Raw genomic sequence first — 144179 nt, forward strand, 5'->3', positions numbered from 1 at the left:
AATCAGAAAATCATTTACATCGTTCCAATGCATATTTCTAATATGATATTTAATAAAATAGACCAAAATGTATAATAAGCTTTAAATTAATTTATGAATTTATTCCACTCGAACTTCTATTCTGGCTGATTTCTTACAAAAGCAAGCATACATCGCCATATGTCATCAGCTTCATGGTTGCACCACGACTTCCATTCTGGCTGCTTTCTTACAAAAGCAAGCACACATTGCCATATGTCATCTGCTTCATGGTTGCACCACAATCTTCCCACAATTCAATTTCATACGTTTTTATATAAAATAGTATTCAGTTTTTACGTATGTCCCACAGACACTCGCTCATTCATTCCCCTGTATACACACAACAAAATAATAAGCCGATAATAATTTTGAATGACTTTTTTACACTACGAAATTGCAGTGTAATTAAAGTTTTGAAAAGAAAAATTCCAATTAAGTGATTTTATACACTGAGAATTCGGGTTATGACTTTAGATGATAATAAAATGAAAACTGCTATTGTTCCTAACTGAGTTTTGAAACATGTGTCGGTTTTTGGACATTTAAGTAACTTTCTCAGTCTCTGGAACGATATGAGATAAAAATCTGAAATTTTGACATGGTTCATTTCTTAATAACAAAAGATGGTATACCAAGTTTGAACAAAATCGACTGATAATTACCATGGTTTATTTAGATTCGTAGGGGGTATGAATTTGCATTCTGACTAGATGTTACTTGAGACTGTTCTCAAGTCTAGTAGCATCAGCTGCACTGTGAGTGATACAGGGTGTGGTAGATAAGTAATGAGACTGGCCGCCTCGCGGCGCCCCAGTCGCTCGCAGGGCGGTCTCCACCTGTACGTCACGTGGTGGGGGATCTGAGCTAACAATAAAACCGGTTCGCAGTCGCGTCGGAGCTCTGGTACAGTGAGGGTCGAGCTTCGCGTATTACGTTGTTTGTGTGCCCGTGACACTTGTGAAAACGCTGAAGATGGATCGCTCGATAGAACAGCGGTATGCAATCAAATTTTGCTTTCGCTTGGGCAAAACTGCTTCGGAAACTTTTGCTATGATTACGGAGGCCTACAGAGAAGACTCCCTATCAAGAGCTCAAGTGTTTCGGTGGTTTAATGAATTTAAAAACGGGAGGGAATCCGTTGAAGACATGGAACGATCTGGACGCCCTTCAACGAGTCGTGTGGATGAAACGGTGGCCAAAGTGAAAGAACTCCTGGACTCCGACCGTCGTTTAAGTCTCAAAATGATCGCCGATGAGGTCTCCATGAATAAATTTACGGTGCACCAAATTGGTACGCAAGATTTGATGATGAGCAAAGTTTGCGCAAAATTGGTTCCCCGAGTGCTCACCGCCGAACAAAAGCAACAACGAGTGGACATTTGCCGTGAGATGTTGAATGATTTGGAAAATAATCCACACTTTTTAGACAACGTAGTAACAGGCGACGAATCGTGGACATTCCAGTACGACCCGGAGATGAAAGCCCAGAGCTCGGAGTGGCACACACTGGCATCCCCGCGGCCGAAGAAAGCAAGAATGTCAAAGTCAGCATCAAGACAATGCTGATTGTGTTTTTCGACAAGCGGGAGTTAATTCACAAAGAGTTTGTCCCTCAGGGGAAGATTGTCAATGCCGAATTCTACAAAGAAGTCCTTCAGCGATTGCACAGAGCCGTCAAACGGAAGCGACAGGACCTTGCTCAACGCTGGCGTCTCCACCCCGACAACGCTCCGGCGCACACAGCGTTCCTCGTGACCTCCTACTTGACCCGAATTGGAGTTGAAGTTTTGCCACAGCCACCATACGGCCCTGACCTGAGTCCTCCTGATTTCTTCCTATTTCCGAAGGTCAAAAGATGCCTCAAGGGTCATCGTTTCGACGATATTCCGAACATCCAACGTGCTGTCACGAAGGCACTAACTGGGATAACTCAAACGGACTACAGTGGGGCCTATGAAGCTTGGAAAACGCGCTGGCAACGTTGTGTCGACGCCCAAGGCGAGTACTTTGAAGAATATTAACGTTTTGTACAAATTGGATCAATAAATTTGTTTTTCTAGACTGAGTCTCATTACTTATCTACCACACCCTGTAGCAAAGACACATTCCTGCAGCCACCGAGCTACATGGCTGCATGCTTTACTGCACTGAATATTATCCCGTAATAACTTGCTATGCTACAGTCTCACCTCATAATGTTATTATTATGGATACTGTTATTATTTCGGTGTGCGGGATTGTTTTATGTGTTTCAAATATATGCAACAATTTTCATTTCAGTTCCCAAGGCAGTTTCGCCTTGAACATTCGCATTGTGTCTTCTATTGATATTGTGTCATCCCAATACTCAGTTTTGTTTAAGCACTTTTCAAAATGTTTACGTAACTTTTCCTACTTGCTATAGTGAACTTCTCAGGAATAAACTTCTGTAAGTAACTCCTCTTTAACGTGGTGAGACCAATATTTGTCAAGATAAGCTCTCTCAAACTGCTCATAACCTGTAATTTCCAATGCCAGAGGGCACCACCATATTGAATATGTGAAGCCACAAGTTTTATCTTCTCAGTGTCTGTTCATGTTTTGGGCAGCACTACTCAAAAACTCTTTATGAAAATTAATGGATGAGGTCCCAATTTCTTATTGGGTGTATACACTTGAAACTGACAATGCTTTAGAAGACTTTCTTGCATCAATATTCTGGATAAAGAATTCGGAGCCCTCATCTCGCACTGCAAGTAATTTGTATACAGATTAGGATCATGATTTACTTCCCCATACAACATTTCAAGTTGCGGTGAAGTGAAGTATTGATTGCTGTTGGTGGCTACCGGTGCTGGAATCTCACACATTACTGCTTGCAGCAGATAGCTCACTTATTTAAGTGAGCTTTCACACCTTGTTTCCATTTCGGAAGTTCATGTGTTAACATAGATTTCAATTGAAATAATTCTGTTTTGGCTTCATCGTTATCTTCTTTATGATTGGTCGGAAGATGTGCACATGAGTTTTTTTCTTACTGTACGAAATTTGCTTTTTAACGTTTCACTAACTTGGCCATCTTTATGAAGCAACCAGTTGACAAATTAGATGTTAATTCTATCACATTGTTTAGTTAAACATTCGGTAACTTGTTCATATTTGTTATATAATGAGGTAACAAATTCATCTTTCATCTGGTTACAGTGGGAAGATATCTGTTGTACAGTACTCTGTAACGCAGACTGGGTACCTATCAATTCTTTAACATCAGATTTCATTGGCATTTCTCATTCTGGTAAACTTTTATACGCAATTTTGTAATTTGCTTACTCATTCGTGACTGTTTCTAGATTAGCTTTCAGTCTAGTAACTTAAGTATATTGCTATTCTACTAAATGCTTACAATATTCACTCATTTTCTGCTTCATACATTTATTAATCAGCACAGTTTGCTCAAATGTTCGAAGTTATAGTTCATTTGCTGTTGAACTATTGTTCTTATTTGTACCATCTGTTCAGCAGTAACTGTTTAAAATTTTCAATCAACTGTTTTCGAATACATGTACTGATGTGTACCATTTCTTCCCTAGCTGGATGGACAGAGTTTTTCTGTATCATTGTGGCTAGCTTTCTGCATATCTCAACAAATGGATCTGGTGTGGGGGACATGACAATACAATGTCTTCTTCAGATTCCGCTGGTAAATGTACATTATCCACAGCAAAAGTTGTTCCTTCGATTTCTTGATCAGGAATCTGCCAATCTTCAACAGTTCATTCCCAAACCTGCATATCATCCTCTTCTGCAATTACCCGAATTTTGCTGACTTTACTGATCTCCATTGCTTTCTCTCACGTTTCGTACAACAGACTCATTACACATAATATAATTTTCTGATTCACTAATTCTCTAAAAAAGAAAAACAATTCAGTCGCACTTTGACATTATGTCTTCACTTTAGCAAAACTTCGCCATCTTGTGTCATATCTTTCAATTAAGATTTCTACTAAATAAAACATCACACGCTTTTCTGATGAAATAGTTAAAAAGAAAACGGGTACGTGACCATACATTTTGGCCATCCTATTTTCAGAGCACAAACATTTTTCACTCATAGATTAGGTTTCCTGGGATCTACTATCAACTTGTTTCTTGGATTCTATATGCTGTTTTTTCTCCGTACCTTTTCCTATTGTTTCAAACAGGTTTTTATACACGAAACAGATGATACATAATACAACTCAAAATAAAAAATTATACAAACTAAATATGCAACACAAAATTATATTCCTGCTTTTAATTGGCTGTTTTCTACCAAGGTTGCCTATTTAATGCCACTGCATCTCCTTAAATGAATTTTAACTATGTAAAATAACTAAGAAATGAAAATATTAACTTTCTATTAATTCTGAACTGAAATAACTAGCACTGACAGCAACGTTAAAGAAAACTGGGGCCTCTTTTCATGAAACATAATTTGTTTGATTCTATTTTAATGCTGTTATGTAAATTATTAAACAAGTTCAGAAGCAACTTTAAAATAGCTATGGCTCACAGTTAGTTTGAAAGAAAGTTCTTTTGGTATTCTATAAACTGACTGTGAAATTTAATGTTTTTTTTTTTAAGGATGTGGAATGTGTCATCAGATTACATAATGTAAAAATGATTCCAGATCCTACCGGAATTTAAAGACAAAAGATAGCTTCACATGAGATGACACTACAAAATTACATAGAGCAAAAAATAAATAAGTAAATAAAAATAAAAAACTTCCATATTTACTTATTCCAAATTCCTATTCTTTTAAGGAATATATTTGTAATTCAAATGAAATAAAAACTGAATTTAAGAATGTATTTTCGAAGTAATTGACACGTAAATTACATTTGGCCATCAAAGTGACTAATCTATAGTTATGACAGAAAAACTAAAAAATATCCATGAACATTATACTTTTATATAATACATTTAATTAATCCCAGAATAAGATTAAATATTTATTCTCCAGATAAGAGTTAAAGCTGAACACCCAGTTAAATTAAAAATAGATCAAACAAAGTGAACAAGCAAATTAATCAAAAAGTGAGACTGATGACCCTAGGATAATGATTTATTTAGCCACTTCTGTCAATTATCTTTGTCTGTTTAAAGTTTACATTTATGGTTATAGCTTTTCGTTTGCACAATTTACAATGTCAGTTTCCACACATTTACATATATAAAATTCAGAGGAAAAAAATTTTAAAATTCATCAGCAATGCCACAAGGTGATAACTTAAAAACACAACCATCTGGAGATTTCACTTCCTGTATATTATGCGGTTTTTTTCTTTGATCTGTGTTCCAAAATCTGAAGGACTACTCTTCAGTCTTTAAGAAAGGGTAAGACGACGACACATGTGAAGCAATTTTTGCAATCAAACATTGTAACACTTCCCTATAATATTTACGATGGAGTTTGTGTTATCAACTGCTCCATTCGTCACCTTGTTACAGGAAAGCAACATTACAGCGCCACATATTGTAGTGAGTGCACATTAAGGTATCTTTGGGTGTCAACAGTTTGCTTTGGTGGTTCTATAAAGTGACTTAGGTGGAGCATAATGTTTGCTTGGTGGCGACATCTCACATATAAAAAGACATGGAGGATTATATTTTATGATAAGACAGTTGGGATTGACTGTTTAACGTGCATGACCTCCAACGATACACAAAACTTTTAATTATGTTTATGTGTTTATTAACGATTTCAGTGATTTAAACTTTGAAAATACGCTGTTTTCCTCCTTTTTCAATGTTTTTTGAGCATTTTGCGACATATGTACTCATTATAAAGTCACTAGATTTGTCATGATGGACATGGCTGAATGCTATAGATACTGGTTTGGCCAGCCAGTTCTACAGCATCTGCTATCAACATCCAAGACTGCAGCGCACCACCCTGATTACCTTGGTTACCTTGATATCTTTTCCATTTACAACTGGGTGTAGATGCCAAGGAACAGCAAGAAGATGAAGAATGAAGATTGCAACCAGTCACAATATAGCAGCAGTAGGAAACCCGGAATGTGAAAAAAAATGGTTCTGAGCACTATGGGACTTAACTTCTGTGGTAATCAGTCCCCTAGAACTTAAAACTACTTAAACCTAACTAACCTAATGGCATCACACACATCCATGACCGAGGCAGGATTCTAATCTGCGACCGTAGCGGTCGCGCGGTTCCAGACTGTAGCACCTAGAACTGCTCGGCCACTCCGGCCGGCTTCCCAAGTCTTGTGTGATCCATATCTGTCTGTAACTTAGAGCTTAATGAATGACAGTCATCAGAAAGCACATTTGCTCTAGGGGTTACAGTGACTGATGCTCTGTGCTGTATCGTTCCCCAAGGAATGTGAAACAAAAATATACCAACAACATTAGGAAAAGCCTCTGGGTTTCTCCAACAGAACTGAAGTTTTGCTATTTTTTATCTTAGTTAATTTTTTGTATACAAGTGGAGGCTTTGCTGAAGAAGCTCAACAACACAAGCAATACTAAACAGTTTTTAAAAAATTAGTGAACTAGAACTAAATGTTTTATGTAACATTATATGCTGAGATTACTTGAACACTAGATATGGAGAAAAAATTTGTGTGTAGCTCAATAAAGAGTTTAATATTATTTTGCTAAACAGATGTTTGTAACTACTGAGTGGGCTTGATTTTGAATTTTTTGAAGATGGAAGCATTAAACTGAGATACTAAAGGAAGAAGCAACATAGAGAAAATTCATGACACTGAATTCTTGACATAAATTTTCTTTTTTCTTCTTTGCTTCAAGTTGGTTTTTTTATTTCTTAAAAATTCTTATTTTTCCAAAAGTGAGGTAAAACAGTAAAAAATGCTTGAAAAAAGGCTGTTTTGCTTATTTTTCCTTTTTGCACAGATGTAAAACATGTTTTTTATTTTGGTAAAAATGTTTTTGAGGTATTTTTGCTTGATTTTTTCTCGATTTTGCTTGAAATTTGACAATTTTGCTCATTTTTGGAAAAGTGAGCTAGAATATACAAGTCGTTTCAAAGATATTCCCCCTAAACCTATTATTCCAAATACCTTTTCGTCATTTCTTTCACCCCAGAAACAATATGTATTACATTGCTTTGAGCACTCTACATATCTGTCAAGTTTCATCAAGATCGTTTACTAACACCTGTGAATGTTCCCTTGTTAGTAGAGGAATCTTTCGTGCAATGATGTTGTATACTTGGTTCTAAGAAATCCCTTACACTGTCACAACTACCAGAGACCAGGTGACTTTTTAGTTTTTGTTTGAATATAGACAGTGTTTTTAAGTTCTTGATGATGCATGGGAGTTTGTTATAAAATATGCATCATGCCATTTCAGGATCTTGTCACTTAAGTTTTTTTGGTTATCCTCAGTAATGGGGTATATTTTTTCTGCAAAGCTGTAGAGTTTTTTAAAAAAACATAGTTGTTCATATGTGCACAGTATAGGCACTGTCAGTGGTTTGATTTCCTTAAAGTTATTTCTGCAGAACTGGTTTTTATAAATTTAAAGACATGAACTTCTCGTATGAAAATGAAGTGTTTATCAATAGTTTTATAAGCTGTCTCTTTGCAACTGCTGTTTTAGCTAATTTTTTGGTGAACTGTTGACATGTTCTGCTAGTGTTGTTTCGAATGATGTACAAGCTATGTAACTCAACTCAGTCAAAATGTTGCATGGTTCCTGAACTGTGCTTGATATACTAGCAGCAGATAAAACAAACATTCCTTCTATTATCACATTCTTGGACAGAAAAAAATGAGATGAACAAACTATATAAATAAAAATTTTATGTTTGTTTGTTCAAAATCGTTAATTTGCGAAAGTTCTAGTCTAATTGCTTAGCAATTTTGACCAATGTTGCATTCTAAAACAGGTGTGTCTTTAGGATCTATTTCTTAAATATATGATGTGTACTGTACATATACATAGCTTTTGAGATTTTTTGTAACAACATTCCTTCATTATTAAATTTACATAAATATACATGTTTAATATATTTAAAATATAGGTATATAAAAACGTGTGTATCCCAATAGACCACTGTGTCAAATGATAATTAAATCAAGACTTTATGCTGCTGACAGCCATTGATATACATTAATGGGGACAGTTGAAAATGTGTGCCCTGACCAGTACCCGAACCTGGGGTCTCCTGCTTACATGGCAGATGCTCCATCCATCTGAGCCACCAAGTGCACAGAGGACAGGACGATTGCAGGGACTTAACCCTGGCATGCACCACGTGAGACCCACATTCCAAATTTAACGTCCACACACTTCATTCTTAGCTCCTGTCCATTACACTCATTACTCATGGCAGACAATCTTACCAAGTCCTGTAAGAGTTCGGGCAATACATGTGTATCTTCACGGAAGAAGAAGGTCAATGATTGATTAGCCTGAACTATATATGAAGATGGTATCTGCTCTTTCGGACATGTCCAAAAGAACAAATACCATTGGTGACCATGCAGCCCTCCAGAATGAAATGACAATTAAATCAAGACCCTACGCTGCCGACAGGTGTTGATACACATCAATGGGGACAGCTATCCCATTGGCTCTAACTACCCTGTAATGATATTGGTTATTCTTGTTCCAGGCTGAGCTGGCCCTAATAGGCCACATCTGTGCAATGACTATCCATTACAACAGACGCTAAGAACACACAGCAGCAGTAATGCACTATGACTACAATAAAGCCTTTACACTGAATAAACACAACCAAATGCACATTTGCAATCAATGCACAGGGTAATCGCTTATGTGAACCATCACTGATTTGTACCTGTAAATAATAATGTTCACTGGAGTAAAATATGGAATATACTCTGGCCGGTGTGGCTGTGTGGTCTAGGCGCTTCAGTCTGGAACCGCGTGACCGCTCCAGTCGCAGGTTCGAATCCTGCCTCGGGCATGGATGTGTGTGATGTCCTTAGGTTAGTTAGGTTTAAATAGTTCTAAGTTCTATGGGACTAATGACCACAGATGTCAAGTCCCATAGTGCTCAGAGCCATTTGAACCATATGGAATATCCACTGAAGACCCAAAAAAACTGGTACACCTGCATAATACCGTGTAGGGCCCCTATAAGCACACAGAAGTGCCACAACGACATGGCATGGACTAGGTTAATGTCTGAAGTAGTGCTGGAGGGAATTGCCACCATGAATCCTGCAAGGCTGTACATAAATCCGTAAGAATACGAAGGGGTGGAGAGATCTCTTCTGAATAGCATGTTGCAAGGCATTCCAAATATGCTCAGTAATGTTCATGTCTGGTGAGTGTGGTGGCCAGCAGAAGTGTTTAAACTCAGAAGAGTGTTCCTTGAGCCACTCTGTAGCAATTTTGGATGTGTGGGCTGTGGCATTGTCCTGCTGGAATTTCCCAAGTCTGTCGGAATTCACAATGGACATGAATTGATGCAGGTGATCAGACAGGATGCTTACATATGGGTCAGAAAACCACTTGATACAATTTGAAAGGAGACCCATCCTACCAAACAACATGTTTCCAGTCATCAACAGTCCAATGTCAGTGTTGCTTTGTATTGTGCAATCCTGAAGGGTACACAAGTAGGCCTTCGGCTCTGAAAACCATATTGATAATGTTTCGTTGAGTGGTTTGCGTGCTGACACTTGTTGATGGCCCAGCATTGAAATCTACAGCAATTTGCAGGGTTGCACTTTTGTCACATTGAACGATTCTCTTCAGTCATTGTTGGTGCCGTTCTAGCAGAATCTTTTTGTGGCTACAGCGATGTTGCAGATTTGATGTTTCACAGGATTCATGATGTTCACAGCACACTTGTGAAATGGTCATATGGCAAAATGCCCGCTTCATTGCTACCTTGAAGATGCTGTGTCCCATCGCTTGTGTGACAAGTATAACACCACTTTCAAACTCACTTAAATCTTCATAAACAGCCGTTGTAGTAGCAGTAACTGATCTAACAACTGTGCCAGATGCTTGTTGTCTTATATAGGCATTGCTGACCGCAGCGCCATATTGTGCCTGTTTACATATCTGTCTTTTTGAATATGCATACCTATACCAGTTTCTTTGGTGGTTCAGGGTAAATATGTATGGAGTGAGCATTCAGATGTACAGAAGGAGAATTTTGTTCACAAACATCTCCTGCAGTTCAAGTCAAGTGATTTTGGCATGGTGAATTTCAGTCCATATAGTGCTTGCCATATATTGAGTGTTATTACTTCACTAGTAGAGATAGATCACCTTCAGAAGTTCTGCAGAACTTTGTATACTTGTTTCATAAACATCTTAACAATCTGATATGTGAAACTGAAGTCAGCTTAAAAATATGATGAACAAGAGTGTTGTGTTTTATCGCCACAATGTCTTAGCTCGGATTTCTCTTTATCTGTGTTTTTTTTTCGGTTACAGGAAGATGTAATATCCAACAACATTCTTTTATGTTGTTGTTGGACTTATTTATACTGTCAGATCTGTTTTACTGAATTACCTTACAATGACACTGTACCAGACATCGAAATGTCACATAAAAAGAATGCATTTGTAACTATGAAATTGTTAACAAAAATAAGCTTATCACACTACCTGTTTATCCACTATTATTTTCAGATATTTGATTCTTTATTCATGCTTCAGGAAACTAGAACACAAGTAAACTATCTCATGCAGAACTAGTTATATACACTTGCCTGCATAATTTGGAAGAAATTAATAAGACCATCATTTATAGAATAACAAATACAAATATAAGAAAATAAACAAATTTTATCTGCATATGAACAAAGCACAAGTATGTACACACTTATTGGCAGTTTACTCAAACGCATTTGAAAAATTTGTCTAGCATTTGTCTCATAAGTGCAGAAATTAGCTCTACAGTACAAGACTTTATAGTAACATGTCTTGACATTTTTTCAACATACAAAGTGCATCACATCAGCGTAGCATTTACAGTTATACGTTCGTTGTACATAGCTATGAAAAGTAACTAGTCTTCTTTTCACATACTTGTCTTTACATCCACTGCAACAACAATATTGCATCACATCTGTTACTAATACTCAAAAGTGCAGTAACAGATATAAAACAAGGCGAATAGATGTAATATTAAAGTTTCGTTACTACCGCAAAATGTAGACAAACAGGCATATCCCAAAATTACGTGACTAGCACGGTTTGATGTTGGACCATGTTTCAGCCATGTAGTATATGTATCTGTGGCTTTAGGTTAGCCTATTGTGCTTGCTTTCAACATCAAACCAGGCTAGTCAGGTGATTCTGGGATGACACAGCTTGTCTACAGTTTGCAGTAATGGCGAATCTTAAATGTATTCTTCTTGTTTTATGTATGTTTCTGCATGTTTGAGTTTTAGTAACACCAACAGTACAGTACTGTCGTCTATATAGATGAAAAGTATGTGAAAGAAGGACCAGGCACTTTTCGTAGGTATGTATAACAGATATATATTTGTGAATGTCATATTGATATGAGGCACTTATTTTGAAAAATATCGAGATATGGTATTATAAGGTCTTGTATTGTAGATATTGTACCGTATTGTATGGAACTGGGGGCCTAGAAACGACGGAGAGGCTTCATCCTTGCTGTAGCCCTCAGTGATTCACAACCCCACAACAGGCTACAGCAGTCCACTCACCCCACCATCGCCCCACGCCGAACCCAGGGTTATTGTGCGGTTCGCTCTCCCCCTCCCCCCCACCCTCCAGGTATGTCTCACACCAGATGAATCCAACTCCAACAACTCCAATGTTTGCGTGGTAGAATAATTATGGTGTATGCATACGTGTTTTTTTCGTGACATTTCAGCGCCGTCTACAGTGTCATTGTAATGTAATTAATTACAACAGTGATTGAACGATATGAATAAATTCAACAGAAAACGTAACAAAAATATTGTTTACTGTCACTTCTTATCCCGTTACCGAAAAAACGAAAATATAGCGAAACCTGCATTATATACTGTGGCAAAATAGCACAGTACCATTGCTCTTCACATCTGTAAGCCAACATCATTTCCCGGCATCAATTGTTAAGTTCCCTGTACTTCCGAAGCTTATCTCTGTATAGCAGTGAAGTAATAACACTCAAAATATACTAAGCGCTGTAGGGCTAAAATGAGCCGTCCCGAAATCACGTGACTTGATCTGCAGCAGATATTGCGTACAGAATTCTCGTTCTGGACATCTTAATGCTCACGCCATAAATTTTTATCCTCTATGGTTGCACGCTTGCAACCATAGAGTACGTTGCAATCAGAGATCATTGACGGCAACATTAGCTAACAATTTGACTGGGGTATGTTTCTTAGCAAGTGTTTTGAAGTTCGTAGATTATTGAAGTAACTTGCGTTGTGAAACGAAAGTCTTTGGATTGGTTTGTTAGTGGTTTAAATGATGGCTGTGGCGGAGCTGCAAGTGCGGTTGTTTACGAAACAAAGTCAGTAAGTACAGGTGGTTTACAGAAAAAAGCATTTGTGATGTTAATATCAACTAATATTTACCATTGTAAATGCTGCTGACGCAATGACACATTGTGCAGGTATGCAGTTCCAGACACGCCGTTTTCTGTTGCTTCCAATGTAACGTGCGTCGAACTGAACGCATTGGTCAACGAGCTGCTAAGAGGTTTGTAAAATATGCTTAGGATATCCTAGTAATGGCATGAAACAGTAATTAATTTTTCTGTATCTTTCGCGAATTAGAAAACAGGACGTCAGAGTGGCATGATGTAGAGTTCGATTTCTTGCTATCCGGAGAATTCCTTCGTGTTTCACTTCTGGAACATCTTGAAGAAAGAGTTATATCTAGTGAAGGCACAGTTGACATAGAATATGTGGAACGCTTCCCAGCCCCAGAACCGAAGGACTGTCTTCTACACGACGACTGGGTTTCCGCTGTACAAATTAAAAATAAATGGTATGTCATAAACATATAGGTCTAACTTTGTTATGCATAAGCCAGAAATCTCGTCATTCAGATAATAAATTTTAATGTTAATTTCTTTCATTATAAATTATTTGTAATGCCCAGTACATCATATAGGAAGAACCAAAACTCCACAGACAAAATTTCGAAAGTTCTTCAGGGATATTTTCTGAACATTTTGGCAAAAGGATCCCCGGGTGGTTTTTCATAGAGTAATTTCTTACTCATGTTATCCTGAGTCGCACTGGAAATATCTGCACAAAAGTGCATATGTCCATTTTATGCACTGTCTGTCTTGTGCGGAAGGAAAAAAAAAAGTGTTCCGTTCACGCTTGATACTTGCTGTTAACAACAGTAATGTCCACTTTACTCTCAATTTGTATTCTGAGTTCTTTGGTTCCATCTTAAGTTTATTTTCTTGTCATTGTTAGTTGTGCATTAACAGTGTTTAAACTTCCTGTCATCTTAAAACTGCATGCCGGACTTGGGCTCAAATCTAGGATGTTTGCCTTTCACGGGCAAGTGCTCTACTGACTGAACTATCAAACCACAACTTTTACATGTCCTCACTGCTTTACTCATACTAAGTACCTCTTCTCCCACCTTCCAGGAGCACTAGTCTCACAAGTTTTGCAGGAGGATTATGAAATTTGGAAGGTATTAGATGAGGTACTACTGGAGGTAAAGCTTATAAGAAGGGTCATGAGCGTGCTTGGTTAGCCCGCGAAAGGCAAAGATCCCAGGGTCATGTCCAGATTCCATAAAAAGTTTTAATTAGCCAGGAAGTTTCATAGCACCATTTCACTGCAGAAGGAAAAATTTATTCTGGTTGACTGTGTTACTTAATGGTATGAATAGATTTACAGTGAAGAGTTGATGCATGTGCACCATGTGATTAGGTTCACAGAATGCTTTGGAATAGCAGTGTGTGACACAGTGCTGAGCTGTTCGTGCAATGGCTGGAACATCATAGTACTTTCACAAATGAGGCTTGTTTAGTGTTGCAAATTTTGTTGATTGCATATTACAGGTTTTTTCACTGCTGTGAACATATTTCCACTGAAATAAATGTAATTGGGGATAGCAAACCAAGTAACTCCATAATAAGCCATAGGAGACCACAGGTTCTTATACCAAAACATTCTGGAAATATACCTGACTAATCTCTTGAAATTTTGTTGACAGAGTCTGAGATCGTCTTGTGTTTGTCGAAAGAATCCGAATAATATGGATTAAATTTTGATATTTCTAGTAATTTGAAAGGACCTTGTTATTCTAGCAATTGTATAATATTCTGCTGCTCTTAAGTTGGGATGTGAGAACTTACTAAACGGGTCGCCTTTGCTCTAACTTTGTGGCATCTGTGGGGAGAGCCCTCATTCAGCGTAGGTATCATCATGGTAGATATTAGGCATCAGTTACCAGTTGTCCAATCACAAAGAAAGCAGATGTCAACAGGTGTGAAAATTACCAAACTATCGGTTTAAAAGGTCATGGCTGCAAAATACTAACACGAGTTCTGTACAGAAGAATGGAAAACCTGGTAGAAGCTTAACTTGGGGAAGATCAGTTTGGATTCCATAGAAATGTTGGAACACTGGCAATACTGACCCAACAACTTATCTTAGAAGATAGATTAAGGAAAGGTAAACCTACTTTTCTAGCATTTTTAGACTTAGAGAAAGCTTTTGTCAATGTTGACTGGAATACCCTGGAGTGTATGTAGCCATATATGGAAGTGAACATGGATGATAAATAGTTCAGACAAGAAGAGAATAGAAGCTTTCAAAATGTGGTGCTACTGAAGAATGCTGAAAATTAGATGGGTGGATCATGTAACTAATGAGGTGGTACTGAATAGAACTGAGGAGAAGAGGAAATTGTGGCACAACCTTACTAAAAGAAGGGACCGGTTGGTAGGACACGTTCTGAGGCACCAAGGTATCACCAATTTAGTATTGGAGGGAATCGTGGAGGGTAAAAATCGTAGAGGTACACCAAGAGACAAATACACTAAGTAAATTCAGAAGAATGTAGGTTGAAGTAGTTACTTGGAGTGAAGAAGCTGGCACAGGATAGAGTAGCATGGAGAGCTGCATCAGACCAGTCTCAACTGAAGCCAATAACAACAGCTGGTGGCTGCAAGGTTCTGGCAATCTCTTCAGACAGACCACAATTCATTATAGACCCTAGGAACTTTGTTTTGTTGCCACACTATTTGAGGAACACAAAACCATGTGACCAAGTGACTAGCAGACACTTTCTCCCCTCAATTCCTGGTTTGCACCTGAATGGATGGAGAGTCCTTTCTTTCTACTAAGCCACTGTTCTTTGTGGAGAATATTGGCAGTGTATTTGTGAACTCTCTTCCCTTAGTAAATTGCAAAGTCTGTCTTAATTAAGACAGCGAATCCTATCCAGTCCCAGGCATTAATCTCTTATAAACACCTTGGTGGTGTACCTTTTACCATAACCTCCCTGATAGGTACGTCCAGCTGATTTCTTTTTTCTGTTCAACATTGTGCATGTGCAGACATATTTAACAGCAAAATTATGCATATGCATTTGTACAAGTGTAATTTCGTGGAAATGGAGGCTATACGTAAAGCCCATTGCTTTTCAGCTTTGGTTGGAAAACAGTTTAGGTGCATATTGTCCGTTGACCCGACTGAAAGCCCACATACATTTACAACTGATTGCAGACAAAGAAAACTCTTATGGAGTGTCATTTCTAAAGATTATAATAAAAATTTGATATGTAATGCTCTGGGCATCAAGTGTTAGATAAAAATTCTCTGATCATATTACTGTAAGTTTCAGGGAACAGAGAATATGAAGCTAGAATTTTACAAGAATTGTATATGGAAACTGTGGGCGAAGATTCATGCTATGACAACTCAATAGCACAACAGCTGAGGAGCCTGAAATTTGCACAGAAGAAATGATGGGGATGTGTAGCTCCTCAAAGAAAACACTAGAAGTATGAAGGAAGGACACTGATGATGCAAAAGATATGAAACTGGAAAACAACCTCCATTCTCTTTCATGATTAAAAGTTGTATAAACAACTATGTTTATAAAATAAAATACAAGTGATATATTGAAAGTCAATTGGCCTTCACGTAACGACTAAGAACCCCCCTTAAGCATTTCGTAGTTTCAAGATTAATCACTGAAATGCTTTCATTTTGAAATATGAATTAAATAGTTAGAACTGATACCAGCATATAAATTACAGTCAGTAGCTAACGATATGTTATTATCAGTCTTGCTGCTGCAGTTTCCATGGCAGAAAATCTAAAATCTCACTGTGACCCCCTCCTAAAATTTGCAAGCAAAACATTGTCTATATTTCTCATACCTCTGTTATTTAGATACTTCTTTACCTACAATTGCTTTTGCGTTTCCTTTTTCTGTCACCTTTTCATTACAATAAACACAGCACAAGCGAAAAAGAGAATCTGTAGCAGACAGCTTGTGCAACGAGGCAGCATGTAGACACGAGAACACTCGTGCATGTATGCATTCTTTCTGCAAATTTTTGTGTGTGCTATTTCATTCCTTTTATTCCTGTGCATCTGTGATTGCATACATAGAAGGACATACTTTAAGAACCTCAACATGGTCATATTATTTTATTACCATTGGTTGAACTGCTGTTCCCTTTCCAGCTGGAAGGCAATTTTAACTCAGTAAATGTCTTTGCCCTTATTTGGGTTAGTGGGAATCAGGTGCTGGTGAGATTTCTAATGGCACAGATAAGCCCTGGAGGAGCCCTTGTCAGCTCTCTAACCTGCATACCAGACCAACTCAAATACTTTTACCTCCATTAATTACTTCTCAGCTGTAGCATCAGTATTGATTTTAATCCCTCAGTTCTTTAACGTTTTGATAAAATTTCTGGCAGCCATCAATAACTCCATGTGATCACAGGGCTGATGATGTTGCTGTTTGGTCTCTTAAACCCCCCGCTGCCACCTTTTTCAGCCTACCAACTGATGAATGATTTGTTACAGCTTTCCAAGGTAGCCAATCCTGTCCAAGCCTCTTCTTCTCTGCACAACTATTGCAACATGCACCCACTTGAAACCTATCTACTGTTGTCAATTTTTGTCACTTCATAACCAGATTTACTGTTTCTTTATGCTTCTGGGTGTCTTCTATTCTTTGTCATGTTGTGCCGTAATGCTCTCTTTTTTTCCCCGTTTCCACGTAGTACCACTTCATCATTTATTTGATCTATTCCTCTAACCTTCTGTAACATCACATTTCAAAAGCTTCTCTTGCCTGTATTGTGTATTGTCCATTTCACCTTGTTGTAAGGCTACAGTTGGGATAAATACTTCCACACAAGACTTCCTGACAGTTAAATTTATATTAGTTGTTAATAAATCTCTATTTTTAGAAACACATTAATTACTAATATTCCCAGTGTGCATTTTACATACTTTCTGCCTTGTCTGTCATCAGTTATTTTGTTGCCCAAATAACAAAGTTGTTCTATATTTTTTGGTGTGTCATTTCCTGATCGGTCTCCCTCAGCATTGCCTGATTTAATTTGACTACATTCCGTTACCCTTGTTTTATTTTTGTTGATGTTCATTGTATAACCTTTCCTCAAGGCACTAACCATTCTGTTTGCATTCTCATCCAAGTTCTTTGGCACCTCGGACAGAACTACAATGTCATTGGCAATCGTTAAAGATTTAATTTCATCTCCATGAGCTTAAATCCCCCTTCCAAATTTCTCTTTGGTTTTTCTTTAGTGCTAGTACAATCTAAGTATTGAATAATGTGGGAGATGTGCTACAACCAAACCTCACTCCCTTCTCAACTACTGCATCTCTTTCATGTCCTTTGCCTTTTACAACTGCAGCCTGGTTTCTGTAAAAGTTGCAGCTAATGTTGTGCTCCACATATTTTGTTCCTGCTTCCTTCAGAATTCAAAGAGTTTTGCCTTTCTTCTTTCTTCAGTCTTTCCTGTAAGATAGCTCATAGGGTCAGTATTGCCTCCCAGGTTCCTTCAATTCTCCAGAACACCAAATGACCTTTTACGATGTTGGCTTCTACCAGTCTTACCATATTTCTATAAAAATTTGTATCACTTTTCAAGCTTTCAGTACTGCCTTCCTTCAAATTGGGATTATTATAATTCACCTATATCTTGCATAACAGCTAGAATAAGTTTTGTCTTGTGTATCTCTTCAAAGGATCTCAATAATTTTGAGGGAATGTTGTCTATTCCAGATGCCTTGTTTTGGCTTGGGACTTTCCATCTGCCAGATTTGTCATTAACTTGTAATGAGGAAGATAAGATTTCCATAACCAAACCTTGCAGAGTACTACCTTAGCATTTTCTCACTGTGCAAATCACCTGATTAGTGAATTATCCATGCAGTGTGGCGCAGTGGTTGACATGTGACTCACATTTGTTAGGATTGCTGTTCAGACCCCTGTCCACCTATTCAGCTTTAAATTTCCTAAATAATTTAGGAACTATTGCCAATATCTATTTCCCAATCTGAGCTTGTGCTCAGTCCCTGTTGACTTAGTGGCCAACACAGTGTTCAGCTCTGTGTGCCCTTCCTTCCTTGTGTCAATTACTTGAACTATTTGATGTAACTTTTTACAATCTTTTTTGCCCAAAGATAAGTAAACTAATTATTTACTGAGTCACAGAATTCACTGAAAAGTAATTTGTCTTCCATAATGATTTCCTTTATTTGTTGGTAGATTAAAATGCCTTAGATCAGTTGCACAAAATCACACTCACACATACATAAACAGTATTATAGTACTATTGCCAGTCCTAATTAGGTTTATGGTGTTAGTTAATTTAGGGCTCAGTGTTTTATGTATAAGAAAAGCTTGTTTGATTTACGTATAAAAGTTGTTTCAGCTGTTCTTTTCACCATTGAAGCACCTCCACCTCACTGTTTCAATGTTTGGATTGCTCAATCATAAAATGTGTCTGCTTTCTGTTAGGATTCTCTCAGGTTGCTATGACAACACTTTGCACATATGGACAAGCAAAGGAAAACACAAATTAACAATACCTGGGCACACAGGACCAGTAAAAGCTCTCTCATGGATTTCACTTGATGACAATCGAGCATCATTTGTCAGGTTAGTATGACAAGACATCAACACATCTTGTGAAATTCTTTACATTCTGTCAGTGCTGGTACTTGATCATTGTTGTAGTGCATCTCAAGATCAGACTACTATGATATGGGAATGGAATGTCTCAAACAATTCTGTTGAATGTATTCACATTTGTCGCGGACATGAAAGGTCTGTGGAATGCATTGGAGTGAGCCCAAATGCTGTTCTTTTAGCAACTGGAGGTTGGGATGCAATGCTGAAGATTTGGTCAGCTTGTATGTATGAATTTCTATTAACTAACTTAGCTTTGGTTTCATGTTATATGTTTATTATATTTAATGTGAAATATTATACTGTTGTGTTTCTTAATTGTTGATATTTGCTGCCATAGAAGTACTGGAGCATGTGTTTGGGGCTGGAGTGTGTCACACAATTTAGATGGCACCATTATTACAAGCAGAGGTTAATAACTGCAGTAAACCCCCACAAATTCAGATTTGTGGTAATTCAGACTGGTTTCTTATTGTGAAGTGGAATGTTGCCATTCTGTAGAGGACATCTGCACTAAGCTCACTTAGTGAAAAATGTTGAATACATCCCTCCCTTTGCATTCACTTCACCATGACCATTAACGAGCAATGTTTGTATCATTGTTTGCCACATGCACGCAACAAGGATTACTTGCTGAAACCCATATGCCAAATCATATTAAATTATATGTGTACTGTGGTCACCTAAAAGTGTATTAGTGAAGTACAGTACAGTAAAATACAATGCGCAAAGTGAGCATTAGGAGACAAAATACAAGTCTGTAAGTTTGGAAGATAAAGGCAGACTTTTTGGTAACATTCAAGTTGGCACTTCTGCCCAGAATAGTTGACAAAATTTGGCATTGCTAAGATACGCAAATACGTGTTTTCTTCAAAGTGACTCACACTTCTTCTCTCTTTACAGGAACACATTAAAAGATTTTTAGGTTGAGAGAAAGTAGTTTGAATAGTGACAACTTGTGATTCGATGTAGAGACGTAGTAATAGTCTTATTGCAAGTATAATAACTATTTAGGTATGGAGAGATAATGAAAAGCTCCAGTATGGAGAGATAATGAAAAGCTCCAGTTAGTAAAATTTAGCAATTTAGTAACTAATACAGGGGAAGCAAGCACTTTCAGTAAGGAAAAGTGAGTGTACTGCATATGATAGACGTTCTTAATATTTCTTGAAAAGTTAAAGGATATAAGGAAGTGATTATATACAAAGGGTCAAGTATTTTTCTCTATTATTAATACTAATATCTATTTTCAACTACTGAGTCAAAGCAGTAAGCAGTTTCTTATTGTCATGGAATGATGTATTTATTTACGTTATATTCAGGAGCTAATGAAAATAGTAGTATGGTAACACAGCATCCATCAGTGTTCTTGGTGAAAATTTGTGCAAAAATAGGTGTGAGATGTGCTAAATGATAAGTCAAAGTGTGCTGGAGCAGTGTAGTTTCAGACCTGTTACAATGTCATAAAGTAGTAGAGATTGAGCTGTGGTGAGGTATGTTTTACCATAACCACATTTCCTTTCTTGTTTTTGAGAGAGGTTTAACTGGGAAATTAACATGCTGTGATAAAAATCTGAGTTTCAGATAGGCTTACATAATCCAGAAGGCAGTGCTGCTTGATGTAGTCATTTTTTTAACAAACCTTTCCGTGAAGTATTTTTTGCTGTTTTACTGTAATCTTCTGACGTTTCCTTCAAGCTGGGTTGTTTAATTGCTCATTATGTAAAAGTAGGCCCATTTAAGTTGTCATATACTGATGCAGCAACTAAATTATTGTGTCTTGTGTATTATTAGTGAGATGTGAATTTCTAATAGTGTTCTGATAATAAAATTAGGGTTTTGGTACAAACGGGAAGTAGGTGGTGAGGGGGTCATCCAGCAGTGCTGAGTTCCACATTTTATGGTGCATACTTTCAATATTTTTATTCCCTCTGAAAATTAAAATGTCCTTACTAGAAACACTATTGCAATAAATAGAATAAATAAATGTGGTTTACTGTGCTCCAACATTACTGTGATCAATATTTTTCATTTTGTAAGCATTGAATGATTTTAAGTATCATTACTAAGAACATTTGTTTTAGTGTGTTTGTAATATTTCTGTTTGAAGCACTGGAGGAGCAAACACATACAGATGGTGTTTCATCCACTAAGAGGTTTAAAGGAGAACATGGAAAATCACAAATTAGGGTATGTGTATTCAGCTATAATAGTGAAGCAATAAAACAATCTCTCTCTCTCTCTCTCTCTCTCTCTCTCTCTCTCTCTCTCTCTCTCTCACACACACACACACACACACACACACACACACACACACACACACACACACTCCTCCCCTCCCTCCCACTTTTCCTACCCCTCTCCTGCATGTTCATCTCCACTTTCTCTCCCACCCCTCCCTGTTCCTGTATCTCTATTCACTCTATCCTCTGTATTCCGTTCGTCTTGTTGTGAGACTTTGGAGTCACCCGTTTAAAAAGATCTGCCTATTTCCTGCCATCCCCTTCTTGCATCCTTCCCTATCCTCTCCCCACCTCCATCAGTTTGTGCAACTGCTTTCAATAATAGAGTATCAATAACCAGTCTCACTGTAGGCCAAGGAGTGTGCATCCAGCTGGCTGTGTGGTGTGTCTGCTGTGTCAGTTAATGTACTTGTGCTAAGAAAAGAGCAACAGCTTGAAAGCCAGTGTGAATACTGATTCTTGTTACATGTCTCTGTGCTCCATGCTTTGGTTCACTGTAGGTCAGTGGTTGCATTTCCTTTATCTTATGTGTAAGTCAGTTATTGATATGTTTTCAGAAAAGAGAAACCATCATTTCTGTATAAGATGAAGTGAGAATATGGATTATTCGAGAGGAATTTGACCTCCCGCTTTCCTTCTTTTCATTTCCTTCCTTATACCTTTATGAACTACCCTAACAATGGTTAAGACACTTCTCCCATGTGTTCACAAGCAGTTGAGTTAGCTATTGTGTTTGAGACTGAGCAGGAGCTGTCTTGTCACCATGGCAAATGAAGTAATTTGATGTTTATGTCATTCGAATTGTGTCACACATTATTCTGGCCATTGGCGTGACATTTCAGCACAGGGAGGAAAAGACAGTGCACGTGACAGTGATTGGAATGTAGATGCCAGAAACAACTACGAAGTAATTTTTATATGATAAGTGATTATCTGCTTTATTGAAACCTCTTGGCAGATTAAAACTGTGTGTCAGATGAGGAGTCAAACCCAGAATCTTGCCTGTGATGGACAGTGCTTACTGAGTTATCCATGTATGACTCGTGATCCATTAGACAGCTTCAATTTTGTCAGTACATCTTTCGTAATTTCAAAATTTTACTCCCTATGCATAGTTTATTTTCCCAACCAAACATAGAATGTCACTAAATGAGATTTACAGCCATCTAATTTTTAAAAAAATCAGATATGGGGAAATGGCATATTAATCAAATCAAACTGCAGAGGTTAGCACACTGAACTTGCATTCGGTTCAGGAGGACGGCAGTTCAAACCCATGTCCAGCAATCCCGATTTAGATTTTCCATGATTTCTGTAAATTGCCTAAGGCAAATGCCGGAATGATTCCTTCAAAAGGGCACGGCTGCTTTCCTTCTCTATCCTTCCCTAATCCGAGCTTGTGCTCCATCTCTAATGATCTTGTTGTCAACGCGACGATGAACAATAATCCCCTCCACCTCTAATCAAATAGAAGTAAATCTCTCTTGAATGTGTAACTACAATGCTTAAAACAACTGAAGGACAAGAATTTGATTGAGTGTACCACATATGTAGTCTGTGATTAAGATATATTCTTTTGCTCTTAGTTTTCCCATGTGTTTTAATGATGAGAATAATCCTCTCAATACATTTGAAAGTCTTGGCTTAGTGCCATTATTCAAACATATCATGCTATGCCTAAGAGTGAAATGGATGAGCAGTGACTCACCTTCCCATCTAGTGAGTGTAAGTAACAAGTGAGTTTCCGAACTCTTTGTGCACATTTCACCAGTCAACATGAGGCATCTTACTGATGCAGAACATGTTTGGGCAATGGCATTACTAGAGGAAGGTTTAGACTATTTGTGCAGTGCCTACAGTGCTTAATGTGGCTTTATCTTCTGTTGTGAGGGTTTGGAAACAATTTTGCGAAACTGACACATACTAAAGAAAACAAGGGTGAGAGAGGAAACGGAAAACTTTGACAAGAGATGACCAATATGTGGTTAACTTTTCTTTCCACTGGTGCATTGTGGTTGCCTGTGACCTACAAAATTATCTAAGTGCAGCAGGTAGCTGCAGTGTCAGTGACCAAACAATATACAACAGACTCCAATAGGCCATTTTTAGACTAAGACCACCTCACCGTATATGTTGATTAACTGGTCAGCACATGAGAGATAGACTTAAATTTGCTGTGTCCCTGGTGCACTGTATTGTTTACAGAGGAGTCCTGCTTTCATCTAACACAATATGGTGGACGTATATGTAATATCATCATAGTAGCTAATGTTATACTGAAGGAGCAGTCCAGGAAATGGACAGATTTTGCTGCCGCACCGTTGTGGGACTCAGAAACCTTTCTCCTCAAGGGCAAAGGATTCCTTATTTTGTTCCAGAACAGACAGGGAGACTTTCACTGCTGCCAAACCACTCGTCTTTGCAGAATATGTTGAAGATAAGTTTGGTGAAGTTGACTTACTCACTAACATGCGAACTGGCTCCCTACTGATCAAAACCTCTTCTGTCAGTCAATCAGCTTCTGTTTGTGCTTGCAAGCATTTAGGAGGCATCCTGATGAGCATCACTCTTTACCAGTCCTTAATTATGACCCAGGGCATTATCTTTCATAGGGACTCCTTCAATCTGATGAGGAACTCAGGACTAATCTAGCATAGCACGGGGATCATATCGTCCTGAGGTCCTAAAAGCAATTGATTTTGGAGCTTCAATCCTGCCATTTCAAGGAGATACCCTTCTGGAAAAAGTCAGTAATCCTATATCCCACTTTCCTTGCACTGTTCCCAGTGTCTCCGTTTTGGTCATATGTCTTTATTATGCGAGGCAGACCCTATTTGCGATGACTACAGCCACCCTCTCCATGTGGGGTCTCCTTACAGCTCACCGCCCAAGTGTGTGGACTGTTTGTTTGATGTATAAAAAGGAAAGGAAGATTAAAGAATTCAAAACACAACTGTCTACCCTACCTGACAAATTCAACAGTCTCCAACTGATAGCTTTTAACATCTACCATAGCTTCTGTTGAGTGCTTTCCTCCTCCTCCTCGTTCCTCCTTACCTCTGTCCTGTCCTCCATCCCTTTCCTCCTCCCTGGTGGTTCCCATTCTGTCCCCTCATGGAACCGCTTCTTCTTCTTGGCCAAAGAAGAAACCTTCTCTAACACCCACCGGAGGTAGGCTGAGATTCTCTCTAGGAACTTCCCTCCCTGGCATCTCCAGTACAAGAAGCCTGTTACTTAGAGTTGAATGTGTGACCCACACACTTTGAGCCTCAAGGCCGCTCATTCTCTTTTGTAGCCTGATACAGCTGCGACTTGTTCTCTTCCTGACCACATCTCCTTCTCGCCCTCCGAAAGAGAAGAGGAGGGTATGTAAAATAGGAAGAGGTGTGTCCCCCCCCCCCCCCCATCATCCCAGAACTGTCCCCACTCCCACTCAATCTGGTTCCAATCATATATTCATAGATGCCACCCCATTCTTACTGGCCACATACTTGACTCAGCACTATGACCGCTTCAGGCCCGTTCGATGTTCATCCAGCCTATTGTACTACTCTCCTCCAGTAGAATTGTACTGATTTTCGCCTTCTGGAAGTGCAACCTCTTCTTTCTACTTTGTAGCGTGTATTGTATTGCAGGAATCTCATTTTGTTGGTTCTCATTCGTCGATACTTTGTGGTGTGTGTCCAAACCTTCTGGTGGATTTGGGTAAGCCTTTTGTGAGCATTCGGTGGTGTCCGCTCATCGGTCCACATGGACGCTGATAGTTCCTGGGTTCCTCTTCATACTGCACTGGAAGTGGTGGCCGTTTAGAACCATTTAGACTCTGCGATAACAATATGCAGTCTTTATCTCCCCCCAGACCAGCCTCCTATGCTTGCTGCTCTTCTTGCCCCCTCTCTCCTCAGCGCCTCCCTCCCACCTTCTCTTTCAGGGTTTTAATTTCCATAACCCTCATGGGGTGATATTGCTGCAACCGACTGGGGCAGGATTGTTGACGACTTGCTGGAAGGGCTCAACCTCTGCCTCCTCAATGCTGAAGCCCCCACACACTTTAGTGGGGCACACATCACATTCTCGGCCATTGCTTTTTCCCTCTGTAGCCTTGGATTCCTCATCTCTCTTCAGTGGGGAGTTCATGGCAATTTGTGTGACAGCACTCATTTTCTAATCGTCTTATCTTTTCTCTGACATCACTTGCCTGGACACCCTCTCAGATGAGCCTTTACTAATGTAGATTTGGATGCCTTTTCCTTGGTTGCCATTCTAACCACTCTACCACATGATGGTATTGATGAGTCTGTATGGAGTTTGACTGACACGACCCTTTCAGCAGCTGCTTCGGTGAGTGCTTCTTCCTCAGGTTCTCCCCAACCGAAGACTGTCCCTGGTGGACCCCACAACTGCTGTGGTTATTAAAGACCCCCTCCCTCCCTCCCCCCCCCCCCCCCCCTCCAAATTGTGCCTTCCAACTCTACAAATGGCATCCATCTCTCGACCACTTCTTGGCCTTTAAACAGCTTCATGTCCGGGCTGTTATTGTATTAAATTTGAAAAACGGATTTTTTTATTCACGGTTGTGGGCAAAGATGAGGCACATTTTTGGCCGCTGTCCTCTTACATGGGTCCTGAAAATTTTCCTGAATGGTGTTACCCTCACCAGTCTGGACTCTGTTGCTGAGCAATTTGGTTGCCATTTCACACATGCCTCAGTGTCAATCCACTATTTGCCCGCATTCCATTTTCTCACTGTCTGAAATGTCTCCATTTATCTTTTGTTTCCCGCCACCTGGAGCTTTATGATGGCCCATTTAGTAAGTGGGAATTTGCCAGTGCCCTCGCTCTCTGCACCAACATGACTCCTGTACAGGACCAGCTGCACAACCAAATGCTTCAACACTCACTGGTGACTAACCAGTGTCACATACTTGTCCTTTTTAATGAAAGTGTCATTACTCCAGTTGCGAAATTGGCTAAACCATCACTTCAGCTTGACATTATCATTTGATAAATTTAACCGATGTCCTCTGCAAGTTACTTGAATGTATGGTGTGTCAAAGGCTGTATTGGATCCATGAAGCTCTGGACATTTTGACTTTCACCTAGGGTGGTTTTCGCCAAGGCCTCTTTATTGTAGATAATTTAGCCCACCTGGAGTGTATTATCCGAATGACTTTTGCCCTGAGTCGACACCTCGTTGCAGTCTTATTTGATCTGCATAAAGTATATACCACATAGTCTTACACGAGTGGGGCCTGGATGACCTGCTCCCAATTTTTATCCAGAACTTTCTTTCAGGTTGCACTTTTGAGGTACAGGTTGGCACCCCCACTAGCACATTTTCTCTTCAGGAGAAGTGTGTTCTGTAGGGTTCTGTTTTGAGTGTTCCTTTCTTTTTAGTGGCTATCAATTGTCTTGTGGTGACTGCAGAGCCTACAGCTTCTGCCTCTTTGTATGCTGATGATTTTAGCATTCATTTTTATTTGTCCATGATGGACATCGCTGGACACACTACAGAGAGCGATACACTGAGTGCAGTCTTGGGCTTCCACTCATGGCTTCCATTGTTTAGCTGCCAATGCCTATATTATGCATATCTCTCATCACTGTGCAGTCTATTCCCATCCAAATCTATTCATTGATGGCCAGTACTTCAACATTGTGGACTCTGGTCGTTTTTTGCAATGGGTCTTTGATGCTAGCTCAGTTGATGTGGCTACCCCACCTTAGTCAACTAAAATGGACATGTTGGTGCACCTCAATACTCTTTGATGCCTCAACAATGCAATCTGTGGTGCGGACCGCTCTACTCTGATACGGCTGTACGCAGCATTTATGTAATTCCATCTAGATTACGGGAGTCTTGCATAAAGCTGGGCATCATGTTCAATGGTGCAGATGCTGGACCCAATACATGCCCTCTTTCTCCCTCATCCTCGAAGGGTCAGGGTGCACAGAAAGGCTTACGACGTTTGGGTCAAGAGCTGTCCTGAGTGCCATCAGATGTCATTCTTTCCAGTCTGACTTATGAGGAGGATATTGTGGAGTTAGACACCTCATATCCAGGCAGCCCCTCCACTCCCTGTTGCTCTTAAAGTGCTTCACCTCCCCGGTTCAAAGGTAGGGGTAAATTAAAACTGCACCAATGGCATGGCTTCCATACTACAGTGGAACATGAATGGGTTCAGGACTCATGTGGAGGCAAATGATACTACTTGGAGACACTGTAGTCTCGCACAACTGCATCAATGGGACTTTCGTGGCCACTTCCCCATCTTCATACAGTCTTTCCTGTCTAAGTAGTTTTTTAGGATGGGAGTTGGTGACACGCTGTATGATCAGTTTGAGCGGGAGAATGGTGTTCCTCAGGGCAGTGTTTCAAGTGTTACCCTTTTTGCCAAAGCCATCAACAGTATCACAGCTGTGGTAAGTAGTCATGTACAGTGTTCCTTATTTGTAGATGATTTTGCAGTTTTCTGTTCCCCTTCAGTGTTGCAACGGCGAGCTGTTAGTTGCGACTTACATGGCGGGGGTTAGAGGAGTGGGCTGCAAAGATGGGTTGTCAGTTTTAACCCTGAAGGCACTGAACATTATCAAGTGCATTAGCCACAGGTCTTGGGGAGTGGACAGGGCACATCTCCTTCAGTTTTATTGGTCTTTCGTGTGTTCACGGCTGGACTACAGTTGCACGGTGTATGGGTCAGCAAGGCCCTCTTACATGTGGCTCATTGTCGCGGTCCATCATGGGAGGATTTGGCTAGCCACATGTGCTTATCGGACCAGTCCCATACCTAGCATCTGTGCTGAGGTGGGGGAACCGCCACTTACCATCTGGCGCCAGTTTCTCATGGCGTGTCAGGCATGTAAGTTCCTTGCAGCTCCAACGTCAACTGCTCATCCACCTCTGGGATGCCTTTCTTCCAACCATACACGAGCCATGATGCCATTTGGGATCCGCGTGCAGCGTGTGCTGGAGTCACTCGGTGTGGAGACAGTACAAACCCAAATCCAGAGTTTTAACTGCCAGCTGCCCTGGTTACTGGAGAGGCCCAGTGTGATTTTAGATTTGGTGTGGTGTAGGAGAGATAGCACTCTTGCTTTCATTTGTAATGCAATGTTCTCTGATATTTTATCTGAGTACCACGACCATGTAACTGTTTTAGCAGATAGGTCTAGGCAGGGGAACGCTATTGGTTGTTCTGTCATTTTGCCAGATCGTGTCCTCCAGGTCAGACTGCCTCCAGAATTAACCATCTTTGATGCAGAATTATATGCAATCTTGCGAGCACTGGAGAAGAGGAGACATTTTCACTGTGTTAGATTTCTCATCTGCTTCGATTCTCCGAGCGCCGTTTACTCTTTCCAATGTTCGTAGCCAGCAGATAGAATAATCCAGAGAGTAATCCAGAATGTCCTCCTACAACTACAACTGGAGTAGTAGGTGTCTTTCTGCTGGGTACCTGAGCACATTGGAATTGCAGGGAATGAAAGGGTGGATCAAGCAGCCAAGGAGGCATTTCATGATCCTCTGGTATTTCAGTATGCTATCCCACTGCATGTTATCACCTCATTGTTGAGGTACAAAGTCATGTGTCAATGGGAAGATGAGTGGCTGGCAGTGACCGATAACAAGCTCCATGCCATTAAGCCCATAACTCTGCCATGGAGTCCTTCCTTCCAGCCATGTCGGCGGTACGAGGTCCTTCTTTACTCGTCTTCTCATAGGCCACAGCCCCATGACACATGGATTCTTACTCTGATGAGAGGACCCTTCAATGTGTGGTGCTTGTGGTGTGCAGTTCACGGTGCGCCCCATTTTATTGGACTGCATTTTATTTGCCAGCCAGCAGACTGTGGTGGATTTGCCAGTGGATCTGCCGTCTATTTTATGTAATGATCAAACTGATGTGGTTAGGGTCTTCGTTTTGTGAATTGTCCAGCATTTTTAAGAAGATTTTAAGGAGATGTTCTTAATGTGTCAAAGGGTGGCTAGCTCACCCTAGTTTTTTGTAAGTGGTCCGCCAGTCACATTTCCCTGTGCTTTTCTTTTAGTTCTTCTGTGGTTTGTTATCTCTGTGTTTTAATTTCTTGATTAGCTCTCTTCCCTTCTAATTGATTTTAGTGCATGTGAGAGTGCTTGTGATACAGAGTGACTGTGTGGTCATTTCAAGTGCATGCTGTACAACACTTTTATCTTCACATTCGTTTGTTTTTATAAGTAAAAGGGCACTGATGACCATGCTGTTGGGCACCCATCATCTCCACACACACACACACACACACACACACACACACACACACACACACACACACACACGACTTGGTGTTCTTCCTCTGTTTGTGTGTGCTGCTCTCACATGTCCTTGTTGCTAGTCTTTTATGGTTATTGTTGGGTTAGGTGCTTCTTGTAATTGGGGAGGGGGCGGGGGGTTTATGTCAGCCATCACACTTTCTGCCTTTGGAGGCCTCCAGGTGCTGTCTGAATGGGGCACCTCGCTTGCCTTTCTTCCTTTCCCCTTTTTCTATTTCCTTATTCCTTTCTCTAGGTTTTGTTGATCTTCGTTAGAGCTTGGGATTTTCTTTCCTTGGGTTTAGTACACTAGGCCATCCTTTGGTGTGTAGTTTCATTTGCTTGCCTGTTCCAGGTAGGAGGGACTGGTGACCTCGTAATTTGGTCCCTTGAATCATTAAAGCAAACAACCAGCCAAATATAACACCAAACATGTGTGATGGGAAGATGTATACTTTTCTGTTAAATAAAGATTTCATTTTCCAAAACAAAAGTTTGTTTCACTCCAATAATTTCCTGAAAAAAAAATGTGTGTTTAAAATGTTGTCCCTCTTTTTTTGCGGTGTATTTACTGTAAACTTTAATCAAAATTTAACTTGCGGTGTTATTCAGTTTCCAGCCTAATCAATGACGCCATTTGACTTTTGTCAAATCAAGTGAAACATCTGGAAACATGCCACAATCAGTCAGGTGTAAAGTATCTCGGAGATCATATTTCAATCTTTAATTTGTTGCACCTCTAAATACAACAGCAAACACAGTTGGCATTACATTCATATCGGCTTCTAATGTTTCAAGGAATTAAAAGTATCATGTCCTGTAATTGCTTGATGTTATGGAACTTATGCAAGATTACACGTAGAATGGGCTGGCCGGTGTGGCCGTGCGGTTCTAGGCACTTCAGTCTGGAACCGCGTGACCTGTGCGGTCGCAGGTTCGAATCCTGCCTCGGGCATGGATGTGTGTGATGTCCTTAGGTTAGTTTGGTTTAAGTAGTTCTAAGTTCTAGGGGACTGATGACCACATATGTTAAGTCCCATAGTGCTCAGAGCCATTTTTTACACTTTAAATAGTCTGTATTTGATCCAGATTAATGCTGATTCGAATTCACACCAAAGTTATTGTGCACCCTTATGTTTGCTTTGCCAACTCTTTCATTCATGGGCAAAGGAAAGTCAAATAAGAAAACAATGAGTAATTTGCATCCTTTAGGCCAGTGATGCCCACCCTTTTTACCCCTGACTGAAATCAGATACCAGCTTATAAACACTCCACCACCCTGCTCTACCATCACCAACATTAGTTCCTAATTAAACTTTAATATGAAAAGAAATGTTTTTAAAACTTTTTTAACTTTCAAAAGATAAATGTTTGATTGGGTTGGTGTTTAATTAAACCAAGAACTAATTATTCAATGGCACAATTGCTTACTCTATATTTCTAACAACCTTTTTTTATATTTGATTTGTTGTCAGTCAAGGCACATCATAAGTTGTGTTCAAAGTCCGTTTAGTTCCTTATTTTCGTTTTCATCGTTATCGTAGTCGATAACCTATATTCACATCTGTAAATCTGGGATGCCACATTTCTTTCCAATGTGCTGTGTTATAGTAGAGTGTGTGTTTTAGAAAAGCAGTTCCTGGTGGATTGTGAATGCTACCTAAAATTCCTTCTGAGAAAAGAAAACTATTGATAGTGATGGTAGACACTTGCTACAAAATGTACTTCATCTGCACCACTTCTGTCCTCAGTGATAATTGTTTCACACACACACACACACACACACACACACACACACACACACACACACACACACACCAAGCACCTCCCCCCCCCCCCCCCCCCCCTTAAAATCGACAAATTTAAAATGCATGCACTACACTAACTCTTTATAAAATCACTTGATTGCTGGATTCCTTACTCCTGAATGGGCCAAAATTCCGAATGGATGGGTAAGAACTCTTCCCAGGCCGCTGGACCAAAGTAAGCCAAATTTGACACAAAAACTCCATGCCCTGAGACGATCAACATAAAGACTGTTTCAATGAAATAGCTCTTGCTGTGTAGGCTACCCTGCATGACAGGTGAATAGTGTGGGAACAGTATTCACCTGCTTTGCAGAGCAACCTACACATCAGGGGCAAGAAACTGTTTTCAATTCCACGGCAGGTATGTTGACCAGTGTGTTGTATTGAAGTAGTATTGGGCTGCTTTGCATGGCAGCCTACACGCTGTCGGATAGTGTTTCCAAGCCCTTGGCATGCAAGCTGTACTTAACAAGAGGCGTGTTCTGAGAGTGATGGCAGCCTACTTTACCAACCTCTCTTGCTGGGGCTACACTTGTGGAAGGGCATGCCTTGGGGGCAGGTTGAGAGGGGGGAGGAGGGTTTGGTTAGGGGGAGAGGACTGGGAGGGTAGGGGTAGTGAGGGAGAGGGCAGGATGATATGTAAAAATGAAGAGGGAGGGGGAGGAGGTGATGGAAAGAGAGGGGGGGGTTGAGGATTAGATGAGTAAATTAAGAGGAAGACAAGATGGACAGAAAGAGGGGAGGGCATGAATGGGGAGAGATGGGAGAATGAGATTGACAGATAGGGAGGCAATGGCCGCAGAGAGGGAGAGGGGAGGAGCAAGAAGAGATGTGCACATTATATGTTATATACATTGTTGTTATTGTGGTCTTCAGTCCCGAGACCGGTTTGATGCAGCTCTCCATGCTACTCTATCCTGTGCAAGCTTCTTCATCTCCCAGTACCTACTGCAGCCTACATCCTTCTGAATATGCTTAGTGTATACATCTCTTGGTCTCCCTCTACGATTTTTACCCTCCACGCTGCCCTCCAATACTAAATTGGTGATCTCCCGATGTCTCAGAACATGTCGTACCAACCGATCCCTTCTTCTAGTCAAGTTGTGCCACAAGCTCCTCTTCTCCCCAATTCTGTTCAACACCTCCTCATTAGTTATGTGATCTACCTATCTAATCTTCAGCATTCTTCTGTAGCACCACATTTCAAAAGCTTCTATTCTCCTGCCTAAGCTATTTATCGTCCACATTTCACTTCCATACATGGCTACACTCCATACAAATACTTTCAGAAACGACTTCCTGACATTTAAATTTATACTCAATGTTAACAAATTTTTCTTCTTCAGAAACGCTTTCCTTGCCATTGCCAGTCTACATTTTATATCTTCTCTACTTCGACCATCATCATTTATTTTGCTCCCCAAATAGCAAAACACCTTTACTTCTTTAAGTGTATCATTTCCTAATCTAATTCCCTCAGCATCACCCGACTTAATTCAATTACATTCCATTATCCTCGTTTTGCTTTTGTTGATGTTCATCTTATACCCTCCTTTCAAGACACTGTCCATTCCATTCAACTGCTCTTCCAAGTCCTTTGCTGTCTCTGACAGAATTACAATGCCATCGGCGAACCTCAAAGTTTTTATTTCTTCTCCATGGATTTTAATACCTACTCCAAACTTTTCTTTTATTTCCTTTATTGCTTGCTCAATATACAGATTGAATAACATCAAGGATAGGCTACAATCCTGTCTCACTCTCTTCCCAACCACTGCTTCCCTTTCATGGCCCTCGACTGTTATAACTGGCATCTGCTTTCTGTACAAATTGTAAATAGCCTTTCACTCCCTGTATTTTACCCCTGCCACTTTCAGAATTTGAAAGAGAGTATTCCAGTCAACATTGTCAAAAGTTTTCTCTAAGTCTACAAATGCTAGAAATGTAGATTTGGCTTTCCTTAATCTTTCTTCTAAGATAAGTCGTAGGGTCAGTATTGCCTCACGTGTTCCAACATTTCTACGGAATCCAAACTGATCTTCCCCGAGGTCGCCTTCTATCAGTTTTTACATTCGTCTGTAAAGAATTCGCGTTAGTATTTTTCAGCCGTGACTTATTAAACTGTCATAGCTATATAGTACACAGTACAAAGTACATGTGTAGGGGCATGGATATATTAACATTATTGTTCATATGTTTGTTGCACTAACTGTAACGTCCACTGCATCATGTCATGCATTAATGATATTATTTTAAGGAGTAATTATTGGGCATTTGTAAGGCTTCAGTTTTAATTAAGAACTGAGTTCCAACAAATCTCTAAATTCAGCCCTATTGTGTTATGGTTTTTCTGCCATCTCTATCATGCCACTACAGTTAAAACTGGTCAAACTTCAACTATTGTTAGTAATGAATGTAGTTTGAAAACACTCCCACCCCAGTAAAGATTTGTAGAGGCCATTAAAAAGTGATAGGTTCCTTAGTATTTTGTTCATATTATGTATTTTTTTACTGAAGTGGGTTTGTGTTAGCACTGTATTTCACTGTTGCACATTTTTAGTCCATACTAACTGCAACCACTCAGATAAAAACTTCATTTTGTAACCATTCATCCATCTTACCCAGATATGTGCTGTACGTCATTTCATAGGAAGTAACCACATCCGCTAATTGTAAGACCATATGGAGATGTTCTGACCCGCATATTCTTTCCCTTAGAAGTTTTTACTGTATGTATATAGAAAATATGTATTTTTCTATGGCAGTTTATTTTGAAAAATGTTTCATTGTACTGTTGATTCACTTTCAGACTCCTGTACTTACTTTAAAAGGCCATAAAGAGTGCATTTCTTCTGCCTTGTGGATTGACTCCAGTGAAATATGCACTTCCTCTTGGGATCACACATTAAGAACATGGGATGCTGAACTTGGTGGCATTAAAACTGAACTTGTTGGGAACAAGCCATTTTTTGATGCTGATTGGTCCCCATTGAACAGAACACTTGTAACAGCCTCAGCTGACAGGCATGTGCGTTTATATGACCCGAGGTCAAAAGGTGAGCATTGAACAATCTCAAACTATTATTTCATGAATGTTGATACAACTCAAAATGTTAAGTTATTTTTGTTTGTACCAACTTAGCGTGATATTAATACTTTAAAAGAATTTTGTCTCTTAACAAGTTTTTTAGGTAGATATCAAAAGTGATCTGTGGGCAAGGGGCAAAAAAGAAAAACTTACGTTAAACGGATACCAGTCACATTATATATTTATTTTATCAACAAAGTAGGTAAAGGTAGAGTGCTGCTTACCATAAAAAATATATGTTACGTTGCAGACAGGCACAATGAAAGACACGTACACAAAGCTTTCAGTCACAGCCTTCATGAGCAAAAAATACACACACACACACACACACACACACACACACACACACACACACACACTCACACTCTTTGGTGAGTTTGTGCTTGGCTACCACGGGCCCCCAGCCTTTGCAGCACCTCTTCCTTTCCGTGCTGCTTGTCTCTCCTCGTCCTCCTCCTATTCTTATTCTTTTTCCCCTCCCTTGGAGAACATGTCTTGTATATTTTTGGAAGTGGATGTTGCAGTTTCAGTAGCCCAATATCAGAACAGTCCCTCATGTTTTTCTATCTGTCTTCATCTCCAACTCCTCCTGTACCTCTGCTTCAGGGTTTTGAAGTTTCTTCTTTTTACCTTTGTTCTTGTGAATGCTGGTTCATGCGTTTGACATGTAATAGGTGACTGGGTAACACACAATTCCCAGCCTAAGGTGGACCGGTACGCCTCGGACAAACCCCCTGGTACAGTCCAGGCCCAGGGAGGGTTAATTGCCTGAGCAGTCACCTACCCAATTGCTGATTGTCCCACTGTCAGGAGTTCTGGAGGTATGACCTGAGTTGTGAACGACCACCTAAGATGGGTGAACCCCCACTCCCGTCTGAGAGTGGAGGTCCCAGTTGTGAGTTGGAAGTTGGAAGAAACGAAACATGCCATTGGAGATTCTGGCAATCTTCATGCAGAGTGTTGGATACAATACCGTCTACGCTATTTACTGTTTTCCAGTCATCAGGATTACGTATTATTGTGGCGATGTCATTGCCGTTGTGTGTGACATGTTTTGGTGTCCCAGTTTCTCTGCATACGCATACTTCATTGTTAGTTAGTCCCAATCTGTCCCTCTTAAACCAGTAAAGTGCAGCTTTATAATGTATTGTTATGTCTATAGAGCAGGTCCCCATCACAACGCAATGTGCCTCTAATGTTGTGGTGTTGAAGGCTCCACTCATTCTCAGGAGTACACTACGTTGACCTCATCTTGCAATTGTCTTGTTAGTCTGTATGTTCAGTCTGTGAGCTCAAGCATGTGCGGCGAAGCATGCGATGGATTCAAATATTCTATGTGGTAGGTCCTTATTATCTTAATAGGTAATTTGTACTGAGTTTTGTTTAGTCTTGCTAGTTTGTGCATAATTTTGAAGACTTTGTCAGTTTTCAATTTTATATGATGGTTGAAAGTCTGTTTTTCATCTAGATGCAGTCCGAGATAACGTGTGGCTTGCTTCCTCTGTATGCTTGTATTGTCTAATTGGATTCCTCTGTCGTGTCCCTCTGAGCAGTAAATATACAGTTTTGTTGGGAGCTACTTTTAATTTATTTTCTTTGCACCAGCTGTTAATTTTCTGAAGCAGTTGCATACCTTTGGTCTCTAGTGCTGCTCTCGAGTTGGCTGACACCACTACGAGCAGGTCATCTGCGTAAGCCACCACACTCTTACCCTATTGTCACTGTCCAGGGCGTTCAGCAAGGGCTCGATTGCGATATCCCAGAATATTGTTCCGCAGATCGAGTCCTGTGGACATCCCTTTGTTATTCTCTTGACAACCTTCCATGTACCAGCCCTCCACTCTGCCACTCTGCCTCTGCAGTAGTCGAGGAGGCTATTGTAGAGGGAAGCTGATAGCCTCATTTCCCTTAACCTGGCGAAAAGGGACTGCCACCACAAATTGTCAAAAGCCTCAGCTATGTTGATTAGAATGGTGGCTGCGTATTTGTCACTGATGCTATTTGTAATTGCCAGTGCTTGGTCAACAGCGTCTTCTATTGATCTACCTTCCCTGAAGCCGAATTGATTGGGTGTTAGGCCGAGGAGGTGTCTGTGTGATTGTAAATGGTCACACAGGAGCCTTTCCTATACCTTGCCGAGAGTGTTCAAGAGACAGATCGGTTGGTACGTTTTGGGTTCTGTTGGCTCTTTGTCGTGTGATTTCCTGATTATTACTACATTAGCAGTTTTCCAGAGGTTTGGAATTAGGTCTGTTAGTAGTGCCTCATAGAACATGTTAGTAAGAAAAGGTGTGATTTGTGTTACTGTTTGTTTTTAATGTTTCTGAAAGTATTTTGTCTGGGCCGGATGCTTTTCAGTTTTTAAGCCTTCTGATTGCCGTAGCAACTTCTTGCGTGAATTGCACGGTTACACTGTCACTGATGTATGGTTGCCTCATGCTCTCTCTTAGGTCAGCATGGTGTCGCTCGTCTTGTGTGGGGTCGTCATCTGGGAGGAGCCTGTTCAGAAGATATTCTGCTGTGCTTCTCCATCCTCTGGTCATTGTGCCATCAGCTTGTTTTAGTGTTAACAGAACTGTTCTTGTCTTAACTCATTCTGTTTCTATCTTGAATGGTTGGCCCCCAGATGTCGTTTTGTAGCTGGGTTTTTACAAAATTGGTCCAGTAGTCTTGCCTTGTCGTCTTCAGTTGTTTTTGATATTTGTTTAGCATCACGATACAGATCAAGTCGTATCTGTCTTTCAGGAGCTGTGTTTGCTTGTTATTAGTACTTTCTTTTGTCCTGTGAATCCTTCCTTAGTCTTGTTCTGTTGACCACAGTTGTTTCTGTCCCCATCCAGTTTATGCCTGTGGTATAGCTACTCCCTGTGCTCTTTGTAGGACCTCTGTCAGTATATGCAGTTTTGTAATCTATACTACGTTGAACAGTGGGTAATGATGACACCTCAACAATATCTCGAACTATGGAAAAGCCGCTTATGACGCTGGGACTGACTGCCTGTCTCGAGTGATCTGCATCAACTGCTCTGGGGAACCACCCAGTCTGGAGCCGAGACTGCCCTCTTCTTGCTGAAGAATGCAAAATACAGGAGATACATGACCAAGCAGATCCCCTATGCCGAAACCAAAAAAGAATATAAGGTGACGAAACCCTCTGTCTTTGTCACCTGATTTTCTTCCATGGTGCAGAAATCTATTCCTAAGGCGAACACTTAGACATAGACGATGCCTAGTGTGCCTGTATCCACCACAAGCACCTGTACTTACGTGTGTACACATCAAGGGAAAAAGAGTAAGGACAGAGCAATCCAGCCAGCTTCACAATGAAATACCAACAACAGTTCCGCACTGAGCATACAGAAGGTAAAAGAAAAGGAGAGTGCCTCTTAGCGTCCACTTTCCCCTCATCCTCAAAGGGACAGGGTGCAGGGAAAGGCTCACGACATTGGGATCAAAAGCTGTCCCAAATGCTGCTGGACATCATTCTTTCCCATCTAACTCATAAGGGAGATATCATGGAGTTAGATGCATTGTATCCAGGCAGCCCCTCCACTCCCCCTCGCTCTTCCAGTGCTTCACCTCCCCAATGCAAAGATAGGGGTTAATTAAAACTGCACCGATGGCATGGCTTCCGTACTGCAATGGAACATGAATGTTTAGGACTCACATGGAGGAACTGAAACTCCTAGCACAGGCATGTCCCCTGTGCTTTTGTTGTGCAAGAAACGCATTATAAAGATACTGATGTCCCTGTGCTACAGGAATATATGCTATACCACAAGGATGACCTATCAGGGGGAAAGCACCAAGGGAGGTGTCGCAGTGTTTGTCACTACTCCTCTGCTCTCGCCATGGCTACTGACCTTCAAGCAGTTGCAGTTCAAATTCATGTGTGTCAAAGGATCACTGTTTGCTCGCTGTATTTCTCTCCGCATGACGCACTAGACTGAGGCTCTCACAACTCCCACAACTATTCCTCCTCCTGCGAGACTTCAATGCCCATCATGTCCTGGGGGCTCGACCAATACTTGCTCTCGGGGTCGGGTTTTAGAGGGCCTCATGACATCTCACGAGCTGTGCATCCTCAATATGGGTACTCACACACATTTCCTGCAGTCCTCTGGTAATGAAAAAGGTTGAGGCCACCTTAGTCCTATGCACATTATTTTTCTCTTGTTTGATCAAGTAGTACTTCCATTGCAGATGAAGTCCTCACAGCTGGACCCAATGCATTGCAACCACACTTGCATGTCCTGTCAAAACATGACCAAATGTGTTACTTGTGGTAGGGATGCTCATGAAGATGAATGCCCACATCCTTTCCATGCTATATCAGTTGTAATGGCAACCATGCTGCCCCATCCAGTGAATGTCCCCTGTATCTTGAAGAGTGGGTCATCCAGGTGAAGGGAAAAAGTACCTCATCCTATTGCTCGGAAGTTGTTGGCTTGTTGAAAGCCCTGCATTTTACCATATGGCACCTGTAGTACCATTCTTGCTATGCGTTGCTCCATGAAGGACATGGCAATGCAGACTTGTGGTCTCCAATTCAGCACTGCAGTTGGAAAATTGCCCAGTATTGCAGTAACACCCCTGTCTCCCCTCCTACAGCTGCACAAGAAGCCACTAAATTTTCACTCTTGGTGGCAAAATCACCTGTTATGCAATCCACAGACCGGAAAGGACAGAAGGTATACTCCCATGAAGACTTTTTACATCCCTTCAGCCAACAAACATCTGAGTCTTCATCTGCCAACCGTAAAGGCTCTAAGAAATCTAATAAAGGCAAACAATCTCCTTCCTCAACTTGAAGATTGTCATCAACAGGCTCGCTGTGAGATACACTCATCTGGATGACCTCCATTTCACTGTTGTGTACTGTCTACTGTTCTTCTGCCCTGAAACCCATAGGCCGACCAAGGTAGAATGCCAATGTCTCTGTAGATCTCATGGATCCCCTCCAGCCTCTGCTCCCTGCAGCAAGGAATCTTTAAAGGTGGTACTTGGCAGCCCTGGTGACTATCATATTGTTTCCTTCTCCCCATTCCCCATTATGGCTCTTCTCAAGTTGACTCTTCTCCAATGGAATAGTAATAGCATTAGATCCAACAAGGAGGAATTGCAGCTGCTCATGGAGTCACAGCATCAGTTCATGTTCTGCCTCCAAGAAAAAGAATCGTATCTTTGTGACCGCTTTGACCTTCCCCCCTAGGATGGCATTCCATCTCAGGGGCGAGTCATGCTGATGATTTGGGATGATGTCCATAGCCAAACCATCTTACTGAACACTCAGCTGCAGGCTGTTGCAGTCCACATTTTCTTTCCTTGCTTCACCTTTTCACTTTGTAATGTCTATGTCCCTCCATCATTCTTTGTCACATGGTTGGACTTCGTTCAGTTTATTGGGCAACTCCCTCACCTCTTTTTGCTGCTTGGTGACTTTAACATGCACCATCCCTATTGGGGCTCTGTAAGAAGCTGTCAGAGAGGTGCCCTCTTGGCTGACCTTCTCAATCAACTCAACCTCATCTTTCTTTAACACTGGTGCTCCCATATTCCTTTCAGACTCAATTCACACATTCTCATTTGGACCTCTCGTTCTGCATTGACCAGCTTGCCAGTTGTCTTGAATCGTTTGTTTTCTGTCACATGCTATAAAGTGACCATTTCCCATGCACATCCATTTGCTGACTCCTACCCTACCTTTGTGTAAACCCAATTGGCAGTTTTCTAAGGCCAACTGGAGGCTTTACTTTACTCTGACAACCTTTGACAAACAACATTTTGCCAGTTGTGATGACCAGCTGGAATACCCTATGAATGTTATCCTTACTGCTGCAGAATGTTTCATACCTCACCCTTCATCTTTACTGTGCCATGTCCTGGTCTCCTGGTGGACTGACGTGTGCAGCGACACAATTCGCATGTGCAAACGTGTTCTCTGCTTTTTTAATCATCGTCCTATGATGATAAACTGCATCCATTATAAACAGTTGGGTGCGCATTCCCCAATTTCTGGTTTGCTGTAGCAGATTATGTCATTCAGAACAGGGTGTCATCCTCTTCGCTACAGTAAATAACCCTGTTATGGTTGTCTCCTGCCAGGCATCTCTGGCTCCCTTTTCGCCGAGGACTTTGCAGTCTATTGCAGTTCCCCACAGACTTGTCTCCTTGAGTGGCTTCTTCAGCAATGTCTTGATTGTCTTTACTTGTGGTGCATCAGCAATGGGTTTCTTCCACTGTCTTTACATGTTGAGCCTATTGCTCTTTTGTTCACTGAAAGTAAAAAGTTCCTGGGGCTCATGCTTGTTAAAGAACTTCTTGGTCCTGCCACGTGTCTTACCTGGCTGCAAGCTGCACACAGTCCATCAGTGTCCTACATGTCGTAAGCAGTACTTCCTGGGGTGCGGATCAGACTACCCTCCTCTGTTTGTACCAGTCCCTTGTCCATTCGAAGCTAGACTATGATGTTTCATTTATTTGTCTGCACATCCGACCATCTTATGCCGTCTTTGTATAATCCACCATCATGGAGTATGTTTGGCCACTGGTGCCTTTTACACCATCCCTATAATGTGTCTCTACACAGAAACCATCAAACTACCACTCCCATACTCAGTGGAAACACATGCCATTTGTGTACCATGCTCATCCACCCATCCTGTGCCCTCTTTTTCGATGACTCCCTTGACTGCAAGTATGGACCATGCCCTTTTTCTCTGTTACCTCCCAGGGTTTGCTTTCAGATGCTGTTCCGGCAGCTTAACTTCACGTTACCTGCCATGTTCCCGATGGGTGTGAACCCTTCACCGCCTTGGCTTCATGCAGTGACCCGTGTTCATCTTGGACTTCATTTACTTCCCAAGGAAACTACTTTGGATTTGATGTATCGCTGTAAGTTTCTCACTTTGCACGAAACTTGGCGTTAGCACCTTTGTGTATATTGATGGCTCTAAGACTGACTGTGGTGTTGGGTATTGACTTCTAGAACACTGCTCAGTATTCACAACGAAGTTCTTCGCCGCTACCAGGCCACCCAGTACCTACAAACACACATTGTTTTTAATTGTGTCATACCATCAGATTCTTTCAGCACCACTCAGAGCCTCTGTGTGCTGTACACAGTCCATCCCTTAGTGCAACTGGTCCAAGAAAACTTCCAGTTGCTCGCTGTTACGGGGCCCCTATGATGTTCATGTGGGTTCCTGATCACATAGGTCTGATGGAAAATTAGGCTGCTGACGCTGCTGCCAAGGCTGCAGTCCTCCTACCTCAGCCTGGTAACCCTTCCATCCCTCTGGATGGCCTCCATATCGCCGTCTGTCAGCAGGTGGTGTCATTTTGGCATCACCAATGATCCCCTCACGGGAACAACCTCCAGGAAATCAAACCTCTCCCAACAGCTTGGCCGACCTGCTCTTGGCCCTCATGTTGCAAGGAGATCATTTTAACTAGGTTGTTTATTGGATACTGTCTTTTTAGCCATCACATTTGTTAATTGGTGATCCCCCACCACTTTGTGCTAGTTGTCATCAACCTTTGACAGTTTGCCATACCCCACTGAATGCCCCCCCCCCCCTCCACCCCTTTTAACCAGTTATGCTCTAGTGTATGTTTGTGTCTGAGTTATTGGCCATTTTAGCGAATAATGCGTGGGCTGTCAACTGTGTTTTACTTTTTATCCTTTGTAGCAATGTTTCAAAGAACATTTAATCTTTGGTCTGGGACCTCTGCTGTCTCTGACATATTTTCTAGACCTTTCTCCTAGTGGAAGTCCTTGTTTTTAGCTCTCTTTTTCCCACTTGATAGGGCTTAATGTGTAGTTGCTTTTAACTTATTTTTCTTAATAGTGTTGTAATGTTGTGACATGGGCACTAACTGTTGTGTCTGTTAAACACGCTGCTCTCCAAAACAACAGGACAGATATTCATGAAGTTTTCACACATAATTTGAGCATAACTCAGGGCAGCACGCAGGCTTTATTTCATCAAAATTGGATTGGTGGGGGGAGGGGGAAGATGTCATGATTTATATAAAACCTTCTGCTCAGCATAGTAATTTAGATGTTTTAATCATCCTGTTGTTATACACCAAAGACCCACTGTTTCTTATGCAGGAAAAACAAATTAAGTAAATTTGCTTTGTGATTTGGGTGCCTACTCATTACATTTTGATTTTGTTCTGTTTACAAATAAAATAAACCTATTAAATGGTAGTCTTATTGAATATACCAGAATGGCTAAAACATTGAGGGATATGCAGTCTGGAGAGTCCCATGAAGATTGTGAGTGAAACTTGTTGCAACTCGAGACCATCAGGCTTTAACTCGCTCTTTGGAAATGCTTGATTGAGAGGACCATACGTTATTTCACTCCTCAGAACCCTTCACTCACAGAGCCTTGAAGTTACTTCCCTCCAAAGTAACATCATAGAAGAAGGAATTTTGATGGGAAGTGGCTCAGGCACACGAGTTTTTATGTTCCTAGTCACACTTTTTCCAAACCCCCCCAGGGTGTTCACGGTCCTTTCGTGAGCACGTGCGTGGCGAGCACAGGGCACTGAGCTATTGCAGCCTTCCTTCTTTCCCAGGCTGCATTTCCTTTCCCTTCCCCTCCTTTCCTGTCCTTGCTCCTTCCCCTCCGCCCTCTCCTCTCCCTCTCTTGGTGTCCTTGTTTATGTTGGCCCTGCTAGCCTCCTTGTTATGTTGGCTATACGATTTGGTTTTTTTGCGTGATTACCTCATCCTTTTGGCATCCTCTGGGGTTTGACCTCCATTACTAAATTAAATTTCTATTTCGTAGTGTGAGCCATTTGGGGAAGAGCACCTTACGTAGTTTCTCCAACGTGTGCCGTCCTAGTTCCTTAACGTCGTTGTCTGATGCTAGGATACATAGCCAGCACGGTAGCCAACCCATGTGGTGTGGTCTCTATGTACCCTTTTGGTTGAGCCCCCTGAAACCACAGGGATCACACTTCTGATACCTGACCTGTGACCTTCTCATGTAAGCCTAGGAATGGTTGCTTGTCATCCTGGAGCATTGGAACTCCCGGCAATGGCCGCTGTGCCAGGCGGCCCTTTGCTGTGGCTGGGTGGCGCCCGTGTGGAGAGCCCCTGATCGGAGTGGATGGTATCAGGGCGGACACTATGCAAATAAAATGTATAAGGGTTCAGAACTCGGGCCATTCTTCTATGGCCGTCTCTTTGAATGGAACTGATTGTTTTAGTGCTGCTTCTTCTGCCCCTTCAGCCATCCCTTCCATGGTTACCCCCTGGGAGGAGGATCAGGCTGGTCGGCTAGTGCGAATCCTTTCCCCTGCTATCTGGTTTGCACCAGGACGGATGGGGATGTTCCACCAATACTAAATCTTTATTTTTTGTGGAACACATTGAAGACAAGTTTGGCGAAGTGGACTCTCTGAGCAAGATGCGGTTGGGTTCGTTGTTGATCAAAACTGCTTCAGCTGCCAGGTCTGTGGCCCTTCGTGCCTGTGACCATCTTGGCACAATTCCTGTGTCCATTACACCCCCCCCCCCCCCCCCCCCCCCACCACCACCAGTCTTTGAATATGGTACAGGGTGTAATTTTTCACAGGGACATCATACTTCAAATTGATGAGGAACTTAGGGACAATCTAGGACAGCGGGGTGTTCACTTTGTTCGGCATGTTCAGAAGGGCCTGAAGGACAATCACATTGATATTTGTGCCTTTATCGTAGCCTTTGAAGGGGATACATTCCATGAGGTCTTTCCACTGTTCGCAGACCCCTCTCTGTGGTGACTTTAAACGTCCACTCCATGAGGGGAGTACCTGTGTTCCCCCTCCTGTGTGTGTTAATTGTCATGGCAATCATTCTCCAGGTTCACCAGATTGCCCGGCTTATAAGAAGGAAAAGAAGATACAGGAGTATAAGTCCCTTGATCATTTAGCCTACACTGAGGATCGTAAGAAGTACGCAGGTCTTCATCCAGTGTCAATGACGTCTAGCTAGGCTTTAGTTACATTTTCACCCCTTCCTCCCCCCAGTCACGAACCCCTCGCCTTCCCCCCTCCCCTGCAGTTCCCACACCCCTCGCCTTCCCCCCTCCCCTGCAGTTCCCACACCCTCCCCTCCTGGCGCCGCTCCTCCTTCCCAGCTGGAGAAGAGTGTCCCACTTCTTCAGCATCTGCCGGTCAAGGGCGCCCCTCTTGGGACACCCCCCCTCTTCCCTGCACCTTCCAGAGCAAAGATCTGCTGCCACATGACAACCACGAGAACCACAATCTGTGGGCCCTCAGGTAACCCGCTCTCATTCTGTTCCACATCTTGCTGCAGCTGGCTCCTTTTTGCAGCACAGCCCTCCTCGAACTCTAACAGAAAAGAACAACAAACATAAGTCCTGGGACAAGGAGCCTCTGGTGTCGCCAGAGGTCCTCTCCCCACCTTCGCAACCTGACTCTGACCTGCTGTTCATGGATGTCGTCCCCTCCTTGTCGGTGACAGACGGTGACCAGGCGGCATGACTGGCTTTACCCTGTTCACCCCCTATTTGAATCATCGTTCTGTGGTTCTCCAATGGAATTGTAAAGGATACCATCATCTTCCGGAGTTGAAATCCCTTATTTCGTTTTACTCTGCAGCTTGTGTGGTTCTACAGGAATCTCATTTTACTGATTATCACTCGCCGGCTCTCTGTGGGTTCCGTCGCAATCAAGTCGTCCCCCTGCGGGCCTCTCGTGGCGTTTGTATTTTGGTCCATACGTACATTGCTAGCATATGGATTCCTCTTCAAACTACATTGGAAGTGGTTGCTGTTAGGGTCCACCTGGACTCTGGGGTCACAGTTAGCAATCTTTATCTCTCTCCTGACAGGACTCTTACACCTGCTGCCTTAACTGCCATTCTTCAGCAACTTCCTCCTCCCTTCCTCCTTCTCGGGGACTACGACTTATGTGTTCTTAGTTATGGCTCCCCTACCATTTCAGTGCTGGTCATGGTACCTTTTCTGCCATTGATCTTTCTCTTTCTTTTCCCCTCCCTCCTCCCTTCATTATACTGGTCGCCGCACGACCACCTTCGCGATAGTGACCACTTCTTGTTGATTCTCTCGCTCCCTTCCCACTCCCCGATGGACAGGTTACCTTGTTGGTCTTTCCAATGCGCCAATTGGCCTCTGTATACTGCACAGGTCATTTTTTCTCCCTCTTTGTTGGGTTGTATTGATGACGTCCTACGTGACGTGTCTGATGCGATTGTTTGAGCTGCTAGCTTTGCTATCCCACGCTCATTTGGACCATTTCGCTGCTGACCAGTCCCGTGGTGGAGTACGGCCATTGCCATTGCCATCTATGATCGCTGTCGAGCTTTGCAACCCCTTAAGAGGCACCCATCAACTGCCAATCTTATTACCTTTAAACACTTCCGCGCCAAAGACCATTACTTAATCAAATGGAGCAAATGGGTGTGTTGGGAACGGTTTGTTTCTTCCCTTGGTTCTACTGTTCTCGGTTCTATGTTGCGGGTATGGGCTACACTTTGCTCTCTCCAAGGTTGCCATCGGCCGTCTACCCTCCAGGGCCTTCCCCTCCCAGATGGTCTTTGCACGGAGCCGTTGATTCTCGCGGAACATCTAGCGACCCATTTTGCAACAGCATCAGCATCAACCTCCCATCCGGCTGCTTTCCTTTACCAGGAACAGCAGGCCAAAGCTTCCGCCTTACGTTTTACCCCTTGTCAATCAGTATCTTACAACGAACCTTCTACTGAATGGGAACTTCTTTCCGCACTTTCTTCTTCTCATGATACGGCCCCTGGCCCAGACTGCATTCATAACCAATTGCTTCAACATCTCAATGCTCCACAATGACAGCATCATCTCTCGGTGTTTAACCATATTTGGCTCCAATGTGACTTCCCTTCTCAATGGAGGGATAGCGTCATGGTTCCCGTCCTTAAGCCTGGTAAGAGCCCACTGTTTGTTGAAAGCTATCAGCCAATTAGTCTGACAGACGTTGTTTGCAAGTTACTTGAACAGATGGTAGCCCGTCAGCTCAATTGGGTCGTTGCATCTCGGGCTCTATTTGTCCCCTTACCTGTGTGGCTTCTGAGAGGGACAGTCTCCGATCGATCATTTACTTCACTTGGAATCCACAGTTTGACAGGCTTTTTCCCAGCACCACCATTTCGTTGCAGTATTTTTCAACCTTCACAAAGCCTATGACTCGGCTCGGAGCCATCCTATCTTACACTTCATGAGTGGGGTCTTTGGGGCCCACTCCTGATTTTTATCCGCCAGTTCCTGTTCCATCGGTCGTTCACGGTTCGGGTTGGTACTGTTTTTAGTTCTCCAATGACCCAGGAGTATGGCATCCCATAAGGTGCCATATTGAGTGTACTTCTTTTCCTCATTACTATAGATTGACTTGTGGCCTCTGTCCGTCCTTTGGTCACCCCTGCTCTGTATGTGGATGATTTCTGCATTTGGGTCAGTTCCTCTTTCATGGCCTCTGCAGTGCAGCAGTTCCAGGGTGCTATGCGGTGTGCCTCTTCATGGACCCTCTCACACGGGTTTCAGTTCTCTCCTTTAAAATCACGGGTGGTCCACTTCTGTTGCCATACTATGGTACACCCTGATCCAGAGCTCTACCTCAGTTCATGATTACCTGTGGTCCCACAGTTTCGTTTCCTGGGTCTTCTTTTCAACAACAAGCTCACTTGGCTGCCTCATATCAGACTTCTGAAGATAAGATGTTTTCGTAAACTCAATGTCCTTCACTTCTTTGCCCACACCTCTTGGGGTGCGGATCGTTCCACTCTCCTCCGCCTTTATTGGGCTTTAGTGCTGTCTCGCTTGGACTCTGTCAAGTTTATGGTTCAGCTGCTCCTTCCACACTGCACCTCCTGGATCCGGTCCACCATCGTGGTATCCGTTTGGCCACCAGTGCCTTCCCTACTAGCCCTGTTGATAGTCTCTTGGTTGAAGCTGGGAATCCCCCCTCCCCCCCTTTCTGTTCGGTGGTCCCAGCTTCTGGTTTATTATGCAATCGCTGTCCGTTCCTCTCCCACTCATCGTTGCTATTCTATCCTGTTCCCAGACCAAGAACATTGCCCACCTGATTCCTGCCCTCGGGTGGGTTTACCGGATGGGCTCCGCCTTGTGTCTTTTCACTGTGATTTTCAGCTTCCTTCTTTGTCCTCTCTCTTACATCCCCCCCCCCCCCCCCCCTCCTGATTAGTTCCTTGGCCGCGGATTTGAATGGATCTCTGCCAAGGTCCGAAAGAATCCATTCCCCCGATGGTGTTGCGTTGTTTTTTCTGCCGAATTTTATGGGAGTTTCGGTATGCTGTTGTTTTTTACACCGATGGCTGTAAATCTGCTGATCTTGTGGATTATGCCTTCACGTGCTCTGTTGGCGTGGAAAATCATCTCCTGCAAACTGCATGTGTGGTGTTTACTGCGGAATTGATGGCAATTTCCCAGGCCCTTACCTTTATCAATCGGTCCCAACTCAACCGCATTTTCTGCTGATCTTGTGGATTATGCCTTCACGTGCTCTGTTGGCGTGGAAAATCATCTCCTGCAAACTGCATGTGTGGTGTTTACTGCGGAATTGATGGCAATTTCCCAGGCCCTTACCTTTATCAATCGGTCCCAACTCAACCGCATTTTTGTTATGTATGGGCCCAATGAGTAGCCTTCAGCCTATTGACTGTTGTTTTTCCCACCATCCCTTGGTCTTCACCATCCATGACCGTCTCACTGATCTTCGCCATGCTGCTTGTTCAGTTGACTTCCTTTGGGTCCCTGGCCTTGTGGGTATCCCAGGTAATGTTTTTGTTGATTGTTTGGCTGAGGGAGCAGTCAGTTACCCACCTTCTTCTGTAACCCCTGCTGCGGCGGATATCCAGCTTCATATCAAATCCCACTTCACACAATCATGGGCCAACTCTTGGGAGGCTACCTCCCTGTCAAATAAACTTCATGCGATTAAGGTGACCCATGTTCCGTGGTGTTCTTCCTTCTGCCCCTCTCGAAAGGACTTTACCACCCTATGTCGTCTCCACATCAGCCATATCAGGCTGACCCATGGTTTTCTTTTGCATAATGAGCCACCCCCACTTTGTGGTTGTGGAGCCTTCCAGTCAGTAGCCCACCCCGCACTTTACCCTTAATAGTGGCAGACGGTTGAACAGGTTCTCTGCTTCCTCTGTGAAACTGGTTTTTATTTCCAGTTCTAAGGTTTTTAATCTCCCTCTGGAGTAGGGGCAGGGTGGTGAAGGTTGGGGTCTCTCTCACTGTAAGCTGTATTTGGAGATTCCTGACTCCACTCCCTGGCCAAGATCCTCTTTTCTCTTCCTTTTACTCTGTTTTTATTGCTTTTTAGATTCGGTTAGTCTCCTTTTACAATACGCACTTCTACATTCTAGTGGTTGAACGCTTTTGAATAGCAGGTGGTCTTGCCTGTACTGCATCAGAGGTGGGATATTTCTTGCGTCTAGCATAGCCTTGGGGTTGCCCACTTGCTGACTTCCCTCCTTTTGTTTTCACCATTGACAACACAACTGCACTTTTACATTTTTTTAGCCGTTTACCTTTTATTGTTATGACTCTTTTGAGATGTAAATCCGTCCGACACAAGGGATTGATAACCTTGCTGTTTGGTCCCTTAAACCCCAGTCAGCCAAGCAATTTATTCCCAACAATTTACCATTTCATTTTAAATGTTTACAATTTCCCATGACCATAAACAAAAACAAGGCCAGGTGCTGCATGTAGCAGGTGTGGACCTTAGTGTCAGCTGCTTTTTGGACAGCCAGCTCTACAGGGCCCTCCCCTGTGTAAGTGAAGCAAACCAGCTCTTCATTCATGTCCCCCAGTCACACTACTTCAGATGTTTTGTACAAAGAAACCTTATAAGTCAGAAATAAAATCCACAAGTTTGAAGTCTCAAACACAGCTATAGATAAATGAATAAATAAATACCTGAGAAAAGTTGGGTTTCTTAGTCTTTCATATGCCTCAAAACAGTATAGTATAAACGTAACCTATTGTATGTGTAAAAATTATTGATGGGGTTTTTTCTCATATGTGTAGATAATATGTTGTCTGCATAAATTATGGTTGCAATTTGTTGAGGCTATCAAGAATGATTGCTAATAATTTTTAGTGTTGATGAGTTTGTATAGAAATGCCCTCATGTAAGGAACTTGTTAAAATGACAACAATACTCTGATTTTGAGATTAACATTCATGATTCCATCAGTTGACAGTTTTATGATAATCATATACCAATTTGTTTGTTACGCAAATGGCATGTGTACTTTAACAATTGAGATTCCTCTGGAAAAAAAAGAAAAACAAAAAATTTTTGAGGCTAATTTTTGTCAGGAATCATGTTGACTCTTTAACTGGAATTACTTCATTATATATTTTTCTTGAGCATACAGAAATGTTGCTGAAAAAGTGAATTAATATTGATTTACGCTTCCTGTCCATGTTACAGAGGGTTCCTTAATCAAAAACACATTTACCTCACACACACAATGGGTGCAGAGTGTATGTTGGTCTAAAACTGATGAACACCTTTTTGTATCTGGAAGCTATGATCAGGATATGAAGCTTTGGGACACAAGAAGGTAAGCCTGGGTCTTTCACTGTTCTGTTATGGTAGCAAAGTAGTATAAAACATAAACTATCATTATGTAATGCATTTGGTAGGTACCCTTTTACAATTGTGGGTGGCAGAGAGGTACATTTTTCCTTGTAAGCGGGGCAAACATTTGTAATTCGATTCGAGCCTGTGTAAAATCCCATCAGCATCAACAAATAAATTAAAGAAAATACCATGTTATGGAATACTGCAGTATATCAACTTTAATGACTGCATTGTTCATTGAACAATGCTATCATGTTATTTATAGGTGTTTGGGAGAAAAAGGATTCGCTATTATTTGGTCAAGGAACTTTTAGATTCTCATTTGTTAAATAACTAATAGTATATTTATGAAGTGTTATCAAGTGAAGCAGATTCATAAAATCTGTTATGTAGAGGTTAAATGGAGGACCAGAGTTTGTCGAGATGATCCTGGGAAAACAAGTCTGTGTTTTATTGGCAGGTCACTTAGAACATGTAACAGATCTACTAAGGAGACTGCCTACACTATGCTTGTCCGTCCTCGTTTAGAATATTGCTGCGCGGTGTGGTATCCTTACCAGGTAGGACTGACGGAGTACATTGAAAAAGTTCAAAGAAGGGCAGCACGTTTTGTATTATTGTGAAATATGGGAGAGAGTGTCACAGAAATGATACAGAATTTGGGGGTGGACATCATTAAAAGATAGGCATTTTTCATTGCGATGGAATCATCTCACGAAATTCCAATCACCAACTTTTTCCTCCGAATGTGAAAATATTTTCTAGACACTGACCTACATAGGGAGAAACGATCACCACGATAAAATAAGGAAAATCAGAGCTGAAATCAGAGCTCATACAGAAAGATGTGTGTTCGTTCTTTCCGCACACTATACGAGATTGGAAAAATAGAGAATTGTGAAGGTGGTTCAATGAACCCTCTGACAGACACTTACATGTGATTTGCAGAGTATCCATGTAGATGCAGAGGTCAGATATCCCAAGTAATCAGAATTTTTTGCAACATGTCTACTACTGCAATTTTTGAGATACTGCCCAGACGTTAACATGAAATAATTCGAAGTCATGCTGACAAAGTAAGAATCAGTTGGTTTCGTCAGTCGTAAATTTTTTGGGTGATGCTTCAAGTTATTTGATTCTGTACAGTTGGCAAAGGATACTGTTATACCATTAAATATTATTTAGTAAATTTTGAGAACCAATATTTAACATTTAATTCCATGACTTCCGTAATGCATCTCACAAAATATGGTAACAACCAAATGAGAGAGATCCTTTGCATACAGTGTGTGTGAATGAAAGATGAAAGTGAGTGAACAAATGTGATAACGTGTATTTTGCACTATGCACTGTCCAGTAGACTCTGACATTTATATTTGGAAACAGTACTTTTCTACAGCGTGTGAGTGTACAGTTATTTATCTCATTTTGTCCATTTCTTTGTGTGTGAAAAGTCATTGACTGGTCGTAGTTTCCTTTCCATTTTTATTACCGTATGTACTAATGAAAATGCATGTAATTCTAATAATGTTGTAGTTTTTGCTGAAGCTGTGGATGTACTTTTTGTTGCAGTCCAAAGGCACCTTTGTATGATATGAGTGGACATGAAGACAAGGTGCTATGCTGTGATTGGTCAAGACCTGATCTTGTGGTGTCAGGTGGTGCAGATAACACTGTCCGTATTTTTAAAACAAAACATATCAAGGTAGAAGAGATGTAATAAGTAACAGATCTTAAAGTGCTAATAATGTGCAAAAGACAACACTACACAGTAGGTGTATAACCAAGATGAGCTACGGTAATTACAGTACTATGCAATAATAAATGTATATAGTTAAAGATGAGGCCAACATACATCTCAGTTGAAGTACAGTAAATTTAATTTCAAAACATGTATTGAACCATGAATATAGTATTGTGTTGTGAAATGATTTTAAATTTTATACTGTTTTAATCACGAGAGAGAGAGAGAGAGAGAGAGAGAGAGAGAGAGAGAGAGAGAGAGAATGAATATCCTTGTTCCATTATTTACCTGTCTCCTGTGTTACATCACAAAATGTGAACTGGGCATTATATATTTCTTGTTATGTCCCCATCTTTACAATTTATATAAATTTGAGAATTTGCCTGCCAGCACTTGAGCTGAATAAAAGTGTTCCATATTTGACAGTTAAGATTTGTATCTGTCAGTAGTTCACAAGTTACTGGCCTTCAGTGAAGTGTATATGCTTGGAAAAACTTATAAAAATTGTGTGCGTGTGGCCACAACAATATTCATTTGTTTTTATACTGCGAGAAGTGTTTTGAGTGTAACACCATTTAAGCATGGCTCAGTGGACCAATGGACAAATAAATTAGTATAAATGACAGTGGAAGTGATCTATGTAGTGATAAAGACAATGATACTGACTGTTTCTAAAAAAATGCCTGAAGAAAGTGAAGAAGAAATGGCTGGTTGAAAGGATGAATTAAGATGAGTTTCATCAGTGAAACATGCACAATGTGGAGAAGGTTGGAAATGGGAAGAAATTGACAGCTGCATTGTGGTGAAATAGTTGTAGAATCAATTGGTTGTGAAGCTAACTGCTGTGCTGCAGACTTTATTCAGTAACAGACTGTTCTACAACCACAATCTAGGCTTCTCAACTGGGTAGATATTGATACAGATGAGCTTTTTTCCCATTGTAGTTGTTGGAAATTTTTCAGAAGCCATCCATAAAATCTTATTTCAGTAAGCACCTTGCTTTTGAACACACCCATTTTTTTACAAGACTACACAGAGACAGATTTAAGCTACACTATGTGATCAAAAGTATCCGGACACCCCGAAAACACGTTTTTCATATTAGGTGCATTGTGCTGCCACCTACTGCCAGGTACTCCAGATCAGTGACTTCAGCAGTCATTAGACGTCGTGAGAGAGCAGAATGGGGTGCTCCGTGGAATTCATGGACGTCGAATGTTGTCAGGTGATTGGGTCTCATTTGTGTCATACGTCTGTACATGAGATTTCCACACTCCTCAACATCCCTAGGTCCACTGTTTCCGATGTGATAATGAAGTGGAAACATGAAGGAACACATACAGCACAAAAGTGTCCAGGCCGACCTCATCTGTTGACTGACAGACACAGCCAACAGTTGAAGAGGTTCGTAATGTGTAATAGGCAGACATCTATCCAGACTGTCACACAGAGATTACAAACTGCATCAGGATCCACTGCAAGTACTATGACAGTTAGTCGGGAGGTGAGAAAACTTGGATTTCATGGCCGAGTGGCTGCTCGTAAGCCACACATCACGCCAGTAAATGCCAAACAATACCTCACTTGGTGTAGGGAGTGTAAACATTGAACAATTGAATAGTGTAAAAACGTTGTGCGGAGTGACGAATCATGGTACACAATGTGGCGATCCGATGGCAGGGTATGGGTATGGCAAATGCTCAGTGACATCACCTGCCAGTGCGTGTAGTGCCAACAGTAAAATTCGGAGGTGGTGGGGTTATAGTTTCATTGTGTTTTTCATGGAGGAGTCTTGCACCCCTTGTTGTTTTTTTGACACTATCACAGCACAGGCCTACATTGATGTTTTAAGCACCTTTTTGCTTCCCACTGTTGAAGAGCAATTTGGGGATGGCAATGTTTCAACACGATTGAGCACTTGTTTGTAATGCACGTCCTGTGTCATAGTGGTTGCACGATAACATGCTTGTTATGGACTAGACTGCACAGAGTCCTGACGTGAATCCTGTAGAACACCTTTGGGATGTTTTATAAAGCCGACTTCGTGCCAGGCGACATCAACAGACAACGATACCTCTCCTCAGCGCAGCAGTCCATGAAGAATGGGCTGCCATTCCCCAAGAAACCTTCCAGCATCTGATGGAATGTATGCCTGCGAGAGTGGAACCTGTCATCAAGGCTAAGGATGAGCCAACACCATATTAAATTCCAGCATTACTGATGGAGTGGCTGGATACTTTCTATAGTACACTACTGGCCATTAAAATTGCTACACCAAGAAGAAATGCAGATGATAAATGGGTATTCATTGGACAAATATATTATACTAGAACTGACATGTGATTACATTTTATGCAGTTTGGGTGCCTAGATCCTGAGAAATCAGTACCCAGAACAACCACCTCTGGCTGTAATAATGGCCTTGATACGCCTGAGCATTGAGTCAGACAGAGCTTGGATGGCGTGTACTGGTACAGCTGCCCATGCAGCTTCAACACGATACCACAGTTCATCAAGAGTAGTGACTGGCATATTGTGACGTGCCAGTTGCTCGGCCACCATTGACGAGACGTTTTCAGTTGGTGAGAGGTCTGGAAAATGTGCTGGCCAGGGCAGCAGTCAAACATTTTCTGTATCCAGAAAGGCCCGTACATTACCTGCAACATGTGGTTGTGCATTATCCTGCTGAAATGTAGGATTTCGCAAGGATCGAATGAAGGGTGGAGGCACGGGTCGTAACACATCTGAAATGTAACGTCCACTGTTCAAAGTGCCGTCAGTGAGAACAAGAGGTGACTGAGACGTGTAACCAATGGCACCCCATACCATCACTACGGGTGATATGGCAGTATGGCGATAACAAATACCGCTTCCAATGTGCGTTCACCGTGATGTCGCCAAACACAGATGCAACCATCATGATGCGGTAAACAGAACCTGAATTCATCCGAAAAAATGACATTTAGCCATTTGTGCACCCAGGTTCGTCGTTGAGTACACTATCGCAGGCACTCCTGACTGTGATGCAGCGTCAAGGGTAACCACAGCCATGGTCTCCGAGCTGATAGTCCATGCTGCTGCAAACGTCGTAGAACTGTTCATGAAGATGGTTGTTGTCTTGCGAACGTCCCCATCTGTTGACTCGGGGATCGATACGTGGCTGCACGATCCGTTACAGCCGTGCGGATAAGATGCCTGTCATCTCGACTGGTAGTGATGAGGCCGTTGGGATCCAGCACGACATTCCGTATTACCCTCCTGAACCCACGGATTCCATATTCCGCTAACAGTCGTTGGATCTCGACCAACGCGAGCAGCAATGTCGCGATATGATAAACTGCAATCATGATAGGGTATAATCCGACCTTTATCAAAGTCGGAAACGTGATGGTACACATTTCTCCTCCTTACACGAGGCATCACAATGAAGTTTCACCAGGCAACGCTGGTCAACTGCTGTTTGTGTATGAGAAATCACTAGGAAACTTTCCTCACGTCAGCACTTTGTAGGTATTGCCACCGGCCCCAACCTTGTATGAATGCTCTAAAAAGCTAATCATTTGCATATCACAGCAACTTCTTCCTGTCGGTTAAATTTCACGTTTGTAGCACGTCATCTTCGTGGTGTAGCAATTCTAATGGCCAGTAGTGTAGATAATGGTGCTCGTACAGGTTGGACTGTTTACCCCCCTCCCCTCCCCCTAGCAGGAGCTATTGCACACGGGGGCACATCAGTAGACCTAACTTTTTTCTCATTACACGTAGCAGGTGTTTCATCTATTCTTGGTGCAGAAAAATTTATTACAACAGCAATCAATATACGATCAAAAAGTATAACTCAAGAACAAAAACCCTTATTTGCTTGATCTGTTGCAGTTACAGCCCTTCTTCTTCTTCTTCTTCTTCTTCTTCCACTTCCTGTTTTAACAGGAGCTATTACTGTACTGTTAACAGACCAAAACCTAAATACATTGTTCTTTGACCCTGCAAGATGGGGAGACCCAATTCTGTATGAACACTTATGATTCTTTGTACACCCAGAGGTTAACATTTTAATTCTTCCAGGATTTGGAATTATCTCACATATTGTGTGTCAAGAAAGAGGAACAATTGAATCATTTGGAACATTAGGTATAATTTATGCCATATTATCAATTGGATTAATAGGATTTATTGTATGAACACATCATATATTCACAGTAGCAATGGCTGTTGATACACGAGCATATTTCACATCAGCCATAATAATTATTGCTGTACCAACTGGTATTAAGGTATTTAGATGATTAGCTAAATTTTATGGAACTAAATTAAACTTCAACCCACTATTATTATGAGGTCTAAGATTCATTTTTTATTCACAATTGGTGGATTAACAGGTCTGGTATTAGCAAATTCATCCCTTGATATTGTACTCCGTGATACATATTATGTAGTAGCTCGCTTCCACTATGTATTACCCATAGGAGCAGTATTTGCAATTATAGGTGGTGTTATCCAACGACACCCATTATTTACAGGACTAACCATGAACAATACATGATTAAAAATTCAATTTACAATTATAGTTATTGCAATAAATTAAACCTTTTTCCCCTCAACACTTCCTAGGTCTAGCAGGAATACCACGAAGATAGTCAGACTACCCAGACACACATACATCATGACATGTAGTCTCAAGAATTGGACCAACAATCTCCATGGTAGGAATCATCATATCTATTGTAATTATATGAGAAAGAATGGTTACAAATTGAGCAATTATATTTAGTGCTAATATAAGGAGATCAACAGAATGGTTACAAAATAACCCCCGCTGCAGAACATAGTTATTCAGAATTATCATTAATTTCTAGATTCTAATCTGGCAGAGTAGTGCTGTAGAATTAAGCTCTACAAATAAAGGTTTGACCTTTTATTAGAAATACATAATGGCAACATGATCAAATTTATCACTTCAAGATGGAGCTTCACAATTAATGAAGCGATTATCATTTTTCCATGCCCATACTATAGTTGTATTATTGCTAATCACAGGTTATACCCTAAGATATGTACTATTTATTGCCTACAAAAACTGAAATATACTTCATGGACACCTAATTGAAATTATTTGAAGAGCATTACCAGCAGTTACTCTATTCTTTATTGCATTTTCCTCATTACAACTATTATATTAACTTGATGATTCAGTAGATGCAATAATTACAATTAAAACAATTGGCTAATAATAATACTGAAGATAAGAGTATTCAGAGTTCTTAGACGTAGAATTTGATACATACCTAACACCACAACAAGACCTAGAAAATGAAGCATTTCGATTATTAGATGTAGACGATTGCACAATTCTACCCATAAATACAGAAGTATGAGTATTAACAAGAGCTTCAGATGTTCTTTACTCATGAGCAGTACCTGCTCTAAGAGTTAAAACTGATGGTATACCTGGTGGACTAAATCAAGGAACATTTACAATAAATTGACCTGGACTATTCTTTGGTCAATGCTCAGAAATTTGTGGAGCAAACCACAGATTCTTAACAATTGTAATTGAAAGAACTTCAGTAAATCTATTTATCAAGTGATTATCTAAGATAATTTAAGGAGTTAGTTAATATATATATAACATTAGAGTGTTAATCTAAAATAAGTAAACAATTAGTACACCATGAAGTATCAGATGACTGAAAGTAAGTAATGGTCTCTTAAACCAAGTAATAGAAAATTAACACCCACTACTGATGAGGAATTTTTAATTCATATCCCTCAAATATCACCACTCATGTGATTCTCTCTATTCATTATATTTTCAGCCACTTTAATTTTATTCAATCAAATAACTTTTCCTCTTTTAAACCTAATCTTTTTAAAAAAGATCAGAAAATAAAACAATTGAGATAAAAAATCTAACCTGAAAATGAAAACAAATCTATCCTCAACATTTGACCTACATCTACATACATACTCCGCAATCCACCATATGATGCATGGCGGAGGGTACCTCGTACCACAACTAGCATATTCTCTCCCTGTTCCACTCCCAAACAGAACGAGGGAAAAATGACTGCCTATATGCCTCTGTCCAAGCCCTTCTCTCTCTTATCTTTGTGGTCTTTCCGTGAAATGTAAGTTGGCGTCAGGAAAATTGTACTGCAGTCGGCCTCAAGTGCTGGTTCCCTAAATTTCCTCAATAGCGATTCATGAAAATAACGCGTCCTTTCCTCTAGAGACTCCCACCCGAGTTCCTGAAGCATTTCCGTAACGCTCGCGTGATCATCAAACCTACCAGTAACAAATCTAGTAGCCTGCCTCTGAATTGCTTCTATGTCCTCCCTCAGTCCGACCTGATAGGGATCCCAAACACTCGAGCAATTCTGCCAATGTACCGGACGACGACTATCCGCCTTCCCCACAACTGCCATTATATGCTTGTCCCACTTCATATAGCTCTGCAATGTTACGCCCAAATATTTAATTGACGTGACTGTGTCAAGTGCTGCACTACTAATGGAGTATTCGTACATTATAGGATTCTTTTTCCTATTCATTTGCATTAATTTACATTTATCTATATTTAGAGTTAGCTGCCATTCTTTACACCAATCACAAATCCTGTCCAAGTCATCTTGTATCCTCCTACAGTCACTCAACGACGACACCTTCCCATACACCACAGCATCATCAGCAAACAGCCGCACATTGCTGTCCACCCTATCCAAAAGATCATTTATGTATATAGAAAACAACAGCGGACGTACCACACTTCCCTGGGGCACTCCAGATGATACCCTCACCTTTGATGAACACTCACCAGAGAGGACAACATACTGTGTTCTATTACTTAAGAAGTCTTCGAGCCACTCACATACTTGGGAACCAATGCCATATGCTCATACCTTAGGAGTCTGCAGTGGGGCACCGAATCAAATGCTTTCCGGAAGTCAAAGAATATGGCATCCGTCTGATACCCTTCATCCATGGTTCGCAAGATATCATGTGAAAAAAGGGCGAGTTGCGTTTCGCAGGAGCAATTCTTTCTAAAGCCGTGCTGATGCATGGACAGCAACTTCTCTGTCTCAAGGAAATTCATTATATTCAAACTGAGAATATGTTCAAGAATCCTGCAACAAACCAATGTTAAGGATATTGGTCTGTAATTTTTTTTAGGATCTGTCCTTTTACCCTTCTTATATACAGGCGTCACCTGCACTTTTTTCCAGTCGCTCAGGACTTTACATTGGGCAAGAGATTCGCAATAAATGCATGCTAAGTAAGGAGCCAATGCAGTAAAGTACTCTCTGTAAAACCGAATTGGAATCCCATCAGGACCTGGTGATTTATTTATTTTCAACCCATTCACCTGCTTCACAACCCCAGGGATGTCTATCACTATGTCCTCCATACGGGAATCTATACGAGACTGAAACGGCGGTATGTTTGTACGATCGTCCTGCGTGAAAGATTTCTCAAATGCTAAATTTAAAATTTCAGCTTTCGCTTTGCTGTCTTCCGTTGCCAGGCCAGACTGATCAGTGAGTGACTGGATGGAAGCCTTCGACCACTTACCGATTTTACGTAAGACCAGAATTTCCTTGGGTTTTCAGCAAGATCTTTTGCTAAGGTATGACAGTGGTAGTGATTGAATGCTTCGCGCGTCGCTCCTTTTACAGCAGCACGAATCTCTACTAACTTTTGCCTGCCCTCATTCTCCTGATCTCTTGCACTGTGAATGCATCTGCCTTTGCGTCCTGAGCATTCTCCGAATTGTGCTGTTAAATTGAACTAGAACATTCTTAGGACTATTATTAATCCCATTATTATTTTGACTTAACAGCATCACAAATTAACATTATCTAAAATAAATTAAATTTAACATTACGTAATGAATTTAAAGCATTATTAGGCCCAAAATCATTTAATATTATTTAATAATTTCATAGGACTATTCCCTTATATCTTCACTAGAACAAGACATCTAGAACTTACATTTGCAATAACCTTACCTATATGACTAAGATTTATATTATTTGGATGAATCAGTCACACTAATCATATATTTACACACGTCCCTCAAGGTACACCACCTGAACTAATATCGTTTATAGTACTAATTGAAAAAATTAGAAATGTTATTCGACCAGGTACACTAGCAGTACAACTAGCAGCAAATATAATTGCTGGACACTTATTAACCTTATTAGGGAACACAGTACCATCTATAGCAATAAATTTAATCTCATTATTAATTATTGGACAAATACTTCTATTAATTCTAGAGTCAGCAGTAGCTCTAATCTAGGTTATGTTCTCTCAATTTTAAGAACTTTATATTCTAGAGAAGTATAATAAAGTTATGTTAACAACTCACCCAAACCACCTATTCCACTTAGTAGTTTATAGACCTTGACCACTAACAGGAGCAATTGGAGCAATAGTTTTAGTATCACGATTAGCAAAATGGCTTCATCTATTTAGTATTAACCTATTCATAATTGGATTTGGAATTACTGGGTTAACAATAATTTAATGATATGTAGTTTTTGAAGGAACATATCAAGGATTACATACAGGATTTGTATCTACCAGATTTCAATGAGGAACAATTTTATTTATTGCATCTGAAGTTTTATTCTTTGTATCATTCTTCTGAGCCTTCTTCAGCAGAAGACTGGTCCCAACAATTGAATTAGGAATATTATGACCACCAATATGAATCCAACCCTTCAATTTTATACAATTCTTTTAGCTTCAGGAGTAACTGTAACATGAGCACACCACAGACTTACAAAATCTAATCACACACAAGCACTACAAGGACTATAGTTTACAGTATTATTAGGGTTATATTTCACAATGCTTCGAGCATACGAATATTGAGAAGCACCGTTCACTATTGCTGATGTGGTATACGGATCAACTTTCATTGTTACAACAAGCTTTCATGGACTTCGTGTAATTATTGGAACCATCTTCTTAACAACATGTTTACTTTGGCATTCAATAAATCAATTCTCACCAAGACACCACTTTGGATTTGAAGTAGCAGCATGATATTGACACTTCATAGATGTAGTACAATTGTTTCTATATATCTCAGTTTATTGATGAGGCAGATAAATATTTATCCAGTGTAAATAGTACATTTGACTTCCAAACAGAAAGATTGATATAAATCAAGAAAAACAATCCTAGTGATTCCCTGCAAGAATTTTTATTAGATCTATTATCCCAGTAATTGTTATAATCCTCTCCAGAACACTAACAAAAAAATTAATTAATGGCCGAGGAAAAAGGTCACAATTTGAATGTGGATTTGATCCGAGAAGATCAGCATGAATACTGTTCTCCCTTCGATTCTTTCTAATTGCAGTAATTTTTTTGATCTTTGATGTAGAAATTGCATTAATTCTACCACCTGTAATTATTATAAAAACATCAGACATTATATTATGAACAATATCAACATATTCTTCATCCTAGTCCTATTAGGAGGGCTATACCATGAATGAAATCAAGGGGCTTTACAATGAACAGAATTTGGGTTGCATTAAAAAAGTATTGATATAATCAATCAATCTTAAACAGAATAAGAAGCGAAATATTGCAGTCAGTTTTGATCTGAAAGGTTGGTAAATAATTACCCTTATTCTTCATTGATTGAAGCCAAAAAGTGGTGTATTACTGTTAATAATATAACTGTATTATAAAGTTCCAATTAAGGAAATGTAAATCCAACATAAAAGCTGCAAACATTTATATTAGCAGTTAAACTCCGTTAACATTTATATAGTTTAAATAAAACATTACATTTTCACTGTAAAAATAATATAATTATATTTATAAATACCTAAAAAAAAATCTCCATCTTCAGTGACATGCTCTAATTATAAGCTATTTAAGTATAAGAAAAACAACTCTACTAAAATAAATATTCAAAAAATAAAAGATAAATCTTAAAATTTGAATCATACGAACCTTGAATATAATTAATTGAATAAATAAACAAGCTATATAAACTTTGACCACCTAATTTCAAAGTGTATATCTAACAAACTTACTTGAAAGGAAAGGTATAAATCGTATAGAACCAGCAAATCTAACAGAAGACAATATATTTAAAGAAAATAAATTATGAGAAAAATAAAACAATAAAGCAAAGCAAAGCAATCATATGAGGAATAGGAAAAAATCAATCAAGACAAAAGGCTACCTCCAAAAACAGCAACAAATAATAAACCAGTTATACCAAATGAAATATAATAATCCCTATCACCTAAATAAAATCTACAATAAAAATTATCATCCCCAAATATTGAATAATAAAACAAACGAAAACGATAAGGAGTTAAAAGTGTAGAAAAAAGATAAGGAAAAAATCAAACAATTAATTCATCTTAAACAAACCATCACAAGAATTAAATCCTTTGAGTAAAAGCCAGCCAAAAAGGCATACCACACAAAGACAAACTAGAAACATTAAAACAAACTAAAGTTAAAGGTATAAAATCAACAATAGAGCCCATAAAATGAATATCCGGAGAATCCTTTAAATTATGAGTCATTGAACCTGCGCATATAAATAATAAAGCTTTAAACAGAGCGTGAGCTAACAAATGAAAGAAAGAAAGCGTTGGGTAGCCTATAGCCAAAATTCTCACTATTAAACTAAATTGTCTTAAAATAGAAAGAGCAGTAATCTTTTTTAAATCAAACTCACAATTAGCCCCCAAGCCAGCCATAAATATAGTTAACAAACCAATCAAAAGTAAAAACCAACCACAATTATAAGTCTAATATTGGACTAAACCAAATTAATAAATAAACTCCAGCAGTAACAAGAGTAGAAGAATGAACCAAAGCAGAAACAGGAGTAGGAGCAGCCATAGCAGCAGGAAGTCAAGAAGAAAAGGGAATCTGAGCTCTCTTAGTTATAGCAGCTAGAACAATTAATATAGTAATAACCTTTATTTCAAAAGAACTTGAAATAAAGTCATAATAATAAATGTAATTTTAACCAACAAAATGTAATATTCAAGCAATAGAAATTAAAATAGCAACATCAATCCAATTAGATAAAGCAGTTAATATACCAGCACTGTAAAACTTTACATTCTGATAATAAATAACTAAACAATAAGAAACCAACCCCAGACTATCTCAACCCAATAAGATTGTGATCAAATTAGGGCAAATAATTAAAAATCCTATTGAAAGAATAAAGATTAAAACAATAATAATAAAGTCTTATATTCTTCTCACTTGATATATAATCCTCTCTATAACAAATTACCGAAGAAGAAATATATAAAACAAAATACATAAAAATAAGAGATATTCAATCCAAAATTAGTCATCACAACCATAGAACCATTTAAATTAAAAAGTTCTCATTCAACAAAAATTCTATAATCAACTATTAAATAAATACCCAAAATAAAAATTACAGTTAAAAAAAAAGAGAGATAAAATACCTCAAAGAACAAATAGAAAATAAATACACAGTCTAAAACGAAAAACTTCATATCACTGCTCCCACAAAAGAATATTTTTAATTGGAATTTATTAAAATTTTAAATTAATTAAAATTTAAACAAAGAATATTCAAAGGCAATCAGTGCAAAAGTAAAAGATGATATTCCCAAAACTAACCAAGAGAACTAGTATAAACCCCAGAATAATAATTACCATGTGCTGAGAATAAGAATATATATAAAGTATAAACACCTCAAAAAAAAAAAGATAAAGAAAGAAAAAAAAAAACAAGAACCAAAAATCTAAAAGCAGATCAAGATATAATCCTATTTAATAATCTCAACCCATCTACCAAATTTAATGGAGGGGCAGCAGCCATATTTGATGATCTCAAATGGAATCACCACAAAGCCATTCTAGATATTAAATTAATTATACCACTATTAATTAATGATCTTCTTCTACCTAAAGTCTCATAAATAATATTAGACAAAATAAACCAGAAGAACATAATCCATGACAACCATTAAAGAAAGTGAACCTATACAACCTCATGAATTTATAGTCATTAAACAACCAATAACCATTCTCCTACGAGCAACAGAAGAGTAAGCAATTAAAGACTTTAAACCAACCAGACAAAAATAAATAAATCTAACAATAACACCACCAGACAAATCTAAAGTTTCCAGAAATAATCAAACTTTAAAACCAAATAAGATATAACCTTTATCACCTGATAAATACTGTAACCATCTAACTTAAACAAAACACCTGCAAGAATTATTCTGCCAGAAATAGGGGCCTCCACATGAGCCTTAGGAAGTATAAAAGAACCAAAAACATAGGTATCTTAACAAACAAAGCCAAAATAATAAGAACCAAAATCAAACAATAAAGAAAAGTATAAAGTATTAGCAAATTCATAAACCTTAAATAAAACCAATAATAAAGGCAGTCTAGCAACCAAAGTATAAATAATCAAATAAACCCCAGCCTGTAAACACTCGGGTTGGTAACACCAACCCAAAATTAAAAGTAAAGTAGAGACCAATCTAGCCTCAAAAAAACATAAAAAGAAAGAAGACTTAATCTAGCAAATGAAAAATAAAGTATAATTATTAAAATCAAAACCACAAAAATAAAAAAAATTAGAATGGTATGAATAAACTGAAACTCTGGCAGTAATTATTAAGGAACAAATCCAAAAACTTAATAAAATTAGACTAAAAGAAAAACAATCAACTCCAAAATAATATCTAACTATATCTATCTGATCTACTAAGATCAGCATATTATAAAAACAACTTGACAGAAACATCAAAGAATGAACCGGCCATCAACAATTATCTAATAAACAAAAAGGGATCAAAAAAGAGTCATGAATAAATATTTTGACATAAAGAATTAAAAAAAATCATTACCATGAGATCGAATCGTCGAAACCAACATAGAGAGACTAAAGCTCCCTCACAAACAGAAAAAACTAAAAAAATAACAGGAAAAAATAATCGTCATCAAATTCAATAAGAACAACAATAAGTATAAATAAAGAAAGAACAATACACTCTAATCTCAACAAAACCATCAATAAATGTTTACATTTAAAAGACAAAACATAAACACTAGCAAAATAAATCAATAAAGAAGTAAAAACAGAGAAAAAAATGCCGGTCTTGTAAACCAGAAGTAAGTCTAGTCTCACTTTTAAAACTTCAAGGGTGGCAGAGCTATCCATCATCGGTCCCCGAAACCGATACGTTAATAAACTAACCCCTGAAATGACTAAAATAATAATTACATCACTGTCAAATGTAATATTTATTAATTTTATTAAATTAAGACTAAACAATGATGAATATCGTGCATGTGATGGGAATAAAAGTGTATCCAACTTTGGACTCGATCATTCAACTCTTGAATGATACATTTAAAAATTTCTGTGGACAGATTGCTTATGTTACGGAAAGGAAGGCTGGCAATAAAAATCTACCTTACTCCAAATGCAGCACAATTTTGAATAAAGTCGTATGAAATCTGAATGATCCACAGGACATGTATGGCTGTTCATTATATGCATAGGAAGCTCCAATGAAACAGAAATGAAATTTCTTTCTGCAGATACTCTGAAAATAAGACAGATTGTATTAAACCTTGTGGAGCCTCTTCTCAACTTAGTCCATAAGCTCTTGGTGGACAATTGTTGCAGCAGTGTGCATTTGTGTCAGTTCATGAAGGAAAGAGATACGAATGTAGCTGGAACGCATAAACTAAATACACTACTGGCCATTAAAATTGCTACACCAAGAAGAAATGCAGATGATAAACGGGTATTCATTGGACAAATGTATTATACTAGAACTGACGTGTGATTACATTTTTACGCAATTTGGGTGCATCGATCCTGAGAAATCAGTACCCAGAACAACCGCCTCTGGCCGTAATAACGGCCTTGATACGCCTGGGCACAGTCGAACATTTTCTGTATTCAGAAAGGCCCGTACAAGACCTGCAACATGCGGTCATGCATTATCCTCCTGAAATGTAGGATTTCGCAGGGATCGAATGAAGGGTAGAGCCACGGGTCGTAACATATCTGAAATGTAACGTCCACTGTTCAAAGTGCCGTCAATGCGAACAAGAGGTGACCGAGACGTGTGACCAATGGCATCCCATACAATCACTACGCGTGGTACGCCAGTCCGGTGATGATGAATATACACGTTTTCAATGTGCGTTCACTGCGATGTCGCCAAACACGTATGCAACCATCATGATGCTGTAAACAGAACCTGGATTCATCCGAAAAAATAATGTTTTGCCGTTCGTGCACCCAGGTTCGTCATTGAGTACACCATCGCAGGCACTCCTGTCTGTGATGCAGCGTCAAGGGTAACCACAGCCACGGTGTCCGAGCTGATAGTCATTGCTGCTGCAAACGTCGTAGAACTGCTCATGAGGATGAAGATGGTTGTTGTCTTGCAAACATTGCCATCTGTTGACTCAGGGATCGAGACGTGGCAGCACGATCTGTTACAGCCATGTGGATAAGATACCTGTTATCTCGACTGCTAGTGATACGAGGCTGTTGGGATCCAGCACGGCGTTCCGTTTTACCCTCCTAAACCCACCGATTCCATATTCTGCTAACAGTCATAGGATCTCGACCAACGCGAGCAGCAATGTCGCGATACGATAAACCGCAATCGCGATAGGCTACAATCCGACCTTTATCAAAGTTGGAAATGTGATGGTATGCATTTCTCCTCCTTACATGAGGCATCACAACGACGTTTCACCAGGCAACGCCGGTCAACTGCTGTTTGTGTGTGAGAAATCGGTTGGAAACTTTCCTCATGTGAGCACGTTGTAGGTGTCGCCACTGGCGCCAACCTTGTGTGAATGCTCTAAAAAGCTAATCATTTGCATATCACGACATCTTCTTCCTGTCGGTTAAATTTCGCGTCTGTAGCACATCATCTTTGTGGTGTAGCAACTTTAATGACCAGTAGTGTAGGAAGAATGTACCAGATGTGTTGAAAAGTGCAAGACTCAAGAAAGATGAACTCATAGCATATCATTAACAGGACGTTATAGAGCGAAAATGGATATACACTCCTGGAAATTGAAATAAGAACACCGTGAATTCATTGTCCCAGGAAGGGGAAACTTTATTGACACATTCCTGGGGTCAGATACATCACATGATCACACTGACAGAACCACAGGCACATAGACACAGGCAACAGAGCATGCACAATGTCGGCACTAGTACAGTGTATATCCACCTTTCGCAGCAATGCAGGCTGCTATTCTCCCATGGAGACGATCTTGGAGATGCTGGATGTAGTCCTGTGGAACGGCTTGCCATGCCATTTCCACCTGGCGCCTCAGTTGGATCAGCGTACGTGCTGGACGTGCAGACCGCGTGAGAAGACGCTTCATCCAGTCCCAAACATGCTCAATGGGGCACAGATCCGGAGATCTTGCTGGCCAGGGTAGTTGACTTACACCTTCTAGAGCACGTTTGGTGGCACGGGATACATGCGGACGTGCATTGTTCTGTTGGAACAGCAAGTTCCCTTGCCGGTCTAGGAATGGTAGAACGATGGGTTCGATGACGGTTTGGATGTACCGTGCACTATTCAGTGTCCCCTCGACGATCACCAGTGGAGTACGGCCAGTGTAGGAGATCGCTCCCCACGCCATGATGCCGGGTGTTGGCCCTGTGTGCCTCGGTCGTATGCAGTCCTGATTGTGGCGCTCACCTGCATGGCGCCAAACACGCATACGACCATCATTGGCACCAAGGCAGAAGCGACTCTCATCGCTGAAGACGACACGTCTCCATTCGTCCCTCCATTCACGCCTGTCGCGACACCACTGGAGGCGGGCTGCACGATGTTGGGGCGTGAGCGGAAGACGGCCTAACGGTGTGCGGGACCGTAGCCCAGCTTCATGGAGACGGTTGCGAATGGTCCTCGCCGGGGAAGTGGCGGTGCGGTCCCCTACGGCACTGCGTAGGATCCTACGGTCTTGGCGTGCATCCGTGCGTCGCTGCGGTCCGGTCCCAGGTCGACGGGCACGTGCACCTTCCGCCGACCACTGGCGACAACATCGATGTACTGTGGAGACCTCACGCCCCACGTGTTGAGCAATTCGGCGGTACGTCCACCCGGCCTCCCGCATGCCCACTATACGCCCTCGCTCAAAGTCCGTCAACTGCACATACGGTTCACGTCCACGCTGTCGCGGCATGCTACCAGTGTTAAAGACTGCGATGGAGCTCCGTATGCCACGGCAAACTGGCTGACACTGACGGCGGCGGTGCACAAATGCTGCGCAGCTAGCGCCATTCGACGGCCAACACCGCGGTTCCTGGTGTGTCCGCTGTGCCGTGCGTGTGATCATTGCTTGTACAGCCCTCTCGCAGTGTCCGGAGCAAGTGTGGTGGGTCTGACACACGGGTGTCAATGTGTTCTTTTTTCCATTTCCAGGAGTGTATAAAAAAAAACAAGTGGTATTCATTTCAGCACTCAATATTGATGCAGTTGTTACAGCAACCAAAGGGGGTAAAAAAAAAAAAAAAAAACCTCGGTGCACTACAGAGTGCAATTTGTATATGGGTGGTGTAGATTTCAAGGTTCTGAAACTGCAACATTTTCTCATTGAAAGGAAAAAAAGGTGTTAAATGGTACATAAAAATGTTTAGAAGGCTAGTGAGTATTACAGTGCACAAAGCTTGTATTTTTTGTAAAGCCAGTGAGAGGACACGGGAAGAAATGCACACAAATTTCAGGCTTCTTCTTATACTGTAACTGCTGAAAATTCACTGAAAGAGTGTAGTTCCGCCTCAATGTGGATGGTCTTCAGAAACTCCTGCACCTGAACAGCTAATAGCAAAGCATTTCATTGAGAAAATCCCACCTGCAAAGAAGAGCAAGCTCAAAATGAGAGGTACAGATGCTGGAGGATGACATGAAAACAAAAAGAAACATCATTCTCATGCAGAGACTATGGTGTAAGTGTTTGTTTTGAGGATTGCTTCAAGATATACAATACCGAAACTTCATTTTCGGTGATAACGCATGTTTTATTCATAATAAAGGTATAATATTAACAATTCCTGAAAAATTCATTACTATGGAACAAATAATTTCCGCACTGGAGTTATTTGACTGTAACACTGCAATTTGTGTACCATCAGCAGGCTAGGCATGTGTATGGAAACTATCAATCAGAAGGATTAAAACGACATATAAAAATGAAGACAATGCCCTTAAAATACTATTAATGAAATGCGAAATATACATAATATAACAGAGTAAGTTGGGCTTTTAACTTATCCTATTTGTTATACCACTCGTGATGTCGGTTTTCTTTTTTTCTTTTGTGATCTTGTTTCATTAAAAGTGTGTATAATGTAGTTACACAAAATAATTAATTCCTTATTCATGCAATATTTCCATGCATAATTTAATGATTGCTAATGAAAATAGTATATTTAGGCCTTATGGAAACATTCAAGAAATATTCATGATTTACTGTACCTGCAAATCATGTGAATACAAATTTCATTGACGCTGAAAGTTATTTGTTTTAAGAGTGACCTAGAACATCTGAAAGCCCCTGTTCTCCTCTTTCAAACAAACGTTGTAATATTCCTGAAAAATTTCAAAAATTAGTTCTATTTAATATTTTTGTGTTCCAGAATATTCCAATCTCAAAATGTTATTCTTTCCAAAAGTATATGCTTTACTTAAACAACCTGTTAGTTTGTTAATTATTCCAGTCAGAAAATTTCACTTTCTCAGAACTTTTTTTGGGAAACTTTGCTTATCCTCATGCACATTAGCATTGCTCTTCCATAAAACAGTTCTGACAGTTGTCATTTTGGTATTATACAGCTAGTAGTTAACACTTTTGCTGCGACTGAACAAGCCACGAGCCAGTGTGGCTGACACTTATAAGCGTCCGCGCTCACTGTCGGATTACTCAGTCTAGTTGCAGCATCTAAGCTAGCATCAAAGTGTGTAAACTTTTGTTTTGTGTGGTCAGTTATCGAACATATATTGTTCGTAGTGGTGGCTGATGAACTGACACCTGGATCTTCCGATGTGAAAAGGAGCAGGAAAAGTGTCAAATTGACAGAGGAACAGTTACTTAGTGTACTAGACGACGGTGATTTTCTGTATAGTGAGGACGAGACATACCACGGAGATTGTCATTTAGAGGCTGCAGAAGATTTGCAGAGCGATGATAGCATGGAAGCCCAGCTTTCGAATCTGTTTCGTGACTGTTCCGAATCCGACAATACAGATCACGACAATTGTGTGGAAATCGACGACGAAAAAGAGCCCGACCTGTCACACGGAGATAATCCAGGCGAGTCCTGGCGTAAAGAACCACGTAATATGCAGTATCACCCATTTACGAAGGAAGAAGTTTTGCAAATCCATCCTGCTGGCATTTCTCCTATAGATTTCTTCAGATTATTGGTAACAGACTAATTGTTGCAACTTGTAGTTGACGAAACGAACGATAACGCAGTCAAAGTATTGCTGAGCGAAAATACAAAAGAGGGATCTAGGATCTGTAAATGGAAATCTCTAAGCATAGGTGAATTATTAGTTTTCCTGGGTGTTTCGTTACATATGGGTAACGTTAAATATCCGCGATTACAAGCCTACTGGAAGAAAGAACCGCTGTTTGAGAATAGAGGAATAGCGATGAGTATTAGCAGAGACCGGTATTTGATCATTTTGCAAAAAAATCCACTTCCAGGAAACCCGAAACCAGATGATCATTTATATAAGATACGATCTATATTGGATTATTTTAACACGAGAATGTCTCAAGTGTATTACCCGGGAAGAGATTTATCAATAGATGAATCAATGATTCTTTGGAGGGGAAGATTGTCATTTAGACAATACATAAAAAGCAAACGTAATAAATATGGCATTAAGATGGACGTGCTCAACAATCCAGACGGTTTCATAAATAAGTGTGCTGTGTACACGGGAAGTAGTGTAGATATGGGGGAAAAGGTCACGCTGAAAAGGGCGTTTTGCATTTGATGTAAGAAGATGCGGCTTGCATCTTGGTCATCACATTTACTTGGACAATTATTATAACAGTTTTCATTTAGCTACAACTCTGTTGAACCTAAAAACAGTTTCAGCAGGTACTCTGAGATTAAATTGGAAGTATATCCCCGAAGACGTTGTATCGGCAAAACTTGGGAGAGGAGAGACAACTGAGCGGTATTCTAATGGAGTTATGAATGGAAAATGGAAGGGTCGACGAGAGGTTTCCTACATTTCCACAGAACATCTAAATTTTATGGAGCAAGTGACGAATGCGCACCAGCAAATAGTCACGAAACCTTTGCCTATTACTAGGTGCAATGCGTGTATGTCTGGGACTGATAAACAAGATCAGATGTTATCGTATTATTTATGTGAACGAAAGACTATCCAATGGCCAAAAAAACTTTTCTTTCATGTCATAGACATGCTAGTTTTCAATTCTCTATATCTGTACAACAAATACCGTACTCAGTAAATGAAATGATGATGTACGATTACAGAATGAACATTCAAAGGACTTCCTTCCACCAATGGAGGTTCCACGGAATGTGAGCAAGAAACATCACAAAGAAGAACATGTTGTGCAAAAGCGGGAAGCTACTGCAGGGAAGAAGCAAGTTATGAGAAAGCGGTGTAAGAAGTGCGCGGAACAAGGCAAGTGCACTGATACACCATACGAGTGTACAACCTACACAGACAAACCTGGATACTGCTTGAACTGCTGTATAATTTCCCACAAGTGGCAAAAACTCGATAATATCGGGGAAATTCCAATTATCAAAGACAACTTCTTTTATTTCTTTTGACATTGCAATGTTTCTTTTTATGACGTGAAACGTTAGAACTTTTTTCACGAGTACTCAGAAAATGAGGTTTTCTTTTGTGTTAAGTCGACTTATTTCTTATTGCGTTGTAAAACGTTCACTTCAGTTTTTTGGGCATTGACATATTGTCTCAGTGAGTCTGCAGTTGGTATTCAGTCAGTATAGTCACTGTCTCAGCAAGTTCACACCTGCTAGTTAAATAGTATAGTCACTAAGTCATTCAGAACCTTGCAGTTAGAAGGTATAAATGTAAGTGAGCTTGTGTTTGGACATCCAGAGTGAATAGTAAGTTCACAGTGAAATTTATAACTTGTGAATCTGTTTCAATGATTATTGTCCCTTGTCAGAATTTGGAATAGTCTCGAAGTTTGTGTAGCTTACTGACATGCAAAGATAGTGATGTCCTACTGTAGTTTTTCAAAGTTGATCATCAAAGTTAACTGTATGGTAATAAGTGTGTAGAGAAATGAAAACAAATATACTGTGCTATGTACATCATTTAATAACAGTTCACCACCATCAGTAAACATGGGAAGGAGAGTAAAGCAGACATTCTACAAGAGTTATGAACAGTGCTTACGGTCCAGGCCAGTAAGTTACAATATGGCCTATCACATACGCTACTCACTTCAGAAATGTAATTACAGCCACCATCAACATAAGCAATGAGAATGATGATGTATTTTGTATATTTTAAACAGTATAATAGGTACAATTTACATTTGTTTGCTTTCTAAGAAATTTATTGTGCTTTACCTTTTTAATGAAAAGAAACACTATGCTTGTGCTTATTCACTCTGTCTGTATCTAATTGTAAGCATCTAATAAATTTATCATTTTTCTTGTGTCCACAGTATGACTTCAGTGCCTTAGCAATTTTCTACCCATTGTGTTTGTGATGTGGATCTCTTGGATTCCAGTAACATCTGTGATACCTATTTTCTTCTGTCAGCAACATTATATTCTATTCATTGCTCATGCAACTCATGTCAGCAACAAAAGTAGAGAAGACAGCAGATGAAAGGTTTCTGGATCTCTAGCATGGAAGTGAAGAGTATTCAAACTTCCTTTGATAGTTTGCTGAAAGACCGACAACCAGCAGAAAATGAAAAACATTAGCATATGTAAACCAAATGCGACCGAATGCAGTTCTCACACGTCTACCGTTTACATGAGAGAGAATTCTCGTTCGCACTTGTGTAAACCAGGCTTTACAAAAGTACAGGGGCATCTGTAAATCTGATGAAGCATTTTGAAAAATCATTTTAGGTTAATGGCTGAACATAACGTATCAAATGGTACGGCGTGTGAAACACAAACTCTCAAAGTTTGTTTATGGAACATGCTGTCAGTAGGTTAGGTTGGAAAACCACTGACCCTGGTGCCACCACCTGTATTTCTCAAAATGTGTGTGGTAATTTACTCATTTTCAATCAGTAGTGTGTGTGGAAAATGCTTTCCGTAACAAGTCTCACAAGTTGAGGAGTGTTTGTATGGTGCAGAATGTTCGGGCTGACCGAGTGTGTCAGAACACATAGTGGACCGTGTGAGGGACATGAAGCTATTGCAGAATTTAACATCCCTCAGCCAACAGTGTGGAAAATGCTTCACAAGTAATTAATAGTGAAGCTGTAAAAATTGAAATGAAGCTGTACAAATTGCAGCTCCTGCAAGCTGTAAACAACGATGTTAAATTATGGTATCTGCATTTCTGCATCAGTCTGCAAGACCATCTTGAAAATTACAATTTTGTAAGCACATTAATCTTCAATGACAAAGCCACTTTTCACCTTTCAGAAAACTTCAAATGACACAACACACACATATTTGGGAAGAGAATCCGCGTTCAACTGTCGACACACATTTGGCATTCTAAGAAAGAGAACATATTCTGTGCTGTATCCAACAAGAAAGTCTATGGCTCCTCCTCCCTCCCTGAGAGAACTGTCGATTGAATAACCTATCTCAACACGCCACAACTATGGCTTGTGTCACAATTTGAAACTGGTAGCAGTGATTTCATCTTTCAGCAAGCTGGGTACTGGTCACTGGACTTGATACCTTGTGATTTTTTTTTTTTCCTTGTGAGGTACATCAGGAGTAGTGTTTCACCTCTATCATAGAACTATGAAGACTTAACAAGAAGTCACCATGGCGCTGGTGTTACTGTCACTCCTGATACACTGGGTAGGGTATGGGAAGAATTTGGCTATTGAATAGATGTATGCCCATTTGCTGTATTGTTGTTGGCCATTTATTTTGATAAATTTCATCAACTTTGTAATTACCCTCTATTTTATATGAAATTTAATCTCTTTCTATCCTTTCCTGTGAAGATGACTGTCAGAAATTGCAATTGAAGAAAGACTTTGAGTGTAAAATCTTCTGCCCATCAATCATGATAACTGCAGACACATTGTTAGAGCAGTTGAGCTGAATTTTTAAGACAAGCTGAAATTTTGTGGTGGATCCGCACACAGTATTGACAGTCACAGATGTCCATCACTGCATAAATCCTGTTAAAGGCTCAAAAGAGATCTCATGCTTGACCTGCCTGTCTTTATTAAGGTATTCATAGGTTCAGAAGTACGGCCTATAATTTTGTGCAGTTCCATTATTAATTACTTATTCCTAAATAGTGGGGAAAGCGATCATCAGTTTCATGCAACATAGCAAAATCGTAATAATATTGCAATCTTCCTTCGTATTTTGAAGAATAATGTTGTCATAGATGGTGTATCAGTAAGCTGACTATGGTCCCATGTGTAGTGCTAAGTGAAGAATTGTTAGGAAAGATTTAAGTTGTCAGTGGGCTGTCAGTGACTATTATCTCAGCTACTAAAAGAAACCTAAGGGAGCACTCCTAATTTCCAGATTTCATCAGAGTGCAGGACAAGTAACAATACAACAGGTTTGTCAAAATATTTCAGATATTTTCAAATGAGAATGGGAGACATTAAATAAGCTGTGGTATATTGTAGGGACCTCTTAACAAATTTGAAACCGGAGCTCTGCATTCAGAAATAGGGGAGAGTAGGGCACATTGAACGATAAAAAATATTTCTCCGTGTTACTCATCCAATAACTTTATTACAGAATTGTGATTTACAGATGTTACAGTTTAATCATTCAAGTATCAAATGGCCTTATATGATTGCATTGTCATTAATTGTTTTTAGCTGCATGCCTTTGAAGAAAATTTGGTAAATGGTTCATTGTGCTCCACATGTGGGGTACAATGAACCACTTTAAACAGGTTCATTGAGAGAACCTATTTAGCATACATAGTAAGTGTAAATATACTGTAAACATAATGTTTACAAATATTCCATGTGTGAATCATATAATTAAATCTGTAGCCACTCAATCATGTAACTCATTTTGGAATTACCGAAAATCAATGGACTCGAAACTGATTCCAAATCTGAAATATGATTTTTGTCTCTTTGTCACACCATCAGTAGCAGGTCGTGGGAGCACATAAAGTATGTTGCTAGCTGGAACAAAAGCTTCATCTTTTACCTGAGGAAAATAGAACTTCCCTCCCATTTTTTCACTTTGTCTCAAAAATGATACCTGATAGTCTCCTGCCTCATCCTTCGGTTTCAAAATCTTCCCCTCACAGTAAGCTGGTGTGTTGTTTTTCAGTTCAAATTTGGTCAAAACGAAATCATCTGTTTCTGGTAATTTGTCCAAGTCTTCAAAGTTGTACTCGGATTCACCAGACACATCCACGTTGGCATCACTCTCTTCATAATGTGCCTCACTAATGTCATCATCTGATTCCTGCTCATAAAACTTCCAGTTGACCTTTTTATTGGGATGTTTTGTGGCTTGCAGCAAATCTTTCTCCGGTGTATCAGTTGCAATTAAACTTTGTCCTCTCTTACATTTATTGTTCTCTGCTTTTGGATATCCCCGAATTATTTCAGAAGAAACTCCATTAGGAAAAGCTGTTTGGCTGTTAAGCACTGCAGATGGTCCTGCTTGCTGCAGATCTTGTGACTGGCTGACATCGACTGAGGCTTGTCCAGCAGATTGTGCATCCTTGATATGGTGGAGAGAATTAACATCTGAAGTTGTTCTGTTTGCCTCCACGACCCTGTCTGTTACTTTGCTGACCATAAAGTCTTCGTCAGTGAAGATGTCTTCATCAAATGGAAATATTCCACATTTCTTGAAAGCCGAACATAAGTTAGTGGGTGTCATTGATCTGTCATGAGCAATTTTGACACATGCAGCTACATCATAAATAGTGAGAAGAGTGTCTTTCCTGTGTAGGAGTTTTGAATTTAATGCTGAGTAATAAGTTCCCTTGAATGAAGAGAACACTCCTACATCTAGAGGATGCAGTTTGTTTGAGGTACGAGGGGGTATAGTCAGCATAACCACCCCATTGGCTTTTGCTACATCTATTACTTCAGTTGACAGATGGCTTTCATGATTGTCTAAAATTAGAAGTGCAGGATTGTCTTTGCTACTACTGGGTTTGTGGATGAAATGTTTCATGACATCCACAAAAAGTTCACTATTCATCCAGCCAATCTTTGTTGCTAACCCCAGGGTGCCTGTTGGTGCATTACTTACCACATGTAAGTAAAATGTACTCGAGGAAATATTATTGCTGGGGGCAGGAGAGTACCACGTGCACTGATTATGCAACAGGTGGTCACTAAGACACCACGTTCTCCACTAGTAGCTTGAGAAATCTGTTTACTTCCCTTTTGTGCCACTACCTTTGGAAGCAGTACAGTTGAGGTACTGGTTTCATCCAGACTGAAAACCCTTGTACCATCAGCGAAAGTAGGGTATCTCTGGTAAAGGTCTTTAAAGTTTTTTAGGAAATGCGAAACAGTATACTGATTAAAGGATGTTGCTCTGGATAAGCTGTAGCCCTCTGGGGTTCGGATACTTAAACTGGGATTTCGTTTCATGAACCCATAGAACCAGTCTACACCAGCCATTTCCTCCGTCCGGTTCTCAGGACATTTCAGACCATTTTTCAAAGCCAGCTCACTTGCTAAGCGCCTGCATATCTTACAAGAATGCAACAAATACTCCACTAATTCCTTCTCCCGCTCCACAGAAAATACCTTACGATTGTCATAGTTTGGTGTTAATCTTTCACTGGAACCACATTTAATGTTTTGAACATATCATCGAAGAGTAGGGTAAGGTATAGAATGTGTTGTAACAGCGACCGGAACGGTCATGGGGTAGTAGTGACGGAAACGTGGTGTGACCCACGGAGCGGCCCGCGAACAGCAACACAACGGGAGAGGACAGACATGACACAACAAGAACAGACAACAGAGTAACGAACCAAACAAGACAACCACGTCCACTGGAATGGAAACACGAAGTCAATACGCTGTCTGAGACAATATGTCCTGAGACGCAACACGATGTCAGACTGCTGGCTGAGTGCGAGGCAGGTGCTGAAGTATGCTATTGGGAGCGCCGGTATTGGCCGCTGGGACCACGTGTTCCACTGTGGCGCCCTCGCACTAAAAGTGGGCCAGGAGGCACGCACCACCACAGCTTACGGCGCAATGGCACAGAGACCTGTATGGGTCTTCTACGTCCATGACGTCTGGCGCGGATTCAAATTCTGCTGCACGCAGTACCAGATCCGTCTCCCTGAAACTTGCATGTAGGGGCAGAAATGCCCCAGATGGTGCCAAGGTGGGCAGCAGTGGGAAGCGGAACTGGACGTATCAACCACAATTGGCGGGGAGGAAGGGGCGCCCAAGGTATCCATGACAGCTGATCCAGAGTCCAGGGCAGGGGAGGGAGCCGCTGATCAATCCGGAGGCGGAGAAGGCCAGTGGCAGGCCCACAGTGAGACGGCTACAAGGGGCTGGGATGGTGACTCGAGGACCACATCCATACCCTAAGAAGGTAGGGAAAGAGGTGGTGGTGTGAGTCCCGAGGCAGCACAAGGGCGGAGCTGATTATGATGGTGGCGCTCCAACCCTTTCGACGTCTGCACCGACGTCACACGCCGCCCATGGGCCGCAACGACCATGGCGGGTGTCCAACCTGCCTTGCGCCCGTACTCGCGGGCCCATACGGCCCTGCCAGGGGCATACCGCTGCGAGGGCTGGGAGTGGGGGCGGGAGGAGGATGGCATCAGCAAATGGAGCTGGGTGTGCAGCTGTCGCCCATGAAGGAGCTCTGCTGGACTGCGTCCGTCAATGGGCGTAGTGTGATAGGTGCTCAAAAACAGGGAGAGGGCCGATGTGGTTGGGGATGTGTCAACCGCTTTAGTCAACTGGTGTTTAAAGGTGCAGACAAGCCTCTCCGCCGTGCCATTGGACAAAGGGTGGAAAGGAGGGCTATGGATATGTTTGATACTGTTGGCCTGACAGAAGTCATGGAAGGAGGATGCCATGAACTGGGGACCATTATTGGAGACCAATGTGTGGGGCAGGCCCTCAATGGCAAGAACCATTGGCCAGGGTGCAAACGACTGAGGGGGGCTTGCCTGGTGATGCGCACAGACAGTACGCCCACGGACCAGGTGCTCAATATCGCCATCAATGTTGGTCCAATACACATGCCGGCGAGCCAATACTTTCATATGGGACATACCCCAGTGCCCACGGTGTAACAAACTAAGCACCCGAAGCAGCAATTCCGGAGGTATGGCCATCAGGTGGTCATCCGACTCCGTGGCCAACAAAAGGACATCATCGACCACAGAGAGCCTGTGGGACAGGTGGCACCAGGGGCTGAAATCGGACTGCATCTGACAAGTAACATAGGACGGCCACCCGTGGACCACATAGTTGAGAACCTGCCGCAAGACAGGGTCGCGGCGGGTAGCCGCAGCATCGTCAGCAGCCATAAGAGGAAGACTGCCCAGCGCATCCCGGCAGGCAGAATCAATGTGAAAGCAGAGGACCTCCTGTTGATCAAAGGCAGGATCGGGGCCTGCTGGGAGAAGCGACATAGCGTCTGCATTAGCATGCTGGGCGGTGGTCTTATACCGGATGGTGTAAGTGTAATTATGTAAAAACAATGCCCAGCGCTGGAGACGTTGAGCCATCTGCTCGGGATGGTGAGAATGGAGCCCAAAAAGTGTAACCAAGGGTTTACGGCCCGTCAGGAGGGTGAACTTTGCCCCAAAGAGATAGGTGTGAAATTTTTATACGGCGAACATGATCGCCAGAGCCTACTTTTCAATCTGGGAGTAGTTCCGTTGTGCTGGGGTTAATGTCTTAGAGGCATAAGCAATGGGCTGTTCAGAGCCATCGGCATCCCGGTGCGCGAGGATGGCCCGAATGGTGTATGCCAACGCATCAGCTGCCACAACCAAGGGGCGGTCCGGAGAGAAGGGGGTAAGGCAAGAGGCGAACTTCAGCATCACCTTTAAATGGAGAAAAGCCTGGTCAGAGGCAGAAGTCCAAACAAAAGGCACGCCTTTGCAACACAAGTGATTGAGGGGTTGCGCAACGGAGGCAGCCTGTGGCAAGAACTTTAAGTAATAAGTAACCTTGTCCAAAAATCCCTGCAGTGCAGATAAGTCCTTGGGACGAGGAAGGGCCTCAGTGGCCGCGACATTATGACCCAAAGGGCGAATGCCATGTTTGCTAAGCCAGTGGCCTAAGTATTCCACTTCCAGTTGAAAAAAATATGTGTCTAGCCAACAGCGGAGACCAGCAGACTGCAGAGTGTGAAATAAGGCATTGTGGTTTTGAAAATGTTCCTGGCGGGAACGCCCAGTGACTAAGATGTCATCCAGATAATTCACACATGCAGGGATAGGCTGTGTAAGCTGCTCCAGGAATCGATGGAAAATGGCCAGCACTGAAGAGACACCAAAGGGAAGGTGCTTGTACTTATACAATCCGAAAGGCATGTTAATAACCATGATGTTCTGAGATTCGGCATCCAAGGGCAACTGGTGGTATCCTTTAGCCAGGTCGATCTTGGAAAAATGCACCCCCCCCCCCCCCCCCCTCTCCCGGGGAGTCTGGCAAGAGGGTCTTCCTGTCAGGGAATGAGGGTAAGTGTCAAGGAGAGACTGAGCACTGACTGTAGCACCGAAGTCCCCACACAGCCAAAGGGACCGATTAGGTTTCCGTATGACCACCAGGGGTGCTGCCCATGCACTGTAAGTTACAGGTTCCAGCACGCCAGCGGCCTGGAGCTGATCAAGTTCCTGCTGGCCGTAAGGCCACCAAAAGGGGCCGGGCCCGGAAAAAGCAAGGCTGTGCATCCAGCAGTAGGGTGATGTGTGCCTGAAAGCCGGAAGCACATCCGAGATCTGGTGCAATCGACGACGCAAAAGCGGAGCACAGATCGTCTAAGTCCTGAAAGGGAACAGCCGTGGAAATGACATTAACTTCGTCAGAAATTGATAAAGCCAAACAGTTGAAACGCATCCAGGCCTAAAATATTCAAAGCTGACGGATGGTCGACGACAAAGAGGGTAAGGAGCTGTGGAACCTGCTTGTACGTCACCTGGATGATGAAGTACCCACGAAGGGGAAAGGAGCTGTCTCCGTAGGCGACCAAATGGCGAGAGGGAGGCGACAACCCAGGAAAGCCCAGCTGCGTATATGTCGCCATATTAATCAGGGAGACGGTGGCCCCAGTGTCGACCTGAAAACTGACATCCTCTGTGAAAATGCGGAGCTTGAGGAAATGCTTCCGCGCTGATGGGTCATCCTGTGGGACGACCGATTGCAGAGCATGGATGGTATCTTGAGGCCCTTGAGGGGCAGGACTGGATCGAGTCGAGTGACTATGACAAACCGATCGGATGTGGCCCACCTTGTGACACAGCGTGCATGTTTTCCAGCGGTGGGGACAATCAGCCCGCAAACGGGCAGTAAAGCACTCTGGACAAGATGGAAGTGGGCCGCGCAACCAGCGACGAGGGCAACCGAAGGCGCCGATGCCATACAGACGTCGGACAATGAGAAGTCCTGACGGCGCCGGCCCCTGTCAGCCGAGCCACGTCAACGTTGCAAGGGCAAAACCCGTCAAGACGCCGCGATCACCGCTACCTGCAGTTGTGCCATAAGATGCTCGTTAGCCGCTTGAGCAATTTCAAAGGAGTGGGCAAAGCGGAGAATCTCTTCCAAGGAGGGGTTGTCTAGTTTCAATGCTGCAGTATGGACCTCAGGATTGGGAGCCAGCTGAACCACCACATCCCGGATCAGGGAGTCCGCATATGAAGCCTTACACTGCTGATTTGTGCACGTAAAATCGCATCAACGGCTGAGACCCTGCAAGTCCGTGACCCAGGAACGATACCATTGACCAGGCTGTTTATGGTACAGGTGGAACTCCAGACGAGAGGCGACCACATGGTAGCGTTGGGAATAATAGTTTGCCAGCAAAAGGCAGATCTCCTGAAAAGAGAGAGCCACAGGATCAGACAATGGTGCCAACTTACGGAGAAGAAAGAACGTGTCCGGAGAGGCCCATGACAAAAATAACAACTGCTGCAAGGACTCGTCCTTGACTTGGAAAGCCGTGAAATGTTGTTTCAGCCAATGTAAGTAGGTTTCCCAGCCCTCTTTGCGTCATTAAAGGGTGGGAACGACAGCGGATGCGGGAAAGCATCGGACACCCGAGGACTCAGAAGCTGTTGCGGTAACGTTCCTGGGCATCGACTTTGTCCGTTAGCTAACTGCAGCGACTTTTGTATGATGTCTAACTGGAGCTGCTGCTGCTGCAGGAGCTGCTGCTGTTGCTCCAGCAGACAGACCAACTTTGCCTCCATACCAACAACGACCGCCTTTTACCTCGTCACCAAAATGTTGTAACGGTGACCGGAACGGTCGCGGGGTAGGAGTGACCGAAACGCGGCGGGACCTGTGTAGCGGTCCGCGAACAACAACACAATGGGAGAGGACGGACACGACCAACAGAGGACCTTCCGACACAACAAGAACAGACAACAGAGTAACGAACCAAACAAGACAACCACGTACACTGGAATAGAAGCTCGAAGTCAATATACTGTCAGAGATGATATGTCACGCAACGCAATATCAGACTGCTGGCTGAGCGCGAGGCAGGCACTTAAGTATGCTATCGGGGGCGCTGCTATTGGCCGCTGGGACCACGTGTTCCACTGTGGCGTCTTCACACTAAAAGTGGGCCAGGAGGCGCACGCCGCCACAGTTTATGGCACGATGGTGCAGAGACCTCTATGGGTCTTCGACTTCCATGACGTCTGGCACGGATTCAAATTCCGCGGCGTGCGGTACCAGAGAATGATATTTAGCTGTTTGGCGAACTGCCGTGCCTTGGTCCCATGGCTGATTTCTACGTTTCATTACTCGACGTGTATCTTAAAAGACGATTCAGCCATTCACAGTTTGCATGGCACCATATCATTGAGTGCTATATATCGTTGCGTTCGTACACTTTATTTTGCAAGTAGGTTTTTGTGCACATTAACTTTCCAAATTAGGCTTTGCCAGATGAAGTACAATGCCAGTAACTGCTTTCATTTTTCGATACTGTATGCGGAAAATAAAGCTATTTCGAACTATCTGTGATAGATAGATTATCTGTATAAAATTCGCTATGAAACAGCTACAATTAATGAGGTCTACAGAGCTTTGAAAGAACTCAAAAACTACAAATCAAGTGGAGAAGATCAAACGTTTGCTGAACTTTGGAAATATGCAGCAGAACCAGTAAAGATAGCATTACACCAATGCATAGTAAAAATCTGGAATGAAGAGAAATTACCAGAAAATTGGACTACTGCTATAATACATCCATTACATAAGAAAGGAGAAAAATCAAATCCAGACAACTATAGAGGAATTTCCCTTTTGGACTGCACGTATAAGATCATGTCAAGAATACTATACAACCGCTGTAAAGATCAATTAGAACTGGAACTGGGAGAATATCAAGGAGGATTTAGATCCTGGAGAAGCTGCCCAGAGCAGATAATCACCTTGAAGTTAGTTATGGATGTCTACAAAAGAAGGCAAAAACAACTAGTCATAACCTTTGTAGATTTCAAAAAGGCGTATGATTGCATCCATAGATCTTCAATGATGAAAATATTCAGGAATTTTGGACTTCATCCTAAATTAATAAAAATGATACAGTTAACCTTAACAAACACAAAATCCAAAGTAAAATTTAGAGGAGAAATATCTGAACCATTTACGATTAAAACAGGGTTGAGACAGGGAGATTGTTTATCACCATTGCTATTCAATTGTGCTCTTGAATATGTAATGAGAGAATGGTACAAGGAAAATCCTATGAATATTAAAATTGGAACTAAGAAAGATAAAATAAACCTAAATTGCTTGGGATTTGCTGATGACCTAGCATTACTAGCTAATAATATTCAGAAAGCCACGAAACAAATAACAAGCTTACAAAATATAGCACAAAAATTAGGACTCCAGATATCATTTGAAAAGACTGAAATAATGGTAACGGATCCACTTGTAATAGATCACATCACAGTGAACAATAGGGAAATTAAAATAGTGAAACAATTTAAATACCTGGGTGAAATTATAACACATAAATTGGGCGAGAAACCTGCATGGCGAGCAAGAACTAATAAAATGATAAAAGCTCAAAAACTAACATGGTCTACGTACGATAAAAAATGTCTATCAATTAAAACAAAATTAAAACATTACAAGACGGTGGTTCAACCAGAGGTTACATACGGAAGTGAAACTCTTTTTAAAGTCACCCAGAAAAACAGAATTGACAAAATTTTAAAAGTAGAGAGAAGAATTGCAAGAACATGCATAAATAAGAAATATCAAAAAGCTGGGCAATCGCGGATAGTTCCAAATGAAGTGGTATACAGAGAACTGGAGCCCATCACTGATACTATACGAAAGAAAAGGATCTCTTTTTGTGGTCACATTCTGAGGACACCAGAAACCAGATTATCAAGGAAAATTATTGAGAAACTCTGGAATTTGAAACAACAAGGAGGATGGCTTAAGGAAATAAGAGGGGATATGGAAGAACTGGAAATAACTCTGGATGATTTGCAGAACAAAACGCCAAATTTAAAGAAGTTGAGGGACACAGAAATAAGATTTAAACCAAAAATTGACAAACGACATACAATGAAAAGGGTATTTACAGATAAGGAACGACGAAAAGCATCGGAACGAATGAAGAGATACTGGGCCACTCGGAAGGGGAAAATACCAAAGAAGAGGACCAGAAATGATTGACTGAAGTGGTCCAATGAGGCCGTAAAAGCAGAAGAAGAAGAAGAAACAGCGTTTTCGCATTTTGAGACAGAATTCGCATCTATTTCGCATTTATCGCAAAATGCGAATTTTTCCGGTCTCTAGGTATTGCAATAAATTGGTTCTAGTTACTGTTAATCAGTCTTATACGTGCAAGTATTTGTGTGGAGACACAATGGGGTTTGCACTCCTCTCTTGTTCTAACACATTACTTCGTTTTTTGCCCTTGCCAGCTACTGAAGGGCATGTAATCGCTTTTTGTTAAGTCTCTGGCCATGCACAAATACACAACCATGAAATAGCTGATAAAGTAGTTTAAGGGGCTTCTGGAGTAGAGCCAGCCACACAAAAGTCTCTCACTGTTGTTCACCTAACTAAAGAATCATGAAACAATTCATATGAGTGGGTATGAACTTAACAATTCGCATAACGAACAAAACAAATTGCATAAAAATGACTAGCTTACAGAGCGATGTTTCACATAAGTGTCAACGATTTAGTATGACGTCACCAATCGTTTGCGCGCGGTGGGGGAAACTTTCAACAATATGAATATCTTTCATTGTCGACAGTGGCATATGAATAGTGTCTTTAATACATACTGCAGCATGGGTTTAGCGCTCTTTGTGCTACTATCTTAGTGCAGCTCGTGATCACAGATTTTTGTAAACTAGCATTCACACAGTGGTTTGTGTGTGTGTGTGTGTGTGTGTGTGTGTGTGTGTGTGTGTGCGCGCGCGCGCGCGCGCGCAAATTTTTAATAACCTTTGTAGAAATGTCCCCAAAGGCACATACAATCGGTCTACATCAACTATTTTCACCATCAACAAGGACAAGATTAAGGAGATAGATGCCTCAAAAGGAGTGACAAGGGTACCTAAACATCAGTTTCGTTTTCTGGACGATGTTGAAAGGTTGCTCCTTATACGGATAAATGAAAACCAATTGCAGGGTGACACTATTAACGAGAAAATTATTTGTGAGAAGGCGAGAATGATTTTTACTGACCTAGTTAAGAAGACAACAGGATCATCAGCACCCAAAGAAGTGTTTAAAGGAAGCTGTAGGTGGTTCAAGAAGTTTAAGACAAGAACCCGCATCCACAGCGTTGTGAGGCTCAGTGAAGCAGCCAGCTCCGAGACAAAGTCAGCAGAGAGCTTCATCAGCAACTTTAAGATGCTCATAGATTCTGAGTGTTATCTGCCGCAACAAGCGTTTTAATTGTGAGAGATGTGGCTATTCAAGAAAAAGATGCCAAAGTGTACTTTTATAACAGCAAAGGAGAATGCATTGTCCGGTCACAAGCCAAAGAAATATCATCTCCCCTTGCTATTCTGTACCAATGCAAGCAATGATTTGAAAATTAAACCATTGCTTGTTTACCAATCAGAAACTCCATAAACCTTCAGGAAGTGGAAAGTCCAGAATAATAGGTTAATTGTGATATGGAGGTCCAATATCAAGGCTTGGGTGACACTTGTTCTTTTTTGTGATTGTATCACAGAAGCGTTTGGTCCTTTGCTGAAAAAAAATATTTGCATGAGATAAATCTGCCACTCCATGACTTGCTTGTTATGAACAACACTCCTGCTCATTCTCCAGGCCTATGAGACCACTTCCTTGGAGAATTTCAATTCATCAAGATCCAATTTCTGCCTCCCAACACCAATCCGTTTCTCCAACCTATTGACCAGCAGATTATTTCTAACTTTAAGAAGGTCTACGCTAAAGCACTGTTCGAGCATTGCTTTGAGTTGACTGAAGCTACCACTCACTTCCAGAGAGTTTTGGAAATATCACTTCAACATTGTTGCCCATGTCGACATGATCGAAAAGGTGTGGGAAGGGGTTACCAAGAGAACTCTAATGTCTGCTTGGAAGAAGCTTTGGCTGAAGTGCGTTATTGAATGTGGCTCTGAGACATTTGAGTCAGTACCTGTAGAGCCTGCAGTCAACTAGACTGTGTCTTTGATCAAGAGCATGGGACTAGAAGTGGAAAATAAAGATATGTGGGGAGGAGTTCGGAGGAGGAGGAGGAGGAGATGGTAACAACAAAGCAGTAGTCTTTTGGCTCAATAAGAGAAAATGCTGAAAGCATGGGAATTGGTTGCATCTTACACTGAAAATGGTCATGCCAATAAAGCAGTGGCTATATGCACTACAAATTTATTTGCTGTGTCGCGTTTTCGCCAAGTGTTGAAGTGTCAGCAGAAACAAATGACTATAGATAGTTTCCTAGTTATGTATTGCGAATAATGAAGTAATAATACTGTAGTTTTACATTAATTTTTATAGTATAAATTGTTTTGCTTAATGAGTGTTTCACACTACGAGTAAGATTATATAATGAATTACACTCGCTATGTGAGGTTCCTCTGTACGATGAAGTTAAAAAAAAAATTAAAAAAAGAAAGAGAGGAAAGACACACAACCCGATAAGAAAGCATTTTGAAAAAGAAAATAACAATTCAATTGTGCTCCAAGGAGGAAAGGATTCTTATAAAATGAGGATGTAGCTAACACATAGAAACAATATAGTGAAGAATTGTATTATGATTCAGAAATAGGAATAGGAAAAAAAAAGTAGAACAAATGGAAACAGGGGCTGATGAACTGCTCAAAGCATTAGACCCAGAAACAAAGTATCTCTCTCATGGTGAGTGTATTTTCTTTGTTAGTCGTGATCACCTTACAACTTATTTTAGCCATGTCTCTGCAAAATACTTTCTCACAGGAGTGCTACTGCTACAAGTTTTGCAAGAGAACTTCTGTGAAGTTTAGAAGGTTAGAGATGAGATACTGCTGGAAGTGAAGCTGTGAGGATGGGTTGTGTGTTGTGCTTGGGTAACTCAGGTACTAGAACACTTGCCTGCGAAAGGCAAAGGTCCCAGGTTTGAGTCCCAGTCCAACACAAGTTTCAGTCTGCTGGGAAGTTTCATATCAGGGCACACTGTGCTGAAGAGTGAAAAGTTCATTTTGGAAGTTATACATAATTCTGGAGTCTGATCATGCAGAAATGAAATTAATTTCTAATAGGTGTAGGGATGCCAACCAATTGAAAGATCGATGATGAAGAAAAAGGTGAAAGTACCATTGGTCGTTATTTTATGAACCTAGTTCTGTTTGAAAACAAATTACCAAAATCTAATACAGCTGAAAAGCATTGTAAGTCAAAAATTTATTGAGTGTCCCCACACAGCCCTTCTCCCTTATGGTCCAAGTCATTTAAAGGATGTACTGATTATTAATGTCTGCAAGAAAATGATAGAATTTTTGGACAAACTTCAGCTACTATAAAAGTGGATCAGTATAGAAACTGTAACTTTTTAAAATGTCTTTCATCTCTACAATTACCTCCAGACGTGTTCCATGATCTATGAACAAAATACTGTGTAATTTGTTCAGAATTTTGAGCCAAATCATGACCTGTGTAACCTAGGTAATTAATTGAAATTATTTAGCACTCCATTTCTAGTTGTACTTGATACTATATCTTTGGAAATGCAATTAGAAAGGAGTGATTTATAAAATTTAACTGTGCTTGAGAATAGGTGTTATATTTGGCACAGGTCTTTTATCATAGCAGCATGAGATAAATGTAGAAGTCTTCCCCAGGCTACATGCAAACGTGGTCTATCGTCAATGTTTGGCTCAACATTCTTCTTTCTATCCGTTTCCTCCCCCCTTCACTGTCCATGTCGTCCTTCTCCTCCTCCTCCTCCTCCTCCTCCTCCTCCTCCTGCCCCCTCTGACTTTATTATTATTCAAACGTAACCTTGATTGGGAATTGAAGTCAAAATGAATAGGTAAATCATTTGGAATCTTTACTACAAGGGGTAGGAGAGAGGCCTTTCCAGCTGCTGTATCTGTGAGGACAGCAGCTTTAATGACAGTATTTTGCATGGTTTTAGTCTATGAACAGGTGGGGTTACAAAGTTAGTGATAAATACAACTTTCTTGTTTTTTGTTAAAAAGACTGTGAAAAGGAAAACAAAACCACACATTTTCACAGCACAGCTCAACAATTTCTTTCACACTGACGGTTTAACAGATGGTGTTTATAATAAAACATCTATATCTGTAATGGTTTAAACTGTGTGTTGTCTGTCAGTCAGTCAGTCCATTGCATTGTTTAAGTTGGTTCAGATTGTTTAACATGATCATCACAGAGCTGACCTTGAGCTCCAAATTGTGTGGTGGCATTCCTGGCAAATCCATTGAATTCAGGAATTCAATTGGATAATTGACAACTTCATGTGGATCGATCATGGAATTCATCACTACAGGCTTCATTTATAGACCACTCTTGAACAATTTAACCAATTGATGCACTCATGTAAGAGTTGTAGTTGTGAAATAATCTCTAACTTAAGCACACAACTGATAGCACAATGCTGACTGATTTCATCGTACGAATTTCTGAGTAAATAAATCTCAAAAAATTTGTGATCATCGTTCATTGGCTTAGATCTGTAAAAATGAAGACAAATTATTGATATGTGAGCCTTGGCGAAACTTTGTGAACCGTTGATGTTTGTTTGTATATAAGATATGTCATCAAAGGAAAAATAATTTACCTTAAAATCTGGATTAAAAACTCATTCTTCAATAATATTTGCCCCATATGATATCATTTGGGAGGAACTGTTGTACTTTTGTATATTCTGGAAGAAATGCTTCAATTAATATTCTTGGCCAGAAAGCAGTGAAGCCAATGGCTTTGGTGGCAGTGTCAGTTGTAATGATATGACTTATCCAGTGGCACAGTATAATCCTGGCAGTTCATTTCAAAAGTTCAAAGCATGGCAGTGTTGATAAACATTGTTCATTGTTCAAAAATCAACTAACACATCCTTGGGTAATTGACTGTTGGATCGTATCTGAATGCCAAACATTCAGTTTGAATTGTCATGTTTCACCATCTGTTTTGTCCACATCCCGAATTATGTTGTGTGTAAACTCAAGCTGAGCGAGTCAAACTCTACTTTATCTGTTGTTTTGGAGTTGTAATCAATCATGCTTAAGAAATTCTTATTCAGTTTGCCTCCAAACACTGTCTACATCGACGATCATGTAGTTGGCTTGCATTGTGCTTATACAGACTGGTATTTTGACTCCTCACTGGTGACATTTTTCCAAAGACATAGACTGTAAACTGATATCCATTGAATGTTTGCAAGTCACCAAATTACCATGGAATGATGTCAATTCAATCTTTGTAACACACCAAAGATATGATCACCACCAATAACACACTGAAATCTGTTCCAGTGGATTTTCCAAAAAATTTTCTCTCATGCAAACCTTGTGCTAGGGGGGAGGGGGGCTGACTCAAATCAGTTGACCCATTACAAGTGATGATCTTTCATACATTCAGCAATTGATTTTTATCTGTATATATAGATTTATAAGTACCCCAGTTTTCTGCTTTTATCTGATGAGAACCTGTGGCATCAGGAAATAGAATCCATCTCTGAACTGTGGATAAGGAGATAACATCTACATTAAAATTATTTGTGTGTCTTTTATTGAGATTGTGTAGATAACAGCTCATATGAAACTCATTACTTAAGATATATACCAAGATGGTTCCCATGCAAAAGGACCTGTCCCATTTCCTATCCCATCCTACCCCCAAAGAAATTCTCACACCATGGTTCATTTAATGTCTGCCTTTAATGTATATTCGTGTATTAGTAGAGGCTTTTTATTTATTTGAAATGTCTGCCCCGAAAGCATTCCGGCTTTAGCTGTCGCTGCGGTCGGACGTGCTCGCTGGTTGCTCCACATTGTCGGTGTCCTAGCCAGTGTTTACTGTTTGCCGTTGTGTGTTTCTGTGTTCCGAGTGATTAACGTGTATTGTACTTTTTTGTGGTCATCCTTTTCGTCAGCAACTTGCTGATTTTGTACGGGATTCGGGATTGACCGGATTCCCTACAGCTGCAGCGCCATGTCTACCACTATCCGGAAAAACACCCTGGTTTTTGGCTTTGACCAGGATACCTGCCGAGTTCAACCGACCGCCCTCGAGATTCATGACTGGCTAACTGAGGTAATAGGCATCACTTCTGATTCTGTGCACACCACCCAGCTAGATTCTGGTCGTTATTGCGTGTTTGTCAAGTTTCTCAGTCCAGTAGCAGTTGATCGACTTATTGAAAAAATCGGCAAACAAGTCCCTTTTGTTCATCGCGCCAGCACCACTAGTATGGTTACTGTAACACGTGCCGATACCTCGATTCAGACAGTTCAAGTACTTAACTTACCCATAGAGATTGATAATGCTAAAATTAAAGATGCACTTCCTAAGTTTGGTGAGGTTAAAGAAATTGTCTCGCTACAAATTACAATGTTTCAATGGGATTAGATCTGTGGACATGGAAGTAAAAATGAACATTGCTTCTCACATCACGGTCGATGGTTATAAGGCTCACATTATATATTCTGGTCAGGCCCCCACCTGCCATATCTGCAATGAATTAGGCCATCTTCGCCAGGTCTGCCCCCGCCAAGTTTTTGTTTTGAAAAATAGTCTCCAGCCGCGGCGTAGATTGACACTTAATGAGGTAATGGCAGTAGATACTTCTGGTTGTTCTGCACACCCTGATGTTGATGCTCCCCAGGTAACTACCTCCGAGACACCGCCCACAACCGCTGATGCGTTTCCACCATTCGTAGGATGGCAAACTGCTGCGCCAGTTTGTCTTGAAAGTGAATCTCAGCAAAAGAAAAGGCCACTGGAACATAGTGATGAGCATTCAGATGAGGAAGTATCTCACACGACTCCTGCAGCCTGGAAACCAAAACCATTAATCAGAGAGGATTTAGTACCAGATGATGTTATGCGGGTTGACTTTGAAGCCAGTGCGGATGGACTTGAGTGGATGCCGAATTCTGAGATGCCAGGTCATGAACAGGAACCTCCAATTTTGCGTGCCACACCCAAAGGACAACAGCCGCTACAACAGGCACACAGTGAGGAAGTGTTGTGTCAACAACGCACGTGCGGAGGATGGGTTTCCGGCAGGACTCCATCGCTATCGTGCGCAATACGATCACTCATCTGGCTGCCACGATCTCCATCAACTGCCAGCTCACAAGACCAATTATCATCGCAAGGGGTGTCCCCCAAGGAAGCCCCCTTTCCATGTTGCTCTTTGTCATCTCACCAGAACCATTGCTGCGGCTAGTACAAGAGCACATGACGGGCATAACGATCGCTGGGAAGAAAACTGCAGTTGGTGCATATGCTGACGATGTTGGCATCGTCATGAGGAACAGGTAAGATGTGATTCAACTGGAGGCAGACCTCAGAAGCTATTGTTCCACTTCTGGCACAAAAATGAATGAAACTAAAAGCCAATTTCTCCGCATAAGGGTACTTGACGATGTCGGCCTAGAATGGGCTAACCATGTTGCAGAACACAAATCTCTTGGGACGATACTGACGGTCCCCCCACAAAAGATGATAGCGGAAAATTGGCGGGATGTCTCACTCAAAGTCAAGGGTGCTTTAATAGATAATGTCCATTGCAGCATGGATCAATTTCAGAGGGTTAAATTTATAAATACATGTATCCTGTAGAGAGCATATTATGTGGCACAGGTCTTTCCACTCCCCACCGTCATAGCCAAACAGATAATGAGCAAGTTGACCAATTTTCTGTGGCCGGGGGAAATATATCGAGTTGACGTGAAGACTGTGACCCTCGACCCTCAGCATGGCGGTATCGGTCTAACCGATCTGAACGCCAAAGCTACGGCTTTTTTTCATTAAACGGTTGACATCCTTAATCCAAAGTTACTCTGACACCCTTACGGCTAAGTTGTTTGAGACAGTCGCGCCGAAAAGCGTAGAACCGCCGATCAATGTGCAGACGATAAACTACCAGCTCTCCCACATCCGCACATATTAATTGGAAAAGAGCTACTTGAGTGAGGTCCTTCTCCAACATCACCCCTTAACTGCCAAGGACATTCTGGAGCACAGGAAACAATATGAGGGAAAGAACAAAATCGAACAAAAGCATACTGGTGTCAATTGGGATGTCCTGTGGGCAAACATCAGCAGCAGTGTACTTCCATCCTTGGTCAGGTCGACGTGGTACAAAATGGTCAACAACATTATCAGCACAAATGAGCGCCTGCATGCAATTGGGCTAAGCAACACAGCCCATTGTCCAGATTGTCACCAAGTAGATACTGTTCTCCACAGATATACTTGCAGTCACCACATGTGCAATTGGCAATACGTTCGTCAACAAGTCGCCCTTATAACTAGGACTTCTGAAAATAACATAGACACGAACTTACTGCACAGACCAGACGTCAAATATTTTCCACCAATTAAAAATAATGCCGTCATGTGGTTGTTAGGTCACTATACAAGACATGTATTCAATCGGCTGATGGGCAACGAATACAGTAAATTTCTGTTGCACATGGAAACGGAATATCTTAAAATTAAAAACTACGCGGATCACCGTCGCAAGTACGGTAATATGCTCCATATTGCATTCAATAGAACAGGGATTGGATAGCTGTTTGAGCTCTCAAACCTTCCCCCATTTATGTATCAAGCGAATAGTCTGGCTCAAAAAAATCAATGTTCCTTGACAGTCAATGTGAGTGGTGACGGGTATGGGGGCCGCACCATGGCCAGGCCTCGGACTAATTGACCCCTGACCTCCTTGCCGCCACCTGCCTGCCATGCTCGTCACGCGGACATTGCAGTGGCTTAAGTACTTATATATAATTTAAAAAAATAAATAAAAAGAGGAACAATAAAAAAAGAAAACAAAGAAAGAAAAAATAAAAGGAAGAAAAAAACAAAAAAATTGAGCTACATGAAATTATTATTAATGTTATTGTTACTATTATTATTATTATTATTAGGTGATGCAGGACAAAAAAAAGTTGGATTGATGAGAGGTTGATATGCTTATGAAAAATTTAAAAAAAAAACAAAAACATAGCCCCGTGGTACCGCCTGTGTCTCGTGTCGCAATGGCTCAATGAGTCATCAGTTCTAACCATGGTAGGGGCCAGCATGTACAACCTCTTTTCTCTGATTTATTTTATGGAGCTGCAAATTTCCAGAAAAATTAAAAATAAAACAAAACAAAAACAGTTGGATTGCTGATAGATTCATATACGCATGGTCTGGGTTCGATTCCAGCTTCTGCTGATGATTTTTGATAGGGGGAAAAAAAAAAAAATAGCCGAGTGGTCAGCATGACGGATTGCCGTCCTACGGGCCCAGGTTCAATTCCCGGCTGGGTCGGGGATTTTCTCTGCTCAGGGACTGGGTGTTATGTTGTCTTCATCATCATTTCATCCCCATCCAGCATGCAGGTCGCCCAATGTGGCGTTGAATGTAATAAGACCTGCACCAAGGCGGCCAGACCTGCCCCGCAAGAGACCTCCTGGCCAATGACACCAAACGCTCATTTCATTGTTTGAAATTGCTTCATAAAACTTTTTGTTTTGTTTCAACTTTTCACTGTTAATCAGTTCCAGGGCTGTCCAGCTATAACTAGGGCTGTGTGTAGTATATATTTTTCCTTGGTTACTATGATTTTGTGTCATCAACAAGCTTTACAGATTTTGAACAATCCTGAAAATTCTTTGCAAGATTGTTTATGGAGGTTGACAGCCAATAGGTCAATTATGTAGATAGTCTGCCAGCACGGATAAGTTATTAAACTATGTTTTTCTCTAAACTTAATGCTCCTCTAATCCAATTTTAGTTTTATTCCAATCATACAATTTGTCAGTGTGACTCTCGACTAGATGGCAATTAACATGTTCTGCTAAGGAAAATGGGCTAGAATTCTTTTGTATAAAAGTAAAATGATAACAGTTGGTTTCATATGAAACTATGAAAAAGGTACTGAGAGGAGGGAATCTCTCTCTGACGCACATAAAGCCTACAAATCAATGATTGTGGTGACTTTTTATCAATGGATGACAAAGCTAAAAGGGTGATGGGAGGGGGCTTGATAATAGAAGATAGAAGGCAGAAAGTGGTGAGTAGCAGATTCCGGTAGTAATAGAAGAAAATGATAATAAGATAAAAGAACAAACATTAACTCTGGGGAGGGAGGGAGGGGGAGGGGGGGAGAGAGAGAGAGAGAGAGAGAGAGAGAGAGGGAGGGAGGGAGGGAGGGAGGGGGGGGGAGAGAGAGAGAGAGAGAGAGAGAGAGAGAGAGAGAGAGAGAGAGAGAGAGGGGGGGGGGGGGGGGAGAATGGATGGTGGTACATGATTTGGATTTTGGGGTGGCAGGTTTGAGGATTATCTCGTCTCTGTTTTTCACCTACCATTACAAGAGCTTGTGGATTACTTTGATGAATATACAGAAAGTAGCTCCATTCCATCTGACCCATTTCAGCTCACCAGGACTGAAAAATTAACTGATACCCACCACATTGTTAAGAATAAGAACTGAATGGTGATAAATTACAAAGGTCACTGCTTTAAGTAATCACATGTCTTCAAAAAATCTATGATTTCATATATCCAGATATATTTTTATAAATCCTATCAGTATGTATTACAATATAATATAAAATAATACATACTGAGAGGATTTATAAAAATATATCTTGATATACGAAATGATAGATTATATTATATAATAATATGTTCTGATAATGTAATACACACTGATAGGATTTATTAAAAAATATATCATATATAATAATCATATGGCATCATAAGTGAACAGAATAAAATGTAAATTGAAATTAAAGCCAGGGTAGCAGAAGTGAATAAAGCTTATTTTGGCCTACGAGATACGTTATCCTGTCGAGCTGTTTCCAGAAGCTTCAAACTTAGGCTATATCAGAGTGTAATTTTGCCAGTAGCTCTATATGGGTCAGAAAGCTTCACATTTAGAAAAGCAGATGAACAAAAATTATTAGTTTTTGAAAGTAAAATATTAAGGAAAATTTTTGTACCCAATGGAGACCCAGAAACACAGGAGTGGAGAACACTTAAAAACCAAGAACTGAAGGAGCTATATCAACAGACTGGTATTAGTCAAAGGACGAAGAGCAGGAGACTGATCTAATTATGATGGAGGAGGAATGACTACCTATAGTAGCTTTCTCTAGATCCATAGGGGGCAGAAGGAAGCGAGGAAGGCCATGAACCAGATGGAAGGATGACATCAACGAGGATGCGGTGGCAATGGGCCGGAGTAAAGGAAAATGGACTACAAAAGCCAGGAACAGAGAGCACTGGAACAGGAATGTAGAGAACGCGTATGGTCTCCAAGGCCCAAGTAACAGTTAAGAAGAAGAATCAGTATGTATTACATTGCTCAGCGTTAGACAGAGTTCAGAGCTTAAATCTCTGTGACACTCCAGTAGGCATAAATTAATATTCTGAAATTAACTGTTTGATACTGTTTGTTGCTTGCCTTAAAGTGGCAAATTTCAGTACTCCACTCAGTATGTGGATATATAACATAGTAGGCAACACACAAATTATATTAAACCAAAATGAGAGAGGTTTTTCAAATTTCACTTTTACCACTTCTATAAATGCACAATCTTTAAGATTTTGAATATCATGTAGGGTGCTCATACACAGCCATCCAATGGCTTGCATTCCTGGTTGCAGATTACATCACAATGCATTTCGTCACAGAGCTGGGCAGTGTTGGCAATACACAATGTTGACAAAAAACTTTGGGTGAATTCCTTGTATATGTTTGGTGTCACTTGGACTGGACTGCTAAAACACCATAGTGCACCAAAGTCAGTTCTCAAAAGGCAAACGGGCATCCTTTCCATATAACATTACTAGTAACTTCTTCTATTGCAATCATATTGCCTCTGCAATATTTACTATTTTAAATCTAGGAAACTGTGAAGGAAGAAACCCTATTCATTACATGACATAAATATGTCAGTAGTTTAGAACTGTGCTAAACATCATCATTAAACACGAAAAGTGTTTGACAGTGGTGATGAGTTTTTTTGGTTAAAGTGGCGTAGATCATCATAAGTTACTGAGCATTACCAGCAGCCCACCTGTGTTGGCAGCCCTTAACCACTGTGTAGCTGACAGCTAATGTGGCAACACTGTAGCGCAATGTGACAGACTTTGAATAACAAGTACTTTTGATCAGACGTAGTACATAATTCCTTGGGTAGTGAATACTAGGTAACTAGTATTTTAATCCAGGTGCGGAACTCGGAAATTTCCCCCATGGTATCTTTGAATTAGGCTTTTTGTGGGAGTGATCTCAGTAAATAAAACTGTGTGATTATTAGCACAGTCAACAAAGACCAGAATAGATCGAATGAGAGAAAAAAAAATTGGTTACTTGCAAATTCTTGTACAGTAGCAAGAGAGGGTGAAACAAACAACATACTAAAAATCCTGATAGTTTGAGTGTGAGCATGGTGGTCAGGTGCATTTAAAGGTATCTTTTTTTAAAGTTTTTGTTGAACGACTCAAAACTTACGGCTTCCAGCGAAAATGTTTCTTGGTATAATTAAACTACAGTTGATTTCTTCTCTTGGACAAATATGTTGCAAGGGGTGGAAAAATTGCAATTATTAAAACTAGTGTTTTAAAGCTATGAAATTAATGTTTATTGTGAAATGAAGTAGAAAAGAACAAATATTATATGTGTGTACCACATCTATGTGCAGTACAGTCATATTAAGTGGTAAATTGGAGATGTAATAGGGCGGAGGTGAGGGTAGATGTGTGAAGGATTGCTGGATTGTGGTCATGTACTTCCCTCGTTCACGGATCTGCAAACTAAAGAGCAATCAACCGACTCCGTACTCTCTATACCCCAATGCATCACAAGAAGCAACTACAAAGCTTTTCACTAAGTAATACATACTTTTCCACAGTTTGCCTTATGAATCGGTGGTGATGCACTGCACTGTATAGACATGTTAGTGGGGGAGTGGGGTTATTTTACTCAAAGTAAAAACTCTACATGGCATACATACACCAATTACTAATAATACTAACATAAGAAATGCATATGGACGGATTCCATGTAGATATCTGCACACACTTCTACAGTGCTAAATGGGAAGCTCTTACTCATTCTATATGGCAGTTACAGCTTTGTTTCTGGAAAGACCACTTCTCTGCATCTCGAGCACTACTCGCCTTTCTGTTTACACAAGACTGAACCTCCCCACCATTTTATGTCCACTTCTCTTACGTGAGTAGACATAATCATTTCACTGTGATTGCGTTTATATGGAGGACTTATTTTCAGTATTGTAAGTGAATACTTGCTTGCTTCTAAGTGAGTACTTGCTCGCAGTTGTTAAGTGAGCTTTTATGTAAAATATGTATGTATGTACAGTACCTGAGAAGCATTGAATTAGTATATTTGATGTTGTCAATGATACACAGTGTTGCTGAGAATGGAATAGGATAGGTAAATGTGGCACCTTGCTGGTAACAATTGTTTACGGCATATTGTAAAGCCACTTAACAATGTTGTAGTCATTTGGTTGTGAATTAAACAATGACCAGAAAGTTAAAGCACTTCTCTCACAATTAATGTGTTGCTGGTAGTTGCATAAATTCTTCCATTCAGGAATTGCTGGCATTTGTAGAATCTGCTACATTGAGTGGAGCCAGTTACTACACATCCACAGTATATCTTCCAAGGTGGGTGTGAAAATATCTGATGGAATAGGATTGATCATGTTCAGGTCTAGAAAAGTAATTTGCTATAATGCATTGCTTGACTTATATTGGAATATCTTAAGTTACATAACGGCTAGGTAATCTACTTCCGTTACAGAGGGGCCAGTTTAATGCTCTGGGCCTCTTCAGATGTTGGGAGAGCTGAGGCTGGGGTGATGCATTTGATGCTACTCCCTCACCCCACCCCTGCCACCACTCCAATGTGTGAAATATATTCCAGCCATTGATAGTGCAGGCAATGAAGCTGAGCATTGTTGTTTACATAGTGGCATCATGTTACACTTGGAGCAAGGCCTTCAGTGTGGCAGATAGTTGACAGCTCCAGCTGCTTGGCTTTTTTACACAATAGCTCATTTAATAACTGCAAATAAGTACTCACTCAACAAAATGAAAATAACTGCATTATATAAGAATAATGTCTGTGAAGTTATTTTGCCTACTCATAAGAGAGCTGGAAAGGTAATGCTGTGGAGATACATTCTGTCTGTAAACTGAAAAGTGAGCATCTCTTGTGGTGCAGCTAGGGATCTCTCCCAGAAACACACTACAGGATGACTAAGAATAAATTAACTCTCTAGCAGTGTACAGTTGTGTGAAGACAGTTATGCACAATCTTTCCATGGGTGTTTCTTGCATTAGTATCATTAGTAACATATATAATGGGCAGTCAAATGAAAATAAGACAATGCAAAAAAATAAGTAAACTGTCTATTAATTCAAATGCAATCATCATAACTGTTAACATATTTATCCCACTATGAGATGAGATGGTCAATGCCATCACAGGAAAAGGTCTATGGTTGCCTGTGGACCCATGGTTGAACTCATGTGTGAGTGTGTGCATTCGTTCTTAGCATATTAGTGGCCATGAATGTCTTTTGTCAAATCTTAAAAATGACGGAAATCACATGTTGAGAGACTGGGGCTGTATGGAGGATGTGTAAGGGCTTCCCAGTGAGTCTTCTGTTGCATAGACAAAAGAGCTTTGGCAATGTTTGGGCCATCCACATGTTGCCAAAGTTGTTTTGACTACACTGAATAAGTTTCACTGGGAAGCCTTTACACATCCTCGATACAATTTCGATCTCTCCCTACATGATTTCCATATTTTTGGAACCCTGAAGAAAGGCATTTGCAGCCATAAGTTTGCTTCAGGTGAAGAGGTGCACACCTCAGTACAATCATGGTTCCATAGGCAACCCCACACTTTTTTCCATGAAGGCGTCGACTGTCTTGCCTCACAGTGGATTAAATGTATAAACAATTATTGCAATTAGAATTGGAAAGCAGCCACAGTCACATGGAAATTTTCTTTATTTTTACATGATGCACTTGACCAATCCAAGCAGCTTCAAAATTATAAACCCAAGGGCCGCATGTTACAAATATCGAGCTGTGTGTAGCACTGCCATCATACATAACAAAGTACACACATATTTATGTATGATGGCGGCATTTACCCAGCTAAGTATTTGTAATGCATGGCTCTCAGCTACGAAATTTCTGAAGATGCTTGCACTGATTGAGTGAAACAGGTAAAAATAAAGGAAATGTTACATCTGACTTGTACACACTCTACAATTGTAATTTCTAATGATTGCTGTTCCCCTGCAGGCAAATGCATCTGTTCACTATAGTTGTTATGATTACATCTGAAATCATAAACAGTTTACTTCCTTTTTTTCAATCTGTCACATCTTCATTTGACTGCCCCTTGTATGTATCACATGTAGTGTTAATGCACTTTGTACAAAATAAACACCCCCAAGGCATATTGCACACTGCGTCACCAGTGATTCATAAGGCGGAAGGGTCAGTATAACATTGTGAAGAATCTTTTACTTGCTTCTTGTGACACACTCAGACAGAGAGTGAGGAGTCACCTGATCAGTCTTCAGTTTGCAGATCTATGGAGGAAGGAAGTGTACAAACACAATCCACTTTCCTTCACACATCTACCCCCACCTCCTCCCTGCTACTACTCCAGAACACAATTTATATTTTAATATGGATCTACTGCACTTTGACCTGGTACATATGTTTAATGTCTGTTCTTAACCCATTTCATGTAACAATAAATATTAATTTCATATCTTTAAAACATTATTTTAATAATCTGTGATTTTTACATCTGCTGCAATGTGGAAACTGTTAGCCTTAGAGAAAAAGTGGACTGAACCTTTCTTTTACGAAATTTAATGTAGTTTAATTTTATGCTCAGAAACATTTTTATAGTAGCTGTAGTTTTTGAGTTATTCACCAAAAACTTAAAAAAAATAGAGACCTTTACATGCACCCACACTCACACCCTACTGGTCAGGATTTTCAGTGTTTTGTTCATGGCACACACTGCTATCAATGCACAAACATTTGCCATTACACAAATATTTTCCCCTAATTTTTCTCTGCTGGCTTGATTATATTGGGAGTTTGGGGTAATAGTTTTGACCTTAACTTTAATTACTCAATTGAGGGTAACATCCAACATGATACTAATCATGTTCCTCTCACTAATGTGAAGATTGTATCGTTCATGATGAATTCTTATAGCAGCTAAATGCAGAGCTTCAGAAATTGCCTAAGAGGGGGAGGGAGGGGGGGGGGCAATCACATATGGGTGTGACTCATGTGTCACTGCTCACATGCTTGCACAACATGTGGAATGGTCTACATTTGAATTTTCCCCTAACAGGTTAAAATCAAACAATGCAAAATCCAGGATGGAATCTAACAATATTATGAGAAGAAAAGTTGCTACTCACCATGCTCAGTCACAGATAGGCACAACAAAAAGACTCACAATTATAGCTTTCAGCCATTAAAGCCTTCGTTAACAATAGACAGACATACGCATGTGCAGACACACCCACACTCGCATGCATGTAACTGCAGTCTCAGGCAACTGTGCTTTGAGTACCCAATATGTCAACTTTTCTATGGGCCACGTGGAAGAGGCATTCCTCACAATACAGTAGCTGAGCCCATTGGTGTGATGCAGATTTATTGGCATCTTTGTGGTCAGGATTCACGGTGTTGTAGTAATAGTAGTAGTAGTAGTAGTAGTAGTAGTAGAAAGAAAAGAAGAAGAGAATTAGAATGATCTTCTCAACTACCTGCAACAGTTTAATTCCTTTTCCAACTCAAATTCACCTACTCCTTTTCTAAATCCAATGTCACTTTTCTTGACAATGACTTCCATCTCACTGAAGCCCACAACCAAACTTTTCGATCCTGCTCTGCTCTGCAGGATGAAAAGGATGCAAGGTCTGCACATATGTAAAATTTTGGCAGGAATATGCCCATTTAGAGGAATGGGTGAGTATTTTGCAAAGAAGCTGGTGAGCACTCTGTTGAAGCCAGCTGCCATTCTCTTGAGAATCTGCATTTTGAAGATGCTGGCCATCCATTCTACTTCAGAATTCGATCCTTGATGGTAAGGGGCAGTGTTTAGATGCTCAAATCATTTTGTTTAAAAAATTTCTGAGATGCAGAGCCTCTGAATTGCAGGAATTGTCAGAAACCAGGGTGGAAGGTGCTCTCTCTATTACAGTTATAACAGAGAGGGCATGGATGGTAAGTGATGTAGTCGTGGTGGTATCCACACATGGGACATTTTAGAGGGCACTGACAACAACTAGCAATGATGTTCCTCCTCGAATGCTCTAGCGAAATCAATGTTGTCAGGACGTGACCACAATCAAGTCCAAATCTGAAAGCAATGTGGTAAGTGAAGCACAACAGGTAGTTCTTAAAACCCCTTTCATTGTGAACAAAGACACAAAGATAGAGCAGAGTGAACTCCTGGATGGAGAGGGCTGCTATCTCTACAAACATCTTGTATTCCAGAACATAGAATTTTGAGAACTTTCCAGAAATGATAACTACTAAACAGCAAATAACTGATGATGGCTGGGTTTGAACTGTTGGTCATGTTGTTTCTTTGAACAAGAAACCCCTCCGTCTATCTGTACTTCAGGTCTACAGTAGAGCTTCATACGAAGAGCTTAGATCATGTCTATGCGCACTTTTTCTTCATGATGATGGGTCGTAATTGTCAACTTCATGTGTGATATCCGACAAGCAATGAGAATGCCATAAAGTCCAAAGTGGAGTTTTAGTAACTTTCTGATGGTTCTACTTTCCTCACAGGGGTGAAAATCCATACCAAGTCTCCCACACTGCATCACACTGGTCGGAGCTTGGCATTATAGCGCACTCTAGCCTATTCCTAGGCATGCAAGATATGTATATGAGGCATCTGTCTTGCTTCTTGAGTCCTGGTGTGATGCATTTTACATAGTCATAATGTATAACACCAGGATGTAATGGGATCCATGTATCCCTTGTCGTTTTGGCCTTGCGGCTGTGAGTAGAAAGAATGGTTTGAAACCTGTAGTGTCTTGCTCCTCTGTGTTGTATCCAAATTTCTCTGTTCAACATCAACATATGGTGAGAGCATATCTGCCAACATCTTATTAAATAATTTTATGATGCCACTTGTGTGTGAGTGGTGGGCAGTTTTCATCATGTGGATCATGTTACAACATGAAATTACCTCTTATATGATGTTGATGGAAAAACTTTTCCACGATCAGAGATCATCACACAGGGTATTCCTTGCCTGAACATGATACGTTCTACAAGGAAAAATTGCCTTTTATGGTGCTCTGGTGACAGCATAACAGATGAGGTAGTCAGTGCAGACTACTGTTATCCTCCAATTTATGTTTGTCAGCTTTGGAAACCTCCCCAAGAAGTTGCTTCCAATTCAGTGCAATGAGGTTATTCCAAGTGGAAGTGATACTAAATGTCCAGGGAGTAATGGTGGCACATGCTTCCATCATTGGCATTCCTTATAGTGGCTCACACAGCATCTAATGGATCGATAGAGGACTGGCCAGTAATACCTGCTTCCAATTCTGGCTACAGTCCTAACAGATCCCAGGTGGCCACATGTTGGAGTATAGTGGTAAAACTTAAGGATAGCTGGCCGCAGGTGATCTGGAATGATGAGCAACTATTTCTGCCCACTCATATCATAGTTCCTCTTACGCAATGTTCCATTTATTAACCGGAATTCCGTTTTGATTGGTTCCTTCTCCTTCAAGGCTTCTATGGTTTCCACCAATACTGGATCTTCCCTCTCTTCAGCAGCAATGTCATACAATGGAGAGATGATTGAGATTTCATGCATGCTGCTGTGTTCCACCAAAGACAGTCAGTGCCCTTGTGTTTGCTTCTGTTTTCTTATACTACTATGACATCTTGCACCTGAAACTTCAATGCCCATCTTGCCAATTGACCCGACAGATCCTTCAGGCTGGTCAGCCAGCATAAGGAATGGTTGTCTGTCACAGTGGCGAATGGTTTGGCAAGTAAATACAGCTGGAACCTGTATCTGCAGTAAACAGTGTCACATCTGATCACAGTCTGGTACAAATCTGAAATCAGTGTCAGCACTGAAAGCATGTTTATTATGAACAAAAATGTACAGATACCTTAAAATGGGGAAATACCAATCATTTTTGGTTGTTTCTTACTGATATTTTCCATGCCATTGACACCATATTTATGTAATTTTATATTTCAAATGTGTGACTCTTTCATGTCCGTTTGATAACAACAGACAATTAAAACAAGCAAATATATCATGAGTATGAGAAAGAAATTGCTGATCAGTTTTACCCCATGGTGTGGAGTAATTCCAATCAAGGGTTTATTTTGTTTGATTATCAGTGCTACATTTTTCCACAGGTTACAATGATCAAAATTTTATGTTTAAAAAGTACAAACACTACTGTAGTTACAAAATTTAAAAAAATTGGCCAAGACATTTAAATATATGAATAAGAAAAATCAAAATTTTCAACTGACAACTGTGCACTCAAATTTACACACTTGTTTCATTACAATCAGTCTTACTCCACAGCACCAAGATCATTGTCAGAGAAAATAAGCTTGCCTCATTTGCAAGATATCAGCTCCAGCTCTGTGACAATTTGTTCTTTTGATATATCCATTGTGTCTGCAACATCTGCGATTACAGAAAATGATTATGGTTTCAGTGTTCCTTTTTCACATGAAATTAACTTCATAGAGTCCCAACTCTGTATTTCTTATTATCTAGCCCATGAAATGTCAAATTCTTTTCTTTCCTGGTAATGTGACATGAACATTAGCACCACTTAATAGCCACCATTCCTTTCTTTAAGGGAGAAGTGACATGATTCTACCAATCTGGAGCCTGTGTTTCTTGTTTCCAGCTCATTTTCATCTCCTTGTGACTCCACACTTACTTCGCTATGCTCCCTATCACCAGCCACCAAATCCTTAACCATGATGCCTTTCCCGAGAGGTGCAGTCAGGCACTTTGCACAATGGATAGGTGTGCTTCTATTTGGGTCACCGACTCAGGCTTGCTGGAGATTTTCTTCACAGGACACATTCTAGGAGGGTTTATCACTGCAAATGTCATTCCCAATTTAGTGGAATATGATGCAATATGTCTTGAGAAGGCACAATACCATATTTTATTTTATTTTATTTTTAACCCTTATATTACATTGGTCACCTCTGATGATGACGTCCAGCTGTAAGTGCGGAACTGGTTAACAGCGCAGCCCCGGGAATTTTGTGAGACAGCCATTCACCGCCGTGTGACACAGTGGGACAAGTGCCTCAACAGTCAGGGTCAATACTTCTAACATACAGGTACTGGTTTCTATAATTATGCCTCCAGCTTGTTTCTTTTTAAACACCCCTTATATAATGGTAAGACAGAGATTTAGGAACAAGGTTTTAAATTGTAAGACATTCTCAGGGGCAAATATGGATTCTGACCACAATTTATTGGTTATTCACTGTAGCTTAAAACTAAAGAAAGTGCAAAAAAGGTAGTAATTTAAGGAGATGGGACCTGGATAAACTGAAAGAACCAGAAATTGTAGAGTGTATCGGAGAGAGCATTAGGGAACGATTGACAAGAACAGGGGAAAGAAATGGGTAGCTTTGAGAGCTGAAATAGTGCAGGCAGCAGAGGATCAAGTAGGTAAAAAGATGAGGGCTAGGAAAAATCATTGGATGACAGAAGAGATATTGAATTTAATTGACGAAAGGAGAAAATATAAAAATGTGGTACATGAAGCAGGCGAAAAGGAATATAAACATCTCAAAAATTAGATTGACAGGAAGTGCAAAATGGCTAAGCAGGGAGGACAAATGCAAGGATGTAGAGGCATATATCACTAGGGGTAAGATAGATATGGCCTACAGCAAAATTAGAGAGACCTTTGGAGAAGAGAGAACCACCTGTATGAATATATTGTGCACTTCTCTACAATTTGAGTTGGATCTGAATACTGACAGCTGCCTCTACTCAGACTTGAAGGCTTTAATGTTAAGAACTTGTTGGTTTGTCAGTCAATTGCTGTTGGCTGACATGTAAGAATGTGTTTTCAGTATTTGATTCAGCTTGTTATCTTTACCTGTGTGCTGACAGCTGACATTTGTGTAAACTTTCTTCCTCAAATTCTTGCTCAATATAACTGTTAGTTAAATTGTGTGTGAACTTTTTAATGCATTTGCTGTTTAATAAAGTGCAATAATTTTCTCCTTTTTGAAATACCTTTAGTTAAAAGATTCTAGTGTAGTTTGAGTATAAACAACTATGGTTATTTCTTGTTGTTTAAAAATAATGAACTTTTTTAAAAATATTTTACTTAACTTTCGTGTGGAGTGTCATTTATGAATAACTAAAGTACATTTGCTGAAGTTATTGTAAAATTTTTGTGCACTTGCCAGTGGGTGTCAGGCAGCAATAATTCTGTATAAGGGCCTGCACCCATGGATTTTCTATATTCTGCTTACATACAACAAATAAATATTTTTTTAACTGTGACTTACCTTCTTGTATCCTGTAGTATATCATGTCAGCTTTTGTTAAAGTAGTGTGCAAGTACCAATGTTGAAATTGTCCCTGTTGATTTTAATAGATTGTTAACTGAATTGTCTAATAAATGTTGAGTGGCTTACCACTCAAGTGTTCAACACCTAGGCCCAACCTGCTCAAAGGTTTTCCCATCCTCTATCCTGAAATCTTGTATCACAGACCATTAGCCTTACATCAATGTTCCTAGCCCTTCCATTACCCCAACCTGCCCCACTGAGCCACCTACTGCCACATACTCTAGCCCCAATGCTGGTAGACTGTACAATATCAAAGGCAAAGCAACTCACAAAGCCATGCATTTTTTTTTATCAAGCAACTTTTATCAACTGCATAGCTTTTTGTATAGGTTTGACCACCACTTAACTAGCTGAGCACACGGATGGCCACAGAGGAATGGTCTGTCTTGGTGACAGCCAGTACTCAGTTGCTCGACGTGCTCTACAGCACATGACTCAAGAGATCTGAGTGCTTGCTACATCACATGGCCTATCTGGATCCTCCCACTTGTTTCCCTGAACTCTGGAGATGGAAACTTTTACTCCAACACACCCTTGCATCCTGACACCCTTCTGGACATAACCTCCAGCACAGTCCTAATTCTTAATTGCACTATTCATCTCTCTTTCCCCTAATCTATCTTTACTCTTCCTCACTATGCCCATATCACCTGTGAACTGAAGCTGGCATAGTGCTCACTAATGTGCATTGTCCCATCTGACCTCTCTGAAGCCTTCCACCTTCATCCTCGTCTACCCTTATCCTCACCACAGGTGAGCCCTGCCCATCTTGATATCCGAGAAACATGTCCTTCCTTTTAATATTTGTGCAATATCTTTAAGGAAGGAAATATTTGTTTTGAAAGCTAGAAATTCTCTCACTTTTACTTTTATATCAGTCTGTTGACAGTATCGCACATTTTGGCTGATAATGGCAAGTACTGGCCAGAATTCTCTCTTATAATTTATTAATGAAGTTTCTTTTTCTATAATTTAAACTATCCTCGGTCAAAGGCATCATTTGGAGGTAATATGGATGGACATGGGAGTCAGCTTTCCAGATCCTGCAGCCACTCCTCATTCAAAGCTGAATGCTCTTCATTCCAGTCCACTCACCAAGAAAATTTACCTGGCAGTACTGGGTACTAAACCTGAGTCCTCTGTATGGCAATAGATATACTGGATTCACAGCTATGGAGGCTAAACATAGCACTAGATAAAAACAGCATCTGAGCTGTATAAGTGCAGCAGATGTTTCAGAGTAGCAGATTTCCTCTTCCTGTACATATATATTGTGTTTGACTTTTATAGGTACACATGAAACAGCTGAGTAGAGGACAATGAGTCAACCAAATAATCATAATAAACATGAGTCCAGATCCCAATGGTTTTCCTGATATGAAGTACGCACAAGTGTAGTCATGCCAATGTTATAACATTGTTAATGTCTATCTGGATAATGTTCCTTATGGTGAAAGGATGCATAGAGTGTACATGCATGGTGGAGCACCAGCACACTTTCATGTTGCTGTTCTTGAATACATAGAACAAATCTTAGATGACAAGTGTATCAGTCATGGTTAACCAACAATGTTGACTCCCAAGTCTCCCAACTCGAATCCATTGTTTTTTTGGATTCTCAGAGTAAAGTGTTAATATACTCAGCCATGACATATTGTATTGGGAAAAACCAATGGTTTAGGGACCTCTTCTGATACAGCATGATTTTTGCTGGAAAATCTCCCTTAGGCCTGGCTTGAAACTTGAGTGGGTTTCCTGCTTTACTTGACCACTGCTTGCACGAAGGATAGGAAAAATCATGTTGTGCATTCAGTATGTGTGGAGGCATCACTCATTAGATGTTTTTCTTGGCAGTTACTGGTGCAGCTGTGTGCAACCAACTGCCTATTGTGGCACGCCTAGATGGCTTCGAGGTCATACTTGCATCATTGGGAAAAATGGTTGAGAAGATGAGCCTTGCTCACTTAATTCCACCAAAACTCTCACTCTGCAGCACTGTCCACTGAACTCATTGAGGCTGCCTGATTCTGAGATTGCACAGGATCTAAAAATCTCAAACAGTAACACAGGGTTTTGCTAACGTTTCTTCAGTATTTATTACATTGCTTTGGCTATAAGGAGTTAATAAGCTAATTATTTTACCTAAAAACTGTGCTAACTACAGTCACCAGTAATTTTAAAACTTCGTTATCATTGCTATATACCCAATCACTAACTTCCTGATGATATAGATGAAGGAGATACGTAAATAGCTATAGCATTTATGCATTTAATGTTGGAAATATGTTACAAAGATTTGCACTCATTTAATGCCAGAGAAATTAGCATTCTTAAGGAAAATATTGTTTCTGAAATAGAATACCACATTTTGCAAACTAGACAGTGTAATTCAACAGAAATTATTATTGTATCTAAAAGTGTTCATCTAGGGAAATACTATGCTCCTGTTCATTTACTCTGTAATGAAAATCTTTAATTGCAACTTATGAAAATCCAACGAACAACTAAATTTCATTTTTCATTACTGCAAACTTATAAAGGAGAAGTTGCTGAAGCCATTTAGTTAGTCTGTGAAAGGATATGGTATCTGTAAGATCTGTCTCTACTGGTAATGGGAAATGTACCACAGATGAATCAGCACAATTTACAACTCGTACAGTGTGCCGAGTTTTATCTAAATTTCTCATCTGGGAGATCATTCTGTAATTTAGTCATTGTTTTCAATCATTAATTGGACAGTGAATGTGTAATTATTGTTATGGACTGTGCCAAACTGCAATAATGTTCACTGTGACAATAGATTTATACTATGAACAATGTTATCTCCAATAGTTAGTTACTGTGAACACTGTTTTCACATTGAGATGACTGCCAAATTTCTAGAACAGTGTTTTAAGAATTTTGTGTTGTGACTGGGTTAATTATAAATGTTTGCCACATGTGAACAGTTACATCTATGTTAATTTACTGTGCTCAATTAATCACATTATAGAACACCAACTGAGTGTAGTATGTGGCTAACTGTTTATATGTGCACGAATTATAACAGATGAGACTCAATCTGGCCATAGATAGTAGTTCACTCAGCAATCAAAGAGCATGTGAAGTTTTTGAACTGTAAACCTGGTATGGGCCACATTATTTGTGGTGGTGGTGGTGGTGGTGGTGGTTAGTGTTTAACGTCCCGTCGACAACGAGGTCATTAGAGATGGAGTGCAAGCTCGGGTTAGGGAAGGACTGGGAAGGAAATCGGCCGTGCCCTTTCAAAGGAACCATCCCGGCATTTGCCTGAAACGGTTTAGGGAAATCACGGAAAACCTAAATCAGGATGGCTGGAGACGGGATTGAACCGTCGTCCTCCCGAATGCGAGTCCAGTGTGCTAACCACTGCGCCACCTCGCTCGGTCATTATTTGTAGTATTGTCTTTACCACCAACTTTTCAGCCAGATTTGAAGAAGGTGCAGCTACTGATGTCACACTTGTACAGGTAACGGTTGCAATACAAGTTGTCCAGAAGGACTCAGCCAGAGACTTCAAAGGTTCTATGACAAACTAGGAGGTGACATACCACAGTAGTACTTTAAGGGTGAGAACTGTACAGTTTCATAAATACACCAGCAATACGCTACACATCAGAAGTAGCTAACCAGGTAGCTGACTGTATGTGGGATGCACACAAGCATTTTTTTTTAAATTAGTGAATTCTTCATTCAATCCACTTCAAATAATGACAGCTGTACGTGATCCCAAACTATCAGCGTAATGGCCAAAGTAACGCTCCCCTTTCTGTCACAGATGAGATTATTAAAATCTTGGCGATCAACTGCCAAAGCATTCACAATACAGCCATAGAGTTTGAAGCACTCTTAAAAAGCAGTGCAGCTTACATTTCTAAGTATGAAAAGCTAGCTAAAATCCGAAATTGAAATTAGTTAGCTTTTTTGGGATAAATCTATGTTTATTTGAAAAGATAGGGCAATGGGAAACAGAAGTGATATATCCTTCACAATAGGCAAAGAAATCAGATCCGCCGAGACAGAAGCTGAAGTTGCATATGAAATCATTTTGCCAAGACTCAGTATCAAGGGTGGGCACAAATAGGAACAGTGACTACTGCACAACAGGAATAAATGAAAGCATAGAACTGTAGATAGATACATGCTGAATGAAACATATTTAGCTGTTAAAAGGACAATGCAGAAGCCTTCAGTAGCCACAGCACCATTTTATCAAAAGATTACTCACAAAATCCAAAGAAATGCTACCAGTGACTCCCAATTTAGTGTCCAATTTAGTATCCCTCTCTGCAAAAGCAGAAATTATGAACTCTGTTTTCAAACTGTCCTTTAGAAAGGAAGATACAGTAGTGTTATCCTAGCTTAATTCTTGCACCACTGCAAAGACAATTGATAGATGTATTAATGGCATTGAGAAATACTAGAAATCTCTAAAACCAATCAAAATCCCTGTCAGATTCTATAGAGAATCTGCAGCTGAATAAGCACTCCCCTTTCTAACCAAATTACGAGGGTGGTTTGTTAAGTCTGGTAAATTTCCATGAATGAATGGAATATTTTTGATGCAATATTATGAAAAGGGCAGTTAATATACACCATAGAGATACTGAGTCGCAGGTAGGAACAACAAAAAGACTTTCAGAAAATGAGCTTTTGGCCAACAAAGACTGTGACACAAATCAAAATGGAATTAGATGAAGCTCACGGAGACAGCATAGACTGAAGAGCATATACTTTTGAAGTAATGAATTTAAATGTGGTCGGACAAGTTCCAAAGACAAGACATGCTCCAGCCGTCCAACTGAAGTCAGAGCAAAGGAAATCATTGACAAAGTCTAAGACACAGTAATGCAAAACTGCCGAATAAAGATTCATGAGACTGCTAGGAATGTATGTATCTCAACTGATCAAGAGCATAATATCCTGCATGGAAAACTGATGTTGCATGCACGATGGATGCTGCGTTTGCTCACAGTCTACCAAAAGTGCATCTGGCACAATATGCCAGCACAATGTCTGGTGATATTTAGGCACAATCTGTGAGACTTTTTGCACTGATTTGTGGCTGTTGTTGAAACCTGGATCTGTCATTATGCACCAGAGTCAAAACAAAGGACTAAGGCTGGTGAAAGTGCACCAAACGAGGAAAGAGCATTTTGTCAGATGTTAAGTTTATGGGCACTGTTTTTTGGGGTTCCAAGATGTAATCCTCATACATTACTTGGAAAAAGGCAGAACCATAACTGGACACTTTTATGCTTCATTGTTGGATGGTTTGAAACTTGCCCTGGGTGAAAAAACCAAGGTTGGCACTCAAAAATGTGCCTTCTCACCACAATAATGCACCATATCACTGACAACAATGGCTAAACAGCATGAACTAGGTTTTGAATTGGTTCCTCATCCAGCCTACTCACTAAAATAAGCCCCAAGTGACTTCTTCCTGTTCCCTATCTTGAAATTCTAGCTTTTTGGGAAGAAATTTGCATCAAATGAGGAAATGACAGTTGCTGTCAATGAGTATTTTGAAAAGTATGACAGGACTTATTTTTCTGATGGGATGAAAAAGCTGGAAGATCCCTGGACCAAGTGTGTCAAAGGAGGCTATGTCGAAAAGTAAGGTGAGTTGTTTATGAAACAAACGTTTTTTCTTGCTTTTTTTTTTTACCAGACTTATCAAGCCAACCTCATATTCCCTCAAGCAAAAAACTGTATCCAGCAGGTAGAAAATAGGTCAAACCTGTCTACAAGAAAGATAACATATGTAATCCACAAACCTAGCATTTAATATCACGGAATCTGTTATACAATCTTAGAACATATTCTGAGCTCAAATGTAATGAAGTACCTTGAACATAATGACCACATTCACACCAGCCAGCATGAATTCTGAAAACATTGGTCATGTGAAACTCAACTCTCACTTTCAGCCATTGATCAAGGCATTCAGGTGGATGCAGTAGTTCTCGACTTCCAAATACCATTTGATTTAGCAGTCACATGGGACACTGAGATAAATTAGTACCTAGATCGAGGATATCTTGGTAGGGAGTACACAGAATGTTACCTTGGATTGAGAGTCATCAACAGATGTAGAAGAAATTTCAGACATTTCCTAAAGCACTGTGTTGGAAGCCCTGTTGTTCAAATTGTGTATTAGTGACTCCATAAACCTCAGACATTTCCCAGATGATGCTGTTATTTGTAATGCAATACTGTCTGAAAAAAGGTGTACAAATACCCAGACAGATATTGATAACATTTCAGAGTGGTGTGAAGATTGCTTTAAATGTAAAGAAATTAAAAGTATCTACTTCAAAAAAGTACTATCCTAGGGCTACAAATATTAAAGAGAGACAACTGGGATCAATCAACTCACCCAAAAACACAGATGTAATGATTTGTGGGTACATGAGAATTAATTACCACTTCAACTCAACTGGGGTAAAGCAGATGGCAGTCTTTGGTGCACTGGTAGGATACTGGGAAAATGCAGTCAATTGACAAAGGAGATTGCTTGCAGATCATTCGTGGTTTGTCCAAGTGTGTAGGACCCATGTTTAATAGGACTAAATGGCATTTTAACGTCCAGAATAATGGCAGCACGAACAGTTACAGGTCTGTCTGAGTCATGGGAGAGTGCCACAGTAATGCTGAAAATCCAACACTGTGAGATATTAAAATAGGGACACCAACTATTCTGTGAAATTTCTATTTAATCACAGCAAAGTGAAAAATCTAGGATTATTCTACAGCTACCTATTTATGGCTCCACCAGGACTGCAAAGACAAGATTAGGTGAAGAAGAGCACAAAATCCTAATTCTTGATACAATGGGAAGTATGTAACAATATTGTGCAAGTGCTTCCAACACATTATTCCACGAGTGCCAAGATCTGCAAGTGTTGATACTGTCAGGTTGGATTAAAAGAAGATATCAATGCAGTTCAGAGGAGCAGTGCTAGATTTGTTAGCAGTAAGTTCTATCAGCACACAGGTATTATCAAAATGCTGTGCGATTTCAAATGAAAATCTGTAGATTGAAGTGAGTTTTTTTTTTCTTTTTTGGAATACATCGTTAGAAAGTTTGGAGAACTGGACATACTGCAGAACTTTCTACTGCTGCCAACATAATCTTGCATAATGCACCACATGGTGGCTTGTGGAGTATCTATACAGAGTAGAATGTAACAGGGTAACTAATAATGGTATTGTGCACTTCAGAATAACTTCCAAAATGTAAATACTGTTCATGGTAACAGGAACCAAATATATCAGTGAAATTTTGTCGGGGAAGTATTGAAGCCCTTGCTTAATTATCATAATTATTCCTCCTCCCCTTATTGTCACAATATTAAAAGCAAATTCATTTCAACCAGGCAGGATTCATTACAGCATATTTCTTTTTTTGTCAGCGCCCACCTGCATAGTTCTGAAAAAGTGGCATCTGGGGGGAGAATCCAGATGGTGCGTGTTATGGAACGGGCTCCAAGGTCATGATTGTCATGTTGTAGAGCATGCTTCGCTACAGGATATTGCGTGTTCCCAACATACACCCTCTGCCTATGCCCATTCATCTTAATTGATAATTTGGTGTTAGTCATGCCAACATAAAAGGCCAAACAGTGTTTATATAACAGAGGGTATATGACGTGTCGTTTCACAGATGGCGCTACCTTCGATAAGCACTACTAGACGCAGTGGTAGGAGGGTGCGTAGGCAAATCTTGCAGCAGGGATGGTCACAGGCGTAGGAGTCATAGGATAGGGAGATAGGTGCAGAAGGAGCATTGGGTCTGACAAGAATATTGCAGAGATTGAGAGCATGACTGAAAGCAATTCTAGGTGTGGTGCGCAAAATTTCAGACATACTGGATCTCATTTCAGGGCATGATTTTAGGAAGCCATGGATCTGTCGAAGTAGCTGATTAATACATTCCAGACCACGATAATACTGAGTCACCAGTGGAGTGTTCTAATTTTGTTTTTTGGAGGGATCAGCAGTACCAAGATTGGATGTGATGGCCCGGGATATTTGCTTTTGAACTTGGATGGTGGGGTAATTATGTGGAGTGAAGGCTGAGGTGAGAATGGTGATGTACTGCTGTAAAGAGTCTGCATCTGAACAACTACGTTTGCTTCAGATTCTAAGGCTGTGTGGGAGGGGACGTTTGACATGGAAAGGATGGCAACTGTCAAAATGTAACTACTGTTGTCTGTTGGTAGGTTTAATGTGGATGGAAGTATGTAACTGGCCTTCAGTGAGGACGAGATCTACAGCAAGGAAAGTGGCATGGGATTTGGAATAGGACCATCTGAAATTTAATTGGGAGAAGATATTCGGAGATTACAGGAATTTTAACAGATTAGCCTCAACATGATTCCATATGATAAAAATGTCATCAATGTATGTAAACTAAACCAGGGGCTGAAAACTTATGGACCCCAGGAAAGCTCCCTCCAAGCGACCTATGAAAAGGTTGACATAGGAAGGAGCCATCCTGGTTCCCATGGCTGTACCCGTGATCTGTTTACACACGTGCTCCTCAAACGTGAAGTAGTTGTTGGTAAGTATACTGTTGATTAAGACGAGTAGGAAGAATGTCATAGATCTGGAATTAGATGGATGCTGACTGAGGAAATGTTCAGCAGCAAACAGACCATGTACATTGGGGATGTTGGTAGTATCAATTGGAAATATCACTTTGCAACCCAATTGGAAATATCACTTTGCAACCCAATCTCCAAAACCTTTCCAACAGCAGACCTGACATTGAACTCTGCCTTGAACAGTTCAGACCACAATCCAAATTTGACACACCACCAATACCTCAAAATCATCCCTTACAAGCCTTCCCAGAATTCCTCACATCCAGCATTGCTTTGCAACCCTTCCTCAGTTCCCTACAAAATTACGCTAAACAGTCCTCTGCAGAACTCCAGGCTCTGTGTTCCCTAAAAGCTGATGACTCCATCATTATCCTCCCAGCAGACAAAGGATCTACCAATGTAGTACTTTACTACCGCTGTAGTACCTTTACACAGTGTGTGACATCAAGATCTCATCCCTGTGATGCAAACTGACCTGGAGTCCCTCCTTAAAACCTCAGGGACCTCACAAGGGCAAACACCTAAATCCACAGAACTTTTCACTCCACCCAAGCCACGCATCCCAACCTTTTATCTTCTTCTTAAGATCCACAAACCCAATCATCCTGACTATCCTGTAGTTGCTGGCTTCAAAGCACCCCACAAACATGTGTCTGCCTTAGTGGATGAGCACCTGCAACCCATAGTACACTGACTCCACTCCCATATCAAAGATACCAACCATTTCCTAGATTGACTGAAATCTGTACCTGTCCCACTCCCATCACACACATTGCTTGTAATCATTGATGCCACCTCCCTATGTACCAACATCCCCCATGTATGTGGTTTGTGTGCTACTCATCTTAATCAACTTTATACTTACGAACAACTACTTCACCTTTGAGGGGCAGACATACAAACAGATCATGGGTAGAGCCATGGGAACCAAGATGGCTCCTTCCTATGCCAAACTTTACATGGGTCACTTGGAGAGGGCTTAGATACATTGATGACATTTTTACTATATGGACTCATGGTGACAGTGACCTGTTAAAATTCCTGGAATCTCTGAATACCTTCTCCCAATTAAATTTCAGATGGTCCTAATTTGAATCCCATGCCACTTTCCTAAGGCCAGTTACACACTTACATCCACATTAACCCTACCAACAAACAACAGTACTTACATTTTGACAGTTGCCATCCTTTCAATGTCAAATATTCCTTCCCATATAGCCTTGGTATCCGAGGCAAATGTCTGTTTGGATGCAGCCTCTTTACAGCAATACACCACCATTCTCACCTCAGCCTTCACTGCATGTAATTACTCTGCCAACCTAGTCAAAAGCAAATTTCCTGAGCCATCACATCCAAACCTGGTACTGCTAATCCCTCCAAAAAATGACTTCAGAGCACACCAATGGTACTCAGGATTATCCAGTTCTGGAATGTATTAATCAGCTATGACAGGGCCATGGCTTCCTAAAATCATGCCCTGAAATGAGATCCATTCTGTCTGAAATTTTGCGTACTACATCTAGAATAGCTTTTCGTTGCCCTCCCAATCTCCGCAGTATTCTTGTCAGACCCAATGCTCCTTCTGCACCCATAACCCTACTCTATGACTCCTACCTCTGTGACCGTTCCCATCGCAAGACTTGCCCTGTGCCCCCTCTTAACACTGCCTATTGCAGCCCTGTAAATGGCAAAACATATACTATCAAAGGGAGAGCCATCTGTGAAATGATACATCATATACCCTTTGTTATATAAACACTGGACTTTTACATTGGCATCAATTAGGATGAATGACCATAGGCAGAGGGTGTATACTGGCAACACGCAATACCCTGTTGCAAAGCATGCTTTACAACATGACAATTGTGACCTTGGCACCTGTTTCACAACACGCACCATCTTTATTCTTCCCCCAGACACCAGTTTCTCAGAACTCCGCAGGTGAGAACTAGCGCTACAACATGTCCTTGTTTCTCGCCTTAATTTATGTTAATTTCTTCTGTCCCAGCATTTCTTAATAGTAACTACCCTTTTCTTCATTCGGTTTTAGTTTTCTACATTTTTCATTGTCTTACCCGCCTATTTTTCACTGCCCCCCTCCCTCCTCTGTTACGTACAATGCACTTAGCTTTTCACTCTTATTAACTCATGTATAATGATTAAACAGTAATCTCTGACCTGCATATTACCCTGTCTTCCACCCTTAAGCTCTCGGGTTTTCAAATCTCACCCAATGCAATTCCCAACAGTCTGTCTTTCCTTCTAATACCATAAAGTCAGTTTTCCCTGACCTGCAGTTCCTGGTGACTTTCCCAAAATCTACCCCTTGTTCTAGACTTCTTCAGTCCTTTTACCTCACCCTCTTCCTTTCCCTGCAACCCTTCTGCCTGAAGAAAGAACCACTGGTTCCGAAAGCTTGCCCAATTACAACTTTCTTTTGTGTGTGTATGTGTGTGTGTGTGTGTTCTTCCATCACTTGGTGTGTAGATTTTTTATGCATTCAGTTAAATTATTCTGTCAAAAATTGATAGTTTTCACCGTTATAGTCATTACTGATAAATTCGGTTAACATCTGAGAGAAGAAAACATATTGCACAATGGAAGCAAAAACATGGTTCCATCAGTGATTAAAGAGAAATTATGGTGAGCATGCTAGAACCAGATTTTTACTAATGAAGCAGGCAGTGTAGATAAAAAAAAATTTTTAAGGATGTTCTACAGGACTCGGTCCTCTTTTCTCCTTAGAGAAACAAAGACAAACAGAAGCAAGGATAAGTGATGGATAACTCTAGGGATGCAAGTATCTTGTGCTAGCAAAAGATGACTGTACCTAATTCTGAGAACAAGCTTTAGTCAAGAGTTGAAATTCCAATACCACATGTAAAATCTTCTAGTCTGATACACATGCTAGAGCAATAAAGCACTGCAAGAACAAAGTAAAATCAATTTGGATCATTATTAAACAGAAACAAGCAAAAACAACAATGCAAATGAGACTGAGTTCCCAAAAAATATCTGTTGAAGAAATGATGTTACACAGAAATGATTGGCCACCAAATTCAGTGAATACTTCCCCACAATGGCAATAAACATTACACTCATTCACTAAATACCAACCAAATACAGATGTGTTAGATTTACTTTCGCAGACACAGAGAGCTAACACTAGGTTCAAAAACACAACCCCTAAGGAGATTAAAAAATACATCAGATTACTAAGGCATAGTAATTCTGATGATTATGATGGTGTTTCTAGCAAATTATTGTAATCTTGAGCTGATTTGATAAGCTTACACTTAAACTGTTTTTGTAATCAATCAGTGACTAAGCATATTTGCTGACAGACTCAAATATGCAGTAATAACAGTCATTCATAACACTGCAGATACGAAAATCTGCCTATAGGCAAATTTCATGGCTTTTAGTCTTGTCAAAAGTTTTGGGAGAATGACATTATCATACAATATTGCTGCATTTTTTTCTGAGATAAATTTGTCAATCGTCTGTCAGTTTGGCTTTCCTAAATGATTTTCCAATGAGAAAGCTATACAAGAGCACACACATTTAAATAAGAAAAATCACAATATTGGTACATTCTGTAACCTTACGATGCCTTTGTGTGTGTGGAACACAAAATTCTACTTGGCAACTAAAATATTACGTATCCCTCTCCTTTCATAACATACAGCACAGTCAAATAGACTGTATCACAGGAATGAAATTGACCGCAGAATGAGGGAACAAAACATGTAGCATCCCAAAAGATTTGCTTTTGACTCCTCTATACATAAATCATCTTCCAGTGATTATAGAGGGTGGTTCAAAAAATTTAATGTTTGATCATGACAAGCAGACTATGCAAGCCTCTTCAAAATGCAACCTTACCGGACACCACTCAACAGGTCTACAAATGGTTTACATCCAATGCAAGTCTTAATCTCACAAAGGTGTATAACATGCAGTTTCAACCAATAAAAGACATGCATATACAAAATGACACAGTATATGTAAATTTCGTTGAGGGTATATCTGAATAACAAGTTAAAGTGGAGTCAATACACAGGTAAACTGTCAAGAACCCCTTTTCAGCATGTCACGCTCTTGTAAGTAACTCTCCTGGTGTTGACTTAAAGAAAATAGTGTTGATTTATTTTACATATTTACACTCCTCATTGTCTGACAGAATTATTATCTGCAACAATCCACCTAGTGCAAATAAAGTATTTATTCAGCACGAAAGAGACCTGTATGAATATTGATTATAGTAAGTAGTTGTACAGTTTGCAGAGGGCCTCTTTAGGGGGTCTTTGAATTCTTACACTTCCTCCCCCCCCCCCCCCCCCCCCCCCCATCCCTTGGTGATAAAAATCACGAAGAGCTCTGGTGTGATTTGTACAACCCCAATGCACAAAAATTATTTTAATCTAGAATTTGCAAAGGTATTCAACATCTTCCCTCTAACAAAGCAAGGAAGTGGGAATCAAGACCAATGAAAATAAAATAAAAATAATCATCATTACTCTCTGCCCTGTTAATTATCTGATTACCTAGATTCAAAGACTTGAAATTCCTGTTATCTATATGGCAAGTACCCCTGTGTTCACTGTAAAGCTGCACAACATTTATTCATGTATTGTAAAGAGGTCTTTGTTATTACAAATGCAGAAAACTATATTCTTTGAAAAAATAAGTCTAATTCAGTAACTACACTCCTGGAAATGGAAAAAAGAACACATTGACACCGGTGTGTCAGACCCACCATACTTGCTCCGGACACTGCGAGAGGGCTATACAAGCAATGATCACACGCACGGCACAGCGGACACACCAGGAACCGCGGTGTTGGCCGTCGAATGGCGCTAGCTGCGCAGCATTTGTGCACTGCCGCCGTCAGTGTCAGCCAGTTTGCTGTGGCATACGGAGCTCCATCGCAGTCTTTAACACTGGTAGCATGCCGCGACAGTGTGGACGTGAACCGTATGTGCAGTTGACGGACTTTGAGCGAGGGCGTATAGTGGGCATGCGGGAGGCCGGGTGGACGTACCGCCGAATTGCTCAACACGTGGGGCGTGAGGTCTCCACAGTACATCGATGTTGTCGCCAGTGGTCGGCGGAAGGTGCACGTGCCCGTCGACCTGGGACCGGACCGCAGCGACGCACGGATGCACGCCAAGACCGTAGGATCCTACACAGTGCCGTAGGGGACCGCACCGCCACTTCCCAGCAAATTAGGGACACTGTTGCTCCTGGGGTATCGGCGAGGACCATTCGCAACCGTCTCCATGAAGCTGGGCTACGGTCCCGCACACCGTTAGGCCGTCTTCCGATCACGCCCCAACATCGTGCATCCCGCCTCCAGTGGTGTCGCGACAAGCGTGAATGGAGGGACGAATGGAGACGTGTCGTCTTCAGCGATGAGAGTCGCTTCTGCCTTGGTGCCAATGATGGTCATATGCGTGTTTGGTGCCGTGCAGGTGAGCGCCACAATCAGGACTGCATACGACCGAGACACACAGGGCCAACACCCGGCATCATGGTGTGGGGAGCGATCTCCTACACTGGCCGTACACCGCTGGTGATCGTCGAGGGGACACTGAATAGTGCACGGTACATCCAAACCGTCATCGAACCCATCGTTCTACCATTCCTAGACCGGCAAGGGAACGTGCTTTCCAACAGGACAATGCACGTCCGCATGTATCCCGTGCCACCCAACGTGCTCTAGAAGGTGTAAGTCAACTACCCTGGCCAGCAAGATCTCCGGATCTGTCCCCCATTGAGCATGTTTGGGACTGGATGAAGCGTCGTCTCACGCGGTCTGCACGTCCAGCACGAACGCTGGTCCAACTGAGGCGCCAGGTGGAAATGGCATGGCAAGCCGTTCCACAGGACTACATCCAGCATCTCTACGATCGTCTCCATGGGAGAATAGCAGCCTGCATTGCTGCGAAAGGTGGATATACACTGTACTAGTGCCGACATTGTGCATGCTCTGTTGCCTGTGTCTATGTGCCTGTGGTTCTGTCAGTGTGATCATGTGATGTATCTGACCCCAGGAATGTGTCAATAAAGTTTCCCCTTCCTGGGACAATGAATTCACGGTGTTCTTATTTCAATTTCCAGGAGTGTATTAAGTTACCAACATAAAATGTACTGCAGCTCCTTAATATAGCAGAGGAAGCAGTAATTTTTTTTCCAAACTACAGTTTACTCTCTAACTTACTACTTAGTATTAATGTAATAGAGGGAAACATTCCACGTGGGAAAAATATATCTAAAAACAAAGATGTGACGACTTGCCAAACGAAAGCGAGGGCAGGTCGACAGACACACAAACAAACACAAACATACACACAAAATTCAAGCTTTCGCAACAAACTGTTGCCTCATCAGGAAAGAGGGAAGGAGAGGGAAAGACGAAAGGATGTGGGTTTTAAGGGGTGGGGCACTTTTGTGGTTCTTCTGTGGGAGGTTCTGGGTTTGAGGGGATGAGGAAGTGGCTCTGGTTATTTGCTTCTGTACCAGGTCGGGAGGGTAGTTACGGGATGTGAAAGCTGTTGTCAGGTTGTTGGTGTAATGGTTCAGGGATTCCGGACTGGAGCAGATTCGTTTGCCACGAAGACCTAGGCTGTAGGGAAGGGACCGTTTGATGTGGAATGGGTGGCAGCTGTCGTAATGCAGGTACTGTTGCTTGTTGGTAGGTTTGATGTGGACGGACGTGTGAAGCTGGCCATTGGACAGATGGAGGTCAACGTCAAGGAAAGTGGCATGGGATTTGGAGTAGGACCAGGTGAATCTGATGGAACCAAAGGAGTTGAGGTTGGAGAGGAAATTCTGGAGTTCTTCTTCACTGTGAGTCCAGATCATGAAGATGTCATCAATAAATCTGTACCAAACTTTGGGTTGGCAGGCCTGGGTAACCAAGAAGGCTTCCTCTAGGCGACCCATGAATAGGTTGGCGTACGAGGGGGCCATCCTGGTACCCATGGCTGTTTCCTTTAATTGTTGGTATGTCTGGCCTTCAAAAGTGAAGAAGTTGTGGGTCAGGATGAAGCTGGCTAAGGTAATGAGGAAAGAGGTTTTAGGTAGGGTGGCAGGTGATCGGCGTGAAAGGAAATGCTCCATCGCAGCAAGGCCCTGGATGTGCGGAATATTTGTGTATAAGGAAGTGGCATCAATGGTGACAAGGATGGTTTCCAGGGGTAACAGATTGGGTAAGGATTCCAGGCGTTCGAGAAAGTGGTTGGTGTCTTTGATGAAGGATGGGAGACTGCATGTAATGGGTTGAAGGTGTTGATCTACGTAGGCAGAGACACGTTCTGTGGGGGCTTGGTAACCAGCTACAATGGGGCGGCCGGGATGATTGGGTTTGTGAATTTTAGGAAGAAGGTAGAAGGTAGGGGTGCGGGGTGTCGGTGGGGTCAGGAGGTTGATGGAGTCAGGTGAAAGGTTTTGCAGGGGGCCTAAGGTTCTGAGGATTCCTTGAAGCTCTGCCTGGACATCGGGAATGGGATTACCTTGGCAAACTTTGTATGTGGTGTTGTCTGAAAGCTGACGCAGTCCCTCAGCCACATACTCCCGACGATCAAGTACCACAGTCGTGGAACCCTTGTCCGCCGGAAGAATGAAGATGGATCGGTCAGCCTTCAGATCACGGATAGCCTGGGCTTCAGCAGTGGTGATGTTGGGAGTAGGATTAAGGTTTTTTTAAGAAGGATTGAGATGCAAGGCTGGAAGTCAGAAATTCCCGGAAGGTTTGGAGAGGGCGATTTTGAGGAAGAGGAGGTGGGTCCCGCTGCGACGGAGGATGGAACTGCTCCAGGCAGGGTTCAATTTGGATAGTGTCCTGGGGAGTTGGATCATTGGGAGTAGGATTAGGATCATTTTTCTTCGTGGCAAAGTGATATTTCCAGCAGAGAGTACGAGAGTAGGACAGTAAATCTTTGACGAGGGCTGTTTGGTTGATTCTGGGAGTGGGGCTGAAGGTGAGGCCTTTGGATAGGACAGAGGTTTCGGATTGGGAGAGAGGTTTGGAGGAAAGGTTAACTACTGAATTAGGGTGTTGTGGTTCCAGATTGTGTTGATTGGAATTTTGAGGTTTTGGAGGGAGTGGAGCTGGAAGTGGGAGATTGAGTAGATGGGAGAGACTGGGTTTGTGTGCAATGAGAGGAGGTGGGGGTTTGCTGGAAAGGTTGTGAAGGGTGAGTGAGTTGCCTTTCCGAAGGTGGGAAACCAGGAGATTGGATAGATTTTTGAGGTGGAGGGTGGCATGCTGTTCTAATTTACAGTTGGCCTGTAGGAGGATGCTCTGAACAGCCGGTCATTCAACAACATCTTTGCCTCTGCACTTCCGCCTCGACTGACATCTCTGCCCAAACTCTTTGTCTTTAAATATGTCTGCTTGTGTCTGTATATGTGTGGATGGATGTGTGTGTGTGTGTGTGTGTGTGTGTGTGTGTGTGTGTGTGTGTGTGTGTGTGCACGCGCGAGTGTATACCCGTCCTTTTTTCCCCCTAAGGTAAGTCTTTCCGCTCCCGGGATTGGAATGACTCCTTACCCTCTCCCTTAAAACCCACATCCTTTCGTCTTTCCCTCTCCTTCCCTCTTTCCTGATGAGGCAACAGTTTGTTGCGAAAGCTTGAATTTTGTGTGTATGTTTGTGTTTGTTTGTGTGTCTGTCGACCTGCCCGCGCTTTCGTTTGGTAAGTCACATCATCTTTGTTTTTAGATATATTACTACTTAGTATGTTACATAGTGGCATCGCAATAGTTAACTTTTAATTCTTTATGGAATCTATGACACACAACAAATGAATGAATGAATGAATGAATGAATGAAAGAACTTAGGCAAACAGTAAATGAATAGCAATTATGACTATTACAGCACTGTCGTATTAGCCAGCTCATTTCTCTCCTCTTTTTATTGTAGACACATTGCTAAGTACAAATATGACATGGAACAACTCAACTCTTTGAGACAGGGTACGTTATGGATTTTCAAAGACCATTCCAAAAGATCACAAAGCAAAGAAAACATTCCCTGCAAGTTTTGTAACAATATTCTTTTAATGGTGTCATAGGCAACAAAATTCCTCAAACAAGTGTCCAAACACCACAATGATCATACTTCCATTTGAATTATTGAATCTGTTGAATTGATGCAAAAGCACACAGTCAGGCAGTGTTGTGCATCAGTCCATCAGATGACAGCACAGCTGTGTACTGAACCCATCTTTATAACATTCACAATATGCAGCTGTATCGACATAAATCCATAAGCAATATGTCAATCTTTCCCTTCAAAGACTGCAGCAATAGACTTTTGGTAACTGAACATTTGTTCAGACTTTCTTTTTGAGGTGTTTTGGATGCAGAAAGGAATCCACTATTGTCATTCTATTTAGTTTCATGTATGTTGCAAGAAATCAACATGTCTTGGCCTATCAATGTTGTTCAAGAAGTCCTTGCTCTCCCTCATAAAGTGCAAAAATGTTAATGCCGAGTCCTGTGGACATTATCCAATTGCCGTGTACCCACGATGCTTAAAGTTCATGATATCCACAAGTTTCAGTAACAGTGCTGTAAGAGCAATGATCTGGAAATCATCCAGAAACCATTTGCAAAACCAGAAATCACCAACCTATGGCTAATGAATTCATCTATCCAGTATGCAAGATCTTTACTCGATTCTAACTTCTGTCCCTGGGCTCTTTCATCATGCACATTTGTTTGGCAGTCTCTAAATTTCTTGCACTCCTACCTCACTCAAAGTTTTGACAGTATACCACACTCATCTTATTGTGAACTTGCACTGCATTATGCCGCTCCCCATGCAAAAACTTCTAACACTATGTGATGCACACTTGGTGGGAGAGTTCATAATCTGAAACATGTTTACATGTTTGTGGAAGAGGTGGTTGCACCACAGAAAACTGTAATGGCAGATGAAATTTCTATCGTACTACACAAGTCTGCCTTCTGCCACATTAATATTTACATGGCAGAATAATTATATGTTTAAAACTGAAAAAAGACCTTATACTTCATGTAGTAAGTGATGTCAATATACTACAAATGATAGGAAGAAGTTTTGTGGAATGGCGAATCAAAATACACCAGCCTGCCAGGAAAGTTCAGACATCTTGTGGACATCATCAATTGGCCAATGTGAAGCCTACGAGGGAAACTTGAACACAAAATTGTATTTGGTTTCTTTCTTTTGTTCACCATGAGGAATATAGAGTCTAGCAATATTGATGAGGAAAAATATGCATTATTTGAGAACATTCTATACAGTTATCGCACATTTTTTCAGAAGGTATTTGTGTCTTTTACAGTGTTTTGTAATACAGAAACTCTATAGTTCATCTCTACACTAAGTATTTACCTTCTGCAAGCCTTACCGTACACATTTACTTCAGACACTATATTTGTCTTCATGTTGTTACTATACCTACACTCAACTTGCAAAATGAAATCTATGTTAGAAAACTGCACTATTATTATTATTATTATTTTAACAGATTTCCTATATTTATCTGGTCATAAGGTCACTTCAGTTTTCAGTGACTAATCTGTTGATAGGATCATACTGCACCATGTTTTCTACAGCCTGTCATAACAGTTGGAACACTCCAAGGCAGGATGTATTGCACATGTTGAATTATTGCACAAGCAGTCAGGTATGGATTCTTTTCTTTGCTTGATAGCTTGTTCTGCATTTATTGTGATGAAAAGGTGCAGAAAAAGAAAATACAAAAGCAACTATAGGTAAAGAAGTATCTAAATACCAGAGGTACGAGAAATACAAAATGACGACAACATTTTGTTTGAAAATTTCAGGAGAAGATCACAGGAAGATTTTAGATTTTCTGCTGGGAAAACTGCTGGGAAAACTGCAACAAAAAGGCTGAAAGGCTGACAATAATTTCAGTAGCTAATGACTTGTAACTTATATAGACTTTTAACTGTTTATTCTGTATTTCAAAACATAGCATTTCAGTGATTATTTCTGAAACTGAGAAATACTGAAGGAAGGTCTTAGTTGTAATGTGAACATTAATTAGCCTTCAGTTGATCATTTCTTTTTTATATCATAAGAAAGTTGTTTACACAACTTTAATCACGAAAAACTGTGTGTAGTGTATCATCCTTGGACTCTACAATTCGGGAATTTGATAGATGTCAGAATCCACTGGAACTGAGGCTGTGTTTCCCAATTTTGTATATTTTGCATCATCAATGTACTTCATTCCTATTTCTAGTAGTTTCTTGAGGAGCTATGCATACCCCATCATTTCTTTTGTTCAGATATCAGTTTCCTCTGTTGTTGTACTATTAAGTCAGCATAGCATGAATATTCTTCCACAGTTGTCATATACACTTTCCGTAAATTTCTGGCTTATTTTTCTCCATTTTCCTACTTCAAAACATTACAGTATCTCATTCTTTACAGTAATATGATCAGAGACTTATCATCTAATGTCTGATACTCAGCACATCATATTCCAATTTTTATTTATTTATACACATTTTTTTCAAATAATCTTTAGAAATGACATTCCATATGCCTGATTTGGTCTTTAATCACCTGTAAACTTAAGCATGCTTTCTTTGGAGTCAACTGATATTATTACACACAAATCACTTCACAGCAAATCTCAGCACACTACACAAAGAAACACACGAGCCCCAGCAGCCTATTGTCTGCTAAAAAGTGCAAGGATCCCCACTGAAGGCAGGAAGCAATGCACTTTACACACAGCCTCTATTTCCAAGAAATTATGCTTGCTTAAATGCACATATATGTTGGAAATTCATGTGCATGTGTAACAATGAACAGAAAAAAGGCATGATGTGGCTGCACCTTCATACAGCTTAAGAACTAGTGATACAAACTCTACAGAAATCCATGGGTCCCCTGTTCTGATTCTGTTTTAGTTCACACCGAACATATATTAAACAAAATGGAATGAGGGCAATGTAAACTGAATCTATTCCTTTCATCCCAAAACTGATCTTTATTGATCTTCACAGAGAATTTACTTACCAACATAACAAGTTGCACTTTTTTTTGTAACTATCTTTGCCTGAATTTTTTTTCCAGATGAAGCCAAAGATGGAAATGACACACTGGCTAGTGTCATAGTCAAGTGATCCTTCCTTTCTTCCTTACTTTGGTTTCATCTGTTGGAATTTCTCTACATACATTCAGTCAATATACAGAAAAACTTGTTTGTTTGTGACATGATTGCATAACAGTTATTTCACTGACAGCATGGAACAAATGCTCACAAATAATCTGAATTAGTATGCTCTTTTCTGCAATCTGTTTCTTGCAGTTTCATGTCAGTGACAGGTCTTAACAAAGTAGTCAACATTGTACAAACAAATTTATGATTTTCTATGCAGCAGAAAGCTTTCAAAGAAGAGGGATAATGCAAAATAGACATCAGCATTGGGTCATATAAGCTGAACCATAGATCTCTTAGGAACTTCATTAATGAACCTTAATCAAACCACATCTTTGAACATAAGAAACTGTGTATATTACATTGAAATTGATTTTAATCAATAATGAGGAGTCTGATTTCAAAATTATTCACTCCTGATGAAGCAAAATGACTTGTGTTTGCCCATCAATGATGCTTCTAGCAGGAAATTTTATCTCATGTTATCTTTTGCTTTAAAAAAGCAAAAATTGATCAAAGTCCAGTGCAGACAGAAATATTACACATATTTACACACTTATTCTATTTCTCGAAGTCTTCATGCACACCATTAAAAAAAAATCACTGCATCACTGTCATTCAAATAAAATTAAATTTCATATGCACAAATAAAATTATATTTCAGCCATATAGTCCTTTGCTCCAGAGTAAAGAAATTCTCATCAGATTCTGTGCCATGTCCTACACAGGCTGTCTATCTATCTACATCTCAAATTGTAGTTTCTTTACTACACTTGGCTATCTACAGTCACAAAAACTGAACAGTACACTGGGTATCTCCACATTTTTTGCATTTGGACGAGGTGTAGCTTACTTAGTGAAGACAGGAAGACTTAAATGCAGACACTTCTTTTTTCTTTGAGAAAAATCATGAATGCATGTCCCACATTGCAGGTCCATTTAAGAGGGAATGGGGAACTTTTTAACATGCTGACCTGCAACTGTTTATCTTCTACAAACACTGAGGCTGAAACATAGCACTGCAATATTTACAAGGAACTTGACAACAGCAATAGCTCAAAAAGTTTATTAGCTCTTAATTTACCTCGTTCAGAAAAATAATTGTCAACCAATATCAACATTACTCTTAAGTAATTAACATCTAACAATTCAATTTTGAAACAATTCTGGGGTTTCAGGTGCTGATAAAAAATTCCTCAGCATTATTCTGTAGTGCCCCCTTTCTACCTTGAGAAATTCATTTACATACATGGAAAAGAAATTCTAGTCTATGAAACATCTTACACATTTAAGATACAAGAAAACTTGTAACAAAATAAACTCTTTCTTTTACAATTGCAAGATTTCAAATACTTTTGTTATGTTTATGTATCTGTAGCATACAACACTTTATGAGGAAAATGTCCCTTGTAGTCTGAATATCAAAAAGAGAGACAGAAAACATACAACAGGAAAGCCTTACAACAATCAAATGGAAACAAAAATGACTGACACAACCCACATCAAATAAAATAAAAATAATTTAATAAAAATAAAATGTAACAGTCATCAAACACATTTACACATCAACCAATCTTAAATAAAGTTCATCTTTCATTAACAATCAAATAACAAACAATGCCACATACACAACAGAACATAGTTTCAAAAGCTGAAATTTAAAGTCTGCGCTGAACTTAAATTAATAACCAATAATCTAATTTCCTGGTTATGTTACACAATAAAAAACTGGTTCAAATGTGGCACTATATCAACAACAAATATATATCATTTCAGCTACTGACTGGTTTGAAATATGAAATTTTATGGCAAGAAACAACAAAATTGCTTTCATACCAAATGCTTAGTAAAAAAAATTGACATCAAACAATGAAATGTGGCTTATTAGAAACTGAAAAATCAGGTAAGCCAACTATTGCATGGGAGTGGAAGGTAAAAATAAAGGACACACAAATACCTAGTGCCCCAGAAACATTAAACTGGCCATTTCATCAACAATACCAACCTGCTCCAGCAACAAATATCAACATCCAATCAACTATTTGACACAACTCATTTCATTTGCCTCCCTTTAACTATGGCTCAGCCTCATATCCAAATGAAAAATTTCTACGAACCTATAAATATTCTAAAATTCTACACTATTAAACCTACACTACCACAAGAACAATTTCTTTCATCCCTCATCAGCAACTAATTCCTATGTACTACAGTTTCTCTTTCACACAATGAACACTGAGATGACAGGTGGACAAACACGACAACTATTTTTTATTTCATTTTCAAATTTGTTGATGGAAAAGTAATTACTCATCAACAAACGCTTATGAAAGAAAGTGAAATAATTAAAGATCATATCAGAACAATCAACAGTACAAAATAAAGCATCAGGCTTAGTCTAACTGTACATGTTTGATCAACATCTTTAAATCTAAAATTCTGTGTTGTGTATTACAAACGCTCTTTCAAACATATTTCTCAAATCTTAATGATAGTTGTCTAACATTTCTTAAATCTACAAAGAATGGCATTCAGCTTCAATCAAACTGGTCACTTTTACTACTGTTCTACAAGAATCATTATATTACTAATACTAACCTATGCCTATACATTATTGCACCAAATATGGTGCAAGTTTTTTTGTTTAAAAAAAAGCTTCATAAAGCTTACAGTTTCCCAGTAATGAAACAAATGTTTGTTTCTGCTTCAGAAAAGGGTTAGATAGTCTACAACTGTCCTCATGACACTTCTTCCAGACATGTTGTACCCTTGGAATCACCTGGGTACCTTTAAGTCAGAGCAGCAAGAGGGAGAACTCATTATTTCACATAAACAGCCAGAATGTCAAGATAGGGATATTGTCCTACCTCAAAATTTTCACAATTTTCTTCTTTATTATGACACACGCAAGTAAAATATACATGATTACAATTGAATATGGACTTCTCGGTTAATTCATTTTAAAAAATAGTTACCATTTCACCATCAAATTCAGATGTACCAAAATAAACTAAATATATCATTTCATGCTTACTTCTTCGTGTATTTAACAGTGTAAAATTGTTTCTCCCACAACGTCAATACAATTAATACAATGTATGATGCTACAGATCTATGAAAAATGTCTAAACTTTTTACAAATATGATCAAAAGTTTTACAAAATAACTAGCATAGGAAAGGTCATCTGAAGATGGTATTTTAAAATTCTTCAAAGTGGACCTCCTTTCAGGAATGATGTACCATCATCATACAACCATGCCCCCTGCTCTCCGGGAAAATAATAATAAAAAAAATTAACTATCAATTCTACAACAAAGTTTTTATGTAACAACTGTTAGATGATGGGTTATTTACCACACTAAATACCTATACTCTTTAATTTTTGGTTGACAGCTTTGAATACTTGCCATGTAACAGTCTCACTTGATCTACCTCTTTTTATTGATGGTCATTACAAATAGGAAATGATAGGACAGTCATTCAAGATAGATATCTATATATACCGTATATATCTATATGAAAAAAAACTGCTATGGAATAGATCATTTAAAAATCCCTAAGGACATAAAATTAACCTCCTCAAAGTAATATTTTGGACTAGCTTCCTCAATAGAAAAACTTTTTTTAAAATCTTCAACAGTACTATTACTCCATGGAGTAATTTAAACATTTTCAACCTTCTCGGTTATTTTCTTAAAGATCTACTTTCAATTCTAACACAAATCACACATTTTAAAATGCCTACCTGACTGAAACAATAACTAGACATTAAATTTGGCTTCACAGTATTTCATATACAAAGTTTTCCCTGTCTTTGAATTATTATGAAAAGGCACAATATCTAAAAAAAATTTCATTATAAAAATCCAAAGAACAAAATTATGTAGTAAAATCTCATAATTTCTCTCTATATTTTACAATAGGCTTTCTCAAAAATAAAATGTGATGGAAAAGTAAAAAATGCAACACTAACATCAGTTAGAATTATTGTAGGGACAAAAGTGAAAAAAATACTACACAACATATTTATTCTTGCTTTGGATTTGGAATGTGAAAATACAAAATACATGGATAGTAGCACCTTACCACATTTGTTATACACAAATTTTCTATACTATGTTGGAGACTGTGACATTTTCCCAGCAGTCAGTCATTGTCGTATCCAGATGAAACCGAAGGAATGAAAAGAAAAAAAGCTATTTCATAAAACTCATTCCAAGTGATGATGTACCAGTGAGTGACAAATCAAAAGAATATTGGAACAAGGGCAATTATTGCACATGTTATGAGTAAGAACTGACAGACATAAATTTGGCATTAAACTCAATGTTGATGAAAGAAATATAACTGAATTGTGACACTATGATGCTGGGATGTGAAGGCAACTGTTATAGATCCAACATTACACTACCTATCCATATGCTGTATCAATTTGTATTCTGTAACACACGGTTACAGAGGAACGAGAGCTACTACTGCATTTTGAAGTCGCAGATTTCCATTTAATGGCAACCCTTCATTGGTAAGAAAAGAATGAAAACTACTGTTAGCCACTAAGAATCAGCACTTTTCTTTGGAAGATTTGTTGGAAGAACTCCCGTTAACTGAGCAGCATTCACCATGGTTGAAACTACACTACTATTACTTCCTTCTAGTGCAATAGGTCACCTAATGCCAATGACAATGTTACTATATTTTATATACAAAAGCTCACACCTAATCTCTGAAAAGAAAACCAGGAAACAAAACATGGAATGTTGTATACAAAGTTACAGAACTCAAAAAGATCTTCCTACACCCTACATTAAAATAGTTTGCCAAAATACCACAATATCAAAGTACCAGCAGATCAATACCTGCTAATTCAATTACAATAATATCTAAAATGATCCCCTTCTGTTCCAGTGGTCATTGAAAGCTGAACATGATAAAACCACTCAAGTTGTGCTTAAAGTATGAAAAGATAATTTATCTTTACAAAGTTTGCATTTTGTGTGTGTGTGTGTGTGTGTGTGTGTGTGTGTGAGAGAGAGAGAGAGAGAGAGAGAGAGAGAGAGAGAGAGAGAGGGAGGGAGGGAGGGAGGGGGGCAAGGGAGGAGGGGGGCAAGGGGGGAGGGGGGCAAGGGGGGAGGGGGGGCAAGGGGGAGGGGGAGGGGGAGAGCGAGAGCGAGAGCGAGAGAGAGAGAGAGAGAGAGAGAGAGAGAGAGAGAGATCAAATGACAGGAAGTGTTACTAGTATTCCGATATATTTTACATACAGGCCTGTCACTCACAGGTTACTACTGCATTACAATGTAAACTAAAATTAAAACCGCTGTTACTAGTTGTACTTTTTAAAGAAACTTATTTTTTCTATATAAAGCACCAGCTTCAGAATGGTCCTCTTTCTGGATGTAAAACTGAAGAATCATATCACATAACAGGTTTTTTCCATTGTTACTGAAATGTTCAGTACCGGCCCCGCTTTTCATACGTGGGGCAGAACTCATTGGAGAAAATGACCCTCTTACTGAATTGAGGATTCATGACTTTACTGTTTTAAGTTACAAATTCAATGAGAAGATTAATAATACTGACAATTCCTTAAAACTTTAATTTATGAACCAGAGAAAATTCAGAGTAGTATTTAAATTAATACAAGTCCAGCATAGGTGAAATCTGTCAGTTCTGTTGTAATACACTATACCAGTATTTTCACCATATAAAGAAGATATTTTATTTTAAACTATTTATAACAATAACTCAGTTGTCCAGTAACTTTTAGCGGGACTCATTAACACACAGAATCTGCTATCCAGACCGAACACTATATACAAAAAGATGCTTCTCGATAAGTAACTGAGCTATTAACAAACTACAGGTATTAAAATGACATGGTTCATTCAAGAATTTTACCGACTTCCTTTTTGAACTACAAACTGTAGCATCCCCACGTATCATCTACCTTAACCCCCCACCCCCCTCCCCCACCCCCTCCTCTCCAAAACTCTTTACATCACCACTTTGCTAACACTCATTGACATTAGGTAACCAAAAGTCTTTATCAACACCAACTGATGCAATGCTAAGGTACTCTCACAAAAAATGTACAGGACAAGAGGTTGTAGACAGCATAGCTAAACACATTTTACTCTACAGTAAAAAAATAATAAACTATATTTATTATTAATTTTTAATATTATTTCCGCTGACAGATGGTGGCAAGTCCGTGGATATAAAGTGGGAATTCTTCAACTCTAGTTTCATCATTTAAAGGTACTTGTTGACTCAATTCACTCTTCTTTAATTCTTGTACATATCAGTGAATGGATTTCCTTTCTTTCAATGATGATCTTAAAAATTTCCAGAGGAAGGAAATTGCAATGCTATTTTCCTTTTAAAATGTTTATTTTTTTCATCCTTTCACCTAAATTGTATGAAATGCATCAACTAACATCTGAAAAATAGAAAAAAATTATAATCAATACATCTGTACTTACTCATAAAAATTCATTAATCCTCTCTCTCTCTCTCTCTCTCTCTCTCTCTCTCTCTCTCTCTCACACACACACACACACACACACACACACACACACACACACACAAAATTTAATTATGACAGAAGCATCATTATATAGAGGCCGCCTTAACAAATATGCTTAGTGTTGGTGATAGTATAGTTTTATTGTGTTTATGTGTGTTCCTGACATGAAATGGTGAAGTGGGAGTACCCATCATTTACCAGGACTTGCAAAGCTATTCATCAGGACTTCAGTAAGTCAGAAACCAGTTTTGGAAGTATATTGGACTGATTGATACCACAGCTATTTGTTCATTTAGGACAAGTTATTACACAGATTTAAATCAACAGAAATACTTTGATTGATACCACAGCTGTCAGTTCATTTAGGGCAGGTAATCACCCAGACTTCAATAAACAGAAATACTGTGAAGGCAGAACAATGTTAGAACTAGGAATCTCTATTTCGTGGATGAGACGAAATATAAATAAATAAATATGAAACATCAACACATCTGATTTAAAAAACTCTGTCAATTGGTAGGAACATCTGAAATTATTGTATTCTGTTGTCATTAACATGAAATGAAATCATGTAATACAATATTACGCATTTTTATCTGTTAGCCAAGAACACCTGAAATAACATGTGAACTGTTACTATCAATTTATAAAATAATTGTACATAACATAAGTCTTTAATTTTCAAAACATTTCAAATAATCTGTGAAATTATGCACCATCAAACATGTCAGCAAAATTATCAAAAAGTCTTTTAGTCTGAAGGACAGAACTACTGTCTAATCAAAGATAAGCTCTAATCACACATAAAAAAAACATGGTAGGAATGCAGAATCTAATTTCCTCATCATGCAATTAAAAAAACTAGGAAATTCATTGTTTGTTTTACATATCTGATGTAAACTTCAGTAATAACATTATTATTTGGTGGAATGGTGTGTGTAAAACTGTCAGGTGTGTTTGAAACTACGCTGTACATGTCAGATCGATTAGATGTGATAATTTTTAATCATAGTATCAAAAAATGTAACATTAATAATGAAAACAGTGTTTAAAATGTACATAAGAACAGGAGTTGGCTCACTGGCCATCACTGTTGATCAGAGGTTTTGTGACACACCATCTATGTTGCTTTGTTCAACAAAAATTCGATGAAAATTATGAAGGTGTATCTGTTCCTTAATCTACATATCGTGCTGCAGGAACCTAAGACATGAATCCAGTTCTCAGGAAGAGCTCAGGATAACAAGCAGGTATCCTGAAATACACACCCATGTGGACTGTTAACATTTTGTCAACTGTACCAAGTTACACAAAGTCATTTTTCCTTGAAAGAAGCAGATGTTTCATTGCAAAGTGGTTGGAATATTTGGAATTAATCAGTTTTAACTTCACAATGTGATGGAAAAAGCTGATATCTGAGGTAATACTGGATAAAGTGCTAAAACTGTTTTAACATTCAAGTATGCTGGACATACAGGAATAAGAAAATAAAATTAAAATAGGAGCAAACAAACATGAATTAAATCTATGGAATGAAATGTTGGAATGAAACTAAGTGGACCAAAGTTCCTTTTTGGAATCAAAATTAGATGTGGATTGCACAACAAACAAGATAAGCATTTAAAATTAATACCATTTACATTGCTTAGTGAAGTGTGCTTAGGACATGTGAAAAACTTTTTGTTTGGATTTTTTTATTAGCAATTTATTGAAAATGTATGATTTTGGGGATGGGGACATTGTTGATCGGGAACAGGGTGTAAATGGAATCGTAGATTCAGAACACACCAACGATAATGTGCAGGTTTTAGTGAACAATGACAATTTACATGGTGTAAGTCACAAAAAGGGAGCTGTAGGCAGAGATTTACATATTGAATGTTATCCATTTTTATGGATTTCACCACAGAGAACAGTCAGGTAATGACAGCAACTTATTTGAACAGCTCACAAAGTTCTTAGGGGAAAAGTTGGACAAACACGACAAGTACATAGTGGAAAATTTTGATAATGGAACAGTGTTCTTGGAGGGATAATGAAGGCTATAAATGAAGTGAAAAACTAATTAACCAATACATTCACACAAATTGACAATCTGGAAGAGCAATTAAGAAATTTTAAGTTCTCTGTAAAAACTGGGCACCAGGTGATTGACACATGTATTAACTTAGTACAGAATAAATTGAATAAGGTACAGAATGAATTAATTACTGAAATTGATAGAAATGTCAAAAGTTTTAAGATAATGCATGACATGATAATAAATGAGAGGGAAATTTTTGTACAAAAGTTAATCGAATGTACAAATTTGTTGACAGTAAGTTGTCAGATATAGCCAGTAGAACAGGAGAGGAAAGTAAAAAAAAAATCAGCAGAAAGTCACAGATGGAATGAGAAATGCTGATCCATTTCAAAGTAGGACATTGCACATTACTAATAAGTTATCTCAGTTACATGACGATTTAGTTGTTAAGAATTTTTGTTGTAGTTGTGGCAGTGTAGGGAGTGGTGTAAAAATGAAGAGTTTTCCAGGAGAAAACAAGATGCAACCTGCTGATTCCATTAAGCAATGGAAAGATAATTTTGTGTTTGGACTGCCTAAAGCCTTAAAAATTATACTTGTAAAACAGATTTTGGATTAGAAAGCAACCAAACTATTAGCTCAGAAATAACTCGCAGTGAGTTCCAAAAAAAAAAAAAAAAAAATTTTAAGAAGTTTTGGTCAGACTAAGCAAGCAAGAACAAAAAGTAAACTCCTAAATTAACCTAATTTCAAAGAAGGTAGTGGTTGAATAGGAAATGTAGAGGAAGAGATGATTCATAAACAAGATTACACCACAGGAATGTCAGGATAACATGGCAGGTTAGTGGAATTAATTTCAACAAAGAATTTTAGGATGACAAACTAAGTGAAATGAAAGATGAGGAAGACAGGAATCAAAATAGTGGACTACAACTGGGTGAAGATGTTCTGAGAAACCTTTTTGATGAAGCAAGTAGCTAGTCTGTATCTGTAGAAGAGCCTTATGAATGCCCTGATGAATATGAGACTGTCAGATTAATGGAAAATGAAAATGTAGAGGGGGGGCCTGTGCACATGTTATCGCGGATGTTGATGGAGTGGAGACACAGAATTATGTAGTAGAGGGGGAAGAAAACAGGACAGGTAGCTGTTTTGAGGAGGATATTAGTGGTTCCTGTACAGAGGACAATGAAGGACATACAGGTAGACGTGTGGATAATAGCATTGGTAATGAGAACTCTGTCAATAAGATGTTTGACTTTGTGATGAATTACAAGGGATGATTTATGTAGAATTGAAGGAGGACAAAATTATGAAAAATGATGTTAGGAACACAGCTGAATGTGGCAATAAAGAGCAGGGCAATGTTAGGCAAGTACATGATAATCAGCTCATACCTGCAGACATCAATGAAATAGTGTTGAACTTGAATTTATATTAAAAGCCAAAACAAACCCAGTGGTGAGAAAATACTGAAGTAACATGGGAGCATTATAATGATAAAGAAAAATGGTAATTAAATATGAGGTGTCCAGAATGAGATTTTCACTCTGCAGCGGAGTGTGTGCTGATACGAAACTTCCTGGCAGATTAAAACTGTGTGCCGGACCGGCACACAGTTTGATGATGACTGGATCCACAGCCTTTGTGAAATTTTTCAATGAAATTATTCTGCCACAGGCTGTTGAAAAATTATTTATTATTGACACTGGTCATATTTTCATGCATTCTGAAGACAGTCAGTCATCAAATATAATGCATTTAATTATGAAACTGACAAAAGTTCAAGGTGGAAATTTCAAAGCTATTTGGATGGGATGTTGTAACCCAGTTGATAATGTAAAGCTGTGACATGCTGTGTAAGAGCAGTTGTATGTGGTACTGTGAATTTATCTGCTCTTCCATATACCATACACATTAGAAAGCTGGTGTAATAATGATATTAAAACTTAAGTTTAACTTTCATGTAGCATGTGTGGTAAATGGATCACAAAATCAGCAAAGACGTGAAGGCACAAAAGGTATGCGCTATGGAATGCAAAGATGTTCATATATGGATTAAGTATCAGGTGGTTTGGGAATGTGTGCATGGAAAGGAGTAAAGTGACATAAATGTGTCTTGAATGAAAATTGAATCCACAAATGACACTAGGAATACAGATTTTTTAAAAAAAAAAAAGCTGAAGTGACTATAAAGCCACAATAAAACAATACCCACAAAATATAAGTACAGAAGAGGATCTGAAATCTCAGATACAAATAAAAATAACAGTCCACATACGTAAACCAAGTGCAAGTAATACAAAAAAGGAAAGGAACAGGTACCAAGTAGTACAAAGTGTAGCATAGTCTAGAATATTTGTCAGGATTAAAACAGCTGAAGTCAGTCATATTAAAAAACATTTGATTATAAAATGTTCCTGAACGGGTCCAGGAGTTTCATAATTTTAAGGTCAGTCAGTTCATTCGATATGTATCCTGGCTGGTCTTGAAATGCTCTATAAATTTAGATATCTCCTAAATATTCAAGCTGTCTTCCTTTTCAGATTGTAATTAGAATTTCTAAAGAGTTTTCAGTGTTATCTAACTTAGGTTTAGTCACCAAAATATGGTTTACATACTGTGGTTTACATACTGTGTTCTCTAAAACGCATGTCAAAACCTCAACCAGTCTGCTCTATATAAAAGTTATTGCAGTCTGAACAGCTGATTTTGCAAACTCCAGAATTTGTGTAACATTTATTGTGTTGGATACTGTGGTGTAAGAAGTATTGGGCAGAGTAACCATTGTTCAGTGCAGTATATCTAAGGATCATCAGTTCTTTGTTAATTTCACTTTGTTCTAGGGGAAGATTGATTAGCCTGTGAATCACAGAATCATTGTGGATGAAATTATCAGTGAAAGTAGGCTTACAGTACAAATCTATGAAGACCATTTTTGTTCTTTATTGTCAGACCCAAAATGTTAAAAGCACATTGTTTTACTAATTCTGTGGCAAAATTAAAGTTCATGTGCATACTATCAAACTGTGTTAACATAACGTCAATGTCAATGAATGATCCTCTAAATAACACTAACATGCCATCCATGTACCTACTATAATATTCAATTTTATTTGCTGTGGTGGGAAATGTTGAACTGATTTTTGAGATGGTTAACAAAAATGGTAGCAAGTATAATCACTATACAACCACCTATGGCAATGCCCTAAGGTTCTCCAAAAATTTGATTACTGAACTTGAAATAGTTGTAGGAGAGTATCAGATGTAGTACGCTAATGAGCCATTAATTTCTTGTACACTGACTTTCTTGCACACGAGAAGCTTCTGTTCAATGACTTCAATAGTGTCTTAAATGGGAATGTTGGTAAATAAATTAGTTATGTCAAAGGATAAAAATTAACCATTAGCAGGAACGAAAATATCTTTAATTTTGGGTGTTAGTTCAAGTGAATTTTTAAAAGTATAGTTTTCTTTGAAAATTTAATATTCTTTCAGTAGTGTACCTAATTCTCTGTAGACTTTATATGTGGGCTGTCTATATAATTAACAAATGGACAAATTGGGGTATCACTTTTATGGGTCTTGGGTTCAGCATGGGGTGTGCAGGTCCATAACCAAGAGTTCTTTTACATATTTTTCACAAGAAATAAAATCACACTTCTTTACTGCTTTTCTAACTAAAGTGTTAAATTTGTTAGCTGGATCTTTATTTAACTTTACAAGACAATTGTGTGCTTTATTAACGTAATTAAATCTATTGATAATGACCAAACTATTCCCTACATCTGCCTTGAGGATGATAACATTGACCTCAACTAATTTTTTGTCAATTTCATGAACTGTCCTAATTCTTTGCTTGTGAGATTGTTATTCTCTTTATCTCTTGTCTATCTGAGCAGCAATAATCTCTGCAATTTTACTGTGATTCTATTCTGTTTTAAGAAGGTAACGGGGCCGTGTCTAAGCCAATTTTAGTGTTGGCAATAATATTCTTAAGCAAGCTACCTTTCATCCTCAGTATCATTTGTGGCTTCTATTTTTATTTAACAAGTATTTCTTTCACTTTTCTCCATTCTATGCACACAGTTCACAAACCACACGATACCGACTCGCTATATTAGCAGCATTGTACTTCATAGCTCATATTCTTTGTATGTTTATATTTTTGCTGATTTTGTGAGCCATTTACCGCACCTGGAGAACACATATGAAAGCTCGCATACGTAATACCTTTTTATGTGTGTGTTCTCCTCCTGCTGCCGCTGCTCTGCGAGTAGATTATTCATGTATCAATTTTCAAAAAATTATTATTTTGCTTGATAAACAAGTGTTTACATCATTATTTCACCAGCTTACTGTTATGTGTGGTATATGGAAAAGCTGATAAATTCACAACACCACTGCAACTGCTTGTACACAGCATGTCACAGCTTTCTGTTATTCAATGGATTACAATAACATACGTAAGTAGCTTCAAAATTGTCACTTTCAATGTTCCGTCAATTTCATAATTACTTTTATTATTATACCATTTTCAGAAAGCTTGAAAATGACAACATATCAAAACTGTAATCACAATAAACAATGTTTCAACAGCCTAAAGTGGAATGATTTCATTTAAAAAGTTCTGAAAGAGGTCTGTCAGGATTTACATGCAGACAAGAAGGGGGGGGGGGGGGGGGGTTGGTAGGCGTAGATTCTAAATAAATAATAAATTAACAAATACACTACTGGCCATTAAAATTGCTACACCAAGAAGAAATGCAGATGATCAATGGGTATTCATTGGACAAATATATTATACTAGAACTGACATGTGATTACATTTTCACGCAATTTGGGTGCATATATCCTGAGAAATCAATACCCAGAACAAACACCTCTGGCCGTAATAATAACCTTGATACGCCTCGGCATTGAGTCAAACAGAGCTTGGATGGCGTGTACAGGTACAGCTGCACATGCAACTTCAACACGATACCACAGTTCATCAAGAGTCGTGACTGGCGTATTGTGACAAGCCAGTTGCTTGGCGATCATTGGCCAGACGTTTTCAATTGGTGAGAAATCTGGAGAATGTGCTGGCCAGGGCAGCAGTCGAACATTTTCTGTATCCAGAGAAGCCCATACAGGACCTGCAATTTGCGGTCGTGCATTATCCTGCTGAAATGTAGGGTTTCGCAGGGATCGAATGAAGGGTAGAGCCACAGGTCATAACACATCTGAAATGTAATGTCCACTGTTCAAAGTGCCGTCAATGTGAACAAGAGGTGACCCAGACGTGTAATCAATGGCATCCCATACCGTCACACCGGGTGATACGCCATTATGGTGATGATGAATACACGCTTCCTATGTGCATTCACCGCGATGTCGCCAAGCACGGATGCGACCATCATGATGCTGTAAACAGAACCTGTATTCCTCCAAAAAAATGATGTTATGCCATTTGTGCACCCAGGTTCATTGTTGAGTACACCATCACAGGTGCTCCTGTCTGTGATGCAGCGTCAAGGGTAACTGCAGCCATGGTCTCCGAGCTGATAGTCCATGCTGCTGCAAACGTCATCAAACTGTTCATGCAGATGGTTGTTGTCTTGCAAACGTCCTCATCTGTTGACTCAGGGATGAAGCCGTGGCTGCACGATCCGTTACAGCCATGCTGATAAGATGGGATCTGGCACAGCGTTCCGTATTACCTTCCTGAACCTACCAATTCCATATTCTGCTAACAGTCATTGGATCTCAACCAACGTGAGCAGCAATGTCGCGATATGATAAACTGCAATCGCGATGGACTAAAATCTGACCTTTATCAAAGTCAGAAACGTGATGGTACACATTTCTCCTCCTTACACGAGGCATCACAACAACGTTTCACCAGGCAATGCCGGTCAACTGCTGTTTGTGTATGAGAAATCGGTTGGAAACTTTCCTCATGTCAGCACGTTGTAGGTGTCGCCACTGGCGCCAACCTTGTGTGAATGCTCTGAAAAGGTAATCATTTGCATATCATAGCATCTTCTTCCTGCCAGTTAAATTTCACATCTGTAGCATGTCATCTTTGTGGTGTAGCAATTTTAATGACCAGTAGTGTAGTAATGTACCTCTGGGGGCTCTAGAGCCTCCTTCCTAGTCCCTTCTCTTCCATTCCTTGGGCTTTTGTACCTTGTCATTTACCATCCTTCAGTGGCTCCCTGTTTCAAATTCTTCCATCTATGCACATCCCATGGGACTTACATTTCCACAGAACACTTGGTTGAAAACCACCAATGTTAAAAGAGGGGTTAATTGAAGAAGAGAACGGATTGGAATTTAAAGAAATATAAAGTTATCTGTTGGATGAAGATGGGAATAAAGATGGAATTGATGTGCAAGGGAGCTCATGTGTGTGTGGAAACAGGTAATTGGATTCCAGAATGAGATTTTCACTCTGCAGCGGAATGTGCGCTCATATGAAACTTCTTGGCAGATTAAAACTGTGTGCTGGGCCAAGACTCGAACTCGGGACCTTTGCCTTTTGCAGTGGTAGAGCATTTGCCCGTGAAAGGCAAAGGTCCCGAGTTGGAGTCTCGGCCTGGCACACAGTTTTAATCTGCCAGGAAGTTTCAGGTAATTGGACTGGTTGACAATGGAAGTCCTATAAGCAGAATCTCAGGAAAATTAAAGGATAGGGTAAAAAGTGGAGAAAAGTTTGCTGAACTTCCAATAGCTGTGGTTAGAATTGAAGGTGCTACAGGAAAGTACAGTAAGTTGGTGAATACACAAGTTTTGTTATCATTCAAAATAAATAATGTTTCATTTGTCCACGGGCGTTTGGTGATAAAAGACTGGAATAAAAGTTTAATTTTAGGGATGGATTTGATTATAAAAGCAAAAGTTGGTTTCAATTGGGGGTGACATGAAATTATTATTCACAGATCCAAAAAGTGGAATTTGTTCTGAGACTGATATAGTAATGATAAAAATCTGCAACAGCAGTAATCAAATCAGGGGGTGGAACAGTTGGATAAAAGGAATTGTTATGAGGGTAATGAATCATACAGTGAGTTAATAGCCAAAAAGGTAAGGGAAGCTGAGAAACTGATTCCAAAGGAAAAAAGGGAACTAAATAAATTTTTATGTGAGTTTTGTGCCAGCTTTGATGAAAAATAAGGAGAGTAAGAAATTATCAATGCAAGTCAGAGATGTTACTCCAGAAGATGTAAAACTGGAAAATGTTAGGTAGTAGTAATAGTAGTAGTAGTCACTACAATAACTTGTTAGTAGTAATTTCACAGGGATATGAGTGAATAAGACTCATTTTAGACTCCATACATTTGAATAAACGGTTGAAAAGGGAAACAAAGCACCCAGAAAATACAGATGAATTATTTAACAAGTTTGAAGATATTAAATACATGACTAGCCTGGTACTGCCTTCTGTATTTTACCAAACTGCATTAAAAATTGACTCAAGAAAGTAAATCACATTCTTGTATAATGGAAGGTGTTGTCAATACAGTGTTTTAGCATTTGGGTTAAATATTTATGTGACAATTTATTCATGCATTATTTTGTTGTTATGGTCTTCAGTCCAAACACTGGTTTGATGCAGCTCTCCGTGCTGTTCTATCCTGTGCAAGCCCGTTCACCTCTGAATATTTCAGCAAACTACATTCTTATGAATCTGCTTAGTGTATTCATCTCTTGGTCTCTCTATATGATTTTTATCCCATATGCTTCCCTCCACTATTAAATTGGTGGTCCCTTGATGTCTCAAAATGTGTCCTATCAACCAATCCTTTATAATCAGGTTAAGCCATAAATGTCTTTTCTCCCCAATTCTATTCAGTACCTCCTCATTAGTTACTTGATTTACTACCTAATCTTCAGTATTCTTCTCTAGCACCACATTTCCGTAGCTTCTATTCTCTTCTGGTCTAAACTGCTCACTGTCCATGTTGCTCTTCCATACATGGCTACACTTCATACAAATACTTTCAGAAAAGACTTCCTGCCACTTAAATCTATACTCTGTGTTAACAAATTTCTCTTCTTCAGAAATGCTTTTCTTGGCATTGTCAGCCCACATTTTATATCCTCTGTACTTCAACCATTGTCAGTTATTTTGCTTCCCAAATAGCACAACTCATCAACTACTTTAATCATCTCATTTCCTAATCTAATTCCTTCAGCATCACCTGATTTAATTTGATGTCATTTCATTAGCCTCATTTTGCTTTAGTTGATGTTCACCTTATATAGTCCTGTCAAGATACTGTCCATTCCGTTCAACTGCTCTTCCAAGTCCTTTGCTGTCTCTGACAGAATTACAATGTCATCAGCAAACCTTGAAGTTTTTATTTCTTCTCCCTGGACTTCAATTCCTATTCCAAACTTTTCTTTTGTTTCCTTTACTGCTTGCATAGTATTAACTGCTGCTTCCCTTTAATGCCCATCAACTCTTATAACTCCCTCCTGGTTTCTGTACAAGCAACAAAGGCCATGAAGAAAATGCAAATGTACAATTCTAATGGAAATAATGTGAATAATTTCAGTGTCAGACAAATGGCACCTAACAAAACTGGATTTGTAATACAGTGAAAAGGTGAGATCACCATAAACTATGAGATACATAACCATTCACTCATCTGTAAGTTCTTATTATTAGAAAACTTATGTAAAGGCCACAATCAGGCACAAAAAACTTTTGTAGCAATTATTCACAGTGAAATCTCAGACTGTTTGGGAAAGGAGCATCATCTTAAGGTGTGAACCTCTGCCCTCTAAGGACAGACAAATTTTTAGGATCCCAATGTTGCAAAAATCAGTTCATAGTCTTGAGTTGCTGCAGAATATTAACATCTTTAATTTTCAAATAACTCTTCTTTTGTAGCTAAGTCTGGAATGTATCATGGCAACTTCAAACAAATATGTCCATTTGAAAAAAGCAAATAACATGAAAAAATGATTCATGTACAGGAGAATTTTCTGGTTGGAAACCCTCATTCTGATTTGAAAATACTTCAATCTGTCCAAAACTACTTTAGAGTTGACAGTGAGAATAGAAGTGCTACGGTGGGAAGCCCATGTGGCAGGCTAAGGCTGC

At 40.1% G+C, this 144179-nt stretch overlaps 2 protein-coding genes across 5 annotated transcripts in view; one reads left to right on the forward strand and one right to left on the reverse strand.

Moving 5' to 3' along the window:
- Window positions 1–12378: 12378 nt before the first annotated feature.
- Window positions 12379–72690, forward strand: LOC124606830 (ribosome biogenesis protein WDR12 homolog). 3 transcript variants are annotated; one of them, XR_006978739.1, is made up of 11 exons: window positions 12379–12506; window positions 12605–12690; window positions 12768–12981; window positions 18976–19116; window positions 19195–19370; window positions 21257–21336; window positions 34294–34540; window positions 50056–50188; window positions 51781–52006; window positions 56564–56655; window positions 71520–72690. XR_006978739.1 is itself a non-coding variant. In XM_047138905.1 (9 exons), the coding sequence occupies exons 1-9, from the start codon at window positions 12457–12459 to the stop codon at window positions 51926–51928; spliced, it is 1275 nt and encodes a 424-aa protein (XP_046994861.1). In that variant the 5' UTR covers window positions 12380–12456; the 3' UTR covers window positions 51929–52146. The 3 variants fall into 3 exon arrangements, 1 of the variants encoding a protein (XP_046994861.1); XR_006978738.1 differs by lacking the exon at window positions 56564–56655; XM_047138905.1 differs by lacking the exons at window positions 56564–56655; window positions 71520–72690 and having other exon boundaries at window positions 12380–12506; window positions 51781–52146.
- A 59827-nt stretch (window positions 72691–132517) lies between these two features.
- LOC124607020 (protein alan shepard) overlaps window positions 132518–144179 on the reverse strand; it is a 417851-nt gene continuing 406189 nt past the window's right edge. For both annotated transcript variants that reach the window (XM_047139180.1, XM_047139179.1), the window contains exon 12: window positions 132518–132975. The gene's annotated coding sequence lies outside the window, so the exon portion shown is untranslated. The remainder of the gene's footprint in view (window positions 132976–144179) is intronic.

This window comes from Schistocerca americana, chromosome 3 (genome assembly GCF_021461395.2).
Source record: "Schistocerca americana isolate TAMUIC-IGC-003095 chromosome 3, iqSchAmer2.1, whole genome shotgun sequence".
Taxonomy (NCBI): Eukaryota; Metazoa; Arthropoda; class Insecta; order Orthoptera; family Acrididae; genus Schistocerca; species Schistocerca americana.

What these genes read in the sequence shown, in the direction of transcription:
- LOC124606830 (XM_047138905.1), top strand. Translation starts at nt 12,457, where the DNA reads ATGATGGCTGTGGCGGAGCTGCAAGTGCGGTTGTTTACGAAACAAAGT. An exon ending in GTACAAATTAAAAATAAATG is followed by an intron (nt 12,982 to 18,975) that starts GTATGTCATAAA and finishes GCTTTCTGTTAG; the next exon opens with GATTCTCTCAGGTTGCTATG. An exon ending in AAGCTTTGGGACACAAGAAG is followed by an intron (nt 50,189 to 51,780) that starts GTAAGCCTGGGT and finishes TTTTTGTTGCAG; the next exon opens with TCCAAAGGCACCTTTGTATG.